The 144,179-nt window shown below is 38.1% G+C and overlaps 6 protein-coding genes across 12 annotated transcripts in view; 3 read left to right on the forward strand and 3 right to left on the reverse strand.

Annotated features, from left to right (window-relative positions):
* Positions 1 to 60,391: 60,391 nt before the first annotated feature.
* LOC111886439 (uncharacterized) lies at positions 60,392 to 70,944 on the reverse strand. 6 transcript variants are annotated; one of them, XM_052767299.1, is made up of 5 exons: positions 70,765 to 70,944; positions 70,016 to 70,702; positions 69,859 to 69,935; positions 61,755 to 69,025; positions 60,392 to 60,564 (listed from the first exon to the last, which is right to left on the reverse strand). In XM_052767299.1, exon 4 carries the CDS (start codon positions 66,146 to 66,148, stop codon positions 64,208 to 64,210), a length of 1,941 nt encoding a protein of 646 aa, XP_052623259.1. In that variant the 5' UTR covers positions 66,149 to 69,025; positions 69,859 to 69,935; positions 70,016 to 70,702; positions 70,765 to 70,944; the 3' UTR covers positions 60,392 to 60,564; positions 61,755 to 64,207. The 6 variants fall into 6 exon arrangements, 4 of the variants coding, with proteins under 4 accessions (XP_052623259.1, XP_052623262.1, XP_052623260.1 ...); XM_052767302.1 differs by having other exon boundaries at positions 61,755 to 67,328; positions 70,257 to 70,944; XM_052767300.1 differs by having other exon boundaries at positions 61,755 to 67,328; positions 70,016 to 70,944.
* A 5,126-nt stretch (positions 70,945 to 76,070) lies between these two features.
* LOC111886362 (LEC14B protein) lies at positions 76,071 to 80,118 on the forward strand. 2 transcript variants are annotated; one of them, XM_023882591.3, is made up of 10 exons: positions 76,071 to 76,226; positions 76,914 to 77,440; positions 77,635 to 77,754; positions 77,878 to 77,955; positions 78,524 to 78,700; positions 78,931 to 79,008; positions 79,118 to 79,293; positions 79,384 to 79,542; positions 79,633 to 79,693; positions 79,762 to 80,118. In XM_023882591.3, the coding sequence occupies exons 2-10, from the start codon at positions 77,012 to 77,014 to the stop codon at positions 79,957 to 79,959; spliced, it is 1,476 nt and encodes a 491-aa protein (XP_023738359.1). In that variant the 5' UTR covers positions 76,071 to 76,226; positions 76,914 to 77,011; the 3' UTR covers positions 79,960 to 80,118. The 2 variants fall into 2 exon arrangements, with proteins under 2 accessions (XP_023738359.1, XP_023738361.1); XM_023882593.3 differs by having other exon boundaries at positions 76,082 to 76,226; positions 77,023 to 77,440.
* Positions 80,119 to 96,790: 16,672 nt separating this feature from the next.
* Positions 96,791 to 99,067, reverse strand: LOC111886455 (receptor-like protein 35). Its single transcript, XM_023882702.3, has one exon. It carries the CDS (start codon positions 98,614 to 98,616, stop codon positions 97,420 to 97,422), a length of 1,197 nt encoding a protein of 398 aa, XP_023738470.1. The 5' UTR covers positions 98,617 to 99,067; the 3' UTR covers positions 96,791 to 97,419.
* A 10,508-nt stretch (positions 99,068 to 109,575) lies between these two features.
* LOC111886430 (autophagy-related protein 18g) lies at positions 109,576 to 116,562 on the reverse strand. The gene is made up of 8 exons (XM_023882677.3): positions 116,132 to 116,562; positions 114,201 to 115,109; positions 113,872 to 114,114; positions 112,371 to 113,150; positions 111,024 to 111,181; positions 110,795 to 110,919; positions 110,402 to 110,698; positions 109,576 to 109,927 (listed from the first exon to the last, which is right to left on the reverse strand). The coding sequence occupies exons 1-8, from the start codon at positions 116,294 to 116,296 to the stop codon at positions 109,923 to 109,925; spliced, it is 2,682 nt and encodes an 893-aa protein (XP_023738445.1). The 5' UTR covers positions 116,297 to 116,562; the 3' UTR covers positions 109,576 to 109,922.
* A 16,551-nt stretch (positions 116,563 to 133,113) lies between these two features.
* LOC111886397 (probable LRR receptor-like serine/threonine-protein kinase RKF3) lies at positions 133,114 to 138,193 on the forward strand. Its single transcript, XM_023882632.2, has 3 exons — positions 133,114 to 133,512; positions 135,796 to 135,902; positions 136,041 to 138,193. Exon 3 carries the CDS (start codon positions 136,056 to 136,058, stop codon positions 137,997 to 137,999), a length of 1,944 nt encoding a protein of 647 aa, XP_023738400.1. The 5' UTR covers positions 133,114 to 133,512; positions 135,796 to 135,902; positions 136,041 to 136,055; the 3' UTR covers positions 138,000 to 138,193.
* Positions 138,194 to 140,454: 2,261 nt separating this feature from the next.
* Positions 140,455 to 144,179, forward strand: part of LOC111886408 (sugar transporter ERD6-like 7) — a 3,836-nt gene continuing 111 nt past the window's right edge. The window contains exons 1-16 of the mRNA XM_023882650.3: positions 140,455 to 140,625; positions 140,713 to 140,775; positions 140,914 to 141,003; positions 141,094 to 141,153; positions 141,245 to 141,376; positions 141,470 to 141,545; positions 141,833 to 141,897; positions 142,051 to 142,143; positions 142,251 to 142,331; positions 142,597 to 142,681; positions 142,774 to 142,880; positions 143,148 to 143,207; positions 143,331 to 143,384; positions 143,482 to 143,541; positions 143,617 to 143,731; positions 143,849 to 144,179. The exon at positions 143,849 to 144,179 is cut by the window's right edge and continues 111 nt beyond it. Of these exons, the coding sequence (XP_023738418.1) occupies positions 140,479 to 140,625; positions 140,713 to 140,775; positions 140,914 to 141,003; positions 141,094 to 141,153; positions 141,245 to 141,376; positions 141,470 to 141,545; positions 141,833 to 141,897; positions 142,051 to 142,143; positions 142,251 to 142,331; positions 142,597 to 142,681; positions 142,774 to 142,880; positions 143,148 to 143,207; positions 143,331 to 143,384; positions 143,482 to 143,541; positions 143,617 to 143,731; positions 143,849 to 143,964 (1,404 nt within the window). The 5' untranslated portion in view covers positions 140,455 to 140,478 and the 3' untranslated portion in view covers positions 143,965 to 144,179. The remainder of the gene's footprint in view (positions 140,626 to 140,712; positions 140,776 to 140,913; positions 141,004 to 141,093; positions 141,154 to 141,244; positions 141,377 to 141,469; positions 141,546 to 141,832; positions 141,898 to 142,050; positions 142,144 to 142,250; positions 142,332 to 142,596; positions 142,682 to 142,773; positions 142,881 to 143,147; positions 143,208 to 143,330; positions 143,385 to 143,481; positions 143,542 to 143,616; positions 143,732 to 143,848) is intronic.

Below are 144,179 nucleotides of genomic sequence, written 5' to 3' on the forward strand. Positions count from 1 at the left end.
AATCGGGCAGTCGTGTCGTATTTTTGTCTGACACGACACAACTGTTGGATTAGTGTCTAAGTCCATAACTATTTTGGTATGTACTTGACCCGATGGTGCATGGTCCTTTTGGGTTGCCTTCACCAAAGCAACTTGATTGGAGAAATAAATAGAAAGAGAGGATAATATGATTTATTAATATGTTATAAGGATAATATATTGAAGGAGAAATCATATTTGTTTAATTAATATTGGTCAATAATTAATTGGGAATTAATTTTGTGATCAAGTGTAATTAATTAAACTAGAGGGGCTGATTTGTAACTATGTGATAGTTACAAAATAAGGTAAGAATTATCTTATAAGTATGGTGAACGAATTTAAGGTTGGAAAGCCTTAGAATTCGAGTATGATAAGGATTCAAGGATTATCTTATTGGTTGCTTAATGGATAATCAACTAGATAAGGATAATGACTGAAACCCTATCTCTACACCTATATAAACACCCCTAGGGTTATGAATTCGTGTATCCCTTCCCAAGAAGTCCTAAATACGAATTCTAACCTCCCTCCTCTCTCCTTATACCTTCTCCACTTGCTTATGGTGTTTGTAAGCCATTAGAGGAGTGACACTTGTGACTCTTTGCTTTCCAAGGTCAATTCAAGGAGGAATTGGATTGTTATTGCTATATAACAATCAAGGTATGTTCTTAAACCTATTTTCATGTGAATTCTGATTTCCATATGCTAGTATTAGGGTTCAAAGTCTTGGATTCAAAGTATGTACAATAGAGAAACCTAGATCCGAGCTTTAGGGTTTGTATGAGCACATAGGATGTCTTATGACCAAAACCCATCAGTGGTATCAGAGCCATGATTGGTTTCTATTGTATTGATGCTTGATGTAACTGAAAATCGTGTTTTGGCCTCACTGTTCGACCTGACTCGGCGAGTCACTCTTGGACTCGGCGAGTCAGCCCTACTCGGCGAGTTCCAGAGGGTGACTCGGCGAGTCGGTGCGTCAGACAGTGCTTATCTCGGGATTTCTTGCTGTTTTTGCATTGGGATAATTACCTTATCATGTTAGATTAATATTAATCCGATTATATGATATATTTGACTATTATTTTAATCTAATTGAAGATATTTATCAATTAATAGGATAATTGTTTCTTTATAAGATAATTGATTAATTATTTTAAGTAAATTGATAAATTATTTTGCAAGAAATCATCAAATATGGATAATTATGTGATTAAATGTTAATTTGAATTATTTGTTATTTGATCCTTGTTGTTGTAAAAAGTTTCATATTTGGCCCTTTAAGTTTTATAGTTTAAATTTGAACCCCAAAAGTTTTGTTGTTTTGAAATTTAAATAGTTGAAACCCTAATGTTTTGAAAAAAGGTTTCAAAACTTGCCCTCAAGTTTTGGAATTTAAATTTTGATTAAATAGTTTAATTTTGATGCATATTTAAATTCTAAACCCTAATGTGTTCAAATGTTTCAAAACTTGCCTTCAAGTTTTGGAATTTAAAAGTTGATTAAAAGTTTAATTAGGAATGTTAAATTCTAAAACCCTAGCATAGTTTTGAAAAAGTTCGAATCACACCCTTATGGTTTTATTAATTAATTAAGGTGTATAATTAAAAGAAGTTTAATAAATCCATAAAAGTTTAGGTTTACAATTTAAGTGAATTAAAGGTATAATTGTTAAATTGAACCACCTAATATTTTAAAAGTGTAAAATACACCCTATACTATATATAACATTAAAAGTCTAACATTATATATATGTATAACTAAAAGTCAGTCTTACCATTAGTAGGCCTCATTCACGAAGCTGGTCTATAAGGGGTGTTTAAGGAAATTGCCTATAAAATGGCGATTGAATAGGTATCCACTCTTACCCACCGCACTCTTGACTAGTGGAGGGTCGTTAGCCGAACGGGTAGGATAGGACGAAACCTTCCATTATAAGTATAATGAATTATAAAAGTAACTAAATGTTTTTCAAAAATTCCCAATCTTAGTTACTTAGGCAAAAGTGAATTGATGCAATTCCATGAAATTACACTTTGTGCCCTTGCAAAGACGTTAGTGGAGCGTGTGTGGTTAACCGGCACACTAAATGGGTCTAAGCAAAGGTAGCAAAGGGTGACTCAATGTTTGTCATAGTTCGGTGGAGCGTGTGTGGTTTACCGGCACATCGAATAGGTGATTGTAACATGTGAGGGCACCATGTAGTTTGCATGGTTATTCACACCCGCTTTGTGATCCTCGGCATCCCAGTCACAAACAAGAGGGGCATATCGAGATTTAAACATGCCATTGAAAGTTCAATGTATCTCAAAGGATCTAGGAGTTTTCATAGATTTAAAACTTAAATTTCTTTTTCGTTTTTCGTGGTGGAAATTAGTGAATCGTCATTCACTTACCTTCAAATATTCTGCAATTAGGGTTACGGCATCCCTCTCCCGAGTTGTAGAATATTGTGTTGGGTCCTAGCCTTAGTATCTCATTTGGGTGATTTACTAAGGACTCTATCTATCAACTAACTTGAATTCGTTTTTCTCCCGTTTTGTAGATGTCAAAGTTCGACAACTATGGTCTTCCCAAATCCCGTGGAACAAGCATTCCACATGAAGATGATATTCCACGATTCGATCGAGGAACAAGAAATCATGTTTCACTTCCTCTACCTCCTCCAATTATTCTCCATAACCCACAAGATTGTAAAATTGAAAGGTTCAATATCACTCAAGCCCTTTTGGCAAGTAAACATAAAGAAGGTAAGTCGGTGTGTGCACACATCCTAGGGATGAAGTCGCGCATTGATAGACATGGGATCCGTTGTTAGTGAAGAGATGGCTGTTGATTGGGTTCTTCAGTCACTTCCAAACTCATATAGTGAGTTCGTAAGAGAGTACTATATAACGAACCACAACGTGACCCTTATAGATCTCACCTACATGCTTGTTGCTGCTGAATCAGTAATGGTTTGGCACAATAGAACAGCAAAGTTGATTGGTGAATCTGCCTTCAAGAACTCTATGGATATAGACAATGGCAATGAAAGACATGCAATGATCGAAAAGTTTGATCATAAGAGAAAGGCGATGTCAGAAGTAGTTCCATGTGTTATTCCAAAAGAGTCAATTTGCTTTTATTGTCAAGAGAAGGGGCATTGGAGACGAAGTTGCCCTAATTACCTAAGAGATCTAAGAGATGGGAGAGTCAAAGGTATGACTGCGCTTTAGGTAAAAATCCACTATCTAACTCCATTAAGTTCCTATTCATTGATTCTTAATACATGATGTAATAAGATTACATTTGAGTGTTTTGTAGGGTCGGTGAAAAGAAAGGAAGCTTGATAAGAGAGCAAGATGAATCTAATCACAAGAGATGGATTTCGATCGCATGGACTTGAAGATTAAATTTTGAGCTTAAACAGTTATGATAGAGTTGTTAGAAATTTTCTTTTGTACATAGTTTTCAATGGATTTTGCATTGTAAGGACAAATTTTTTCCGCTACTTTTATAAGTAAAATAAATTTTGTTTGACTTATTTATTTATTTGTTTATTTCCTTACAATGAAATCGTTATGAAAATTGATGTTCGAATATTTCTACAACGAATGGATATGATTCTTAGTTATGTTATTTATGGAAATGTCAAGAATTTACCAAATAGGGAGAGTTTCTCATCGCCCAAAGTTTCAATTGGATAGAAATTTGGAATCAGACAACTTGGTTGCATGATGAGTGAGAAATTCATATTTGGAAATTAGACCAATTCGTTGACAAAGTGTCAAGTGAAGGACTAGGAGATCGAGTACACAAAGTTGTGTGTTGATCAAGTCCACCATAAGAGTAACAATGATATTCGTCATGATTTACTAAAGGTTTAGTAAATATGATTATACTTACAAGATTAAGTGTAATTCTGAATTGATTAAAGGGTTTAGATCAATAGCAGAATGAATAAGAAGAATCAAGTAGGCAGAAAGATAAAAGTTTCTCCATTCTAAGAAGATGGGAGAGTACCTTTTATGCTTTATGATAGGTCTTAATGATTAAGAACCATATCTCAATTGATCCTCTAAGTGAGTCTTAGTACAATTGAATGTCTAAGAAGAGGAATCAAGAATTGAAGAAATGGTTAAATCAATAAGTCAATCATACTTCGTTCCAATAACAAGTCTTAAAGTCAAGATTATGACATTGAGTGAAAAGTATTAAAAAGGTTTGTAACATTCATCAAATGTGGAAAGTTGTGATGTCTTGGATAAGACAAAGACAAACTAAGACCAATTTATGAAGTGTTTTGATAAAAGCTACACTAACTCTTGAATATTTGTTTGTCAAGAAATGGTTATTGACAAAAGAATCGTATATGTCAAGGAGTCAGTGGGAGTCTTAATGGTCTTGAATAGTTTCAAGAACAAATCAAATAAACCTTACCAATCATCACTAGCACACGAGTTGAGGTTGACAACCTATCGTATTGACATTATTTTGATTATGTGCTGTTCCAATCGAGTTAATTATGCATGTGAGTTCTATGAGTACTCATTTTGAACGCATAAAAGGCAAAGCACCTTAATCAATGAAAGGTACATTGATTTGAAAGGGTGAGATGCTTAACTACTTGGAAGACGTGGTGGGCAGCTCTGCTACCATGAGGCAAGAAATCAAGATTAAGAAAGTTCGATCCATATGAGTTTGAATTTGTCGTAAACGTTGGTTTTGACAAATTCACATGGATAGGAACATTTACACCGTTTAAAATCTAAGTGTCATAAGATTTCCTCCTTCATGAAAATGATTGTGAGGAAATGCTTTCACTAAGAAAGATTTTAAGAAGATAGTGATTGTAAAATTGCATTCTCGAATTCAATTATGGTTACGGCATCCCTTTCCATAATTTGAATTGTGAGGTTTGGCAATTAGTCTTAATTGTTTAGACACACATATGAACTATCGAAGGCAAATGTGTATAATATCAAGAAATGTTGATAAAAGATTATCAAAGCACTAAGTATTAGAAACATGAAGTTAAGAAATTCAATATGCATTGTTTTTCTGAAAGTTAAGATGTTTATGAATACATGTCGAAGCTAGTGGGAACATAAGTGTTATGTTTTATAATAATCATCAAGATAGTGGGAGCATAAAAGTTATGATTGTATGATTATTAAGGAAAGTATTGCAAGATTAGCAATATTAATTATAGAAAACAAGAGTCATACTTTGCAAAGTCGCAATAGTTGAAGAGTTGTTTTGCTATAATTAAGGGAGAGAATATTATGCTTCATTTCAAATCTAAAGGTTTAGGTTGAGAAATGTTAATAAATTTAGTCAAAGGTACAAAGTGTGTTCTTAAAATTTCGATTATAATTACGGCATCCCTCTTCACAATTCGAATTTTGAGAACATAGCAAATAAAACATTATGCGTCGTGTCCCATACGCTTCGGGTATAGGATCGATTGCAAATGCTTAATGTTTGACCATTCTAAAATTTTCCAAATGACGAGCGCATTTAGAGGGAAAAGGGACTAGAATTGGTTTTGACTAAAATAATTAAACAACTATCAAAGGACAATCCAAGTTCGACGAAGATTGGTCGCTTGTGAATAGTTGGAAGTATAGTATTGAAAAATATGGAAATGTTTCCATATTGGATGGACCGTATCGACATTATTACGAATAGATAAGATTCTATTAAGAATGAGTTGTCATATGGAACATATGGAAGTGTGTCCATATTGGGAATTGAATATTGAGAAATCTATGACTAGATTAGAAACTTCTATGCAAAAGGGTGTTCAAAGAAAATACCTTGAGTGAGAGACATCACATCTATGGAATTGTCTTGTAACAATCTCCGATAGAAGACTTTGTAATATCATTGGCAATAGTCTTTGTGACTTTGCTGTAGTGACATTACGAAAGGATAGTTGCATAGAATGTTAGAATCTAGCATATTCTATAAGTAACAAGAATTTGATATTCTTTAACTTATGAAAAACGGATTTGGAGTTGTGAAATGAGAAGGATTGGAAATGTGTTCAATATGATCTATTTCACAAAGTAAGAACCATAGGTAAACATTGTGTGCATGCTAGGAGCATGGGACAAGTGTTGTAATTCAAGTAAGAAGTTGATTACCCGAAACGACAAATAATGAGTAATCGATATGGTGATAAATAAAAGGAGTTTTATTTATACTCAAAGGTTTGAGGCCATATGGGATTAGTATTATTCTTGTGTTTCACATTTGCATGTTTTGACTTCCAGAATAATTGAGTTTATTAAGAATAATCGAATTATTCAAACGGGCCACAGTCGTTCATATGTTGGAAGTAGATATGAATGAAGACTGTCGTGAATTGGTGTGTGGATTGTCTAAAAGAGTATTAGACATAAGCAAATGTTTGCTGCAACGTTCATGAGTGCTTATGAATGTGATTTGAGCATTGGATTAGACCCACGCTCACTTGGATCACTCCATGAATTGTATCACGAGTGATTGGTGAGACGATAACATCTTATATTCTTGAAACCGAGATGTGTGAGTTGTATCTTGCGAATCGGTTGCACATTGATAATATGTAAACGCACCAGTAACTTGGTGTTATAAAACATATTATTGTGTGTGATTCGGTGCGTGAGTACAAGCAAGCATTGTATCAAAGTTTATCCGTTCCTTTTTTCCAAAGTAGGATAAAAGCGATATCTTTGGGCCCCTCGATGGTTTAGTGACGACAAACGTAAATGCTCGGCCGGGCTAGGGCTAATTTGATTTGTTCAATTAGTCAGTCGTCATAAATCAGAAATCGAGAAGTAGTACAAAGAGAATGATTAGAAATCATATCTCATATGATATCTAGAATGGAGGAATATATGATCCCTTATCTAAGGACACGCGTATTTGATGTGATCAGAGTTGACAGCGGCTTTGGAAAGCTATGATTGCAGATCGGGATCCGAAGTCATACGCAGAATAGTTATTAGACTTATCCAAGTGGGAGACTGTTGGATTAGTGTCTAAGTCCATAACTATTTTGGTATGTACTTGACCCGATGGTGCATGGTCCTTTTGGGTTGCCTTCACCAAAGCAACTTGATTGGAGAAATAAATAGAAAGAGAGGATAATATGATTTATTAATATGTTATAAGGATAATATATTGAAGGAGAAATCATATTTGTTTAATTAATATTGGTCAATAATTAATTGGGAATTAATTTTGTGATCAAGTGTAATTAATTAAACTAGAGGGGCTGATTTGTAATTATGTGATAGTTACAAAATAAGGTAAGAATTATCTTATAAGTATGGTGAACGAATTTAAGGTTGGAAAGCCTTAGAATTCGAGTATGATAAGGATTCAAGGATTATCTTATTGGTTGCTTAATGGATAATCAACTAGATAAGGATAATGACTGAAACCCTATCTCTACACCTATATAAACACCCCTAGGGTTATGAATTCGTGTATCCCTTCCCAAGAAGTCCTAAATACGAATTCTAACCTCCCTCCTCTCTCCTTATACCTTCTCCACTTGCTTATGGTGTTTGTAAGCCATTAGAGGAGTGACACTTGTGACTCTTTGCTTTCCAAGGTCAATTCAAGGAGGAATTGGATTGTTATTGCTATATAACAATCAAGGTATGTTCTTAAACCTATTTTCATGTGAATTCTGATTTCCATATGCTAGTATTAGGGTTCAAAGTCTTGGATTCAAAGTATGTACAATAGAGAAACCTAGATCCGAGCTTTAGGGTTTGTATGAGCACATAGGATGTCGTATGACCAAAACCCATCAACAACACCACAAGGTTTTGGATGACAAGAACACGACACGACACGATTTCGTGTTTTTTTCATTAACATGAAAACAAACCAATTAAAACACGACAACACGACACGACACAACAAAGATAATATTACATAACTATTAGTGTATTTCATTCATACTTAAAGATATATAACACGACAAAAGTGACAAACACGAAAAACACGACAACCATATGCTTAATCGTGTCAACTTCGTGTCGATTTATGAACACAAACACGAACACGACACGACATCGTGTTTTTTAATCTTGACACGAACACGAATTCGAATTTTGATTTCGTCCCGATTTCGTTTCATTTCATGTATTTTTGTCGTGTCGTGTCATAAATTGACACCCCTAGTGTGTGTGTGTTATGTAGTATGATAAATACTTATGTGATATATGATATGCTAGTTGTTTATGTATGTTATTGCATGGAAGACCCCGGGGGGAGCCCCTGACAGTTGGATATAAGACCATGTGGGGGAGTCCATGGCATTCCTAGGTAAAGACCATGTGGGGGAGCTCATGAAATAAAGGTATAAGACCTTGGGGTGATCCCATGACATCCTTGTATGTTAGTATGTATGGATTATGTGGTATATATAGCTTTTATAGCTAATATGATATGTGTTATGTGGATTGTGTGTGTGGGGTATGCTCTGGGGGGACTCACTAAGCATTAGCTTACATGTTTTGGAATTGTTTTAGGTATATCTGTGCCCAATGGCAAGGGCAAGGCTTGATGGCGCGACATGCACTCTCTCAAGCGTTTTATGGGACACTCTGATGTTTTGAAATAAAAGTTGTAATTGATACGAGTTTTGAAAACAATTATATTTGGATTCCGTGAATTATGGAGATGTTTTTGGTTAATCAAAAATGAAAATTTCTTTTGAAAAATTGGGTCATTACACTATTGACTCATGCACATAGCAGTAAAGTCTCAACCCTCCATAATTTGTCGATATATAACAGATAACATACATATTCAATAAACGGATAATCATGCAAACAGAAATCACAGGTAGTCCTACAGATCTACCGATCTACGCATATCAACAACTATCATATAATCATATAGATCTACCCTATACTCATCATATCATCAATCAAGGTATAACAGGATAACAATCCAATTAGGTCGGCTTTGGTGCCTTCGACCCACAAGTACAGTGAGGAAAACTCACCTCACAGTCTGACGAAAAGTTGAACGATAAACTGCTCCAAATATCGACTCTACAGGTCACTTATTCAACAGATAGAAACCAATGCTCAACTATAGCTCAAAATACCCAAAATACCCTTAAGTCAAACTTGGTCAACCTTGGTCAAAGTCAAAGTCAACAGGTCAAGAAGTCAACTCAGACCGAGTACGCCCAGCATACTCAGCACGTATGCCTCACATATTCGTGATCCATATCCGAGCTCCTTCTGGTGTACATCCAACATACAACCAGGTACGCCCAGCGTACGCGACATCTCACCAACCTCAGTTTTAAGGACTGAATCCCTTAAGCCACTTCGCCCAATTCTCAGTTCTAATCCCAAATGACACCCTAAAGCTTAAAGTTTTAAATTTTAAGGTTCTCCATGTCTAAATCAAGCCCAACGACAAAACCCTAACTTTTCTTAACCACTAAATCTCTTAATAACTTGCATGGGGGAAACTAAGGGGCTAATATCATATTTTTATGACTCTAGACATGGAAAAACATCCAAAAGGACAGTCCATACGTTCTATAGCATGTTGTGCACAAGGAAGTCATAGCTTGGGGACAAAAGTTCATAAAATCATCATATAACAAAGATCTAACAAGTTAATCATCAAGGTATGAACTTTATACCTTCTGGAGATGGAGAATAATGCAAGACTTCATGACCCAAGCTTGCATCTAGCTTCCAAGTTTTACCACCACCTTCTTCTTCCTTAGGAGCACACAAAACACACACTCAAGCTTCAAAATGCAACAATGGGGCTAGGTTTTGCAAGATAAGACGTTTCTAATGACGCGGGCTGGAAATAGGGTGGGGAAATGGGACTTGGATAGGGTCCAAACCCTCAAGATTAGGGTTTTCGACCAAATGGAGTATGCCCAACGTACGCGTGTTCCATCCAAATTTACAACAATGCTACTATGGGACAATCTGCACTCTTTCTTATACTTAAGGACCAAAATGCAATATTTAATCATACAAAGGGTTACAATTGAAAGTACATCAACATCGAGATGTTATGTTTATACGATTTATTAGCAGACATTAGAGAATAAACATTGATTTTGAAGACTATTTAAAAGCATAAGTTATTTGTTAAATTACTTTGGATTGACTTTTTCGAGAATTTACTATTGACTTATTATGCCAGACATTGGTTTTCTCATTGTTAACATGCATGCTATAATTGTTCATTATATAAGTAACAAGGTTTGACGGAGTGCTTCCGCTAAGGCTTGGTCTGCAAGAGGTCCTAAATAATGTCGCTATTGTAATTGCCCATATTCAAGATTGTCATTATGTGAATGGTTATTTATAAGGAGCATATATAATATTTACTATTTTTCCATTATCGCATAACTACATATCACAACGTATGTCTACATTTTACTAAATGCACCATACAATAATTGTAATATTCAAAGAGTTATGTATCTGATAATTAATAAAAATAAATTTATACGTTAGTAATATTATTTACTTTAATTTGATTACTAATATATTCTAAAAATAATAATAATAACAATAAAAATAAATTAATGATAATAACCATAAAAATATTAACTTTTTAAAAATAATCTCCATATCCTAATAAAAGAATAGGTTTAATCTCATATTGACAAGTGTCATGCAATGAGAAACCCTCATTAATGTTATATATCATTTATCATGTCACTTGTCAACCTATTAATTATTCATTTTAAATTTTAAATTTTAAATTTCTCACTTTAATTTTATTAAATTAATAATTCATTTTTAATTTAAATTTCAAATTTTAAAATTTATTCCTTTAGTTATATTAAATTAATAACATTAGATTAAAAAATAAAATAAAATTAATATAAATTATAAAATGATATAACTCCACGCATTTATTTAAATCAACGATTATAATTTTATATAACTAAAAAATAATCTCTTAAGTAATAATTTATTTAAAATAATTGATTAATAATTTGGATTTTTTAATAGAAAAGTTTAATTAATTTTATAACCGTGATAATCACGGGTTATAAACTAGTTATAATAATAAAAAAACAAAAAAAACAAAAAAACATTAAACATCAAATGGATGCATATGAATTCAAACTTTTAATTAAAGTATCAAATAAATAAATAGTATTTATATTTAACGACCTTATTTAATGTACAAGGTTTTAACTTTTAAGGTATTTATTTACGGTTATTTAGATTATTTTATAAAACGTATATCTATATTTTTTTTTGTTCTAAAAATGCATCACATATTATGTTAATAGTAATAGGATTTTACTAAAGATGAAGTTAAAAATGCTTATTATAGTTATATATAACATATTAACTAAATTAATTAACAAACGTTTTATAAATTTATAATATAAAAATATTATTTAAATAAAAGGATAAAAAAATAATACTAACATAAGTATGCCATTTATAATAAAAACTATCCACTTTAATCATGTTGAATGATTAAAAATAATAACAAATTAGCTGGTAGAAAAAACCGAAGTCGATGAAACTATGAAGGTAACCAACTGATGTTCATAAACCCATTCTCTTTTAATTATATATATAATTATAAATAACCTTTTATTGCAAATATTGTTATATGATTTTTTTTCCTTCAATAATTATATATTTTTTGGCTTTAGGTGGCTGAATAAAATATTAAATAAAAACTTGATTCTTTTATTATTTACATATTATTTTTTTTAATTAAAAAGCAATAAAATTTAGGAAAAGCAAAGGTAAATAATAATAGATGTGGTTTTGGAACGTAGTGGGTTGTTTTGGCATGTTGTGGCGATTAGGTCACTTTCCACCCAGTCCTAATAAAGTTTCCACACCCACCCAACCTTTTATCGGGTGCCACAAGCAACTATTTTGACCATATGTTAAAATTACTTGCTATCCTTTAGACGTGCTTAGTTTAATAAACAAATCATTTATGTTTTCTAATCTTGTAAAACTCGATAGGTGGTATTAAGTTGTTCGATTAGTGTCTAAAGCAGGGCCGGCCTGCAGAATGTGAAGTATATGTGCAATTTAACAAAAAAAAAAAAAAAGGTCCTAAAGCTTTAAAATTCTAAAAATTTGAGCAAAAAAAATTAATTTTTTAATCATAAAATACATAAATTAAAATATCATTTGAAATAATACAAAAAAGTTGTTTTAATTAAAAACAATTATCCTTATAATATTCGTTAAAGTCAACTTTTCTATAACGTCTTCATAAGTAATTTTATCGAAAATGTTTATCAAAACCAATACATTAAGTCGTTCTTGTCTTCTTGGTTATTGATTCTAAAACTCAAATAACAAAGTATAAGAAAAATGTAAAAGAAAAACATAAATGAAATCAACAAATCACATTACATCGACAAAAATTCAAATAAAAAGCAAACCAGAAAGAACTAGATTCAACTTGGACCTTCTAAAATCTAATTTTTAAGTAGCTTATCAAAATTACATATAAAAAAAATATCATAAATACAAATCATAACAAACAAGAAAGATTAAAACATAATTTGATTTACATGTACCTTCAAAAACTTGAAATCAATTTCCTTGTAACTTTGGTCTTTCTGATTTTCAAACTGATTTGTATGTTCCTTCAAAAATCAAAAAATAAAAAATTTAAAACAAAAAACATAACAGAAAAAATAAAAAGACATAGAATCTTTGTACCTTCTGATTTCAAAACCTCGAACCAAATTAAACTTTGAGCTTCTATGATCAAAATTTTGAGAAACTTATAAGATATAGAAATAATAAACTAATCAGAAATACAAATCATAAACAAAAAAAAAAATCCGATTTGCTTTTACCTTGAAAAATCTAATTTTGATTTCCTTGTAATTATGTTCCTACTGATTTTTTTATTTGATTTATGTGTCATTTCAAACAAATCAATTAATTAGAATCCGAAAACAAAAAAATAGCTGAAAAAAAAAATCAGAGAATCCCTTATCCTTGTAACTTATGACTTCGAAATTTGCAATTATGAAATCTGATTTTTTTTTCGAAAAGGTTATAAGATTGTTGATTTTGATTTTTGAGAAGGAAGAAGAAAGAAATCGAAACCTGTTGCTTATGTTCTAATTTTCGAGAAGGAAGAAAAAAAATTGCAGCCTCTATAATCCACTGACTTTATATAAACATTGAGACATTTGATGTCAAGGATATGAGACGATTTAGTAGCCATTATTAGAATCAACGCGTTTTTTTCTATTCCCCAAAATCCAGTCGATTTTCCTGCTATGTGATCTGATGTCTGATGCGTGCCGCGCTTCGATGACCTGAAGAGTGAAAAAAAATATTAACCAAACTGACTTGGGCCTAAACTCAACCAAAGCTAATATATATGCTAAAGAAATTTTAGGCCCTATGATTTAGTAGACATTGTTCGTGAGCACACTTTGAACTCTCTTTGGGCCGACCCTGGTCTAAAGATTAAGTGGTCTAATCATAAATTAGTCGGATGTCTTAAATTGTAAACAAGCTAAACTCTAAATAAACAAATATGACTAATATCATAATAAAGTATGTATATGAGACCAATATCATAACAAAATATCGTGTACTGCCTAGGGATTAATCAGACTTTAAGCAGGGACTAGTCGAGACTTTTACAATAGTATTATTTTCATATTATTTCATTGGTGGTAACCTTGTTGTGACGTGTTTATACCACCTAAAATGCTTTTTCACTTAGTTTTTCGGTGGTTCGTGGTACTCTTAATTTCACTGGAAAACTAAGGGAATGAAATTTGAGGTAGTATGAACATGGCAGAAATAGGCTACCATCAACAATAGTAAGAATTGTAGTCAATGATGATTATCATTAAAAGGAAGAGACGACCACTTAAAAGGAAGTGGGCGGCTAGTGAGAGGCTTGACATGGAAGAACTTACTCTTTCCGAAGACATGACCTTATACAAGATAAGACAAACATGATCGTTAATGGGTACCCTTTCCCTTTGTATGTTTTTATTTTCCGTTCTTTATTGTTGATTCTTGATTCTTGCTCATATGCTTGTGTTTTGATTATTCATATATTGTTTTGATACCCTAATTGACTTACACTCTCTCGTTTACCCTAAGTTATCAAATCCATATGCTTATTTATAATGAATTCATGTAGATGTTTTTTTTGTTGTCTTTAACTTACTTTCCCCATGCGTGTCTTATATTTAAGTTATCATCTTACACACGTAGGAGGTTATCTATATGGCACAATGACTCTTTTATCCTTATACAATTAGGATTATCAATTCCTACCTTCCTTTCACCCCATTCGAATGAAATTTCCTAGCTTTGTTGTTGTTATCGTGTTGTTGTGACAACTGAGAGGTTTCCATCACTGATCACCATTAGGAAAGAGTAGGAAAATAGATGTAATAGCTTAGTATTGTAATATTTGATTTTGAGATATAAAAATCAAACGTGCCATTACATTTAATTGTTAAAACGTCCATTAGGCTAAAAAATTAGCGTCCAAAAGCTTGTACCATTCCCTAAGCTGGTTAACATACTTGGAAAGTACTCGTTAACATGATCTCAAGGATATAAGATTCGTAAAAATCCGACTCCAAAGGAAAGAGTTATGGATTTTATTAAAATATATATCAAATGCGTAATAAAAATTAATTACGTCAAAATGGTAGTTAGAGATTGATTGAGTTTTGACTAAAAGTGTAAAAATGAGTTTACTAGTACTCCTTAAGATATAAACCTTAGGACACAATTTTCTGAAAAAGGGATCCATATGAGAGATATATGATTTTTGGAAAATTATTTACTTTTACCTCCGTTAGGCATGAAAGTGAAAGTCAAAACCAGCTACAACAACATAAAGGAGAGTTGTAGTACCCATTGAGATCATCACATAGATATAGAGAGGGCTTAGATCAGAGCTCATACGAAGAAGTTATGGATTTTACAAAAAAAATTCGTGCGAGTGAGATGCGCGTCTCTGCACGTCGCGCACCTGACACCAGATTCGTGTAGATTACGAGTGACGTGACCAATTTGGGAAGTGACACATGACATTCTCTGGATGTAGCCATGATGATCATGTGCGACGCGCACAAATAACTGCACCGCACACACCTCAAATCCATGACTATAAATAGAATGCTCCACATAACATTTTTGCACACCTTCATCACTCACTCTCTATACAGTCTCGAAGTTGTTGCCCTTAGGAGCGGCCCACGGAGTCTCGGGCCCGATTCAACCCTACATCAAAGGTCTCACGTGACTAGGGTGAATTCATGGATCCTCTTTTACTATTTTAAATGTTTTAGGTGGGGGATACATGCTTATCAAATGGTTTTATCAAAATATTAATATCTATAAATACCAATCGTTGTATAAAGCTTGAAGCCTTAGGATAAGCTATGATATTATGCCTAAGAGTTATGATGTCCGATAGTCTAGGAAGAGACAATACCAAGATCTTATAATGGCAAAATCCCTAGGATAATGTAGTGCCTAGACGTTATGCTAGTCAAATATAGATATATACACTGTACCTAATTGTTACTTTGTCCAAATATCTTGTTTTCAAATAACCATAATTAAGGTATATACGTAAGATAAATATTTATATGCAAAATAATTACGAGATCAAAAGATTATAATTATCAAATATCAGGTAAAATATTTATACTATGATAGTTATAGGAAAGATAAAAGATAAAAGATTGTTAGACTTGTCAAAACCAATAAATAATAGGGGTACAAGGGACTCCAAATACACTGCTATAATGCACTAAAAAGTAGTACAATGTAAGCAGGGTCGAACCACAAAGACACGAGATAAAAGTTATACCTCTTTGCGTAAGGTACTTTGGTCAAAAAGTTGGTTTTGTATGAAAATGTTCAATAATGAAAATAACAATCCACTTTAAGAACAAACAGAAAATGAGTTAAACTTGTAAACAATTTGTTGGAATGGTTCTAGTTCTAGTTTACAATGTTGTTGTTCAACTTGATTATGACTTGATGTAATTCATTTTTGCTATTCTAAATTGGTACTGAAAGATATTAACACTCTCTAATAGATCTCACTTGCCAAATTATCTACCCAAAACATGCTCTTTGACTAGACCTAACTTTACTAATTCAATCTAAACACACTCTTAGATTTTATTGAAAAAGACATTAAGTTTTGTACAAGCTTCCCAACAATGTTCATTTCTTATCATATGCTCGGAAGTATGAAAACATGTGATATATGTTTTACAATAAGAAAACTTATTGTTTGTACCAATTTTTAACTTAAGAACGATTAGGTGCCCTAAAAGTTAATTAACTACACAAAAATTCAATTCATGAAAGTGGCTAATAAAACACTAATCAAATTCAAGGGTTCTAGTTTAAACAAAAACATAATCACTAGAACAGAATCACAAATCAAACATCAAATCATATGCTTCAAGTCAAGTAATCAACTTGTTTTGAAAAATAACTAGAAATTAGGGTTTCTTAGCCACACATGGCAAAGAAGAAATCAAAAAAGAATAAAGATGAAATTGAAATGTTTAATGATTACAAAAGGAAAGCAAAAGTGTTTGCAATTATTAGTAGCCTTCAAGAATTTCCAAAAATCTCCCAAAATCACGAGAAGTTCCTCCTAAAATCGTCTGATTGAAAAATGACAACTTCCCCCTTTTTTTAATAACTACTCACGTGCCCAACTCAAATCCATGTGTTTTTAGCATGCCATGCCTTTTTCCCATGTGTTTTTAGCATGGCCATGTGTCCTGACCATGTGTTTTTAGCATGGCTGGGGCTTTTTGCTAAAAGTTCAATAAGTCTTCATAATTGGCTCCTTCTTCAGTCTGGCTTCACCCCAAGTCATGTTTCTCAAATATAAGATGAAAAAGGACATACACGACCCGTGTCGGTGTGACACAAACTGTGTTTCAAACGTAGTCCTTTGTTATGATGATATGCAACAATTCGGGTTATGTCTTCATGCTTTCTTCCATGGCATGACCGGTCCATCTTCTATTCATGCTCAATGCTCTAATATCCAAGCTCTAAGCTCCATGCTCCATAATGCCTACAAAATAAAGAAAAAAATAGTGAAGTACCAGGCATTCTCATTAAAATATGCAGTTGCCCAAATAATTAACTAAATACAAGAATTATGAAGTAGAATGCTATAAAAGTATGGGAATAAACATGCAAAATACGTACATAAAATGCACCTATCAAACCTCCCCAAGCTTAGACCTTTCTTGTCCTCAAGAAAGAACAAAATGAAGAATCACCCAAGAGAAGACGGTAGTTGACTAAAAAGAAACTAAGATGATACGAACGGAAGGAATCAAAATAACCTAAAGGGGATTACGAGTGAATGTATGCAATAAAAGAAAAAAATAATGAAAATAACGTATGTACAAAAAGATCAACAAAGCTTAAATTTTTTTTGTAACACCCTGTTTTGAATTGTTTCCTAATTTGGGTTCGTGACTGGAAGATTGGTTATCATAAGGCTTAAGGCCTTTGGGAAAGAGAGAATTAGACCTCTTTGGGTGAGGAAAATGTAGATTGGGTGACCCAGGAGTTCGATTTGTGTTTTGGAGCCTAAGGGTATATCGGTAAAGTGATAGTTTATGTCACACCCCAAAACCAAGAACGGCGGAAACATTCTGGGGCGGAGGACGTCATGTACACTATCACAACAATGTAAAGTAGTAAACAAGCAAAAACATCATCCATTGCATTAATAATATAATTATTATACAAGTGTGTTCTGTCAAATTTTGATAAACACTAAAGCATAAATCAAAATGAGATATGAGTCTTGAACAAGCTCCATCTTCTCTAAACCTTGCATCAGTACCTGTCTATAGATGACCTGAGGATACAAGTAATTTTGAAAGCGAGTATCAGCTTTGAAGCTGGTGAGATCATAAGTATTTTAGTGACTTAATTTGTATGTAAGAAATTGTTTGTAAATGAACTGTAAGTATGGAAAAATGTAGATGAACTGTAAGTATAAAAATGTTTGTAAAACAACTGTAAACGTTTGAAAAACCCTAGAAATCCCTATGATTCCTACTTTTATATAAAGGTGTCTTCTACCAAGACTTAACTGTTCCCAATTTAGTCTTCTACCAAGACTTAACTGTTCTAAATGTTCGTTTCTTGTAAAAGTGTGTAATTTTCCCAAGTGTAACTATCATTATCAAAATATAGTTTTTACATTAAATGTTTAAGTGAAATGATCACTAAATATATGAAAAGGGGAAATTAATGTAGTACTGTAGTGTTGTATTATAGGAACTACTGCTGTACTAACTACCTTAAACCGGATTTACATTAAGGTATCATGTGATTAATTGCACCATACTATTGACTGGTAACAACGACATACGAATGGTCGTAAAACGGAATGACGTTTGGCACCCGCAGACCTGCAGGTCCGGCTGTAGCTAGCAGCAAGGTGTAGGATAGTCAATCCAGTATAGATCTATACGCAAACTCATGCTCTCCCTCCAAGAGAATTCTGGCTACAACTCGGGCCATGACATTTAAGGCATGCTCTAATACAGTGGATCACAATTTTGTTAACGTATTCATGTATATGTACTTATGTAAGCGTAATCATGTAAAAGTATATGAACGTGTGCCTTTGCTACCCAAAGGTACTGAACTGACTAAAAGGAACTATTATGTCCATATATGTACACATGATATATAACTAATGTTTAAACGACCTTCGGATGGGTACCCGATATCCCACCATACCACATCTCAAGCGCGAAAAGGAAATAGGGTGGATAGCCTTCCTAAGTCCTTTAAACATTGTTTATATAATTATACATATATAGGCATGCTTCTAACAGGATCTCTATGTAAACGTATCAATGTAAATGTAAAGTAATGTACTGTAATGTTCTGCGTGTGCTAGCTGTAATGTGTGTTCTTTCTCTATCTAGCAAGTATTGACTCATGAATGAACTGACTCATTGTATGATATCGCGTTCTAGTAATGGTTCTAGTATCTTCCTAAACTACCCATATGGTAGTTTACTAGTAATCCAACTGGTACGTATGAACATGGATGTATACCCTTGCTACCCAAGGGCATTGGATGGACTGGAAAGACTTTTTATGACTATATATGTACACATGATATACAACTAATATTTAAACGACCTTCGGACGAGTACCCGATATCCCACCAGACCACATCTCAAGCGCGAAAAGGAAATAGGGTGGATATCCTTCCTAAGTCTTTTAAACATTTCTTATATAACTATACATATAGAGGCATGCAATTTATAATATAAAAGCATAAAATAAGATTTGTAAAACCTTTGAACATAAATATTTTCTAAGAAAAGATCGACTTGATGCCGATCTATAAAATGGTTTTGAAGGCATGGGTTTGATAAAACAGTTTAGTATAAAGAACATCGGTTTGAAACACAATTGAAAATAAGTTCGAAATGAAATATACAAAGTAAAATGTACAGTGTAATAAGGAGTTTTTAAACACATAAAGTGTTTATGAAAAACATTTGAAGGAAACTGTTTGGTAAAACGGCTAATGAGTAGCCAATCATTTGAATGCTGCTTATTAATCACATGTGATTGATATAATATTTAGCATAATTCTACTTGTATCCCCCCCCCATAAAACATTTAAAAATGGTTTAAAACATTAATTAAGGGGTATGAACTCACCTGTAGTAAGTGATTGGAATTGAACAGACTGTTATCGTAAGGAAGGATCGGACAAGTGCTTGGTGTCAAGTGAAGACTTTAGACACACACAATGATCCTAATTACATATGAAGACATATGTATATAAATAATTAGTGATTAAAACACTAATTATACAAGTATAAGCATTTTAAAGCGAGGAAAACACTTTTGGTCAAGTGCTAGGTTGCAACAAAGGAGTGCAAAGCCTCTAATGGGAGTTTATGGTCAAATGACCATATGCTTTGGAGTTTACGGCCCAGGGGAGTAAAATCCTGGCCGTAAACTCTCAAAAAGGTCTCTAAATGAAGCCTATCATTTATATAACTAGTTTGGTGAATTGTTTCAAGGCTTAATCCAGTGTTTGGGTGACATTTGCCCCCTTTATAGGGGTTTACGGCCCTGGGACCATATCCCATGGAGATTACGGCCGTAATCTCCTTTGGGGGAAGGTTTATGGTGCTTTCAAGCCTGTAATTTAACAAGGAATAAATCAAGGCAAATGTCCAAGGCTTTAGGAGGATTTATGGCACCATTTAATGGAGTTCACGGCCCTGGAACATCTTGGGCCGTGAACACCTTTTTCTTGGTGTTCTAAGTGTGTTAGCTACTCCTAAACTCATTTAGGTACATGCCCAAATTAGTATCTTGGCTTAAGGAGGATTTTTAAGGCATTTTGGCACTTAAACATGGAGTTCACGGCCCAAGAACCTCCTTGGCCGTGAACTCTCTTTCACCCTTGAATCTTAATTGTTTTGGTGTCCTAAACATGCAATGGTGGGTTCTAGTTCGAGTTCCATGGCTTTGAGGGACTTTGGGACAACTTTAGCCCTTAAAATGGAGTTTACTCCCCAAGTGTTCTTAGGCGGTAAACTCCCGAATCTTGGGGTTTTGGCATGATTTTGATGTTATAAACTACAATTTAAGCTATATTATATAACTATATCGAAGTACTCACAATTTGGGATAAAAACCCAAAGATCCGTGAGAGAGAATTCGGCTTTTCTCTAATTGGAATTGTAACTAATGAACTATTTGGTTCAAAGTTCTATATATAGTCCTGAGATTTTTGGCAGAAAATATTTTTATTCCCGGAATGAACTCTACTATCCTAGAGTATTGGAATAACAGTGTTGCACAAAACCCTAGTGCATCCACTCTCCTGATATCTCCTTAAGTGTAAACCTTGAAAAACTGCCAAACTTATCCCGAAGTGTGGAATTTCACTGAAACTATTCTAATTTCTATTGGCTTCAAATGGTTTGTACAGAATGGAAATTTCGCGTTGTCACATCATCCCCCTGTTAAAGGGAATTTCGTCCCGAAATTAGAATTTAGGCAAGGAAGTAGGTACGAATGATCGAGTCGTGAGGAGGAAACTTCCTAATCGATTGGTGCTAGCGCACCTAAGTGAAATCGGGTTCTCGGTTGGTATCCTAACGAACCTTCACTAATAGGCGACGGCGTTGCTTCGTCCGCTTGACCTCTCGGTCGAGGGTCACTACGGTTCTAATACGAAGGCGAGGATCTCGACGAGTGGACTTACAAGAGTCCTAACGGAAAGGTATGGTTTCACGATCGAGACGCGAAGAGTAGAATGTACGTTACTGAGTTCGCGAAGTAGGTCTAGTGTGTGCGAGGTACAAGACCGATTCTGGTAAGAATCTCAGAGGTCCTAACTATATTGGATTTAGCTTTCCACGCGATACGAAGCGTATTAAGCCATTCCCAGAGTGAGTTCTCCTAAAGAACTTGGTCACTCACTTGGAATTCCAAATGTTCCTTTTCTTGTTTAACTTCCCGGTCAAGGGCCACTCCTTGACGGGTCAAGGTCGTAAAGGTTTCTGTAATTTGTGAGGGGTTCTGAACGAACTAAGACAGTAGGTCTGTAAGACCTAGAATTTGGCGAATGTCTGTCGGCATCTCTGGTGTCGACAAATTCTCAACAGTTTTGACAAATTGTAAAAGTACTCAAAATTTCCCACATCACTAACAGTGTGTCATAGGAATTTAACTCTTCAATTTCAAAACTCGTGCCTAGAGAACTTCGCGAGAAGTTCCTCTGAAGGAAATGTTTCCATGGGTTTCTTCTTACTTCGAGGGTAGATAAGTAAGTCATTACATGGAGAAATGACGAACTGATCCAAGTAAGAAAGACGTACCCTACTCATTTAGTTCATGAAAACTATGAGCGTATTGGTCCTATCCGAAGGGTATCACTACGGACTCGAAGTGTCCGTATCGAGTTCGGAAGATAGTCTTCCGGAAATCCATCCCTAACACTCGAACTGGTGATATTCGGATCTCAGATCCATTTTTGAAAGTAATTCTTTCTTGCGTTTGCTCAACTATTTCATCTATGCGAGGCAAAGATAACGATTTCTAATGAAAAATCTTGACGGAGTACTCGATAGCCGAGGTACATACGATGCGATCTGTCGATCTCTGGAAGAATATGACCGGGGTTCTCTAGGGTGAGAAGCCTAGTCTTCTAATTCTATTTCTATGTGGTTCGCTAAGTTGTTTGTACTGTTCTTGTATCTCCGGAGTGTTTAGACTGTAGGGCGATTCGTTTACGGGAGTCATATTGGGTTCTAAGTTGGTTCACATGACGATGCGATTACTTGTAGGCTTGGGCAGTCTCCGTCCTGAAGTTCATATTAGAACTCATACATGGTTTCACAATCACAATCTCGTGTATACGAGTTGTATATAATTAAGATTGAAAAGGTAGTCGAATAATTGATTCTTCTTTAAGCTCACATCCCATCGAGGGAAAAGAAGTTAAAGTGGAATCATCAATTCTAAACCTGTAGAACCTTGATTATATATCACTCTTATGTATACATTCCTCAGTGATAGATCAACCGCATGAATCCTTGGATTAAACTTGACGTACTGCACGAGTGGTACTTTGGGGGTTTCTTCGGAAAAGAAAAGAACTATGAGGTACTCCATGCATGAGTACTTCGGTGTTCTGATATAACGGCTTCGCTGGAAAAACGATCTAGAAGAAAGATATGTACGTATGAAGTTGATTGTTTCTTGATGACGACATGATTCTGTTAGCACGAATGATAAGGATTTTGTGAGCGATTCTGGTTGACCCTAGATGTACTTCGATTGCTCAAGAAAAGAGTAAGAGTATGTTCTCGAAAGGTTGACCTACATCCCTATGATGCAGTCTTAGTACGGATTGGAGGTATGATCGCGAAGGTTTGACCTACATCCCTATGATGCAGTCCTAGTAATGGGTAGAAGTAAGTTCGTAGAATGGTCTCAAGACGTTTGTCGTTCAATCCGAGGTATTGTTGGTTGGTGAATAACAAGATCCAACCACTGAAAGAGACTTGGAAATGTCTCTGGAGCTAAATTACTATAGTCCAATGACTTGACTAAAGCATGATTCAGATAGACTCCAATGAAAGTATGATAAAAGTACTTGAATGAAGAATGACACAGAAGTTAGCCGACTGTCAAAATCTTTGATATTCATGATGTAAAGTTCGGGAAAATGACCTTGCAAAAGGTCTTACATCATATCTAGAGAAAATAGTCCTTGACAGCATAAAGACCTAACCAAAAGTACTTACAGTACAAGCTAATTTCATAGAAAATGCCACATCGGGCAAAGACAGAAAAACAATTCCTTCTAACAAGGACAATAAAGTAAAACATCTACTACTGGCGACGGTCATCCTTTTGGTGAACTCTCAATTCAGCCAGTTGACGTTCCACGTCAAGTAGGTGTCATTCGTACACCCTCTGGCGTACTCGGAGCTCTATGACATCGGCTCGTGATTCAGCTAGTGCTTGCAGCAGGGTTTCATGGTTGCTCTCTGATCTCTCGCGAGTATCTTCTAGACGAATGGTGCGGAGGGTATGCATTCTCGCATCAGCGACAACTTCGGAAATCTGATGTAGGGCTGTCCTGCCTTGAATTTCATTTCGGGCCACTCTGCGGACCAAGATTGGCAAGGTTCTGTCTGATGAGCCCCCATTGCTTAGGTTATAAAAGCTTCGGTCGCCATCAAATGGCATGGGCTGATCTTGTCCTTGGCTCCATGTTTCCAAGCATTCCACTCACTCAGGGGTCGGGCCATGAAAAGCCAGACGAGGGTTAGGAATTGGAACGGGAGCTGCCTGGGGTAGCTTCTCAACCTCTGGTTCGGAATTAGCACCGTCGGAAGGGTTTTCATCATGGTGATCATTCAAAGGGATCGGATGATCATTCTCTGGTTCTTCTCCAAACCAACCAGCTATGACTTCGTTCGGAAGATATTGGTTGTCGTGTGGATGGAGTCCAGCCATGTTATCTAAGCGAGAATTGGTGTAAGAAAATAATTATTAGACGAACTATCTAGATAATTAGTTAGAAAATCTTCATCAGTTACATCGCTATTTGTGAAGTGCATACCAGTTATATGTAATCGAAACAGGATAGGCCTTCGAATATGTGACCTTAACTCCATATTCACACAGAATCGAGGTGAAGTAAAATTTCACAGATTCTAAGTCTATAACATCCTAATTACATATATCCTTAGTGTATCCACTTAGCAACTATCAACTTAGTAATGAAGATCCCGTTTTAGTTCTCAAGTATAACGTACTTATAGTAACACCAAATACTCCTATAGTATTTTAAGTTTAATGTTATGTTCTATTGTTCTCATTGTGGTAGGGTTGGTAAGATTTTAGCATTGTTGCAACCACACAATTAAACTTAGGCACATGCTAGTCAACCCTCAGATAATATAGGTGATCAGGCTATATCTTCCCAGTTTTGACCATATGTCTCTAAGCCCACTTGTGTTGCCCAACAATCGTAATTCTTTTGTACTATCCTAGTGAAACTGATTTTAGTATGAATGCAGGCATGTATACTTACTTAAATATTTTATTATTTAAAGTATAAACTCTTGGTCAGAGTATTTTTAATCCCTTATGGGTTTATAGTTAGTATATCTTTTATGGGTTGATATACTTAATTCACTATAAACAATGCTCTGATACCAATCTGTCACACCCCAAAACCAAGAACGGAGGAAACGTTCTGGGGCGGAGGATGTCATTTACAGTATCACAACAATGTAAAGTAGTAAACAAGCAACAACATCATCCATTGCATTAATAATATAATTATTATACAAGTGTGTTCTGTCAAATTTTGATAAACACTAAAGCATAAATCAAAATGAGATATGAGTCTTGAACGAGCTCCATCTTCTCTAAACCTTGCATCAGTACCTGTCTATAGATGACCTGAGGATACAAGTAATTTTGAAAGCGAGTATCAGCTTTGAAGATGGTGAGATCATAAGTATTTTAGTGTCTTAATTTGTATGTAAGAAATTGTTTGTAAATGAACTGTAAGTATGGAAAAATGTAGATGAACTGTAAGTATAAAAATGTTTGTAAAACAACTGTAAACGTTTGAAAAGCCCTAGAAATCCCTATGATTCCTACTTTTATATAAAGGTGTCTTCTACCAAGACTTAACTGTTCCCAATTTAGTCTTCTACCAAGACTTAACTGTTCTAAATGTTCGTTTCTTGTAAAAGTGTGTAATTTTCCCAAGTGTAACTATCATTATCAAAATATAGTTTTTACATTAAATGTTTAAGTGAAATGATCACTAAATATATGAAAAGGGGAAATTAATGTAGTACTGTAGTGTTGTATTATAGGAACTACTGCTGTACTAACTACCTTAAACCGGATTTACATTAAGGTATCATGTGATTAATTGCACCATATTATTGACTGGTAACAACGACATATGAATGGTCGTAAAATGGAATGACGTTTGGCACCCGCAGACCTGCAGGTCCGGCTGTAGCTAGCAGCAAGGTGTAGGATAGTCAATCCAGTATAGATCTATACGCAAACTCACGCTCTCCCTCCAAGAGAATTCTGGCTACAACTCGGGCCATGACATTTAAGGCATGCTCTAATACAGTGGATCACAATTTTGTTAACGTATTCATGTATATGTACTTATGTAAGCGTAATCATGTAAAAGTATATGAACGTGTGCCTTTGCTACCCAAAGGTACTGAACTGACTAAAAGGAACTATTATGTCCATATATGTACACATGATATATAACTAATGTTTAAACGACCTTCGGATGGGTACCCGATATCCCACCATACCACATCTCAAGCGCGAAAAGGAAATAGGGTGGATAGCCTTCCTAAGTCCTTTAAACATTGTTTATATAATTATACATATATAGGCATGCTTCTAACAGGATCTCTATGTAAACGTATCAATGTAAATGTAAAGTAATGTACTGTAATGTTCTGCGTGTGCTAGCTGTAATGTGTGTTCTTTCTCTATCTAGCAAGTATTGACTCATGAATGAACTGACTCATTGTATGATATCGCGTTCTAGTAATGGTTCTAGTATCTTCCTAAACTACCCATATGGTAGTTTACTAGTAATCCAACTGGTACGTATGAACATGGATGTATACCCTTGCTACCCAAGGGCATTGGATGGACTGGAAAGACTTTTTATGACTATATATGTACACATGATATACAACTAATATTTAAACGACCTTCGGACGAGTACCCGATATCCCACCAGACCACATCTCAAGCGCGAAAAGGAAATAGGGTGGATATCCTTCCTAAGTCTTTTAAACATTTCTTATATAACTATACATATAGAGGCATGCAATTTATAATATAAAAGCATAAAATAAGATTTGTAAAACCTTTGAACATAAATATTTTCTAAGAAAAGATCGACTTGATGCCGATCTATAAAATGGTTTTGAAGGCATGGGTTTGATAAAACGGTTTAGTATAAAGAACATCGGTTTGAAACACAATTGAAAATAAGTTCGAAATGAAATATACAAAGTAAAATGTACAGTGTAATAAGGAGTTTTTAAACACATAAAGTGTTTATGAAAAACATTTGAAGGAAACTGTTTGGTAAAACGGCTAATGAGTAGCCAATCATTTGAATGCTGCTTATTAATCACATGAGATTGATATAACATTTAGCATAATTCTACTTGTATCCCCCCCCATAAAACATTTAAAAATGGTTTAAAACATTAATTAAGGGGTATGAACTCACCTGTAGTAAGTGATTGGAATTGAACAGACTATTATCGTAAGGAAGGATCGGACAAGTGCTTGGTGTCAAGTGAAGACTTTAGACACACACAATGATCCTAATTACATATGAAGACATATATATATATATATATATATATATATATATATATATATATATAATTAGTGATTAAAACACTAATTATACAAGTATAAGCATTTTAATGCGAGGAAAACACTTTTGGTCAAGTGCTAGGTTGCAACAAAGGAGTGCAAAGCCTCTAATGGGAGTTTATGGTCAAATGACCATATGCTTTGGAGTTTACGGCCCAGGGGAGTAAACTCCTGGCCGTAAACTCTCAAAAAGGTCTCTAAATGAAGCCTATCATTTATACAACTAGTTTGGTGAATTGTTTCAAGGCTTAATCCAGTGTTTGGGTGACATTTGCCCCCTTTATAGGGGTTTACGGCCCTGGGACCATATCCCATGGAGATTACGTGAAACAACCCAAAAATACGACCCAAAAATTTCAATTTTTTTATCATAACAAAAACATGAAACCAAGTATCACATAACAACATCATACGTCGCGTGTTTCAAAAACCATGATAAAGTACTGAGAGAATGAAAATTGTATCACAACTGTATCCAAACATATCAACTAACGGAATCAACTCCCAGGACAAAAACTGAAGTTGTGGTGTGTGCGATGCCATCATCCCGAGCTCTTCCCCTTGCTTGCGGAAGTACCTGAAACCAAAACTGAAACTGTAAGCATGAAGCTTAGTGAGCTCCCCCAAACTACCACATACCATACAATACATAATAAGCACATACTGGGCCTTGCCCACTGCATCAGACCGAAGTCTGGAACTAGCTGCATCGGACCGAAGTCCGGAACCGACTGGGACCTTGTCCCTTGCATCGGACCGGAGTCCGGAACTAACTGCATCGGACCGAAGTCCGGAACTGACTGCATCGGACCGAAGTCCGGAACTAGCTGCATCAGACCGAAGTCCAGAACTGACTGGGACCTTGTCCCCTGCATCGGACCGAAGTCCGGAACTGGATGATCATGGCATAGCATAACACATATCAACTAATATGAACACATATACTGCATACTGCATCGAAACAGAGTCCGGAACACATAACACAAACATGCTTGAATCACAAAGACATCAAGCACTCTAACTACTGCATCGGACTAAAGTCCGGGACTACTTCTAACTAAACGGGACGGCATTGTGGCCGTAGACCCGTCCCTACTGAAAGGAAACTCACCTCGTGAACTGGCTGCTGAGTGAATGGCTCTGGAAGCTAACTGCTGTTGCTCCGGTATCTCCCCGGCTACAAGTCCATAAACACACTCAATCAAATGCTAAACACTACACTGGGGTAAAATGACTCTTTTACCCTTGGTCAAAGTCAACTCCCTCGGTCAAAGTCAACCCACATTTGACCTGACTCGCCGAGTTGGGCCGCCAACTCGCCGATTCTCTAGTCTCACTTCTCAGCCCTACTCGTACCTACTCGTCGAGTATGGCATCGACTCGACGAGTACCCTCACGATCCAAGAACTCAGACAATCTTCATCCGACTTGCCGAGTCATATGAACAACTCGACGAGTTTTTCTTGAGCTAAAACATGGAGTTCACGGCCCAAGAACCTCCTTGGCCGTGAACTCTCTTTCACCCTTGAATCTTAATTGTTTTGGTGTCCTAAACATGCAATGGTGGGTTCTAGTTCGAGTTCCATGGCTTTGAGGGACTTTGGGACACCTTTAGCCCTTAAAATGGAGTTTACTCCCCAAGTTTTCTTGGGCGGTAAACTCCCGAATCTTGGGGTTTTGGAATGATTTTGATGTTATAAACTACAATCTAAGCTATATTATATAACTAGATCTAAGTACTCACAATTTGGGATAAAAACCCGAAGATCCGTGAGAGAGAATTCGGCTTTTCTCTAATTGGAATTGTAACTAATGAACTATTTGGTTCAGATTTCTATATATAGTCTTGAGATTTTTGGCAGAAAATATTTGTATTCCCGGAATGAACTCTACTATCATAGAGTATTGGAATAACAGTGTTGCACAAAACCCTAGTGCATCCACTCTCCTGATATCTCCTTAAGTGTAAACCTTGAAAAACTGCCAAAGTTATACCCGAAGTCTGGAATTTCACTAAAACTGTTCTAACTTCTATTGGCTTCAAATGGTTTGTACATAATGGAAATTTCGGGTTGTCACATTTTAGGCCTTTTATGAGTTATGGGTTTAAGTTCGAAATGTTTTAAGGCAAGAGAGAGTTGATAAAAGTGTAAAGCTTCTAGTTGCATTTCCGTGGATATAAGGATCGTCAGAATTAAACTTAGAACGAAGAATTTATGGCTTTCGGAAGTTTGGTGGCTTTAAGGCTAAGCCTAGTACGTTCGTCATACATAGGAGTATGCTGGTCGTACTAGGCAGGTTGATTGTGGGTGCCTATTGGAGTAAGTTGGGTGTACCAGGAGTACGTTGGGCGTACTCCAGCAAGATGCAAACCCTAATTTAGGGTATTGGACCCTATTGAATGACCTTAACTCAACCCCAAACCCTTTTATCTTCAGCCTCCATCCCATTCAACCCTGGATTCAAAACCGTAACCTTCATTTGAACATTCTTGAGGCTTTTGGTGTGCCTTGGAGAAGAAGGTGATCTTGTTAGAAACATTTCTTGGCTTGGAGCTTATGGATCCAAGCTCTAATCATCTTCATCAACTTCCACGAGGTATAAAGTTTCTAACTTGATGACTCTATGTTTTAGATCTAGTCTAGGGTATCTTTTGGGTTTATTTTGGTAATTAGAGTCATCCTTGTGAGTATGAGCTACTCCAAGAGCTTAGAATGTTGGACCTTAGCACTTTTGAGGTTGTGGGTGCATAAAAATGTTGTCTTGATGGGTTTGGTTGAGTCATGATTAAGTTGGTGTTCATATTATGGGTTTAGAATGATAAAAATGGGTTTTGGTTCCCATTAAGGCATGAAAAGGAGTAAAGTCGGCAACTTTATGGTTTAAGACCTTATCGAGAGGTTAGATTTGAGTTTGGACGTTGGTATTAAGCATTAAGTGCTTAATGAGAAGTATTTGGCCCTCCGACGAGTACGTTGGGCGTACATAGGAGTACGCTTAGCGTAATACATGGATCAGGCTTCACGACTTGTACATTGCACATTGGATATAAATATTCGGGGTGTACGAGTTCAGTACACGAGGCGTACTCCCATGATGCATATTTTGGGCCTTTTGTTCCTTGATCCTTTTTAGGGATCAGACTATGAGATGTTGGACTAGTTATGGGAAGGGTAAAATGATCTTTTACCCTTTAGGAAGATAGATTATTGTTTGGGCCTTGGATTTTGGGAATTTATCTTAATTATTGATTAGGGATCATTTGGTTATGTTTAGTGTAAGGATTCCGATAACATCAGCTCGTGTGTTCAATTCTCTTGGATTGAGTTGAGTATCCTCATTGTACCCGCAGGTTGAAGGCACCAATGTCAGCCCATTATGATATGTTATGCTAGTTGTCTTTGTGACTGTTACATTGTAGGACCAAGCCCATTTGTATACTGGACTAGGCCCATTGTATGTCAGGCTAGGCCCATTTTTATGTTGAGCTAGGCCCATGGATCAGGAAGGGCTAGTCCCATTGTATGTTACGTAGGGTGCTATCTGTCTCTGTAACTCTTGCATTAGTATGCTGGGCTAGGCCTATTGGTTTGGTAGGGCTAGGCCCAATGGTATATATGGTATATGGTATTTTGGAGAACTCACTAATCTTTGTGCTTACGCTTTTTATGGTTTTGATTTCAGGTACTTCTGGTTTGAAAGGGAAGGGCCCGACTTGATCGAAACACATCCACTCATGTTTCTGCAATATGATGATTTTGGGATTTTACTATGATGACTGTGTTATTATGATATACTTTTTAATGTTTGAATAAAAGATAATTGGTGTTTGTTTGAATTAAAAACGAATTTTTTACCTTATAATTTTTGGGACGTTACATTTTTTTCAAACATCAATGCAATAAACAAAACAAAACAAACGAGATTCAATACAATTAACCTCATTGTGTCATACAATCGAAGGTGTACCTATCGTGCCTTGATACAAATTGGAATTAACCCCACAAAGATATATTGTAACACCCAAAGTTTTGAAGGCCAAGAAAGGAAAGAAAACCTTAATGTTAAGGGGCGACTCGGCGAGTCCAAGGAGGAACTCGGCGAGTCCGAGCGGGATCCGGGTCGAGGAGTAAGTGACCGACTCGGCGAGTCGGCCAAGGTGACTCGGCGAGTCTGGTCTGTGCGTGGAAAACCCTAAATTCGGGACTTGGAGCCTATATAAATGTCTTAATCTTCTTCCTAGGGTTCCTCACTGCCTCTTAAGCCCTGGATATCAAACCCTAGCCGCCATATCCTCTATTTGAGCCATTGATTGCCTTTAAGAGTGCATTAAGCTTGGAGAAAGAAGAAGAATCTTGAGAGTGCAAGAAGGGGGCTGTAGATCCGGGATTGGGAAGACATTTCTGAGCTTTTGGAGGTATAAACTAGTTCCTGGACCCTTTTTGCATCTAGATTTATGAGTGGTTGTTGGGGCTCTTTAGCCATAATAATATTAATTTGAGTTAGGAGTCGGATCTGGAGTTGCTACTTCAGATCCAAGTGTGTTATGGACTGGAGAAGCATAAAGTATCAGCCCTTGAGTCGATTTTGAAGCCCCTTGGCCTTAAACCCTAGTTTATGGTGCTTTTTGCCTAGATCTCCCTCTCTACACGTAAAGTTTGCAAGTTTACGTGGGGGATAGGCTTGGGAAGGGTAGATCTACAGTTTGGAGTCCATGCATGACTCGAAAGTCCTCTGCATGTATGTAGATCTGAATGGACTCGGCGAGTCCTTCGAGTGGACTCAGCAAGTAGCTTGAAGATGAGGAGGAACTCGACGAGTGGGATGAACAGCTCGTCGAGTCGGATGAAGATGGGCATGAACTCGACGAGTTGGATGAACAACTCGGCGAGTTGGATGAAGATTACCTTGTGCTCGGCGAGTCTGTTCTTAGACTCGGCGAGTCAGGTCGCGTAGTCCCAAACCCTTCGAGTTAAGACTCGAGTCAGCGAGTCGAGCAAGGACTCAGTGAGTTGGACAGGGCAGGATTCGGGAATCAGTAGACTCGGCGAGTCAGGGGCTGACTCGGCGAGTCAAGTCGCGATTGGAAGGACTTTGAGCATTAGAACTCGGCGAGTCAGTATGTGGACTCGGCGAGTAGGGTTGACCTGGAAGGTTGACTTTGACCAGGACTTTGACTTTGACAAGAGTTGACTTAGTTGACCTTTGAAGGTCAGTTAGACTAAGTGTTATGTTGATATTGGTAGCTTGGGGAGCTAGTGGAGCTAGTGGAGCAGCAGTTCGGAGTCAGTGGTCAGGTAGCGATCAAAGGAATTAGCAGCAGCAGTTCAGCAGTATCAGGTGAGTTTCCCTTTGTATGAATGGGTCTACGGCCACAATGTCGGCCCATGTAGTTATGAGTAGAAGACCCGGGGGGTTAGCCCTATGCACAATATGCTAGTATGATATTCGGGACGAGGTCCAATGATAGAGGGCGGGTGCCCAAGGAATGGTTTATGTGATAGTTTATACTTGTTGTCTGTGTGATACTTGTATGTGCCTGGTAGGGAGGTGAGTGTGGGTGAGGTCCCGTATCTCACCAATAGCAGAGTGTGGATGGTGTTCCACATCTTAGTAGCAGCAGAGCAGGGGCGAGGCCCAAGTCAGGAAAGGAGTGAGTGTGGGTTGGGCTTGTATCTCACTACCAATAGGAGCATGGACGGGAGTCCGTGACTCATCAATAGCAGGTCAGGGTCGGGGCCCAGAGATAGGCGAGGCCTTAGGACAAGATCCGTTAGTATGTGTTTAGCTTATGTGAGATGTTTATGTGCTATTATATGTTAGTGGGCGGGGCCCTGTGACAGGTAAGGCCTAAGCGAAACAGATCTGCATCCGAGCGGGGCTCGAAGCCAGGCGGGGCCTGGAACGGCGGGGCCGTTGTAGCGGGCGAGGCCCGAGGTAGGGGGCGAGGCCCAGGATAGCGGGTGCGGCCCAATATGTGCAGTATGTGGTTGCTTGGTATGTGGTAGGGTGGGGAACTCACTAAGCTTCGTGCTTACGGTTTTCAGTTTTGGTTTCAGGTACTTCCGGTAGCGGATGATGGAGCTCGGGATGATCGCATGGCACACACCATAACTTAGACAGCCTAGGGATGTTTACTCTGATAATGAATATGTATTTTGGAAACTAATACTTTGTTTATGTTTGAAAACGATGAATTTGCTTAACGTAATGTTTTATTAAAAAGAAATTTTTAGTCTTGAATTTTGGGATGTTACATACATAACATTAGAAAGAAGACTTTTAGCCACTCCATAACACAACTCAACAAAATCAAAAGTTACAACACTTGTTCACTTTTACCGGTAGTGGGTTAGCACATGGAACAAATTATGGTCTTACTCTCGTAAAAACATATGTGATGAAAAATATGCTCAATCATCTTTATTTTACAAAACACGACAATGACTGGCTCCAACTATTTGTTGACTAACAACAATCTTTTTCTAAAAGAAATTTTCTAAAAATTCCTTAATATTTAACCAGATTGGTTACATGTTTCAAACCTTACACTAGTTAAAGTAGTTAACAATCAGTCCCGATGTCATAAGTTCAATTTCAAGTACAAGGGGATCTTTTGGCATCCAAGTTTTCTTAATTGTGTTCATTTATGCAACTCAAGTTGTTGTGGAATTGTCCACTTATTGAATCTTGACTCATACACCTTTGACCTGCCCTCACTCTCTCAAGAGAGGCTAGACATTCCTCGCGCTGAGCCGCTGCACACTGCACTTACCCATGAAACTTACACGAACCCTGCTGCCACTCATGTATCCTAATCATACATAACATTGGATCCTATAGACAGTCGAATATCTTATCCTACCCTAAGCCCTTCATCAAACAAGAATGGGAAATAAGGTCAAACCAAACATTCTCATGCTATAGAATCTTAGTTATGTATAAAAATGATGCATACACTAAGCAACTACAGTAATGATGTCAATTTCATATAAGGAAGAACCTTAAGCTACCAGGCATCATAGAATTAGGCAATTCTATCATGCAATTCCTAAAGATCCCTAGCCTATCACTAGCATGTTTTTCTAACATATCACAATATCAAATAACAGCGTGGTAATATGGGGTCTACTTACTGGCTCCGACTGATCGTACACATCGCATCCTCCTTTTTTCTTTTGAAAACCATTTGAAATCATTTTAAAAATCATTTTTCCTTAGTTTGAGACTAGATTCACATGAATGATCCTCCAATTCACTCAAACCAAGACTCTGATACTAACTTGTAACATCCCAAAAATTTTCAACAAATTTAAACCTCTAAAAAACGACCCATTTATTAATAAAAGTGTTTACAAAACATTATTTCCAAAACGTTAATTAAAATCAGAGACTTCCGGGATCCAGTCAGTTGTAAACCAAGGATGTGTACGGTCATGCCTTCACCTTGCCACGGTCCACTGAAGTACCTGAAACCATAAACCAAAACTGTAAGCATAAAGATTAGTGAGTTCTCCCAGAATACCAACACACGAAGAAATAACATATTGAAAATAACAGCATGTATTGGGTCTACAACTAAAATACTGTAACAACCCCTGAGCATACAGTATGAGTCTGGCTTGCCTATCGGGCCCACAACTCATATATGGCTTGCTCCTAAGCCCACAACATAAGTCTGGCTTGCCCTTAGGCCACACCATATATTTGGCTTGCTCCCTAGTCCAATCAGTCATCAGATTATAATACAAATGTTAAACCCTCAGTACGAGTCTGGCATACCACCCGATCATCAACTCATATCTGGAATGCATATGAGCCCTCAATATGAGTCTGGCATGCCCCACCCATCCCTCGAGTCATATTTGGAATGCTCCAATACCCTTAAGCCCTCAATACGAGTCTTGCATAACAACCGGTCTTCAGCTCGTATCTGGAATGCATCTGAGCCCTCAGTATGAGTCTGGCATGCCTCACCCAACCCTCATCTCATATTTGGAATGCTCCATGGTTTGTTGGCTACAACACGAAGCAGTACAACCTTTACCCAATACAATATGTCTATAAATAACAACATATACAGATAATCATGCCGACAGAATCATAGGTGGTCCTACCGATCTACTAGACTAGGATATCAATATCTAGCATAATCATGCATATCTATTCCATACTCAACATATCAACAAATATCAGGTTATCAAACCAATGGGCTGGCCTTGGTTCCTTCGACCCGTAAGTATAATGAGGAAAACTCACCTCGCACTATCGAAACTCACAGAAAGAATCATTGGCTGCTGGCTCGCAAGAATCCTCGCGTTATCAATCACAAGATAAACATCCATCAATAATCGGATCCGACCCACACTAAGTGTCCAAACTAGGGTAAAATACCTTTTTACCCTCTTCATAACTTGGCCCCAAATCCAAGTCCCAAATCAACAACCCAAAAGGCCCAAACATGGCCCAAAACACCCCAAGGTCAACCCTAATAAAACTTATGGTCAAAGTCAAAGTCAACAACCCATGTTGACCAAACACGTTGTGTTGCCCCTTAGACACGTTGTGTTCTTCAATCATCCAGATAATTGGGAAAACTCCAATCAACACGTCGTTTTGGCTTGCCAACACGCTGTGTTTGCCCGAGATTCAACAACTTAATACAATCAGTTGTTTTCTCCGGTACAAAGAGCTCTAAAGCTAAGATCTAGCCTCTCATGTGTTTCAAAAGGATAAAGTTTCCAAATTTATCCATTGGTACTACCCAAAAAGGTTCAAGACTCAATCCATAATCTTAATAGTGTAAGGGCTTGACCAATAAGCACTTCATCCATAAAGACATAACCCCAAAACATAGATTTGACTTCATTGAGCTTGAAAAGTGTAACATACACCTTAAGTTATTGTGTTATGTATTTTTTAAAAGTGAATAATATTATTAAATATTATATGAAATTTAAGTATTGAGTTCTAACACATGGTTTTTACTAAAAATGAAGTAAAACTTTGTTTAGAATCAATCGGAAAATATTGGAAGTCTTATGAGATTCCAATCTCATGTCAAATATCGAAATTTAACAAAAATAAAAAATTTGAAATAAGTAAAATTTTATTATTAAAAGTTGTAAAGAATCTCGTTAGAAACATTTAGGCGAAAACCTCATCGAAATCCGAGTTATAACGAAGAAGTCATGACTATTTGAAATTTCGCGACAGAACCGACACGACACCGTATGACGTAAAAAGTGAGTTTTCGATAAACTACTTTTTATCCTATATGATATAAATGAAATTTAAAGCACGTCAAAATCTGACTGCGTATGAGGAAGTTATGATTTTTCTAAGTCTTAGCTTAGCAGTAGACAGCTAAAAACTCGAATTTTAGATCGAGTGGTTTTTAGCCAACACAACGTAAACGAGAATTCAAGGTCTCGTCATTAGTAGTACAACGGTAAAAAGTCTGACTAAAACGGTCGTCGAATGAAGAAGTTACGAATTTTTAGTAGATTTTCCTGTCCAGGTCTGTTAAAAATAATAATATTAAAAATAAAATCAAAATTAGCCGACGAGGTTTAAACGAAAGTTGTAGATTATTTTTCCGCCTACGCGTGCATATAAAGAACGTCAAAAATGGAGCTCGTATGCGAACGTTATGATTTTCGGAAGTTTTTGGCACAAAATCCGAGATTTTGTGGATAATACCGGACATTTTCGCAGATCCGACGCGTGGCATCCGTGTTCTCCTCTGATTGGTCCGAAGTGAGGTCCACTGCGCATGTGACGTGCCTAGCGTCCTAGGCGACGTCTAAGACGGCTCGTAAGACGCCTGCATCCGACGCGTGTCCCTCCTCCCTCGCTGCCACGTCGCTGCCGACTCCTCCCTTCTGATCGGCCGACCTTCGCACCCTCGCCCTATAAATACAAGGTTTGCGAGCCTTGCCGGGTAAAATTGGATTTTCGCCATTTTCACCCTTAAATCCATATTTTTACTATTTTGCCATCCCCCGAAGCCCCGATATTATTTTTAAAGCCTGAAATACGTTCCGAAGTGCCCGGAGAGCCCGAGAAATTTATCTTTTTGGTTTGAAGCTCTACCCTTGCAAGGCCTATTTTTCAATATATCTCCTGGTTTTCAACGATGAAAACTATATATAGAGCCGAAGTGCTGCACAAATTACTATTTTAACCCCCGGTTACTTTAAGGTGAGTTCAATATATAGGAACAATTGTATGTTATGTGTTATATGTGCTATGTGCTTTTCAATGTTATATTCCGGACTATTTTCTCGTGTTATTTTTATTCGCTATTTTTAATAGCAAAGAAATACCTTTGACCATGTGATCAGTGAAAGGACTTAGATTCACATTGGTACTGGTATGAAGCCTCTGACCATGTAGAACATGTCTCCGTAAGAGAATGATTTCTATTCTATAGTATTGGCAGAATGTTAGACATGGCCGAAAGCCTGAAATCTACCAAAATGTTTAATCAGAAAGTGTATGTCTTCTGTGCCATTTGGGCCGAAGCTTTATTGATGTATATTAACAATGGAAATCGTTATGTCTTATTGATTGTATATCTTTGAATCAAATCCTTGATTGATATGAAAAGTTTGTCACATGATTCACATATGCCCTTGTTGTTCCTTGTTTCTCTTTGCTTCTGCCATATTGAAGTATATATATATATATGGCATAACGTTATATTGTATCTATTATTGAACTCACTAAGCGTCACCGCTTACCCTCTCAATGTTTAAAAAATTTGTAGGAGATAAATAACCAGTATAGTTATATACTGTCGGAAGGTTTAGCATAATTGTAATATTACTTTTGTATTCAGGGATCATGTATGTATAAATGTATAGTATCCTGGGTAGTTGTGTAATATATAATAACACTTTGTAATAGTCGGTTTGTATCCAGTCATTTGTAATCTCTTTATCAATGTAAAATATTATTTTTATGAATATGCAAGTAGCATGTTTTGAAGTAATTATATTTTCAAGTATGAAAGTTTGGGTCTTTCAGAAAAAACGAAAGTGAGGGTCTTTCAAAAACCATATAAAGTTGCCAACTTTACGTTCATGCATGTCAAAATGAAGCTCTTAAGCTTAAAAGGACTTAATAATTGACTTAATGCATGCATAACACCAAAATTCTCATAAAGCTTGCACCTTTATGCTCAAGGATACCAAAACAAACTCAGATCTGAAAGAACAAGCCCTTAAACGACCTAACTCATCCATTAACCCAAAAAGGGACCAAAAGCACAACAAACTAACTATGAAGAGATCTAAACACATACAAGACAAGATGCAAACTTGATACCTCATAAAGCTTCCCCACATGATGATGATTCTGGATCGAAAGCCTTTTCCCCCCAAGAAAAGCAACTTCAAGATCTCCTCTTCATTCACAAAGACCAAAAATGAGAACCAAGAACTTCTTACTAGCTCAAGAACACCACCAAAAGACTTAATCGATTTTAGGGTTTTAGTGACAATGGAGGTTGGTAAAGAGGCCATCCTTAAGTACTTAATCCCTATATATAGGGTACAACACCCTAAAATTAGGATTTCCTCCACAAGCCGCAAACACGCTATGTTGCTCCATAAACATGTTGTGTTGACCTTAAAGAAATTTCTTAAATCTAGACATGTAGTGTTGGTTCCTCCAACACGTCGTGTCTAACCCTAGAAAGGGAATTTATTTCCACAATTATTCTTCAAGATTCCGGGTGTTACAACAACCACCTCAACCATTTGAGGGTGGGGTACTAACTGACCCATTCCAAAGTCAGGTTGGTACTTATTTGGACACTCTCCGAGGGGGTGTTAATTATCACAATCAAGCCATTGATGTTTTATTTACACACCTTAATGTTAAGCGACCGCCGACCATGCCGCCTCATTACCCGTATATCCCGACATGAGAGGAGCTATGGACGAGGCAAGGAGATGGAGTCGGGACGAGTGGAGCACGATAGGACGACGATGATTATTGATTCTATCCTTTTATTAGTTTTTGTTTTCTTAGTTTACTTTAGTGTGTTTTAATCATTTTATTATTTTTTATTTTCTTAGTTTATTTTGGTATGTTTAACAACTTGTAACCAAATTATTTGATTGTTGTTTTTCTTCTTGCCGCAAATTGTTTGTTTTATTGCAGATTTAGTAGAATATCATGAGAGAAAAATGAGAGAATAGAGATAAGAGCGTACGAAGAAATCCGTGTGATTTAGAGTTACGAGTCGAAGCCCATAATTTTTAATAAATGTAGGGTCAAAATCGTGCGAGAAAAGAGATCAAAAGAAGAGAGAGTCTATAAATATTCAGTTTTGAGAAGAATTTTAATCCATTAAGAAAGTCAAATTAATATCACTTGCATGGAGACGTCTTACAAAAACAGTTTTCTAGAATTCCCAGTTTTCACGATGTGACCTTTCTTTCCACGTCGTGACTTTGACACTATCACGATTCAGAATTTGTTTTACATCGACACCATGACGTGAATTACAATTACATCACCCCGTCGTGAGCAGTAAAAATGACATTTATTTTAGTCTTCCAACCTTACAATGTGGCATATACTTTCCCACATTAAGATGCTATGCTTTGAAGATATTATGCACTACTTTTTGAAGATGCAAGCTTCTGATTCACATTTTGTCGGCGCATTCACATGTCTCAGAAGATCCAAGTTCCAGTCACATACTCAAGGTGTTCAAGTTTCCAGACGCGGTCAGAATTCGATCTCACCGCTACTACCCCAGGGGAGTCTGTTTTTTTTCTCCCTTTTGTTGCTTTTAAATTATTTTATGCATAAAATGAGGGCATTGTATATAATAAGTGTGGGGCAGAGAGTTGAAAAAGTAAATTGCTAGAGATTTCAAAAATTAAAAAAATAAAAATAAAAGTGGATTTGAAATAATAATCTAAAAATTGAATCTAGTGAAAAAAAAAAAAAAAAACTTAAGTTGCTAGTGTTATGTGGGATGATCTAATGCGAGCTCAAATGTTTAATTGAGCCAAAATATGCTATAGTATATTTGTGGCTTCCATTTCCTAATGTAAAGACATGAGATATGAAAGGTAATCTAGTAGTTTATATGGCATAATAAGTTTTGCAACCTGTACTTGAAATCTATCCATGAGAGCTTATGTAGTCATTGCACATAGACTAATACCTCTAACCAATAAAGGTTGAAGTGAAACTCTCTTTCTTAAGTATGTATGATTTGAGTGAAAAAAGTGAGATAATAAGAGAGAGAGAGAGAGAGAGAGAGATTACCAAAAAGTTGTAAGAATTTTGGAGTTGTCAAAGTATGAAGATCAAAATATCAAAATTCTGTAGAATCAAAAAAGTTGAAGATACCAAAAATCAAAAAATAAAGGCGGTGAATTCAAAGAAAGTAAAGAGTAAATATCAAAGAAGTGAAGAATTCCAAGAGCTCCATTGTGGTATCAAAGTTGTAATTTTTATAGATTATGTATGCTTGGGTAGCTTAACCAAAAATACATTGAGGTCAAGAAAGATTTTTTATGGTGAATTCGGAGGGTTGCATAAACGAGTGTCGTACAAGCTAAGGGGTGAAGGTTCATAAGGATTGTGAGTATTTAGGATTGGGGAAGTTATTAGGAACCTTAGACACAAATATGCACATTGAGATCTTGGTATAATGACCGAGTTTAAAATGGATTGTCTTATGTGATATTGGTGATGAAAGTTTGACTTAAAATAAATTAGATTTGCTCGAGGGCAGGCAAATGATAAGTGTGGGGTATTTTGATATTGTCATATTTATACACAATTTTAGGAAATATCTTAATATATTTTAATTAATATTTTGGTTATTTGCAAAGATATTTGGTACTTATTGAATTAAGTTGTATTTTGCAATCAAAATGAACACTCTTGAAGAATAGGGACCATAATTGACAAGAATTAGAACTTTGGAGGATGGAAGCTTAAAAGAAGAAAATTCCAGCGAGAAACCCAAGTCACGACGTGGCCATCAACATCAGGTCGTGGAGTGTGTATTCTAGAAGATAAGTACGTGGGAAGTCAGAATCCTTGCCCAAAAAAGGATTTGTACCCAAGTCACAACGTGAAACCCTTTTTCACGTCGTGAATCATGCATTTTCAAAACTATAAATTTGTTGGATAAGGTGTCTAAGTCCATAACTTATTTAGTACATACTTGACCCGGCCCGGCATGGTCCATTTGGGTTGCACTTCACCCGAACTATTTATGGATAATTTTATGAGAGTTATACACATATGTTTATTAATATATTATAAGTTATAATATATTAATATGAAGTTATGTTATTTAATTAGTCTTAGTCTTAAATTAATTATGAATTAATTTAGAGATTAAAAGGAAGACTAATTAGATTATGGGCTATTGGTTTTATATGGTGTGGGCTAACACTCATTTGTTAATGGGCTAGGCTTGGATGGAAGTCCATGGATGATCCATGGAGCTTTTAACCCATGGATCCTTGGAAAAGGAAAGGTCATGGGTTATTAGGGTTTCACCCTAACCATGTACACTATATAAGCATGCTTATGTTGCATGAAATAGCCACTAGTGTGTATGCTTGTGTGTGGCCGAAAATTACAAGTGTGTGTACACTCTCTAAAGGTTTCCAAGTGTTTGTGGTGATTTGTGATTTCCATTTGAGGCATTCACACTATTGGTGCTTGGCTCTCAAACTCCAAGGAATCAATCTCATCAAAAGGTATGTAATCTCATCTAACTCTTTTATGTTTAAAAGTTCCCCATGCCATGTTAGATAAGTTATGAACCTTGGAAAATTATTATTTTGCATGTATTAGATAAACATAGATCCAAGGTTTATTAGGGTTGCATGCACACTTAGGAAGTGTTAGATTGCTCAAAACCCAACAGTGGTATCAGAGCCTAGGCTTGCTTGTTTGATACTTGATGCAAAATAGTAAAAAAAAAAAAAAAAAAAAAAAAAAAAAAAAAAAAAAAGGTAGAATGATCGGAATGCAGAATTTCGACTTTTGCTGCTGGAAATGGACTAGAAACATTACCCTAAACTGTTTTGGTGTTTTAAAACTTGTTTTAGTTGGTGTAATGGTTGTTCTAATCCATTTACAATAGCATATATCAAAATTCCATGATTTTTATGTGTTCATATAATTCTTGAAATTTTGATGATCATGTTCATGTTCTTATGAATTTAGAAGATGATAGGAATTATTTGCTGAATTGTTTGGAATTAATTCTTGATCATTTATGTGTTTTAATGGAGTCCATAATTTGTCCTCAAGTTATGGATATCCAAAGGTCACTTTTCTTTAACACACATTTAAACACATAAGTTACATGAAAATGAAGAGTCTTCATTTTTATGAACCTTTAATTCATAAGTTATGAAATGAAAAGTTTTTGGATAGTTACAAAACTTGTCCTCAAGTTTTGGAATTTGTAAAGTTTCACACACTTTAATAAACTTTAATTCTAACCCTTAGAGTTTTAATAGTTAAAATTCAACCCTTATACTATTTATAAAATTAATGGTTAATTATTATATATATGTATAAGAATAAGTCGTTCTACCGTTAGTAGGCCTCATTCACGAAGCCGGTCTATAAGGTGGGTATAAGGTTGTTGACTATAAAATGACAACTTAATGGGTGTCCACTCTCACCCACCGCTTGCTTGACTGGTGGAGGGTCGTTAGCCGAACGGGTAGGACAATGACTTTAAATTCTCATTAAAGGTATAATGATTATTATAAAGTAACTAAATATTTTTATTTAATTCCCAATCTTAGTTACTTTAGGAAAAATGTGAATTTGGTGCTAGCCCATGGAATTCACACTTTGTACCTTACCAAGTCGTTGGTGGAGCGTGTGTGGTTAACTGGCACACTAACTTGGACTAGTAAGGATCACGAAGGGTGACTTAATGTTTGTCATAGATCAATGGAGCGTGTGTGGTTAACCGGCACATTGATTGGGTGATAATATTAATGGTACCAAGTGAATTGGTATGGTTATTCACACCTTGTTTTGTGATCCTCGGCATCCCAATCACAAAATTTGAGAGGGCACACTCGAGATTGAAACATGCCATCGAAAAGTTCAATGAATCTCAAAAGATCTAGGAATTTCAAATCCGATTAAAAACCTAATAAATTATTTCGTTTTTCATGGTGGAAATTGGTGAATTGTCATTTGCCTACCTTCAAATATTTTATAGCTTGGATTACAGCATCCCTCTTCCAAATTATAAAATATTGTGTTGGGTCCTAGCCTTAATATTTCATATTGGGTGTTATATTAAGGACTTTGAATCAACTAACTTGATTTTCTCCCATTATAGATGTCTGGTTCATACAACTATGATCTTCCCAAATCTCTTGAAGATGGTGTCCCTCAACATCATGCTTCACTTCCTCCACCTCCTCCAATTATTCTCCCTCACCCACAAGTTCTTGAAAAGTTTAAAGTCACTCAATCCCTATTGGCAAGCATAGTCTATGTGTGCACACATCTTGGAGATAAAGTCACATATTGACAAGCCGGGAGAGTTGGGTGTCAAAGTCCCATGAAAGTTGGATGTTCAATCACTTTCTTAGTAACATAATGAGTCTCTTTGGGACTACTATGAGACGGACTATGACATGACCCTTAATGATGTTATCTATTTGCTTGGTGTTGTGGAATCAGCAATGATTTGGAACACCAGTAAAGCAAATTTGATTAAAAGAACAACTTCCCAAGTCTTAAATGGACATTGACAATGGTAGCATTGGATATCTAGAAAAAGATTTCTCTTCCCAATGGAAAGGGATCGGCTATAGTCGACTCGGTTGACCAAATAGTAAAGAGAAAGGCAAATTCTGAGATAGTCTCATGTGCCATTACCAAAGGGTCCATGTGTTTTGTTGCCATAGGAAAGGGCATTGGTTGCGAAGCTGCCCTATTCACCTGAAAGGTCATAAGGTTGATCAAGTCAAGAGGTTTGACTCTACTTCGGGTAAAGTCCACTGTCTAACTCTATTAAGTTCCTATTTGGAGATTCTTATTACATAATGTGAATGGGTCACATGCTGATGTTTTTAAGAATCAAAGAAAAGATAGGAAGCTTAAAGTAAGTATATGTTGATTCTGATTGCAAAAGTGGGTTTCGATCGCATGGTTCGGCAATCAGAATTTTGAGCTGTTGCTTAAGAGTTATAATATATTGCTTATGAATAGATAACAACAAGGTTTTCATGTGGATTGTAAGGATAAGTTTTTCCGCAAAGTTTTAAAATAAAAGAAAAAAAGGGTTTTAAGTTTATTTATTTTAAAAATATCCTTACAATGGCATCTGTGGAAAATTGTTGCTTATATGTTTCCAGTAATAGCAATATTGGAAAGTGGATTTGATTCTTTCATTTGTGGTAGTGTCTGAATTTACCAAATGAAGAAAGTTTTTCATCACCCAAGTTTCAATTGGACAGAAACTTGGAATCATACAAGTTGTATTGTATGATGAATGAGAATTTTCATCTTTGAAAATTAAGACTAATTCTTTGATCACATGTATATGTGAGTCAATTGAAGGACCAAGGAATTAGGTACACTGGGTGTGCGCTGGTCAAGGTCCACCACAAAGATTGATTTGTCATGATTTACTAAAGATTAGTAAATATGATTATACTTATAAGGTTAAGTATAATTCTGTAACATTGGAAAGGTTACAATGTATGACAAAACAAATGAGAAGAATCAAATTAGGCAGAAAGATAAAAGTTTCTCAAATCTGAAAGGATGGGAGAGTACTTTAGTATCGTATTTCATGATCATCTTAATGATTATGAAACCATATCACAAATTCATACTCTAAGGACGTCTTAGTGCATTGTTATGGCTAAGAAGAGAGGTCATGAATTGTTGGATTGGTTAAAATCAAGATGAGTCATATTTCGTTCCAAAACAATTCTTAGAGTCATACTCCAAGATTGTAACCTGGAGTGACATAAAGGAATATTTATTAACACTAGTCAAATGTAAGAGTAAAATGTATTCTACTCTTGTACATTTGAGATTGGTAAGTTGTGATGTCTTGGATGAGACAAAGACCAACTAAGACCAATTGTGTGAAGTGTTAGTCTTGATAAGAATCCGCACTATCCCTTAAATATTTGTTTTGTCAAGGAATGGTTCTTGACTGGGGAAACTTATATATAAAGGGGACAGTGGGAGCCTTAAAGATCCAGAAAAAGTTTCAAGATTTAATCAAGAGTAAAACCTGTAATTTATCACTAGCACACGACTTAAGGTTTGCAACCTATCGTGTTGATATAATTCTTATTTCTGTGCCTACTTCAAATAAGTTGAATTTGCATGTGAGTTATCAGAGTTCAACTTGGAAGCATTGGTGGGCCTTGTGCTACCAAGGTGACAAGAAACTAAAATTGAACAAGTTTAATCCATGTAAGGCTGAATTTGTCACTAACCTTATTTTGTGATTATGGTTTTGACAAATTCACATGGATAGGAACTCATACACTATAAAATCTAAGTGTCATAAGGTTTCTCTCCGATTCATGAAAATGATGGTGAGGAAACGCTTTCACTAAGTAGATTTTACGTAGATATCAATTGTGTTATTTGCATTTTCAAAAGTCATTAGTGGAGCGTGTGTGGTTAACCGGCACACTAACATGGACTTGTGAGAAATGGCAAAGGTCTAAGAAATTGAGACTATGATTACGGCATCCCTTTTCATAGTTCTTGAAATTGCTTAGACACACATGTGAGCTATCTAAGAAAGGGTGTATGAATCTAAATTTCAGAAGTCCAGCAGATTTCTGGAAATATGTCAGAGCTAGTGGGAGCACAAGTGTTTTGCTAATATTCATCATGTTAGTGGGAGCATGATTATTACGTTTAGTGTTGCAAGTTAGCAATGTTAATTATAGAAAACAAAGTTTCAATTCGTGAAGTTGTAGGGGTTGAAAAGTTGTTTTGCTATAATTAAGGGAGAGGAAATTATACTTCGTTTCAATTCTAAAGCTTAGATTGAGATTTTAATCATCTTTAGTCAAGAATATATATGTATGAATTTTAAGTTGGAATGGTTCAGCTTGAAGAAATTCTATATATATTGCGTTTTCAAAATTCGATTATGATTACGGCATCCCTCTTCATAGTTAAATTTTGAAATCATGGCAAATAAAAAATATTGTAGCAAAAGACTGGTCAAGTATCATGTCTTTATGTCAAACATCATGAATCGTGTCCCATATGCTTCGGATATAGGATCGATTGCATGTGCTATAATATTCATCTTTTCTAAATTTTCCAAATGCTTAAGGCATTGAGAAGGGAAAAGTCTAGAACTGGATATGACTAAAGTGATTAAGCAATTGTCGAGGACAAATCTGAGGTTCGCCAAAGATTGGTTGCTCAGGGAAAGTTGGAAGTATGATGTAAGTTGTCGGAAAGGACCATATTGACATATTCTGAAAAGAAGTAACTCTTGTTCGGAAGTGATAGTCAAAATGGGACTATGGAAATGTCTCCATAGGTGGAAGTTATTCAATCTATGTAAGATTAGAAAACCTTAATGCAAGAAGGATGTTCAAAGCAATGTACTTTGAATATGAGACTTCCGTTCCATAAAAGTTGACCTTCTTTGGAATACTCTGTAATGACTAGTGACAAGGTTTTGGTGACCTTGTGAATAATCATTACAAGAGGAACATTGTATAAAAGTTTAAAATCTAACAGATTTTTTTGGTAAATGATAGGAATCGGGGATTCTCACATTTACAATAAGGATTTGGGATTGTGAAATGAGTATCAATGGAATCATGTTCAATTGATCTACATCACAATGTAAGGATCATAGACAAACATAGTGTGCATACTTGGAATATGGCATAACTATTGTTTAGAAAAACAAAGTGTACATGCTAGGAGCATGGGATGACTGTGGTTTTTTATTCAAGTCTTAAGTTGATTGTTTGAAACATTATACAATGAATAATGTGTATTCAATATGGTGATAAATAAAAGGTGGTTCTATTTATATTCAAAAGGGTTCTGAGACCATATTGGATTCGATTATTATTGTGTTTCACTTTGCATGTTTTGACTTCCAAAATAGCTAGGTTATTCTTTCCGAATGACTAAGTTATTTAAACACTCCACAGTCGTTCATATGTTGGAAGTAGGTATGAATCAAGACTGTCATGAATCGAGTTTGTAGATGGATAAATGGGTTTAGTCATAGCAATGGTTGCTACAACATTCATGAGTGCTCATAAGTTATGAGTATTGGAATAAACCCACGCTCACTTGTATCACTTCATGGAATTTATCTCGAGTGATCGTGAGACGGTAATATCATATAAATCTTCAAACCTAGAGATATGAGTTGTTACCTATGAGTTGGTTGTGCATTGATTGCACGTAAACGCATCAGTAACTTGATGTTATAAAACGTGCCTTTGTGTACAATTCAACAAGTAGTAGAACAAGCATATGAGTCGAAGTTTATCTGTTCCTTCTAGAAATAGAAGCGATGTCTGGGCCCCTCGATGATTTTGTTGTGACCTATGTACCGGCCGGTCAGAACTAAATTGATGAGTTCGATTAAGTTCTTTGTCAAACAAATCGAAAATCGGGAAACAAACTGCTGGACAATAAGTACGACGTTGTTCCATGTATTTGTCCGGCTGATATCATGAGAACAGAGGATTATATGATCACTTATCTAAAATGGCGCTTCATAGTTCAACAGAGTTTTCGAGAGCTACGATTGCTGGTTGGTTCCTGAAGTAACATACGCAAATATAGTTATTAGACTTATCCAAGTGGGAGTCTGTTGGATAAGGTGCCTAAGTCCATAACTTATTTGGTACATACTTGACCCGGCCCGGCATGGTCCATTTGGGTTGCACTTCACCCGAACTATTTATGGATAATTTTATGAGAGTTATACACATATGTTTATTAATATATTATAAGTTATAATATATTAATATGAAGTTATGTTATTTAATTAGTCTTAGTCTTAAATTAATTATGAATTAATTTAGAGATTAAAAGGAAGACTAATTAGATTATGGGCTATTGGTTTTATATGGTGTGGGCTAACACTCATTTGTTAATGGGCTAGGCTTGGATGGAAGTCCATGGATGATCCATGGAGCTTTTAACCCATGGATCCTTGGAAAAGGAAAGGTCATGGGTTATTAGGGTTTCACCCTAACCATGTACACTATATAAGCATGCTTATGTTGCATGAAATAGCCACTAGTGTGTGTGCTTGTGTGTGGCCGAAAATTACAAGTGTGTGTACACTCTCTAAAGGTTTCCAAGTGTTTGTGGTGATTTGTGATTTCCATTTGAGGCATTCACACTATTGGTGATTTGTGGTTTCCAAGTGTTTGTGGTGTTTGTGGGTTTTCTAGCTTCTTTTATGGCTTGATTTGTGGAGTATAGTGTCCCATTGAGTGTGAAGCCATAGATCTGGACCCAAAGAGGTCCAGAGAGTCCCTTCCATCCTGCTTTATGCGTTCTATTTGGAGTTTTGAGCTAGGGTTGTTATGTAATGGAGGGTTTCACCCAAATGAGCTTGTAGAACCTTGCATGAGTGCCCAAGGTTCGACCTTTTCGTGGTTATTGGCTTTGAGGGAGTTAGATCTATGGTTTGGTGAAGCAGATATGACCTCAGAAGGTCAGATGAGGGTTGTCATGGGAGCAACTCGCCGAGTCCATAGGCAAACTCGACGAGTCGAGTCGGGGTTGCCCCGCGTTTCGTTGCCGAGTAACTCGACGAGTGGAGAGGGAACTCGTCGTGTCTAAGAGGTTTAAAAGGATTTAGAGAACCCACATGGACTCGCCGAGTCACTCTTGTGTACTCGCCGAGTCTGGTCAGTGTTGACCGTTGACTTGAGTTGTCTTATGTTGACTTTGGGAGTTTTGGTCAACAGAGGTAATAGAGGTCAGGGAGGGGTAAAATGGTATTTTACCCATTACCTGACTAGAGAGGGAAAGAGTATTTTCCGGTTAATTAGAGTTGGGACTTCGAGTACTAATTAGAGATATTTGCCTTATGTGTTAGGCGGTGGCAAGTCCGAGGTTCGCATGTGCAGATAATTGCTTTCTGATTTCCAAGTGAGTCTTCTCACTATACCTTACCTTGAGTAGGTAACCAGAGTTATGTGACAGAGTATTTGTATGCTGTGTATGTTACGTGTTGTACTGCATTATTTCTATGTGATTTATGATGTGCATGTTTACAGAGTTAGAACCGGAAGGTTCCCAGAGTTAGAACCGGAAGGTTCACAGAGTAGGGTCCATGGACCCACAGAGTTATAGCCTCGAGTGGCTAATATGTGTTATGTGTGGTATTTTGGGGAACTCACTAAGCTTCGTGCTTACAGTGTTTTGTGTTATGTGTTTCAGGTTTCTCTCAGGATCACGGGACGGCACCGGATCGATTGTACACACCAGAGAAAGAGTCATGTTTTGAGGATCCTGGTTTATTATGCAAGTGAAAATGGAATTATGTTTTGTAATTCGATTATGAATGAGATTTTAAGCAAAGTGTTTTTAAGAATTAAACGATTATTTTTAAATGAAAAATTGTTTTGAAATTTTCGGTGTTACAAGTTGGTATCAGAGCCTTGGTTTGAGGGATTCGGATGCGCCTTCGGGTAAATCTGGACTCAAACTGAGGAAGTAAGAAAAGTTTTCAAAGAAATAATTTTCTAAAGCGAATAAGAGTTCAAAGAGAAAGCGAGAAAGAGCAGTGTGTACAATCAGCCAGAGCCCGAACGGTGATTTCCCAAAGTACCCTTACTTTTGTGTTATGAGATATTTATGATGCACTTTATGAGATATTATTGCATGCTAGAGACAGGCTAGGTATTCCATATCTTAGGACTAGAGTGGTCTGATTTGTGATGCCTTAGCCTAGGAATTGTTGTTATATGCGATGTGCTTTTGAGTATGTGATGAGTGAGAATATTTAGTTGGAATCCTTTAGGGGATTTGAGTAGAGGAGTAGTCTAGGGGAGATACCTAGATAAGTACCGTGGTACTTAGAGAAAGAATAGTTAGAACCCGCGAGGGGAAGAGTTGCAGAGTTTGGTGGTACTTTCGAGGATGAGCAGAGCAAGCGGAGTTATCACCCAGAGTGAGTCATATATATTCTTCGATGCTCGAATGCTGCTTGCTTCGTGCTTTGTGGAACTCTCGATGATGGGAGTCATCTACCAAGTGAATATGACGATATTCAGGAGGTAGATGGTTGGCATCATTAGGAGCTCTTCAGCAGCTGATGGCAGAGAAGTGTGGGAATCTAGGAAGAGCCTAGGGAGTGACCTTAGCCAGATGAGTGCGCTGGCAGAGTAGAGAACTTCGTTGGGGAGCGAGCGCGCGATGGAATTGGTGAATGAGAAGGTCGAGCAGCTACTTAGGAGCTCCGGGATAGTCCGTGTGGAAAGTATGGGTAGATGTGGCAGGTAGTATGGCCCCGTACTACTGAAAGCAGAGGACCCATACTTGATACAGGGAGTATTCTGAAGGTTCTAGTGAGCGGATGGAGGAGTGGTGTTTGGGTTCGAGTACCATACATCGAAGCGTAATGAGGAGTGATGTTATGGTTCGAGTACCATACATCGAAGCGTATTGAGGAGTGATGTTATGGTTCGAGTACCATACATCGGAGAAGATTGAGGAGTGATGTTATGGTTCGAGTACCATACATCGAAGTGTATTGAGGAGTGATGTTATGGTTCGAGTACCATACATCGGAGCAGATTGAGGAGTGATGTTATGGTTCGAGTACCATACATCGGAGCGGATTGAGGCGTGATGTTATGGTTCGAGTACCATACATCGAAGCGGATTGAGGAGTGATGTTATGGTTCGAGTACCATACATCGGAGCAGATTGAGAAGCGATGTTATGGTTCGAGTACCATACATCGGAGTGGATCGAGGAGTGAAGTTATGGTTCGAGTACCATAAATCGGAGCGGATGAAGGAATGATGTTATGGTTCGAGTACCATACATCGAAGCAGATGGAGGAGTGATGCTATGGTCCGGGTACCATACATCGAAGCATATTGAGAAGAGATGTCATGGGATGAGTACCATGGTTCGTAGTGAATGATGTTTGTGGTTCTCCAGTTATCCGGTCACGATTGATGAGGTAGAGATTGGACGCTATGGGTTTTAGGCCTGTGGGCCATGATTGAGTTCGAAGAGGCGACCCTTGAGAGGGAGGTTGAGAGCCTTTCAGAGTATTTTGGTAAGGAGTCAGAGGGAGGGGAGAACTTCGGTCTGAGTTCAGCAATTAGTCGATAGAGGAGATGTCACCTTCTATGACCTGGGTGGTGCTATTTATGTTCGTGTGCGGAACATGAGAGGCATGATGTTTAAGTTTTGGGTTTGGGGGTAAACCCTGCAGGTTGTCATTGATGATGATTTTCCATCAGAGTATCAGGTAGCATGTGTGCCGCGGGGCAGTGATTTACCATGAGCAGATAGTTAGTTGGGACTGAGATAGTCGAGGACCATGTTACACCTATTTGAGTATAGTAGGGCGTATTGTAGAGGTATCAGTGGGGAGTCCAGTCGAGTTAATCAGTGCAGTAGTTTTTCTATCTATGTTGGGTATTGAATATGGGAGTGGGTCCCTGTTCTTGGGATGATCCATGTGTTGGAACGTCGGTTGATGAGTCGAGGTGGGGGAGTATGACGATTACGTGGTCCAGTCTATGATTCAGTGATGTTATTGGACAGTTGAGTTGTTTGGTATTGGATTGGTACGAGACTTGGAACGACTAGAGGCAGTCGTGACGAGAAGTTCTTGAGGATTTCATCTGAGGTTCAGAGTTATGAGATCGATTGATTTCCTTAAAGGGGATTATCGGGCGTTGCGTAGCACTTTCCAGGGGCAGGTGCGTTATTGCTGGTGAAAATAGTTCGTGAGGTTGTTGATGTGTCAGATAGTGATGGTTCGAACCCTAAGTGAGGGAGAACCGGGTGGTTTATTTAGAGAACCAGAGATTTGTGCAAGAGCGGTTAGGGGTTGGATACAGAAACCTGCGGCTTGAATTCATGAGATCAGGGTCATTGGTGATCAAGGAAAGGTGCAGGGAGAGATAATGCATATGGTATATGTCTGAGAGAAGGATGGGTGCCCCCACGGCGGGTGGTCAATGGTCAGGAATCTGGTGGTGGTCAGAGTCGTTTCAAGTGGAAGACTCGTAATGATGGTATGGGTAGTTGAGAACTTCTGGGTTGAAATATGGGTAGAAGATTGTCGAGTAGCCAACTCCTAGGCTGGGATGTGTATTCTTGCTTGGATTTTGAGCAGTAGTGGAAAGGGTTTTGGAGGATCATCAGTGTGTTCTGAAGGGTTAGCGCCTTCCTTGTATTCCAATTGAGTCTTTGGATGCACTGAAGTTGCGCATTGAGTGAAATAGGAAATTATTATGGGATTCAGAGGAAATGTATTGTTATATGTGTATGGTGCTGGGAGTAAGGGAATCAGTGGTAGAGGCAGGACATTGTGATGCTCTGTTAGGGTGTTCCGTGGTTTCCGCGTATAGCGTCCCGATTTCAGAGTTATTTAGAGTCTTGGGTTTAAGATGACTAGTGATGTATCATGTATCCACGGTTCCAGTGGGAGCCCTTCGTGTATTGTCATCAAGAGGTATTATTTAAGGAAGTGGATCTCCGCAAAGGTAGGTTCTGTGTTATGGCGGTTGCCGCCAGAGTCTGTAATGCATATCGGGGCAAGTGTGTGTGTAACTATCTATGATAGTCTTTGGTGCATGAGTTAGTGAACATAATGTGGCGTTGTAATGAGAATGAGAGTATAGGGTGAAGCTACGGGGAGCCGTAGTATTCACCAGTCAGAGGGTGTTGTGATGCTACGGGGAGCTGTAGTATTCGCCAGTCAGAGGGTGTTGTAATGCTACGGGGAGCCGTAGTACTCACAAGTCAGAGAGAGAGAGAGAGTCGTGATGCTACGGGGAGCCGTAGTATTTGCCAGTCAGAGGGTGCTGTGATGATACGGGGAGCCATAGTACTCACAAGTCAGAGGGAGGGAGTCGTGGTACTACGGGGAGCCTTAGTACTCACTAGTTAGTTAGCGTCGTGATACTACGGGGAGCCGTAGTACTCACTAGTCAGAGGCTGTTGTAATGTTGTGGGAAGCCATAGTACCCACTAGACGGCAAGAGAGTGTGATGTTGGAGTGTTCTCCGATAAGTGCATGATGCAGAAGAGTTTTAGGCTTTAGTAGCCCTAGTGTTGAGTTTTTGGAGCCTAGTGGTTAAACCAAGGCGAGACTGGGGTCTCTGTCTCTGTCGGGAGGGTCAGCGAGGCGCGCGGGAGAATATGCGCAGCAGACGCCAGAGGTTAGAGCTGAGTCGATCTTCGATTGGATTGTATTTTTGTTATGAGGAAAAAGGGAATTTTGTGACTTGCGTGTCACTGGGCCGTGATAGTGGTCACGGGGAGGAAGTTAGTGAGATGTTTTAGATCATGTTATGTGTGACCTTTGGGGGTTCAGCTGTGGGGCCAAAAGCTGACCTGGTGCTCGGTATCGAAGATGAATATGAGAAATGAGCTAGAGTTTACCATGGTGATGTCTGCGGACACTTCAGAGCGAGCGAACGATTCAGATGCTCGAGGATATGTTTCGGGCATGTGTATATGATTTCGGGGGGAATTGTGGCCCGTATTTGCCCTTGGCAGAGTTTTCCTACAACAACAGCCATCATTAGTGCATCAGTATGCCACCCTTTGAGCTGTTGTAGGGAAGGGAGTATCGGACCCCATTTGCGGGGGAGAGGTAGAGCAACGTGTGATGGGAAGTACAAAGATCGTGCTTCAGACGTCAGAGCAGATACAGCAGGTCAGGCAGAGGTTGTTGACCGCTCAGAGTCGCCAAAAGAGTTATGCGGACAGGCGCCGGTCCGAGCTCGAATTTTTGGTCGGTGACTTTGTACTCCTGAAGGTCTCTCCTTGGAAAGGAGTGATCCGATTCAGGAAAAGGGGCAAGCTGGGGCCCCGATATATCGGTCCTTTTCGGGTGATCGCAATGGTAGGCAGGGTAGCCTACCGGTGGGAGCTACCTGTAGAGCTAGGTCAGATCCATGACACTTTCCATGTGTCGCAGCTGCGAAAGTGTATAGCCGAGGAGTCGGCAGTAGTGCCATTAGAGGATATTCAGGTGGATGTAGGCCTGAACTACGTTGAGAGACCGGTGGCTATTCGGGATCGAAAGATCAAGGTTCTAAGGAACAAAGAGGTGCCTCTGGTGCAGGTCCAGTGGCAACACCGGAAGGGGTCAGAGCTTACTTGGGAGTCGGAGTGCGAGATGCGTGAGCAGCATCCGGAGTTGTTTCCAGAGTGAGACTTCGAGGGCGAAGTCTGATTCTAGTGGGGGATAATTGTAACATCTGAATATCCAGATATGGGAATTTGAGTATTTTATATTGAGGAATGAGGAGACTCGGCGAGTTGACACCTCAACTCGTCGAGTAGGATCGCGTTTTGGGGACTAGTTTAATGAAGGGACTCGACGAGTCGGGTATTTGGACTCGCCGAGTCGGCGCTGTCAAGGAAAACCCTAATTGTCCGGGTTTGGGACCTATTTAAAGGCCTTTATGGCCTTCAGTGGCGGCCACCTACACCTTTGAGAGACTCTTATCGAACCAGAGAGTTGAGAGAGTGAAGAAGAGCCATTTTGGAGCATTCTTGAGGTGGTTGTGCAATGGAGTAGTCATTTCCAGCAAAGGGAGGTCAAGGGGGGTGTCGATTCAGAGCTTTTGAGCTTGCATCTTCACCATTGAGGTATCAAATCGTTCTCCATTTTCTGTTTTGGGTTAGATTGGTGATTTTAGGGTTTTCTAGCTTCTTTTATGGCTTGATTTGTGGAGTATAGTGCCCCATTGAGTGTGAAGCCATAGATCTGGACCCAAAGAGGTCCAGAGAGTCCCTTCCATCCTGCTTTATGCGTTCTATTTGGAGTTTTGAGCTAGGGTTGTTATGTAATGGAGGGTTTCACCCAAATGAGCTTGTAGAACCTTGCATGAGTGCCCAAGGTTCGACCTTTTCGTGGTTATTGGCTTTGAGGGAGTTAGATCTATGGTTTGGTGAAGCAGATCTGACCTCAGAAGGTCAGATGAGGGTTGTCATGGGAGCAACTCGCCGAGTCCATAGGCAAACTCGACGAGTCGAGTCGGGGTTGCCCCGCGTTTCGTTGCCGAGTAACTCGACGAGTGGAGAGGGAACTCGTCGTGTCTAAGAGGTTTAAAAAGGATTTAGAGAACCCACATGGACTCGCCGAGTCACTCTTGTGTACTCGCCGAGTCTGGTCAGTGTTGACCGTTGACTTGAGTTGTCTTATGTTGACTTTGGGAGTTTTGGTCAACAGAGGTAATAGAGGTCAGGGAGGGGTAAAATGGTCTTTTACCCATTACCTGACTAGAGAGGGAAAGAGTATTTGCCGGTTAATTAGAGTTGGGACTTCGAGTACTAACTAGAGATATTTGCCTTATGTGTTAGGCGGTGGCAAGTCCGAGGTTCGCATGTGCAGATAATTGCTTTCTGATTTCCAAGTGAGTCTTCTCACTATACCTTACCTTGAGTAGGTAACCAGAGTTATGTGACAGAGTATTTGTATGCTGTGTATGTTACGTGTTGTACTGCATTATTTCTATGTGATTTATGATGTGCATGTTTACAGAGTTAGAACCGGAAGGTTCCCAGAGTTAGAACCGGAAGGTTCACAGAGTAGGGTCCATGGACCCACAGAGTTATAGCCTCGAGTGGCTAATATGTGTTATGTGTGGTATTTTGGGGAACTCACTAAGCTTCGTGCTTACAGTGTTTTGTGTTATGTGTTTCAGGTTTCTCTCAGGATCACGGGACGGCACCGCCTCGATTGTACACACCAGAGAAAGAGTCATGTTTTGAGGATCCTGGTTTATTATGCAAGTGAAAATGGAATTATGTTTTGTAATTCGATTATGAATGAGATTTTAAGCAAAGTGTTTTTAAGAATTAAACGATTATTTTTAAATGAAAAATTGTTTTGAAATTTTCGGTGTTACAGTTTAGCTAGATGATAATTTAATTCTATGGTTTAGTTATCTAATTTATGGATTTTAATAGTTGGTTTTATGCTTGTGTTTGATTATCATCACCTAGCATGCTAATATTTGCGACTTTGATTGCTTGAGTTCAGGTACCGTGTAGCTTAATGACCATTAAATTACATGAATTTGTTTCCTAGTAGTTTAGTGACTATTAAATTGATAGAGCTATGATCGACTAAATCTTAGATAAGTAATAAAAGTACCAAATTTAGTTGTGCTAGAGATAATAAATTATGACCATAATTGTGTTTGCTTAGATAAATCTTACATAACTCAACTATAATTAATATCTAATTATGTGTTTTGCTAATGTATGACCATACAAGGTAGTTCACGAATTGGTGAAAATACTAGTAAATTTGGACTTGAGTTGCTAATTACATAATAATTTGTGACCAACTTTAATAATCCATAATTAGTAGCTAACCATAGAGGAGAAGTGGATTCAAACTAAACGGATGTGTTTTTAGAATAATGATTAAAACTATTAGTTAATTGTTTAAGTTTGTCTAAACTTGTAAAATCAGATAGAAAACCATTTTAACTTTTTCTAGTTTTAGGTTGATTTTTAGTAATTATCTTAGTTAATTCAATTTGTTTCCTGTGTTCGACCTCAACTTATTTTACTGCCTATAGGCGCAATAGTTGATAAGTAGTTAGATATAAATTTAAAACTAGATAGGTGTAGTCTGCACCACATCATTTTACAAAAGGAAGACGATCATCATTTACCTATTTTTTTTCAAATTCTTTATAGAATCAAGACGGTCATCAACAAAACCAGAAGAACGAGCACAAAAAATAAATTGGTCACCATTACTGTAAACACAGTAGTATCAATGAAAAAGTACACAGCCGGTTCTATGCTGACAACAAAGCATAATAACTCAAACAAGTGAGTTTTCAAATTGTAGTGGGCTTTAATTATGTGATGTGAGTGGAATAATAATGTATTAGAAAGGTGTGGGGGGATACAAAGGTCGACCTCAAATAATTATGCATATACTCCAAATTTTTCTAGGGTAAGACGAACCAATATCAACCATCGGGCCATGGAGTTGAATACCATCTCCGGGAATAAGATGATATATCTCCATAATATCGTTAAATTCATCGTTCGGGAAAAGTGCATAACTCATACCTAAGCCGTAGATTGTGAGCGAGTGTCAAAGAATAGAGGAAACAAAAAAAAGAGCGAAGAAAGGGTTTTCAGAAAGAAAGCAAAAGGGGTCAAAGTAAAGGAAAAAAGGAAGAAATAAAGAATTATAAGTAAAAGGACTCATAACCTAGGTAAACGTACCATAATTATAAGTTTCAACAATATGTGGCGAAAAAAGAATGATGACAAATATCCAATCGAGATAACAAGCGTGTGTATCGTACCAAAGCACAAGCCTAAATAACAATAACAACCTACATTATGGACTTATTACTATCTGGACTAAGGGTTCTAATGGGGATCCCACCTAAGAAGTCTGGATAAATTATATCAAGAAGATAGAACACGACATGTTAGTAAAAACCGAGTATCGAGCATTAACAAGCAACACAAAAGCAGATAAGGACAACAAGCTTACATAGGGAAAACCTAAATGGAAAAAAAATATCAGCAAGGGAAAATCAAATCCGGTTCAAAATGAAGGACTAAAAACAACATTATTTAATGGAAACCCTACAATTGTTAGGATATATATATATATATATATATATATATATATATATATATATATATATATATATATATATATATATATATATATATATATAGAAGTAGGTTCAAATAAAAACAATTCTCAGCCAATAGTTTTATTGATCTATATATTAGAATAAAATTATGAATATATACAATCAAGGGCATATTCGGTAATTGACTTAATAATTAATATCAAAATCTATTAATATCCCAACAATTTAGGGAGATAAATTTATATCTATCTTTTATAACGTCATCGCGAACTTAATTCCCTCTTATCTTTGTTTTTTACCTCAAAACTCTTGCCACCAAGTTAAAATACACGAACAAAGGATGGATTGTGCTCCAAATCACTAAACGAACTTTATATTTTCGTGAAATCAATTCAGCGTCCGCCGACCTCTGATCTCCCAATCGTTGAGTCTCGAATCACCGATCCATCGTCAATCCATGGTGACTCCGTTAGTCTCGCAGCCGACATACGAGCCATCGCCAACCATATCGCTGATAACCACCACTATTATCCCGATTGTCGTCCTCTAATTGTCTTCGTCTTCTTCTGTTACGTTTATTACACATCAACTTATATAAGGTAAGTTACTTTGATGGTTTGATTTTCTTTTATGAATTTGGTTCTCATTCTCGATTACTTCTTCAAACGTGGACCAAATTTTTTCTTAAACCATGATTAACTCCCCCAGCCACTTTCATCGACAAGGTAAGATACCTTGATGATTTGATTTTATTTTATGAATTTTTTTCTCGATCCTTGTCTTAATTGAATTTTGATTATGATTTGCTTACTGGTTATGGTTGGAGCATTTTATTGAAAGTATAAACTAACAGAAGCTCAACAACAATTAATTTAGATGGTTAACACGACACTTTAAGTTCCACCCTATACATTCTATACGATTTTAAATGGTTTCAGGAATTCTCCTAAGTTCCACACTTAGTATTTTTGTTGTTATTCCGTTATGAATTTTTGCATACAACTTATTGTTTTATTGTTTTTTGTATTTACAGGTTAAAAGAACTTAAAGAAAGAAAATAGTCAAGGCGAAAAAAATAGTCAAGACCAAAAACATAAGAATATTGGTAGAATACATAGAACTTATATCATTATTTTCGCCTTGAATTTGAATGTTTATATTATTTTTTGTATAAGTTTATTTTTGTATGTATGTTAATATTTTTTACGACTTTTGTATATACAAATTTTGATTTATATCATTATTCAATAAAGAATTAGTTATGTTATTAATTAGTATGAATTTATGTATGTATTCTATTGTGAATATTCATTGTTAATTGGTATTAATCAATCAAATAATATATCCCATGAAGAATATTAACTAGAAATTTAGTTATAACTCGAAATTTAAAAGTATAGTATTCTAAAAAATATTTAAAATTAATAATCTGAAATTTAAAATTTCGAAAATTTAGAAATCCCACAAATTTCTATTATTTCCATAATTATCTCAAAATACAATGACCATTTTATCCCTACATATTATTAATCCAATTATTAGTTATAGTTTTTTATTAATTACCAAAAATAACTTAATTAGAGAAAATGATTAGTTGAGAATCGTTTTCACGTTCTCATTTTATTTAGTGTTTTTATTTGAACCATCATATATATATATATATATATATATATATATATATATATATATATATATATATATATATATATATATATATATATACTAGTCGTCACCCGCACAAAGCGGCGGACGGCAATTAGTTTCATTCAACAATTAGTTCAATTTGTGATGTTTTAATCATCATATCATAATAACTTAACATAGACAAACTCAAAAAAAGCTACATATAATTATTTATTGGTTGGCTATACAATATTAATTACACAACACTTCATTTTATACCATATTTGAAATATACACATCATCATCGTTGAAGTTTTGGTAAGACATTTTTGATTGCCTACAATATCAAAATATCATTTACTATATAACGCACACTGTATTTAGGTGAAATTTATTTTTTAAGTTTTGTCGATTGTTGTAAATTTGAGATGATAGTTTGAGAATAAGTTAACATAGAAGTTTCTTAAACAAATTAGTTTTTAAGAAAATAGTTGTAAATTTTAAGGGAATTTTTAATATATTTTTAGACAATCGTTTTAGTCAATTTTATCATGTTTTTATTACCATTTCATTAACAAAGTATCAAATTTTCAAAATATTATTAACGTTAAAAAAAAAAAAGCAATCGTGATATCAAATAAACACAATACCTTTACGGGTGTTTTCATTTTTAAGGTTAAAACTAATTACATTTCAGCCTTTTGGCTTTTACACCATTTCAAAAGCCAACTATATCGAATGGTCAGTTAAATCATATAAACTGCTATGTACATTTTGGTCAGCATTTTTTTCATTTTGATTAAAATGTGTCTTCTAAACACCACCATGATCATAACACGTTTTCCGCTAGACATAGACTTGTTAATAAGACTATTTTCTCAACCACAAAAGAGAAGAACTGAAACAACGTAATTTTCAAAACAAAATTTTCATTTTTCATCAACCAAGGTCATATAAAAATATTCTCAATATTTCCAACAGTAGTTTTTGAAACATAACATATCCCAAGATCATAAATCAAACTCTCTCTCTCTCTCTAGTGTATACGAGTCACGCCGGCGTCTTTCCACGGTCCTCGGTAGTACCTGAAACACATAACACAGCAACTGTAAACATAAATGCTTAGTGGGTTCCCCAAAATACCGCATACAACATATACGCCACTCAAGGCTAAAATACGACCCTCCGGTCGATGTGACTCAGCGGGACCCTCCAGTCCCGTAGCTCGTTGGACCCTCTGGTCCGGTCATAGCTCGTTGGGCCCTCCAGCCCGGTCTGTATCGTTGGACCCTTCGGTCCGGTCTTTAACATCATACAACATACATATAACACATAGCACATAATACCACACAAGACCCTCTAGTCAACATATAATACCACTTTAGGTACGTATAGTGAGAAGACTCACCTAGGTGTCTCGGTAAGTCTCTGACTCGGTAGAAATATGATCTAGCCTCCGCCTAATCCCATAAAGTAAATACTCTCATAAATATAATTATACTCAAACCTTTCTTAACACCCTCAGAAGGGTAAAAGACCATTTTACCCCTCTCTTGGCTAAAAGACCTCATTGTTGACCAAACCCTAAAAGTCAACAAAAGTCAACGGTCAAACTTTGACCCGGCTCGTCGAGTGCACTTGGGCGACTCGGCGAGTCTACACGTGTGCGCTAATTCTTTAGTCCTGCTTGGCACGTCGAGTTCCTCCCCTTGCTCGACGAGTCACCCCTGGCATGAATCGCGGGGCCACCCCGACTCACCTCGCCGAGTCTTAAGAACAACTCGGCAAGTTCCGCCTTGAACTCCAGCCCTCTAATCCCCCTCTGAATCACTGAGTTATTTCCCCAACTCGGCAAGTCTACCCACTGAGTGGTTTGCGGGAAACCCTAACCCTACTCGCCGAGTCTAATCTTTGGACTCGGCGAGTTCATGTCATGCACAAACTCCATAGACCTCCTGAGGTCAAATCTGTTCCATTAATCCATAGATCTGACCTTCCCAAGCATGATAATCACGTAAAGTTCAGACCTTGACACTCAAATAGCATCTAGATGGTCTTACTTGGTGATTTAGTCCCAAAATAGCATCCTAAGTTCATGACTCCCAAAATAACTCCAAAAAGCCCCAAGGGTTAAGGTCTCTGGACCTCTTTGAGTCCAGATCCAAAGCATGAACTCGAGAAGGGACCAATTGCTCCACAAATCCATCCTCTAAAGGGGTTAGAAAACCCTAACTCTAGGAATCAACACCAAATCTGAAGAAGGTCCGAAAAGTACCTCAAGATGGAGTCTATGAGCTCTGAAATCACCAGAATCACACCTCCTTCAGCCTCCTCTTGCCTTGGTTTCCTCCTTCTTGCAATTACACCAACAAAATGATCACAAATAGCCTCTCCTTCCTCACAAACGCTCTAGATCTCTTAGGGTTTCTCTCTGGGGTTTGGTAGCCGCAAATGACGGCCCTAAGGGCCTTTAAATAGGTCCCAAACCCAGGAAATTAGGGTTTCATTAAACAGCGTAGACTCGCCGAGTCCACTCATGAACTCGCCGAGTCCAACTATGAACTCGGATAAGAATTTGCGACCATACTCGGCGAGTTTAAACACCAACTCGCCGAGTCCTTTCTCAACATCCAAAAATAATAATGGAATAAAATATTATACCTGGGAATCCGAATGTTACAATTCTCCCCCGCTAGAATTAGACTTCGCCCTCGAAGTCCTACTCTGCAAACAACTCTGGATGCTGCTCCCGAATCTCACGCTCCGGCTCCCAAGTCAACTCTGACCCTTTCCGATGCTGCCACTGGACCTGCACCAGAGGCACCTCGTTGTTCCTCAAAACCTTGATCTTCTGATCCCTAATTGCCACTAGTCTCTCAACATAATTCAGGCTTGCATCCATCTGAATATCTTCTAATGGCACCACCGCCGACTCGTCGGCTTTACACTTTCACAGCTGCATCACGTGGAAAGTGTCATGAATCTAACCCAACTCTGCAGGTAACTCCGAACGGTAGGCTACCCAGCCTACCCTCGCGATCACCCTGAAAGGACCAATATATCAGGGCCCCAACTTGCCCCTCTTCCTGAATCGAATCACTCATTTCCAAAGAGAGACCTTTAGGAGTACGAAGTCGCCGACCTGAAACTCGAGCTCGGACCGGCGTCTGTCCACATAACTCTTCTGACGACTCTGAGCGGTCAACAACCTCTGCCTGACCTGCTGAATCTGCTCTGTCGTCTGAAGCACGATCTTGGTACTACCCATCACATGCTGCCCCACTTCTCCCCCGCAAATGGGGTCCGACACCTCCTCACATACAACAGCTCAAAGGGTGGCATACCAATGATCGAATGATGGTTGTTGTTGTAGGAAAACTCTTCCAAGGGCAAGTACGTGTCCCAACTCCCGCCGAAATCCAACACACATGCTCGGAGCATGTCCTCAAGCGTCTGAATCGTCCGCTCACTCTGCCCGTCAGTCTGTGGGTGGTATGCGGTACTAAAATGCAGTCTCGTACCCAATTCCTCATGAAACTTCTTCCATAATCTGGAAGTGAAACGTACATCTCGATCTGAGACAATCGACATCGGCACTCCATGCCGCGATACCACCTCTCTCACATACATCTCTGCCAACCTCTCCGCGGAAGAACTCTCAGTGATAGCAAGGAAATGAGCGCTCTTTGTCAACTTGTCCACAATCAACCAAATTGCATCGACACCTTTCGCAGTCCTTGGCAATTTGGTGATGAAATCCATGATAATCTGTTCTCATTTCCACTCGGGAATCTCTAACGGCTGCAGCTTACCATGTGGACGCTGATGCTCGGCCTCAACCCTGAGACAAGTCAAGCATCTCTCTACAAACCATGCGACATCCCTCTTCATACAGGGCCACCAATACTCCCTTTTCAGGTCCAAATACATCTTAGTGGCCCCGGGATGGATCGAGAACTTCGATCGATGAGCCTCTTCCATCAAAATGGTACGCGTCCCGCCCACAGACGGTACCCAAATCCGACCCTGAAATGTCATGAGCCCCCGGCTATCGGTAACGAATTCCGATACCAGCCCGACAACTCGCTCTCTCTTTTGGCTTTTTGGCCTCACGACCTCAGCCTGGGCCCCACGAATAGCGTCCAACATCGGGGTCATCACTGTCAATCTCAAGCAAATACCTCGCATCGGGACGCCCTCCGCCCTACGGATCAGCGCATCGGCTACAACATTAGCCTTGTCCGGGTGGTACAGGATCTCACAATCATAATCCTTGACCACATCCAACCACCTCCTCTGGCACATATTTAGGTTGGGCTGGTCCATCAAATACTTCAAGCTCTTGTGGTCCGTGTATATCGTACACCAAACCCCATACAGATAGTGTCGCCAGATCTTGAGGGCGAACACTACCGCTCCCAATTCCAGATCATGAGTGGGATACCACGACTCATAAGGCTTAAGTTGCCTCGATGCATATGTTATCACATGCCCCCTCTGCATAAGCACCGCTCCCAATCCGGATATCGATGCATCACCCTTCCGGGTCAACTTGGTGAGTGGCACGACGATCTAGGAGAAATCCTTAATAAATCTCCGATAATAGTCGGTGAAACCCAGAAAGCTCCTGGTCTCGGTGGGTGATCTCGGCACCTCCCACCTCATGACCGCCTCAATCTTGGCCGGATCGACCAATATCCCATTGTGGTTGACGAGATGCCCCAAAAACTAAACATCGCGTAACCAGAACTCACATTTGGAGAACTTGGCATAAAGCCTCTCCGATCTCAGAATTCCAAAGATCTCCCTTAAATGCTCCTCGTGCTGTTCTCTAGACCTCGAATACACCAAGATATCATCAATGAATACGATCACCGACCGATCCAGCATCGGCCTGCACACCCTGTTCATGAGATCCATAAACGCAGCGGGCGCATTGGTGAGCCCAAAAGGCATCACCACGAACTCATAATGCCCATATCGAGTTCTGAACGCTGTCTTCTGGATATCTTCATCCTGAACCCCCATCTGATGATAACCCGACCTCAAGTCTATCTTGGAGAACCAAGACGCTTCCTGCAACTGATTGAACAAATCATCGATCCTTGGCAACGGATAACGGTTCTTGACCGTTAGCTTGTTCAACTCCCGATAGTCAATGCACATCCGATGTGAACCATCATTCTTCTTGACAAAAAGGATCGGCACTCCCCAAGGTGAGCTACTCGGTCGAATAAACCCCTTTCCTAATAGCTCCTGAAGCTGCGAGGATAACTCCTGCATCTCTGGCGGCGCAAGGCGATAAGGCGCTTTGGCGATAGGAGCTGCTCCCGGAATCAAATCGATACGGAACTCCACTTGCCTCTCGGGAGGCACACCCGGTAGTTCCTCGGGAAAAACATCCGGAAACTCGCACACTATCGGAACCTCATCAATCGAACTTGGCCTCCCAACGGCCACTCGTGTGTCTGACACATAGGCTACGAATCCACTGCAGCCTTGTTGTAAACTCTGTCTCGCCCTGGCGGCCGAACAAAACGCTGATCCACATCGGGTTCCCTCACCGAACACTGTAAGTACTCCCCCACTAGGATCTCGTATCGTCACCAACTGCCGCTCGCAGTCTATCACAGCTCCATATCGGCTCAACCAATCCATACCCACTATAACACACACATCCCTCATCGCAATCGGAACCAGATCTATCGGAAACTCCACACCGAAGATCTCAATGACACATCCTCGAATCACATCTGCAGCATACACTGCTCGCTCATCAACTATGGAAACTCGCAGAGGTCGATCCAACGCCTCTCGACGGATACTAATATGTTGACTAAATGCTATGGAAACAAACGACCGACTCGCACCCGAGTCAAATAATACCAAAGCAGGCACATAACTCACAAGAAAAGTATCATCCACAGCATCGGGCGCCGCGCGGACCTCCTCCGCAGTCAACCGGAAAGCTCTCCTACGAGCCTTTGGAGCCTCGGCCTTCACTGGACGACCCTCGGTAACCCTAGCAGCAGGCGCAGACCCCTGCGCTGATCCCTGAAATAGCTGAGGGCACTCGGCCTTCTGATGGCCGGTCTGGTTGCAATGAAAGAAAACCGAAAATCCCTTGGGGCAATCCCTCGCGATATGCCCCTCATTCCCGCACTTGTAGCATACTCCAGCCCTGCACGACCCCTCGTGACTCTTGCCGCACTTCCCACAAGTGCAGCTCTTCGCGCCCCCAGATCTCGAATCAGCGGGTCTAGCCCGCTTGGCTTCCGGCTGAGACTGAGTCGGTCGCCGATCCACCCTCTGTGACTTGGCCTCCTCCTTGGCCTGAATCTCCAACTCAATCTCCCTCTTCCGGGCATTTGCCTGGAGCTCAGCAAATGTCCGATAAGTCGAGTTCGCCACGAACTCCTGAAAATCCCTCCTCAGAACACTCAGATAACGGCTCATACGAGCCTGCTCAGAAGACACCTGCTCAGGGCAAAAAATCGCCCTCTCATGAAACTTCCTGGTGATCACTGCAACAGAATCAGTACCCTGCTTGAGGCTCAAGAACTCCTGAATCAATAGTTCCCTCTCCACCGGGGGAACATACTCGTCTCTGAACATAGCGGTGAACCTCTCCCAGATCACTTCAGAAATCTCTGCCAACGTGAAGTTCATCGTCACGAACTTCCACCAATCTTTCGCTCCCAAACGGAGCTGGTTTAGAGCGAACTATACCCTCAAGTGCTCTGGACAAAAAGAACATGTATAAAAACATCCCTCGATGTCAGAGATCCATCTCATTGCAGCAATCGGGTCCTGCGTCCCATCGAACTCTGGTGGCTTCGTGTTGCTGAACTCCCGAAACAACAACGAGTCACCTCCCTGAGGTCTGGCAGCAGCCACAGCAGCCTTAGCTGCAGCTGCCGCAGCCTCAGTCAGTGTTGCATATCGCTCATCAAAGGTCTCAATCAGTGTGGTCTTGATGTCCCCAAACATCTCTGGAATCTCAGCCCGGATGGCAGCAGCCACCTCCTCATGAATCAATCGACGGATCTCCTCGTCGCTGACACCACTGCTCCCAGGTGTGACCATGATGCCTCTGAAATACAACAATAAATATTAGAGACTCAATCGAGCATACTCATACTCGATGACGCAACCCTACTCGTCCTCCATTGTCTAAAGGATTCTTACATGGAATGCCCACTGATCTGGTGTCTTCAGTAGTACGGGCCCTATACTACTGACCACACCACATCAGCATTCGCCCCAAGTCCTCCTCCTTGGATCCTGGATCACAAGTACTCTACTCTCATGAGCTCCTAACTGCTATCTACTCGCTCTCAAAGCAACACAGCAGCAGAAATCTCCTAGGCTAAGGCATCACAAATTAGGCCACTCTAGTCCTAATATGAACACCTAGCCTACTCTAGCATGCATAATATAACATAGCATATCTCATAACACATAATGTAAGGGTACTTTTGGGGATTCACCGTTCGGGCGCTGGCTGATCGTACACACGGCTCTACTCTGTTTGTCTCAAAACTCTTTTTACTCTTTTCAAAAATTTTACTTCATTGTCAAAAATTTTCCTCAAATCCTCAGTTTGTGTTCAGATACGCCCGAAGATGAATCTGAATCCCTTAAACCAAGGCTCTGATACCAACTTGAAACAACGTATTTTTCAAAACAAAATTTTCATTTTTCATCAACCAAGTTCATATTAAAATATTCTCAATATTTCCAATAGTAGTTTTTGAAACATAACATATCCCAATATCATAAATCAAACTCTCTCTCTCTCTAGTGTGTACGAGTCACGTCGGCACCTTTCCACGGTCCTCGCTAGTACCTGAAACACATAACACAGCAACTGTAAGCATAAATGCTTAGTGGGTTCCCCAAAATACCGCATACAACATATACGCCACTCAAGGCTAAAATACGACCCTCCGATCGATGTGACCCAGCGGGACCCTCCAGTCCCGTAGCTCGTTGGACCCTCTGGTCCGGTCATAGCTCGTTGGGCCCTCCAGCCCGGTCTGTATCGTTGGACCCTTCGGTCCGGTCTTTAACATCATACAACATACATATAACACATAGCACATAATACCACACAAGACCCTCTGGTCAACATATAATACCACTATAGGTACGTATAGTGAGAAGACTCACATAGGTGTCTCGGTAAGTCTCTGACTCGGTAGAAATATGATCTAGCCTCCGCCTAATCCCATAAAGTAAATACTCTCATAAATATAACTATACTCAAACCTTTCTTAACACCCTCAGAAGGGTAAAAGACCATTTTACCCCTCTCTTGGCTAAAAGGCTTCATTGTTGACCAAACCCTAAAAGTCAACAAAAGTCAACGGTCAAACTTTGACCCGGCTCGTCGAGTGCACTTGGGCGACTCGGCGAGTCTACACGTGTGCGCTAATTCTTTAGTCCTGCTTGGCACGTCGAGTTCCTCCCCTTGCTCGACGAGTCACCCCTGGCATGAATCGCGGGGCCACCCCGACTCACCTCGCCGAGTCTCAAGAACAACTCGGCAAGTTCCGCCTTGAACTCCAGCCCTCTAATCCCCCTCTGAATCACTGAGTTATTTCCCCAACTCGGCAAGTCTACCCACTGAGTGGTTTACGGGAAACCCTAACCCTACTCGCCGAGTCTAATCTTTGGACTCGGCGAGTTCATGTCATGCACAAACTCCATAGACCTCCTGAGGTCAGATCTGTTCCATTAATCCATAGATCTGACCTTCCCAAGCATGATAATCACGTAAAGTTCAGACCTTGACACTCAAATAGCATCTAGATGGTCTTACTTGGTGATTTAGTCCCAAAATAGCATCCTAAGTTCATGACTCCCAAAATAACTCCAAAAAGCCCCAAGGGTTAAGGTCTCTGGACCTCTTTGAGTCCAGATCCAAAGCATGAACTCGAGAAGAGACCAATTGCTCCACAAATCCATCCTCTAAAGGGGTTAGAAAACCCTAACTCTAGGAATCAACACCAAATCTGAAGAAGGTCCGAAAAATACCTCAAGATGGAGTCTATGAGCTCTGAAATCACCAGAATCACACCTCCTTCAGCCTCCTCTTGCCTTGGTTTCCTCCTTCTTGCAATTACACCAACAAAATGATCACAAATGGCCTCTCCTTCCTCACAAACGCTCTAGATCTCTTAGGGTTTCTCTCTGGGGTTTGGTAGCCGCAAATGACGGCCCTAAGGGCCTTTAAATAGGTCCCAAACCCAGGAAATTAGGGTTTCATTAAACAGCGTAGACTCGCCGAGTCCACTCATGAACTCGCCGAGTCCAACTATGAACTCGGATAAGAATTTGCGACCATACTCGGCGAGTTTAAACACCAACTCGCCGAGTCCTTTCTCAACATCCAAAAATAATAAAGGAATAAAATATTATACCTGGGAATCCGAATGTTACAAGAACTTAGTTGTCTAATGCGTGAATGAAGAAAAATGAAAAGTAATAATCTATACATACCAGATAAGGACAATCCTAATTAAAAATCATAGTCACTTTGACCTGAAACAATTAAATGCAATTAATGATAAATAAAAATATCTAAAATCCAAAGTAATTATCTAGACAAATAAATAGAGAAGATGAGAGGCTCATGGAACATTAAGCATCTTCCATGTTTCTATCAATTCTAGTTACTTTCATTTGACCAAAGGGCTTGAAATGTATAAACTCACCTCTAAAAGGCAAATATTTGAAATCATTATGCTATAAACAAAGATATGATGGTAATATGTTGTGACCAAATACAAACCTTATATGGACAATTTTCATATTACTTTGAGAAACAAAACAATAAAAAACTCCAAATATTTTAAATAATTCCTTAAATTCTAGCAAACTTTCTGAGATAATGGTGTATGTTGAATAGAGAGAAACCGAGCTTTCATGGCATTCATAAAAGACAATTGTACCCTAAGTAGCATTGCAACATGAGGAACATAGAAACAATCGGTGAGCCTCATACCACCTGTACATATTTGTTGGATGTTATAAGAAAGAAAAAACATGAAAGTTGAATGTTGGATTTCCTAAATCCTAATTAAGAACGTACCCAATAACTGTTTGTCAGAAAGTTAAACCAAGTTGTTGTTGGAGAACCCATAAAAGCTCACCAACCATATCACATTTTCATACCTTAAAAATCAACCAGTAAAATTATGGCCAATTATTTGAACTAATAAGTTTATATATAAATACTCAAACAATAATATTATAAAAACCAATCTAGTTAACCAATCCTAATTCTTAATTTGAACAAAAGCGATTAAACCCCAATTATCAAAATCAAGATTTTTAAGAGAGAAAGAGCAGATAAGAAAAATAAATACTCTCACCTCTCATCTTTACTTCTTTAGAGGAGCATCTATGTTACTTCTTTTGAGAAGCATCTGTATATCCATGATGTAGCATCCTATTGCATTATCAAATCATTTTAGCAGCAAAATGACAAGAGAATTGGTCATTACAGTCAATAAAATGTAATCTACCAACCTAACGAACTGGAATAATCAAACCATCACCACTTGATAGCAGCGCTTCCACCGGAAAACTCTTATTTTTTATTTTTTTAATTCTCTTTCAGGCATTTATTCAAATGGTTTCTACGCATCTATAAACTGGACAGTAAGTATAAGTACAGGTTCTACAATAAAGATCATATGTAAAATACAAAACTAACTTGTAAAACATCAAGAATAATGAAGAAAACAAAAGATCAGAATGAAAAACTAACCTCCAGCCACCGGATTTTCATCCGGGTTCGTCTTTTTCTTTCCTCTCATTAATAGAGCTAGGGTTTTTCTTATGAATATAGAGAAGGAGTGTCCAATATAGAGAAGGAGAGGACACTGGTCATGGCGCGATGGTTAGTAAATCGAGAGATCAAAGAGATATATGATTTGTTATTTATCCTTGTTAACAAAAACATTCGCATAGATTTTTATTCGGTAAGAAAGAAAAAAAAAAAAAAATCTTAGATTTGTCACTTGCCTTCTTTAATGAAGGGACACGACAGCTTGGAATTGATTTCAGAAATGAATGGATGTGAAGGATCTAAGTCGATATAGTTGCTATTAAAAGGATTCGTTGGAATTGAAGAGGCGGAAACGGTGAGAAGGAATATAGGGTTCAACATATCCTCGACGGTGCTTCTAGTTCTTGAAATATTTTAGTGTATACCTTCAAAAGATCATTCAAATCAGAAAAACTTCACAAGATCATTAAAATCAGAAAAACTTCACCTATAATTGAAACTTGAAATTTAGGTGAAACGTTGTGTGTAAGATTTGTATCACATACATTGTCCCAAACTCAAATCGAGCAAAAGAAACTCTAGCATAAAAAAAAATCGTTGCTTACATTCGCCCTGATTTTTTAGAGAGAACACGAACAAGGGGAAAGAGAAAGAAAAGGAGGCTAGTAAATTTGAAATGGGTGTTATTAGTTTTTTTAAATAGATTGCTAGAGGCCAGTAAATATTGATCAGACAAAACTTCAAAAATGGTTACTGTGATTTTTGAAAATATCAAGTTTAATCTTTAAGTTCAAAAAACTTCACAGATGGTCCCCGTGATTTCAAAACTTTTAACATTTCGTCCTTCCGGCTCACTCCGTTACCATTTAGCCGTTAAGTAAGGGGTATTTTTGTCATTTCACTACCCAGGACCATTTATGAGGTTTTGTATTACTTTTTTAAAAATAAATAAATAAATAAAATTTAATATGCGAGGCTCTCTCTCTCTCTCTCTCTCTCTCTCTCTCTCTCTCTCTCTCTCTCTCTCTCTCCCCGATATGTAGAATCCATTTAGCGAATTGATTCAATATTTTCCATCGTTTGAGCTTTCTTCTTTCATGAACTGATTTTCTGTGAGAATCGACTGATTCCTAAAAATCGATGGTTGCTATGTAGAAAAGAAAACCATGTGAGAAGCAAACAAAAACATACATATACACACTAAATCATCTTCGTCCTCAGGGACACTTACCGGTAAACCCATAAGGAAATATTGCTTCAAGTCGAAGATGTACTTCGCTGATGGGTTTCCCTTTATCTTCTCTTTTTCCTGAATCCACAGAATCGAGCAGCTCTAACATACCTGCAATTGAGAAAATAAGATCAAAATTGAATAGATAAAATGAAAAACCCTCAGCCCCACTCTCTTCCATTCATAGAAACGATATCAGGTCAAGCAGTAGAAGTTGATATGGGAGAAGAACGTGGGGGAAGTTAAAATATAGCCCTTAACTCTCTTTTGCTATGATGGATGCACTGCCACCATCGACAGTTGCTCCTCCTCTAGTATCGATGGTGGTACTGCAATAGCAAAACCATCACCACCAATTAACAGCTCAGGAATTGGCGGATGACCGTCGGTTCACATAGGAAACAATGGAACTCAGTATTGCTATTGTTGTTCTTCTGTGGAAGAAGTTCATGAAAGCTAGTAGTCATGGTGCAGTGTTTTGGTGTTGGATTCGGCTAGGTTTTTGCGGCCGGATCAGTAAATCTGTGACCGGATCTACTGTGAATGCAGAAGTATGAGATAGATAGAGAGAAAGGGGGGGTGGGTGGAATGAGGGACGATGGTGAGGAGCTAATGGGTAACGGGTGATCTGCGTTTGGATTTTTGAAGAAGATGATGACGGTGTAAATGGTAACGGAGAGAGGTGGGTAATATGCCCAAGAAAGGTGGGACCATTGCATATTAAATTTTATTTATTTATTTATTTATTTTAAAAAAAAAAATAATACAAAACCTCATAAATGGTCCCTGGGTAGTGAAATGACAAAAATACCCCTTACTTAACGGCTAAATGGTAACGGAGTGAGCCGGAAGGACCAAATGTTAAAAGTTTTGAAACCACAGGGACCATCTGTAAGGTTTTTTGAATTAGAGATTAAACTTGATATTTTCAAAAACCACAGGGACCATTTTTGAAGTTTTGTCTATTGATTAACATTGACCGTTTAAGCAAACATTTAGGTAATTCAAATTTGACTTAGTTTTTCAGCTTAAATCTTACCGTATTTGAATTATGATTGTTATTATAACAATAGTTTCTTGTACTTTAAGCTTACAAGCTTAAATATTTGGACGTGTTAAATGTATTTTTACAAATATTAAGGTTTCTATTATATATATATATATATATATATATATATATATATATATATATATATATATATATATATATATATATATACTAGACAAAATTACAAAAATGGTCCCTATGGTTTACCAAAAGTCACAAAGTTAGTCCATGTTATTTTTTTTATGCAAATGGTCCTTATGGTTTTAAATATTTGGATATTTTTGAAATTTGTTTGAAAAAATAATTATATGGCTGAAGGATGGGGGAGGGATCAAACCTGAGACGTCCACCTATTAAATGCCCAGAGTCTTAACCAGTTAGGCTGCATGTATATTTAGTTTATATTTTCCAAATACTAATTTATATAATAAGTAGAACGTTAAAGCATAAACAATAAATAAATTACAAAACACATTTTTTACGTATTTTTTTAATAAAACAAAATGTATTTTTGTATTATAAAAAAAACTACAAACAATTTGTATGCATTTTTATGTATTTATTTTACATAAAAATGTATTTTTTGTCTTTCGTAATTTTTTTGTAATATATATATATATATATATATATATATATATATATATATATATATATATATATATATATATATATATATATTATATGTTTAAAAAACACGTTTTCATAAATGTATATTTTTTATGTCTCTAAAAAATACGTTTTCGTATATAAAAACGTATTTCGTAAAATATATATTTTTATATCTTTGAAAAATACGTTTTTGTATAACAAATACGTTTTCGTAAAATATATTTTTTATGTCTTTGAAATAATAATAATTAACACTACTCATGACATAAAAAAATGTATAAATTCTTTTGGATTGCTAGTTCTAAAACCGGTGTTAATTATTATTATTATTATTTTTCGATATATATATATATATATATATATATATATATATATATATATATATATATATTATGAAATACATTTTTTTTATCCTTCGTAAAATATATATATATATATATATATATATATATATATATATATATATATATATATATATATATATATTTTTTTTATATCTTTCAAAAATACGTTTTCGTATAACAAATACGTTTTCGTGAAATATATTTTGTTATGTCTTTGAAATAATAATAATTAACATTACTCATGACATAAAAAAATGTATAAATTCTTTTGGATCGATAGCTCTAAAACCGGTGTTAATTATTATTATTATTTCAAACACATTAAAAAAATATATTTTACAAAAATGTGTTTGTTATACAAAGACGTATTTTTTAAAGACAAAAAAATACGTTTTTATGTAAAATAAATACATAAAAATGCATACAAATTGTTTGTAATTTTTTTATAATACGAAAATACATTTTGTTTTATTAAAAAAATATGTAAAAAAATATGTGTTGTAATTTATTTATTGCTTATGTTTTAACGTTCTACTTATTATATAAATTAGTATTTGGAAAATATAAACCAAATATACATGCAGCCCAACTGGTTAAGGCTTTGGTCATTTAATAGGTGGAGGACTCAGTTTCGATCCCTCCCCCATCCTTCAACCACATAATTATACTTTGTGACTTTTGGTAAACCACAGGGACAACACACTTTACTGTACATAAGGTTGAAAGGCTATAAAAGGAGGAGAAAACACCAACTAAAGAAAGACAAGAAAATCACTCTTATTACCTTCATATTGTAATACCACTATCCGATTGTTCTAACATAGGCATCCGAGAGTATTGTTAGGAACTTTCTTGATAATGCTCCTAACATATCTTGTCTTATCATCTTTTTCGAAAAGCTATTATCCTCGATGATTTAGGTTCTAAGTTCACAATGTTAGTGTCCAAGCCTATCTAGAGCAAACTGTGTAGCATAAGTTTTAGAAAATTACGTGTTTTTGTTAAATTTTAGTAACATTGTTGATTAAGAAACCAATGAAAAAATCAAAAAAGAAAAAAAAAATGATAAACACAAACCGAAAAAAAACTATCATTTTGGCATATTAAAATTGAAAAAAGCGAAATTTTCAGTTCGATTTTGGTTTTTGTAAAAAACCGAACCATTCTCACCCATACGAGTTAGCAAATTCTATTCTATGATTAAAAATTAAGTATAGTCTTAAACAATATTTTTTATAATTATTATACATATTAAAACCAAATGACCTTACCATAGTATTGTTTTAAGGTTTAAAACTTTGGCCACAACATTTTTAGTTTTTGGTTTTAATATTTTGACCATAAGACTTTTGTATGTTAGTAGGCTTGTTCCCTTTACATAGTGGTAATTTATTTGGATTTGAGAATTTTGGCCATAATAATTTTGTATTATGGCGGGTTTGATTCCTTTGCATAATGACATTTTTCATAAATAGGACTATGAATTGGTATGTGCTGTCACTTTTTATTGACATTTTGGAGGCCAAATGTGATTTACCTGTTGTGTAAAAACTAGCACAACATCGAATTAGACATTCACAAAAATAGGATAATATCACTCTAGTTTTATTTAAATAAATATAGATGTTTTGTGAAAGTTTCTAAGGGATATATAGACTAAAGTCTTAATATTTTTAACGATTTGACAAGAAAGTTTTAAATTTTTTTATATAGTAAAATCTTAATTCCCGGCAGTTTTTGACACGCATATCCTTTTTTGTCGGTTAACCGGTAATTAGGACTTTATTAGCAAAATAATAAAGTTTAAGACTTTTTGTCAAATCGTGAATTAAGACTTTACTGTCAAAAAAATAAAGTTTATGAGTTTATTGTCAAATCGTTGAAAATATTAGGACTTTAATGTATAGTAGTGGTTTCCTTATAAACAAAAAAATTTATCAGCCTCACGAGACCCAATTCATAGCCCGAGAACTTTTAATTGTGATTTTCGTTGCAACACCACTGTTTTTCTTACCAACATCATCATTACCTTGCTACAATCATGATTAGGGGAAATAGATGCAAAAGAGAGGTCAATAGAGGGTAAGAAGAGTTGTATAACTTTCTTCTTGGTTTGCCGTCAAATCTTGAACCGAAAAGAGGGGACAAATTGTACAAACACAAAAAACACACGTCTAGTCAAAAGGGTTTGAATGTGAAGAAGGGGTAAGAAGGACAGTTTCGTCTTTTGCTTAAAGACTATCAATAGAATATGGCTGATCAGAGCAAGTTTTAATAACTCTTATGTTCAAAGACTATCATACCATTAAATTTCTAACCAAAAACAAAAAGGAATATATACACTAAAGTCTCAATATTTTCAATGATTTGACAAGAAAGTTCTAAACTATATTTTTTTACGGTAAAGTCTTAATTCATGATTTGACAAGAAAGTCCTAAACTTTATATTTTTTACAGTAAAATCCTACTTACCGGCTAATCGACAAAAAATGATAAACTTGTCAAAAACTATCGGTAGTTAGAATTTTATTGTCGAGTTTGTCAAATTGTTAGAAACAGACCACTTTCAGAAAAGAAAGAAAAAAAAAAAAAAAAAAAAGTTGAAAATGTACTAAAAATCTCTACATAAATAAGTATTCATTAACCAAGAAGATAAATCCTTTGAAATTGAAGGTAGGTGATGGAGTTCAGATAACCAAGAAGACGTTTTGTCTCCTGTAAGTTACAGACAATTCAATAGCTATATTCTCGTTGTTTAATCGCACAAGTGATGCTTCAAGGCTGTTTAATTAGAGATTGATTCTTCTTGATGCTTATGTAATTTGTTGTGGTATTTATCCCGTAATTCACTAATTTGGGGGCTCCGATTGCTAAATCGGTGTTTTCCTTTTAGTTTTTATAGATTGTTATCATTGAATATATTTAGCGATTAAAGGTGTGCTGTTTTGTATTCGAGAATTTGTTGATTTGACAGTTGCTAGACTGCTTTTAGTTCTGATAAACAAGTCAACAGCCACAAAATGGTAGTCCGTTATGATTTTGTTTAAGATTCTATAATATAGAATGATTCATCGCCGGAAATCAACTTGTTTATCGAGTGGATAACCGAAAATTTACTTCGAAAGTGTGCCGATTCATATATTACAGTTGTATTTCGTAGTGACGCATGTGTTCATCAGAGTCCCTGGAACCACAACGAGTTTGACTTTTGATTTTAAAGACTAAAAGATGAACTATGCTACGTGTTGTTGAAATTTCTAGAAAATTGAAATCTAGATCAAATTTTACAACCAGTAATAAAAGTATAAAGGTGTTTGCTCCCAATTTCTAACAAATCCATATCAAATTTAATTCTGGAATGACTATCCTGGAATTAGGGTATGATATGGTATACTTGTTTGCAGGAGATGCAAGCTGAAAATTGGGGATGATATGAAGGAGCATAGTGTAATGCTTTATGCTATTCCAAGACTCCAATCATTTATAAAGTGTTTGTGTTAAAATGTACTTTAGGGCTTGGAATACTGCTATAGGTGACATGGGATATGCTCTGAGTAGATTGGAGATTGACCCTGACTTTTCAGACAGCGAGTCATCTCCTGTTGGAGATGATAATGACACTCCTCGACCTTCATCAGAGAATGATTTGGAGCATGAAGTTGCTCAGCTTACAAAGCTGAGATCAGCACCCCATAAAAGGTTGAAACAAGTTCATCCACGGAGGCCAGAGTTTCCAGTTTCTCCAGTGAAGATGTTAGCTGGTAGGGAAGGGAATTATTCTGGTAGAGGGAGGTTCACTGCAGCCGATCGCTGTCATCTTCTAAATAAATACTTGCCTGTTAAAGGTCCTTCTATAGTTGACCAGTTGACCACTCGGGCTTATGTCTCACAGTTTTCAGATGATGGTTCCCTTTTTGTTGCTGCATTTCAGGTATTCTTGTTTGTTGTCCTATCATTCAAGTTATGACAAATCAAAATATGAATTTTCTTGCCTCACTAAAGTTTTTAAGGTCTTTCATCCTTTGCTGGAATATGATACTCATGTTCCAAGTATTTGGATTTCAAGGGTAAACATTTGTCCTCAAGTTTTTACTCTAAATAGGTAAAACTTATGCTCTGTAACAGGGAAGCCACATTAAAATATATAATGCTGAAAAGGGGTGGAAACTTCAGAAGAATGTTCATGCCAAAAGCTTGCGGTGGACGATTACTGATACATCTCTTTCACCAGACAAGCGTTTCCTGGTGAGTTACTTAAGTGATTCGCCTAAAATGATTAACATTTGACAGGTCCAGAAAATCCATCTGTTCTTATTTATTAGTTTGTATTAGTTATTAAGATATACGTGCTGTTATTGCTGCTTGCAGGTTTATGCCACTATGTCTCCTATTGTCAACATAGTTAATATTGGATCTGCTGCAACAGAGTCTCATGCGAACATCACGGTATAAACTACATCTATCTTGTGACTAGCACTATGTGTGTTTTGCAGGCATGATCATAATAGTAAATGCAGTTCATGCTTTTTATTTAATCAAGACTTTCCTTCAAGTCTTCTTATGGTTGTGATCAAGGCCGTATCAAGAAAAAAAAAAACTTACTTGTCCCACATAGCTATCAAAATGTTATATAAACTTGAGTAAAGTTCAAAGAAGAGTATTGAAAGGAGGGCTTGGATAGTTAATTACACATTTTAATTAAAATTGTGATAAACTACAATTTATATTGTAATATAACGACTATTTTCTGTACTTATAAACAGGTATTTTCTTTATCATTTACACATTTATTCTTCTCTTCAATATATTACTAAACAAAGAGGAATACTGCCCTTTTGTACGATTAGTTTTCTAATGTCTTGTAGATGCTATCAAGTATCAAATAGTTTGGTTTCAGTATGCTGTATATACCACCACCTGATTCATTTAGCTTTCCAGTGCAAAAACATTGGAATTTAATCTAGTTATTACTACTAGTAAAGGGGTGTTATGATGGTTAATTAGAAATTTGCAGGAGATCCATGAAGCGCTAGAATTTTCTGGTGATGATGAAGGGGGATATTCGTTTGGAATTTTTTCAGTGAAGTTTTCTAATGATGGAAGAGAACTTGTAGCTGGAAGCAGTGATGATTCAATCTATGTTTATGATGTTGAAGCAAACAGACTTTCCCTTCGAATTCAAGCACATACGGTAATAGTAATACCCTTTTTTAGCAAAAATTTGATTCTACAAATCAGGTTGTTGTTTCAGAGTGCTTATGTTTTTTTGACTCAAGTGAATGTGCCTATTCCTTTTAAACATCGTTGACCCATTTTTCTTTTGTAATCTCTGTTTTATTAAAACCTAAATACCTGCACATTCACATGGTATTAGTTGTATGGATTATTATTAGAGTAACATATGTTGTTACATGATTCCAGTCGGATGTAAACAGCGTGTGCTTTGCTGATGAAGCCAGCCATCTAATATATTCTGGGAGTGACGATAATCTGTGTAAGGTAATAAGAAACAGTTGTTTGTAGTTAGAAATCCTTTTTTTTTTTTTTTTTTTTTCTTTTAATAAATGGATGGGGAAATAGTGATATTAGAAGGATTATTTATCTACAGGTTTGGGACAGAAGATGCTTCAGATCAAAAGGAAAACCTGCTGGAATCCTGATGGGGCATCTAGAAGGAATTACATTTCTTGACAGTCGTGGAGATGGTCGTTATTTCATTTCAAATGGAAAGGATCAGACTATCAAGCTTTGGGATATCAGAAAAATGTCTTCTAATGCCACACGGTATGCTAAATTAAAATGTCCTTCCTTCCTTCCTTTATTTATTTATAAATTATATACTATATAATAAAAGTATTTAAATTTTGATTTCAGGAGTCCAGGGTTCAGGAACTATGAATGGGATTACAGATGGATGGACTACCCACTTCGGGCACGAGATGTGAAGCATCCATCTGATCAGTCTGTTTCCACATATAAAGGTCATTCCGTGCTGCGTACACTAATACGCTGCTATTTTTCACCAGAATATAGGTAACAACTACAGTTGCTTTATCTTTCCTGTAAAGATCAAATGTTTTTTATTAACTACTTTTCATTCATTGTTTTATATAAAATTTGCAGCACTGGCCAGAAGTATATATATACCGGATCACATGACTCCTGTGTTTATGTATATGATTTGGTAAGTTTTTTTTTTTTTTTTTTTTACAAAAATATAAGTTAACAAGATGAATAAATATAAACCAACAGGTGAGTGGAGCTCAAGTTGCGAGACTTGTACACCATAAGTCAACGGTGCGAGACTGCAGCTGGCATCCTCATTACCCAATGCTTGTTAGTTCTTCATTTGATGGAGATATTGCAAAGTGGGACTTCCCTGCTCCTGGTAATGGAGACAACCCGCTTCCTGTTAACAATAGGCGACCCCGAAGACGACATTTTGATTGAAAATAAAATATACGGATGTCATGGAAATCATTTGTTGTCATGTTTTTACTTTTTACACAAAAGGATTGTATATAAGATAATAAATTCTTTTTTACATAGGTATAGTTGAATATTTGTATATGTAATATATTTTTATTCCAAATGTTGCTACTTTGCATATGGCTCACTCTTTTGACTGTGGTGTGTTCTCCTACTTTGCACATATTTTCACACCTTAGACTCGATTATGGAACATACTTGAAGGCCCGTTGATTGTAAATGAATTGTGTTCTTGGGCAAAAGCGAAATGTAGGAGGATGCTCCTGTTTGAGGCAGATTTTAATAAAGCATTTGATTCAGTTAATTGGGCCTATTTAGGCTCAATTAGGTATCGTTTGGTATATAGGACAGTACAGAACAAAACTCTTTCGGATAGTGTTTGGCATGGATAAGATAAGAATCAAAACAATTGTTGATTAAGTCAAATGGGACTATTCAAAACAGTTGTTGATTAAGTCAAATGAGACTATTTCTTAGGTTTTAGTCCTACTCAATAACATGAAACACAGTGGCACAAAAACATATTTGACAAAAGTTCCCTGTCTTTTTTTTTTCATCTCTACCCCCTTTCATTAAACAATCGTTCTTTTGTCGTTGTTTTTTTTGCAAACAAAAAATTTATCACGTATTCCACAAACACTTTTCTTCATATCACCTCCTGCAAGTCTTTTGTTTTTTTTCCTTTCTATAAATTAGATTGCTCACTGTTTCTATGGTGGCAGTGTTACACATATTTATCTTCCACATCGCGAGGTTCACAAATTTTTTTGAGTTCCTTATCCTAAGATCCCATCCTTTTTTCCCATCACACACCAACACCGCAATTAAATTTCCGCAACTCCAGGATACCATGAATTACCCATTTACTTTTTCTTAAATTTTATAATTATGAATAATATCAAACATAGAATATATAACACATGCACTTACACAATTATTCAACAACTTTATATATATATATATATATATATATATATATATATATATATATATATATATATATATATATATATATATATATATATATATATATATATATATATATATATATATATAAAAGGGACAATTTGGTCATTTTAATGTCATGTTTTGTTCCGTCATAGTGCTGCCAAACGCTTCATAGATAATCTGAAATGTATTGTCCCGTATAGTCCTGTTTTGTTCAGCCAAATACTGTTCCATCTAGTCCTATAACCAAACGCTGCCTTATGGAACAGATGAAATTTGGAACTAAATGGAGACTTTGGATTAGAGGATGTTTGGAATCAGGGAAAGCTTCTATAATAATCAATGGAAGCCCAACAATTGAATTCGCTATGACGAAAGGGGTTCGACAAGGCGACCCACTCTCTCCCTTCCTCTTTATTATTGCGATGGAAAGGCTAAACATGGCAATGAAGACGGCGGTTGAAAAAGGGTTTTTGAAGGGATAAAATTCGCTAATTCTAACATTTGTTTATCTCATCTATTTTATGCAGATGATGCACTTTTCATTGGTGAATGGTCGAGGCGTAACATCACTAATTTGGCTAGAATACTGAGGTGCTTCCATATCGTTTCCAGACTAAAGGTGAACTTTAATAAATCCAAGGTATTTGGGGTCGGTGCTCCGTCTCTTGAAATTTTGAATTGGTCAACCCCTCTTGGATGTGAACTATCCTCTGTCCCGTTCACCTATCTTGGTATCCTAGTGGGGGACAATATAAATTTGAAAAAAGCATGGAGACCGATAATTGAAAAGTTCCACTCCAAGCTTTCTTATTAGAAAGCGAAATCGCTTAGTTTTGGTGGGAGAGTAACCCTTGCAAAGGCGGTCCTGGGTCATTTGCCAATTTTTTTATGTCTATATTTAGGGTCCCAAAGGGTGACACTGATACTCTCGAAAAAATAAGAAGAAATTTTATCTGGAGTAAGGAATACAACAAAAAAGCATTTGTTGGGTTGGTTGGGACAAGGTTATTGCACCAAAAAAAGTGGGTGGTATTGGGTTATGGTCGATACAATCCCCGTACATCTCTTTATTAGCAAAATGGTTGTGGCGACTGAAATCGGATAGTAGCTCATTGTAGGCTAAAGTTATTAGGGGTATCCATAATTTAGATGGAAGACATTGGTCTTGCTTCACTAGTAGTACCAGTAAGGGAGTATGGAAGAATATAACAAAAATCAGGTCTCTGATGATGAAAGTTGAAAGTCAACACTAATGCTAAGGAGATTGTATCTTGGAACTCGGATAGGAAATGTTGGGTATTGGAATTTGTGATTGATAATAGATTCTCTGTGAGTCTGATAGGAGATCGCTTTGAACTTTTGGGCCATATTGTGTGTGATGGACCTTTTGACTGGAACAAAATGATCCCATTCAAAATTCTCTGTTTCATGTGGAGAGCGAAGCAGGACAGAATTCCTTCTGCAATTGTGTAACACCGTAAATTTCAAACAAAATTTTCATTTCAACATATTGTATTTTCATTCAAAACAAGGCATAACATTTCAAGTGTCATGTCAAAATACAAATCATCTAAATCCCAAGATCACAAAACATCCTTCAGTGTGTACAGATCACGCCGGCGCCTTCCCACGGTCCTCGCTAGTACCTGAAAAACATACATAACAACTGTAAGCATAAATGCTTAGTGAGTTCCCCAATATACAACTTACGCACATACGCCTTTCCAGGCCCTGACCTTTCGGTCCATGTGTCTCAGGGGACTTCCGTCCCTGCTGGGTAAACCTTCCAGTCCACAACACAACGCCTTCCGGCCCATAACATAATCGCCTTCCGGCCCACATAACATACATAGCACGTATAACAATTAACTTATCACATATAGCACATATATCTCATATCATATACGACCTTCCGGTCATACAGTCAAACCCTTCCGGGTACAGTATAGTGAGAAGACTCACCTCATGAATATCGAAAGCTAGCAAATCCCGAAATCACTCGTGCTCGATCCGCCGAGCTACAATCTCCCTACAACATCATATATCTCTTATTAACACTTTTACCTTCTAAGTTTGACTATCCCTAAGAAGTCAGACATAGGTCAACTCTGGTCAACGGTCAACGGTCAACGGTCAACTTGACCGGACTCGGCGAGTGCTAGGGCGACTCGGCGAGTCTAGACGTCCTCACCAATTCTCTAAGATTCCCTTTCTACTCGTCGAGTATCCTCCTTGACTCGACGAGTTCCTCCTGGAAGAATCGCGAGGCCACCCCGACTCAACTCGCCGAGTCTGAAGAACAACTCGACGAGTCCCAGTTAATCTTCAAGCTACTCGCCGAGTCTGTTCATCGGACTCGGCGAGTCCATGCCATGCAACCGCTCAAACTGCTTTCTAAGGTCAGAAATGCTCCGACCATTCATAGGTCTGGCCTTCCTAGACTGATCCGTCACGTAAGGTCCTCATTTCGGTGCTCATAATACACCCCATGACTCATAATTTATATTTTGACCTAAGGCATAAGGATTCCAATCCAAAACCTCCATTGATTCCTGAAATGCTCAGGCATGGGACATTCGGGACTTCCAAAGATCCCGATATAGGGTTCCAATCGTTTGGGGGACTAAGGTAACATTCAATCTAGCCACAAAAGGGTTCAATAAACCCTAAATCCATATACACATCAACATAAGAGAATGCACTCGAAATATTACCTGAATAACGTGCTCTCTGTGTCCCCAATCCTCAGAACGTGGCTTCTCTTGTTGTTCCCTTAACCAAGCCTCCTCTTCCTTGCAAAACAATACTTCCAAAATCAACAATGGTCTTCTACCTTGCTCCAAATGCTCACAATCGAATTAGGGTTTCTCTCAGAAGGCTAGGGTGAACAATGACGGCCATAAGGTCCCTCATATACGTCCCAAACCTGAACGGTTAGGGTTTTCGCTAAACAGCGCAGACTCGCCGAGTCCATATCCGGACTCGTCGAGTCCAGTCGCGAACCCGCGACCAGATCCGCGATCCTACTCGGCGAGTCTAGGCTCCAACTCGCCGAGTCCCCTCTTAAAACACCCAAAATCATAAATATAACCATACCTGGAATTCCGGGCTGTTACAACTCTCCCCCACTAGGACTAGACTTCGCCCTCGAAGTCTCACTCTGAAAATAGCTCCGGATGCTGCTCCCGCATCTCACGCTCCGGCTCCCAAGTCATTTCTGATCCCTTCCGGTGTTGCCACTGAACCAACACCAGAGGTACCTCCTTGTTCCTCAGAACCTTGATCTTCCGATCCCTGATGGCCACTGGTCTCTCGGCATAATTCAGGCTCGCATCTACCTGAATATCCTCTAATGGAACCACTGCCGACTCATCGGCTATACACTTCCTCAATTGCGACACATGAAAAGTGTCGTGGATCTGCCCCAACTCTGCTGGCAACTCCAAACGATAGGCTACCCGGCCTATCCTTGCAATCACACGAAATGGCCCAATATACCGGGGTCCCAACTTGCCCCTCTTCCTGAATCGAATCACTCCTTTCCAAGGAGAGACCTTCAGGAGAACGAAGTCGCCGACTTGAAACTCAAGCTCGGATCGGCGTCTGTCTGCATAACTCTTCTGTCGGCTCTGGGCGGTCAATAACCTCTGTCTAACCTGCTGAATATGCTCTGTCGTCTGAAGCACGATCTCTGTACTGCCCATCAGTCTCTGTCCCACCTCTCCCCAGCAAATGGGGGTTCGACACCTCCTACCATACAACAGCTCAAAGGGTGGCATACCAATGCTCGAATGATGGCTGTTGTTGTAGGAAAACTCTGCCAAGGGTAAATACGCATCCCAGCTACCCCCGAAATCTAACACACACGCTCGAAGCATGTCCTCCAGCGTCTGAATCGTTCGCTCGCTCTGGCCGTCTGTCTGGGGATGGTATGCGGTACTAAAATGCAATTTAGTACCCAGCTCCTCATGGAATTTCTTCCAGAATCTGGAAGTGAAGCGCACATCACGGTCTGAAACAATCGAGATCGGCACCCCATGCCGAGATACCACTTCTCTCACATATATCTCCGCCAACTTCTCCGCTGAAGAACTCTCACTGATGGCATGGAAGTGTGCACTCTTCGTCAACCTATCCACAATCACCCAAATGGCATCGACTCCTCTGACAGTCCTCGGCAATTTGGTGATGAAATCCATAGTGATATGTTCCCACTTCCACTCGGGAACCTCCAATGGCTGCAACTTGCCATGCGGTCTCTGGTGCTCGGCCTTAACCCTGAAACATCATAAGCCCTCGTCCATCCGTAACGAACTCTGAAACCCAACCAACGACCCGCTCTCTCTTCTGCATCTCTGGTTGCACAGCCTCGGCCTGTGCCCCACGAATAGCATCCAATACTGGAGCTATCACAGTCAATCTCAAACATACATCTCGCAGTGGAGTGCTCTCCGCCCTGCGGCTCAATGCATCGGCTACCACATTAGCCTTGCCTGGGTGGTACAGGATCTCACAATCATAATCCTTGACCACATCCAACCACCTCCTCTGACGCATATTTAGGTTGGGCTGATCCATCAAATACTTCAAGCTCTTATGGTCCGTGTATATCATACATCGAACCCCATACAAGTAGTGACGCCAAATCTTGAGAGCGAACACTACTGCCCCCAACTCTAAATCATGCGTGGGATATCTCGTCTCGTGAGGCTTCAGCTGCCTCGATGCATATGCTATTACATGCCCTCTTTGCATCAGAACTGCACCCAACCCCGAAATAGATGCATCACAATAAACTACAAAATCCTCCATCCCCTCCGGGAGAGCTAACACCGGGGCTTCGCACAACCTTTGGCGAAGTGTCTCAAAGGAGGTCTGCTACTCGGGACCCCATGAGAATGCAACACCCTTCCGGGTCAATCTGGTGAGCGGCACTGCGATCTTGGAGAAATCCTTAATAAATCTCCGATAATACCCTGTCAACCCAAGGAAACTCCTGATCTCCGATGGTGACTTCGGCACCTCCCAGCTCATCACTGCCTCGACTTTGGCTGGATCGACCAGAATCCCTTCCTGGTTAACGAGATGCCCCAGGAACTGGACCTCCCGCAACCAGAAATCACATTTGGAGAACTTTGCATAAAGCTTCTCCGATCTCAGTACCTCAAGGACCTCTCTCAAATGCTCCTCATGCTGTTCTCTAGATCTCGAATACACTAGAATATCGTCGATAAATACAATCACTGACCGATCCAACATCGGCCTGTATACCCTGCTCATGAGATCCATGAACACAGCCGGGGCATTGGTGAGCCCGAAAGGCATCACCACAAACTCATAATGCCCATATCGCGTCCTAAACGCTGTCTTCTGGACGTCCTCATCCCGCACTCTCACCTGATGGTATCCTGACCTCAGATCGATCTTGGAAAACCAAGATGCTCCCTACAACTGATCGAATAAATCATCGATCCTCGGTAACGGGTAACGGTTCTTGACCGTCAACTTGTTCAACTCCCGGTAATCAATGCACATCCGGTGTGAACCATCCTTCTTCTTGACGAACAGAATAGGCGCTCCCCACGGCGAGCAGCTCGGCCGAATGAATCCCTTCCCCAGCAACTCCTGAAGCTGCGAGGACAACTCTTGCATCTCGGGAGGTGCAAGACGATAAGGCACCTTAGCAATAGGCGCGGCCCCCGGAACCAGATCGATACCAAACTCTACTTGCCTCACAGGAGGTACTCCCGGTAGCTCCTCGGGGAAAACATCTGGAAACTCACGCACCACTGGGACCTCCTCAACTGATCTCGGTCTCTCGGAAACCTCCCGCGTATCCATCACATACGCCACAAAACCCTTACAGCCCTGCTGTAGACACTGCCTCGCCCTAGCGGGCGAACAAAAAGCTGATCCTGAACGGGTACCCTCGCCGTACACCGAAAGAACTCCCCCACTAGGGTCTCGTATAGTCACCAGCTGACCCTCACAGTCGATGACAGCGCCGAATCAGCTCAACCAGTCCATGCCCACAATGACACAGACATCACCCATCGCAATAGGAATCAGGTCAATCGGAAACTCAACCCTGAAAATCTCTAGCACGCATCCCCGGAGAACCTCCGTGGCACAAATCACTCTCTCGTCAGCTATAGAAACTCTCAGAGGCCGACTCAACGACTCACGACTAACGCTGATATGCTGACTAAAAGCCAAAGATACAAAGGACCTACTCGCACCCGAGTCAAATAACACTAAAGCAGGCACATAGTTCACAAGGAAAGTACCTACGCATATCATAACATAAGCATAACATCTCGACATCAAAATAAATACATGAAATACAGCATACCTGCCACAACATCGGGCGCAGCGCGGACCTCCTCCGCAGTCAGCTGAAAGGCTCTCCCACGAGCCCTCGGGGCCTCGACCTTCATCGGTCGAGTCGCAGTAGCTCTGGCAGTAGGTGCAGATCCCTGAAGAAGCTGAGGGCACTCGGCCTTCCGATGGCCTGTCTGGTTGCAATGAAAGCAAACCGTAAACCCCTTGGGGCAATCCCTAGCAATGTGCCCCTCCTTGCCACATGTAGCAAGCACCAGATCGACATGCCCCATCATGATTCTTGCCGCACTTTCCGCAAGTGCGGCCTTTCGAACCTCCCGTCCTCGAATCGGCGGACTTAGTCCGCTTGGCTGCCGGCTGAGACTGAGCCGGCCGCCGGTCCACCCGCTGAGACTCGGCCTCCTCCCTGGCCTGGGTCTCCAACTCAATCTCGCGCTTCCTGGCATTCGCCTGAAGCTCAGCAAAGGAATGATAGGTGGAGTTTGACACAAACTCCCGGATATCCCTCCTCAAAACACCCAAGTACCGGCTCATCCGAGCCTGCTCTGTGGACACCAGCTCGGGGCAGAACATCGCCCTCTCATGAAACTTCCACGTGATCACCGCAACCGAATCAATACCCTGCTTGAGGGTCAAGAACTCCTGAACCAATCGTTCCCTCTCCACCGGGGGAACGTACTCGTCTCTGAACATAGAGGTAAACCCCTCCCATGTCACTGCTGAAATCTCTGCCAAAGTGAAGTTCACCGTCACGAACTTCCACCAATCCTTCGCTCCCAGACGGAGCTGGTTCAAAGCGAACCGTACCCTCAGATGCTCCGGACATGAACAAGTGTAGAAGCACCCCTCAATATCAGCGATCCACCTCATCGCAGCAATCAGATCCTGCGTCCCATCAAACTCAGGTGGCTTCGTGTTGTTGAACTCCCGGAACAGCAACGAGTCACCCCCCTGTGGCCTGGCAGCGGCCACAACTGCGGTAGCTGCAGCGGCTGCAGCCTCAGTCAATGCGGCGTACCGCTCCTCAAAAGTCTCCATCAAGGTGGTCTTAATAGACCCAAACATCTCCGGAATCTCAGCCCGGATCGCTGCAGCCACCTCCTCATGAATCATCTAACGAATCTCCTCGTCACTCACACCGCTCGTACTCGCTCTGTGGCGTGGTCTAACCATGATGTCTCTGAAATACAACATAAAACTATCAGAGACTCCATCGAGTATAATTGCACTCGATAACGCAACCCTACTCAGTCTCCGATATCCATGGATTCTTACTTGGGTCTCCCACTGACCCGGTGTCTTCGGTAGTACGGGCCCAATACTACCGACCACACCGCATCAACATTCATCCCAAATCTTCCTCCCCAAACCCCGGATAGTGAGTACCCTACTTCTGATATGCACTATCTATCTGCACGCTATCAAAGCATCTCATATCGGCAAACCTCCCTAGACTAAGGCATCACAAATCAGGCCACTCTAGTCCTATCATGAATACCTAGTCTTCTAGCATGCATAACAATTCATATCATAACTTATCTCATAACATAACATTGTAAGGTATTTTGGGGATCTTTACCGTTCGGGCGCTGACTGATCGTACACACTATTTCTTTCTTGTTTACCGCAAAATCATTTACAAAAGTTTATGCCTTTATTTTAAAAAGTTTTCCTCAAATCCTCGGTTTGAGTTCAGTTACGCCCGAAGGTGCACCCGAATCCCTCAAACCAAGGCTCTGATACCAATTTGTAACACCGTAAATTTCAAACAAATTTTTCATTTCAAAATATTGTATTTTCATTCAAAACAAGGCATAACATTTCAAGTATCATGTCAAAATACAAATCATCTAAATCCCAAGATCACAAAACATCCTTCAGTGTGTACAGATCACGCCGGCGCCTTCCCACGGTCCTCGCTAGTACCTGAAACACATACATAACAACTGTAAGCATAAATGCTTAGTGAGTTCCCCAATATACAACTTACGCACATACGCCTTTCCAGGCCCTGACCTTCCGGTCCATGTGTCTCAGGGGACTTCCGTCCCTGCTGGGTAAACCTTCCGGTCCTACCCACGCCGACCTTCCGGTCCACAACACAACGCCTTCCGGCCCATAACATAATCGCCTTCCGGCCCATAACATAATGCCTTCCGGCCCACATAACATACATAGCACGTATAACAATTAACTTATCACATATAGCACATATATCTCATATCATATACGACCTTCCGGTCATACAGTCAAACCCTTCCGGGTACAGTATAGTGAGAAGACTCACCTCATGAATATCGAAAGCTAGCAAATCCCGAAATCACTCGTGCTCGATCCGCCGAGCTACAATCTCCCTACAACATCATATATCTCTTATTAACACGTTTACCTTCTAAGTTTGACTATCCCTAAGAAGTCAGACATAGGTCAACTCTGGTCAACGGTCAACGGTCAACTTGACCGGACTCGGCGAGTGCTAGGGCGACTCGGCGAGTCTAGACTTCCTCACCAATTCTCTACGATTCCCTTTCTACTCATCGAGTATCCTCCTTGACTCGACGAGTTCCTCCTGGAAGAATTGCGGGGCCACCCCGACTCAACTCGCCGAGTCTGAAGAACAACTCGACGAGTCCCAGTTAATCTTCAAGCTACTCGTCGAGTCTGTTCATCGGACTCGGCGAGTCCATGCCATGCAACCGCTCAAACTGCTTTCTAAGGTCAGAAATGCTCCGACCATTCATAGGTCTGGCATTCCTAGACTGATCCGTCACGTAAGGTCCTCATTTCGGTGCTCATAATACACCCCATGACTCATAATTTACATTTTGACCTAAGGCATAAGGATTCCAATCCAAAACCTCCATTGATTCCTGAAATGCTCAGGCATGGGACATTCGGGACTTCCAAAGATCCCGATATAGGGTTCCAATCGTTTGGGGGACTAAGGTAACATTCAATCTAGCCACAAAAGGGTTCAATAAACCCTAAATCCATATACACATCAACATAAGAGAATGCACTCGAAATATTACCTGAATAACGTGCTCTCTGTGTCCCCAATCCTCAGAACGTGGCTTCTCTTGTTGTTCCCTTAACCAAGCCTCCTCTTCCTTGCAAAACAATACTTCCAAAATCAACAATGGTCTTCTACCTTGCTCCAAATGCTCACAATCGAATTAGGGTTTCTCTCAGAAGGCTAGGGTGAACAATGACGGCCATAAGGTCCCTCATATACGTCCCAAACCTGAACGGTTAGGGTTTTCGCTAAACAGCGCAGACTCGCCGAGTCCATATCCGGACTCGTCGAGTCCAGTCGCGAACCCGCGACCAGATCCGCGATCCTACTCGGCGAGTCTAGGCTCCAACTCGCCGAGTCCCCTCTTAAAACACCCAAAATCATAAATATAACCATACCTGGAATTCCGGGTTGTTACAAATTGAACTTCAATCCAGGGGGATTACTATCCCCTCTATTGTGTGTATTTCATGTAAGCAAGAGGAGGAGACTAGTGATCATATGTTGATCACTTGCCAGTCGGCAAAGACTGTAATGAATGAAATCTTTAATTGGTGTGAAATCAGGTGCGATAACTTTAACTCAGTAAGAGACATGTTAATATTTCTATCGAAATGGAGCAAATGCAAAAAAAAGGAGAAACATGTTGAACATAATTCTTTGTGGAACTTTGTGATGCATATGGATCAATAGAAACAATTGGGTCTTCAATAATATTCTTGTTATTCCCGCAAACACAGTGGAAATGGTGAAACCGTTATCTTTCATTTGGTGCAAACATAGGGGGTCATATACAAACATTGATTGGAGAATTTGGAACTTATGTCCGTTTCTATGTTTGTAATCCTTATTTTTCCTTTTTTTATTTTTGTTGTAATTTAAAGTTTAAAAAATAACTTATTATTAGTATTATTTTATACTTATCTGACCATTTTCAACCTCAATAAATTTACAAATGCACGCCATGAATTATAGAACATTTAACATTTTCAACCTCAATAAATTTACAAATGCACGCCATGAATTATAGAACCTTTAACATGCACGCGTTAAATAAATGATATACTAACGTGACAACACAAATGTAACATTTTTAATTCCAAGTAATGATAATTTGTACAATAAGTTTATATACCCCTTCGAATCTTTTTGAGCAAATGGTGTTTTTTACCTAAGATACAACCGTTTGAGGCCTCCAACATTTTTAAACATTTATTCATGTTCTCAGGAGATATAAGTCGTACATTAAGCGCAGTTAACATCTTCACATCCACTAAAACAAGTACACTTTGATTTTGGCACTCAACAGTCGACACATTTTACACACTTTAGTTACAGATTTGGTCTCTATCACACACATTTTACACATTGGATCATAATATATCAGATATCATTCTTGCTCCTCTTAGGTGGGCTAGAGTTTGATCAGTTAATTAATAAATTAGTACCGGGCCTCTCATTCAGCTAAATTTTGTTAAAATTTTCAAGGATAAAATCTTTCAACAGAGTTTTATAAAAACTATTGATTATGAATATTTTAAAAGCAAAAGTTATTCTATGTATATAATTGTAGTATAAGAGGCCCACTATAGCATATACACATTGTCAGAATGACATTGGTGCAAACTGCAAAATCGTAGTGAGCCCCACCACATGCTTGGCTTCCATTGCAGGTTTAAAGCTGAAAAGGAAATTAAGGGGTGTCGTGTCTTCGAAACCGTACTTCCTCTCTCGCCACATAAGCGTCATGTCATTTTTTACCATACAAGTGTGGTTTTTTGCCACACCAAGGGGGTGGTGCCACACTTTTATTATTATTTTTTTGTTTTTTTTAACTATTTTAATTTGATAAAAACTTATTTTTTTTTTAATAAAAAAACCATAATTTTAAAAACATAATATTTCATTAATTAAAAATACAAATACCATACATTACTTAACTTAAAAAAAACCTAAAAATTTAGAAAAACAAATTAGAAACATAACACCTACAATTTAAAAAAAAAAACACACACACACACACACGCCAAAACCACTTCAAGCTCGGCCCCGGTCATATTCGACGTGTCCGTCGTTAGTATTCGCATGTCGCTCTCCCTTCGTTTCTGAAGCTCTCTTTCAGAAGCAATTTGCAAAATCTTGTCCATTCTGTTTTTTATATCCTTTATGTCGTCTCCCATTTCTTTCAAATCATCTGAATCCGACGCTTTGTCTTTGCCTTTGCTTTTTGCTTTGTCTCTTCCCATTGGTCGGGAAGGTGGTGAAACTGGAACAGGTTCATCTTCGTTTAGATCAAATTGAACACGAGCATCTGATGTAGTGTGGTCTGACTCAGATGTTCTGTTGCGTTTTGAACCACTGTCGATATGCTCGTCTGATGTTTTGCTACTTAGCCATTTCCTGTTATCTTTCAAAAAATTCCAAACTTCAAGAAACTTGAAAGCCTTCAGATTTTCTTTTTGATACACTTTAACGCTTTCTTCAAAATCACTTCATCGTTTTCTCCACTTTTCCATTGACGTTTCATGTTGTTCCACAAGTCAACAACATGACTTCCTTGTTCATCTTCCCCCATTTGGAGTACACTTGATGTTTAGAACGGTATTCTCCATGGTTCATTCCCTTATGGAACCTGTGTAAAACGCGAATCCAAAAGCGGTCATGTTTTTGGTCTTTTCCAACCGTCGCATCTTCTAAAATATCGATCCAAGATTGTGCCAACACTAACGCTTCCAAAGGTTCCCAACATCTAGCCTCCTCCTTCTCTTTTCTTTTAGTTGCTGCTCGAGTGGGCTAAGTTTCTGTAACAAATTCTGGTTCAGAATCAGAAACGACCGTTTCTGGTTGTGTTTGTGTTTGTTGAACAAACTCGGGTTGAGACAAAAAATCAAATGGATTAAAATCTGGGTCGGGTTGTGGTAGTGGTGGTGTTTGTGGTAATGGTTGCGCTGGTCGTTGTGGAAAATACAGAAGCATACCGTCGTAGTGGTAAACGGAGGTGAGAAAATCGGTTGATCAAATGAAGGTATTAGGGTGTTGGTGTTTCTGGCTGGTGTTTTTTCTTTGCTAGGTCTTTTGGAAGAAGACATTTTTTCAAAAAAAATTTGATGAAAAGATTGTGTAAATATTTGTTTAAAGGTGGAGTGAAGATGGTGTGAATGGTTAAAATGGTAATATATATATATATATATATATATATATATATATATATATATATATATATATATATATATATATATATATATATAAATGGAGTAAAGGTTAAAAAAAATTACACAAATCTTCAATCGGTCAAACATAGGGAATGGAACAACCAATTAGGGAATGCGGTCTTCAATGGCCGCACTGCGATCTTGGCCGCATGAAACTGTGCCCTGGGGGCGGTGTTGACGGTCCACGTGTCCAGCATCGCGGTTTAGAACCGCACCCACACCGTTAAGCCTAAGGCTGATGTAACGAGAAAAATTATTAGCCTTAAAATTCTGTACATGATACGTGTCTATTCTTCTAGTTCTATGTGCCCTTTGCTCTGAGTTCTTTTTGCTCTAAGTTCTTTTTCTATTGAGAAATTAAATATTCTTATATTTTTCTTCTTAATTATCTTTCCTACCTATTCTACCTATTTGAATTGACGACAAATATCGAAAAATATAATTTCTCTTTTTTATTTTATGGCTTTTAGTTGTTTATTAATCCTGATGCACAAAAAATACCAATAAATGTACTTTCAATTATTTATGGGTATTTGGGGAAAGAACTCAACATCTAAAATCTAAATGAAGAAATAAAACTTACCACATAGTATATTAATTTTTTTATGAAAAATTAAATATCCTCCTACATTTTATTCTTATTTATCTTCCTACTCCTGTAAATTAATGATACGTGTAATTCATTAATTCTCTTTTAATCTTCTTTTTTTATTTTGACACTTGTTTTAATCTAATAAATAGAAAAATTAGTAGGAAAAAAATATAAAAAAATATTTTATTTTTCTTTTTTTATAGACCAATTTTGTAGTACAGTCGTACACACATGACTCAAACTTACCAAAATGGATGTGGCTACTCACACAAATGACAAAACATTACAAATGAATAAAAAATTGATTGATTTGTTAGAGTTTTATTAAATGTCAAAGGACATTATAAAATTACAAAAAGAATTATGATGTGTTTTGAGTTTTACACAAGTAGTAATAGTAAATTAAATAAATAAAAACTAAGCAATTAATTATACCATGACCAGTATTGAAATATCGGTGTAAAAACTAAAATGTAAGAATAGGATCGTACAAACAAGAAAAAGCCAACGAAACAAATACCATGCCGATTGCCAACTGCTCCCAATAAACCCGCATACAATCCAAAAGCCGTAGATTCGATTTTATTACCTAATAATATTGACTTTTTTTTTTATGGATCAAAAGATTTATTATAAGAAAGATTTTTGCGACATTTAATGCACAATTTAATTGGACAAATAAAAAAATGGATTGAATGAAACAAATAACAATTTTTTTTTGTTGATTTGTTTGGTTTGTAAATCTTACTTTTATTTGTTTTTATTATAAGAAAGATTTTTGCGACATTTAATGCGCAATTTAACTGGACAAATAAAAAAATGGATTAAATGAAATAAATAGCAATTTATTTTTGTTGATTTGTTTGTTTTGTAAATCTTACTTTTATTTGTTTTTATTAGAATATTGCTTTTCAAAAGAACTATTTATGTAATCTAAATACAAAATAATTTGTATTGCTATGATTAGTAAACATTTTCAAAATACAGTGTTCTAAAAATAAAAATATTATATTATAAATGCTTTAATACAAAAAAGTTTAAGTCTATACACACATAAATGCACCATTAGTAACTTTTACATTGAGGACGTGTTTGGCACGGAACTTTTGGAAGCGTTTGGGAGCTTCTAGTTTTTAGCTTTTGACAAAACGCTATAGTTTAAACAAAAAACTTCGTTTGACAGTACAGACGTTTAGCTTTTAGTTTTAACAAAACGCTCCGATTCTAAAAGCTACTTCATGTAGCTTTTAACAAAATGCTCCGGAGCTTTTCAAATCATTTTCCATAATTACCCTTAAAAATATATTTATATATTTTTTTATTTTTAGTTAATTGTCCTTTTATGTAATTTTATATATTTTAAAAACTTCCAGCTACTTTTACCAAACATTCATATAACAAATAAAAGCTACAGCTTCCCGCTACCAGCTACCAGCTAACCGCTACCCGCTTCCAGCTAACAGCTATTTTTGCCAAACACACCCTTAGTTTGAAAAAATAATTAAAAAATTTCCTTTGTTTATTAATATATATTTTTTAATTAATTAGATATCTTTATAATTAATTAGATAATCTTAAGAATGATGTGTTTTTTAAAAATGTTTATTTTCCGAATATTTGAGTATTTATATGTGCCATTTAAGAATGGTATTTGAAGATTTGAACACGAGTTTTGAGTTATTATTTTAAAGTAACTATAATAGGATAGCTTTTTATTGAGTTTTTTCATTAAAAAGATTTAAATGGAAAAGCTTTAAAAACTTAATATGAGAGCTTTTTCAAACTGATTTTTATGAATTGTTTAAATAAATTGTAAATGTTTAATTGTTTGAAAACACATAAGACCCAAACAATTATTGAAAAAGTTCATGTTTAAAGTTTGTAAATTTTTTATATTTCAAGCTCTTGAAAAAATGCTTTTATTTTGTAGCTATAAGACCGTCTCAAATAAGAGGTTTTTAGAAAAATGACAAATCTTAATAATCAATTCAATCATTATATTCTATTAAATGTTTTTTTTGTTGTTGTTAATAATATTGAGTTTTTTCATTAAAAAGATTTAAATGAAAAAAAAAAAAAAAAAAAAACCTTTACAGGAGAGCTTTTTCAAATTAATTTTTATGAATTGTTTAAATAAATTGTAAATGTTTAATTGTTCGAAAACAAATAAGACCCAAACAATTATTGAAAAAGTTTACATATTTCAAGCTCTTGAAAAAATGCTTTTATTATGCAACCATAAGACCGTCTCAAATTTTAGAAAAATGATAAATATTAATAATCAATTCAATCATTATATTTTATTATATATATATTTTTTTTGCTGTTAATAATATCAATCATTATATTCTATTAAATGTTTTTAAAATGTTTCATTTTCATTGAACATCAACCACTATAGTTGCATTTTTGTTAGTACTCAAATCAAAATGAACATTAACCACTATAGTATAAAATATTGATACAACTAAGTTTTTTTTCATGTTAACTATGTACCTAATCACATACCACAATCAATCAGCGGTGAAAACATACACATAACCAAGAACGTTGAGAAAGTAACATAAACATTAGGCCCGAAACCATCAACAATCACTATAAAAAAAACTTGTATGTATTCATTTAAATAATATTTTTAAAATGTTTCATTTTCATTGAACATCAACCACTATAGTTGCATTTTTGTTAGTACTCAAATCAAAATGAACATTAACCACTATAGTATAAAATATTGATACAACTAAGTTTTTTTTCGTGGTTAACTATGTACCTAATCACATACCACAATCAATCAGCGGTGAAAACATACACATTAACCATCAACAATCACTATAAAAAAAACTTGTATGTATTCATTTAAATAATATTTTTACACATCTATTTAACCAGTCTCGTATCCAAAATATGTATGCTCAAAACATCATTTTGCTATATAAGTTTAATACAATCATGTATATGTTCGCAAGAAGATATAAATTGTAAATAAGTTATAAACGGAATCCATATTTCAAAAACCGACGTATATTTATATCTGGAATTTTTCGAAATATGGATTTTATTTGCAACTTATTTAAAATTTATATTTCACGGCAAAAACGATACATTATTATATTGCAAAACGATGAAATAACTTGAAAAATATATATAATTTTGACTTGACATAAATGATAAACCTTTATAATTCCCGTTTAAAAAAAATCAATTAAATTGGATGTAAAAACAAATGAATAAAAAAATACTTTTAGTTTAATAATAGTTTATTTTATACGAGATTGATTAGAAGTAGAGTATAGGATCAATTTCCAGTTTTACCCTTTCCATTCCATGCATTGTGATGTGGGTCGGGTCTTCTGGGTACCGGCTTCGATCGGGCACGGCGTCTGAACCGGCGGCACCATGCAGTTGTACTGTAAACAAACTGAACTGCTCAGTGGAATCGCCGCCATCGGATTGATCGGCACCCCCGTCAAAAAGTTGTGCTGCAGGTACAACAACTGTACGTTTCCAGCCATTAACCGGTCCATCAAAGTCGTCGGAACAGATCCAGTGAACCGGTTGTTGTTGAGGTAAAGATTCTGAACTGTTGAGAACAGTGGAGACACTTGTCCGTACAACATGTTGTGGCTAAGATCAACGGTTGGGATTGCAACCTCATTGAATGGCTGGACCGGACCGGAAAAAAGGTTTCTCTCGAGTTGGAGGTTGGTTATCGGGAAACTGAAAACACAACTGGGGATTTGACCGGTGAACCGGTTGAGGCTTAAATCTAGGAAGTTCAACCGGTTTAGTTGGGGTAATAAAAGGTCAACCGGACCGGAGAAACTGTTCCAGGAGAGAGAAAGGTATTCTAACGACGAAGGGAGTGAACCGGGAGGTATCGAACCGGAGAGGTTGTTGTGTTTAAGGTCTAACCGGGTTAGAGTCTGAGAAACAAACGAAGGTATTGAACCGGACAGATGGTTGTGACAGAGAACGACGTTAGCTAATGTTGGTAAACTTCCGATGGCCCAAGGAACACTTCCGGTGAGCTGATTGTAACTGAGATCAAGTGTTCGTAGCCCTTGAAGTTCACCCAAAGTCGCCGGTATTTCACCGGAGATAAAGTTCCGACTAATGCCTAAAAACCGGAGCTTCTTCAACTCTGACAATGTTGCCGGCAGTTTACCCATGACACGACCAGGAACAACGGTAAACTCAGCGAGATTCGTCAACTTCCCGATAGCCGGATCAAGACGGCCGGAGAGACCAGGAGCACCGGCGCGTGGATCTCCGAGGTTTAAAGCAACAACTCTGTCACCGTCGCAGAAAACGCCGGCAAAGTTGCAGGGATCGGAGGTGAAATCCCATGAAGAAAAGAAATTAGAACCAGGCATGTCTTCAAGTGATTTTCTAATCGATTGTAAGGCTAAAAAATCAACAGGTTCCAAAATTGCAAAAGAAAATCGAATTTCATGAACAATAATCAACAAGTTAATCATAACCAACACCAACATTGTGTTCTTCATGATAAAAAATAAATGAATGCAAAAAATTCACCTAGAAATAGACTATAATCAACAGACAACAGCACAGGCCCAGATAAAAACAACAAAGACTGAAATCAAGAACACAAACTCAAACTCAGAAAGGAAAAGAAAAATAACACACACCGAAAACAAACACAGAAGAAAACAACAAAGTTCTAAATTAAGAACACAAACCCAAAAATAGAACGGATTAGGAACACAATATTCAGAATCACAAAACTGGGTATAAGAAAGAATATACAACCGATTAGATCAAACCAGCAAAATTAAAAGAGGAAGAGGGAAGATGATACTCGAAGTGTACTTGTTTGAGAATATGGAAGAGAGCTTAATGGCGATTTCTATAGAGTGAGTAAGATGATGGTAGTGAAAGAAGTGATGATACCTGAAAAGCTGGTTTATTTGTGTATGTGTGTCTGCTCTACGGTAGAAATCATTAATTAATTTATTAATTAAAAGTATTTTTTTTTTGTTTATATTTGGGTAGGCTTGGGAAACTACCAACGGTTGTCCGAGCCTACGTGGGAGGTTCGGCTGTCAGGTCAGATGCCGTTTGTGTGTTTTTTTTTTTTTTTTTTGCCTCGTCAGCTGTCACACACGTTGTAATCATCCATATTCCATTGTATTTTCCCACTTGTTTTAGATTTTACTTTTTACTTATTATTTGATCAAACATATACTTGCACGTTAATCGTATATAGACAATTTTTTCATAAATAGATTCAGCAGATAAAATCTTATCCACCAAGAAAATATTACATTTTTTTTAAAAGTTCTAATCCTACTTCAGTTGTATACTTGTATCTCTTTGGTAATAATTATTTAATATCAAAACCTTTAGTACATATCTACCTGTTTATTAATTTTAATTATTAAGAGAATAATAAGTCAAACACTTTTATTATCCATCTACTATAATAAATGTCAGTAACTTTTTATAATAGAATATTTAAAATACTTAACAGAATACGAAACATGTCGCATATTTAATCAATATTAAGACAAATAACAATTTGACAAGTTATACACATATGTATATACAAGTTAGTAGCATTGTTAGTTATTGCATTTAGTTTTAGTCTTAAACATTTATAATTGTACATTATGGTTTTAGTTTTTTCATACAAACAATAAAGTTAAGAGAAAACAACAAATTTGGTCAAGGTATTTGCTGATTTTTTGGTTCCAATCCACATGGTTTTAAAATTACAAATTTCATCATTTTCAATAGGTTTAGTTGTTGATTTAGTCTCTCTACATTAAACATGTTTTCTCCGCCGCATTATTGTTCGTGCTATGGAACACACTCGGTGAATGCAAATACACCATTCAAGACGACGATGTTCACAATCATTGGGTTAGTTGTGTTCGTTTTAGCAATAACACTTTGTAGACGAGAGTTGACTCAACCACTTAGGACAAAATTTTGAAGATATGGAATTTTACTAACTCCAAGCTCAAATCAACTTTAGTCGGACACAAAGGCTATGTAACGCTGTCACAATGACGGTTGATGGTTATGTATATGCTAGTAGAAGAAAAGATGGGATGATTTTGCTTTGAGATTTGAATGATGGGAATAGACTTTACTCTCTAGATGCCATTATGATCATTCATGCTCTTTGCTTCAGCTCTAGTTGGTACCGATTGTTTTCTGCTATAGAGTCAAACATTAAGATTTGGGATCTTGAGAGCAAGACCAGTGTTGTTGATCTTAAGGTGATCAAGATTTATCGGAGATGTGGGTTGCAGATTGAATTCATTGGAGATGTTTGTTGTAGTTTTTAATTTAGATGTTCCTTTAAAAATTATTGGTGTACATGGAGATATGGGTTTCACACAAAGCTTTACTGAGGAATGGATGGGCTCAGGATGGTCACGACAGAGGAGGGGTAGTGGCGTTGGTGATGTTCACGACAATAGTGGTATCTATCGTAACAAAAAAGCATGGGTGGAAGAAGGTTTGATGATGGTGGGCCACTTACAACAAACATATTATAATAGTAAATAGACAATGTTATATTAAGGGCAAAATGATCATACAATAGAGATTTAATGGACACAAATTGATGGTGTTAAATGGAGGGACCAAATCCACAGCCAAATTTGGACAAAATTTATAATTTTAAAACCACACGGACTGGACCTATAGAAATCGACAAACTATATGGACTAAATTTGTAGTATCTTGATTTTTTTGGATACCGTCCAATGACTTTCATAATTATGGATATGGTCATGTTGGCTTAGTTTTAATGCAGGTTTGGTCCCTAGACTTAACAATCGTGCAAGTTGGTATGTTAAATCATTGTTAATTTACTATTTTACCCTTACTTTTAGAGTTTCTAAAAATATTATTTATTTATTAATTATGATCAAAGTCAATGCTTAGTGAGTTCCACCAAAGTATCACCACATAAACATAAGTACAATAACAAACAACATGCATACAGAGCCTTCAGCCTGTCTGGAACACCGTACTGGCCTACAGACTATCTGGAACACTCATAGAACCTTCAACATGACTGGAACGCCTCATCGGGCCTTCAGCCTATCTGGACTGTTCTGTGGGCCTTCGACCTGACTGGTACGCCTCTCAGGCCTACAGTCTATCTGGGACGCCCTGGGTCTCTTGGCCTTCAGTCTACACTGGTCCACCTCAACCCAACCACACACAACATGTCGACATATACATAACAGATAAACATTCACATAACCAGTCAACAGACAATCAGACATATCTTACAAATCACTAAGCATAGCATCATCCTATATACCAGGATACCGATCTAACGGATCACTACAACACGATATCATACTAACACATAGCAGGATATCTAATCCAATGGGCCGACCTTGGTGCCTTTGACCCGCAAGTACAGGGAGGAAAACTCACCTCAGAAACTAAACACTGGCTGATGAGGTCCTGACTCCGAATCTCAGCTCAAACTGACACCTAATCATCAGAATGACCCAAATCTCAAACATAATATGAATTAGCCAAAATATCCTTAAGTCAAACTTGGTCAAAGTCAACTCACCTCACATCATGGCCAAGCACTAGTCACGTCGTGACAGCGAACCCGGTCCGATTCCCACTCGGCTCGACCCAAACTAGTCAACTCAGTCAAAGAATCCACCTGAAACAGGCATCACGAAGTGAGCACCCATTCTCACGTCTTGAGCTCCAAGGGTTCTAACAGAAGACGGGGATGCTCCGAATCTCACATCGTGAGATCTTACATCTCACGTCATGAGCGTTGTCTGTGGCTAAGGGTCACCATTTTAAGTCCTTATTCCATTAAGTCTTCGATTCCACTTCATCCAGAAGCTAAAAGGGACCCCTAAGGTCCATGAAAATGTTTCCTTTATAGCCATGCATGCACCAAACATGATCATCCATTTCTAGGTCAAAAAGGGAAGAAATGAGCTTCAATCTTTCATGCATGCCTCAAATCCATACCAACTTCTAGATCTGAACAATATAATGCTCTAAGGACTCTTAGAATTCATAAAGTTGCGAATTTTATGGATTTACTCCACTCAAGCATGCAATAACATCAATGAGATGGAAAAACTCAAGATCTATCCATGATAAGCAATAAAGTTGGAACCTTTGATACTTACAAAGGTCCAAAAGCAGGAAAATATGGTGACGATGATGATTCTTTGCCCACACCACCACTAGAGAATTTCCTTCTTCTTTTTTCTTCTTCTTCAAGCTAGAAGTGAACTCAAATGACAAAGGATCTTAGGGAGGAGTAAGATTAGGGTTTCTGGAGGATTAGAGAGTGTATGAGGCTGAGGATGAGAAACCCTAGCACTCTCATTCCATTAAATACCGAAAACTTAGAGTTTTTGGTCATCAACAGCCCTCGCGTTGTGAGCACTAGACTGCTCACGTCGTGAACCTTAAAATGATGCACGGGTCCGAATCGCTCCTCACGACGTGAGAAGGCATTCCTCACGTGAGAAGGGAAAATATTGAAACTTTTAACTTCACAATATTTAAAGATAATGTGCACCTGATCCGGGTTTTACACACACCATACTCACTGAGCATTGTCGCTAGATATCTTCTACTTGACGTGCCTAAACGTCATTATATTACTACTACTAAAAGTATCACTAGAATTATATATATTCACAAATATAAATTCCTCATGAATACATCAATATATTCTCAAGCGTAGATGATTTATAAAACTTGTATTATGTCTCGTCTCACCAAGTCTGCTTATTCAACTACACCATAACACTTGTTGGGTATTACCACCAAAGTATCCCATACTCTATAATTAACATACTCGACTATCACCAGGCACTCGACTTACCAATTACCCATATGCCACGATTAAATAGTATAATGCCAACATCAATGCCAATTGGATACCTGTAACCACCGCATTGTACATTGCCATTGTTAAATCACCATATAGATAAATGTTTTCACCTGCATTGGACATCGCATTGACATATCACCAAATGGATATATGCTGCCACCTACATTGGATATCACACTAACAAATCATCTAATAGATTATCCGTTGCCACCTATATTGGATATTACACCAACAAATCACCTCATAAATATCCTGTTGACACCTGGATTAGATATCGCACCGACTAATCACCAAATAAATATTCGTTGCCACGTGCAATGGATATTACACCGTTAATCACCTACACATCTCTCATTTTACCGCCTCAATACTAAATATTAATATCCAATCTATCAGTCATCATAAAATTCCAATATTTCAATCCGATAAATACAATTATTCATCGTATTGCTCGCAGTTAGATTCTACGGTCTATTAAGCCTTAGTCTATCGAACACGACCGTTTAATTATCTAGTATCAATTAGATGCAACTATCTATTACACCAAGTTATTAAATAACTTCACTAACTATTAATCAACAATCCAATATTAATATTAATTAACACTGATGACATTAATACATCGAATTGGATATTCAACAATCCAGTATTAATATTAATTAACATTGATGACATTAATACATCGAATTGGATATTGCCTTAAGACAATTGTTATAAGGCTCACTAATATACCAAAATTAGTCACAATATAACATTTACGTTACATCGAACTCTCACGAGTTAATATCATAAAATGGATAGGGGTGTTCACGGGGCGGTTCAGTTCGGATAGTAATAAAATTGTGAATTGTGACCACGGGGTGGGTACCTCATGCGCACTAACCGAAACCGAACCGTATTGACAAAAAACCTAACCGAACCGAACCGTATGAAATCGGGTAACCACGGTTCAGTTCACGGGTACCCGTTAAAATATAAAAAATTAATTTCAATTGAAACTACAAACTCCATTTTAGTTATCTCTTTCTTAAAATCAGTAAGTCAAAGAGTTTAAAAAAAACATAATGAAGTTCAAATATCATATATGTAGTATTATGATTTGTATAATAAATACAATAATAAAAATAACAAGAAAATCAAATGAATTTAGAATTACAAAATTGAAGTTGTCGATATGGATTTTTGTTTAGGTTATTGGACTCGTAAATCAATCAAAACAATAGTAATAAAATAATAATTTTTTTAATATATATATATATATATATATATATATATATATATATATATATATATATATATATATATATATATATATAATCGAACGGTTCGGTTCGGGTATCCGCGGATACCTAAATATCAAAACCAAAAACCGACCCGTTGATATCCGGTTTTTTCGGTTATGGTTTTTTTTCGGTTATGGTTTTTTCGGTTTCAGATTGGTCGGTTCGGCTCGGTTTTTCGGTTTTGCGGTTTTTTTGCACACCCCTAAAAATGGATATTATGTATTACACCATAGAACATATTATACATAAGAGATATTTAATTTTTTTTGCATCTTATACATAGATAATACCATAAGCACCCTATGGTATATTACACCTCTTTGGATATACACCCTTCAACGTTAATATATATATATATATATATATATATATATATATATATATATATATATATTCACCATAAAGTTTTACATACAAACTACAATATTGCACTAGCACCAAAAATGTTAACACGATAATCACCACATAACTAGATATCAAACAATCTAGAATATGAGTATGGTTACTCACTTGTTTATGATTCATGTATAAGGAATTCAAGCTTTTAGAAATCCCACAACTTCTCCCATTTCAGAAACTCCAATAGTTGTAACTTCCCGGTGTTCAGGTACTTCTAAATTCAACCTTATAATCTTATCATATCGCGTTTTGGTCCCTGAGTAGAAAGAAGTGTCCATTGGAAGCCCTAGTGGCAAAATTGTAATCTCGGAGTAATGGGAGTATGCCATGTGTGCGTGCATACGCTTAGCGTACTAGGGTGTGCCCTAATACGCTAGGCGTACATCAGCGTACGCGGGGCGTACTCACTAGTTTTGGAAACCCTAAATTTTAAGGTTGAGCTCCTATATAACCGTCCTCATAACCTCATTTCCCTCACTTATCTAGCCTCCATTCCCCTTGTAACGTTTTGCAAACCCTAATCTCTTGAGTGTGTGTTTTGATCTTAAGTGTATGTTCTTGGTGTGTTAAAGGAAGAAAGAAGATTTATTGAGGAGCCTTGTGTAGAAGCAAGCTTGTAGATCTGGGATTTTTGCCTCCTTGGGAGACTTCAGAAAGTATAAAGCTTTGATCTTGACTTGTATTTCCTTAAGATATTTCCATGTGAAGTTTTATGAGTTTTTAGTCCCTTTTCTTGGACTTAATGAGTATGAGCTACTCTAAGATCAAAGGAGTTGTCCTTTCAAAAGATTTGAGGTGCATTAAGTCGTAAAAATGTTATCTTGACTCATTTGGTGTTTGCATGCAAGTTATAGGAGTCTTAAGGGGTTAAGACAAACTAGGGTTTTGGTTTTTGGACTTATTAAGGCATGCATAATCATAAAGTTGGAAACTTTATGGTTTGGAACACCTTTTTAGGCTTGGATCTGGATTTTGGACGTTGAACTTGTTAAATTAAGCACTTAATGGATGTTTTTGCATGACCGCTGCGTACGTTGGGCGTACGTGGTCAACTGCTCGTTTTTAGTCAAGGGCTAAGTACGCAGGGCGTAGGAGCTGAGTACGCTAAGCGTACTCAGGTGGGTTGACTTTCCGTTGACTTTTGACCTAATTTGACCTTAAGGGCATTTTGGGTATTTTTTATGAAGCCTAAGGTTTAGGTATCTCCCTATGTATATGTGACATGTAGAGTGGAATCGCGGAGCGACATTCTTTTGTACTACCTTTACGGATTTGCGAGGTGAGTTTTCCTCGCTGTACTTTTGGGTCGAAGGCACCAAGGTCGGCCTATTTGGATTGTTATCATGGTTTATCACATGATTGTATGATGTAGTGATATATTAGATTTGTATCCTAGTATATAAGATGATGCTATGCTTAGTGATCTGTTAGATTTGTATGACTGTATGTATATGCTAGCTAGGGTTTGATATGGTATATGTTGATATGTGATGGTGTGTTGGGTTGAGGCGGTCCTGCTGTGTGCTGAAGGGCGAGAGACCCAAGGCGTCCTGTATAGACTGCAGGCTAGAGGGGCGTACCAGTCAGGCCGAAGGCCCGAAGGACGTTCCAGATAGGCGGAAGGTCCGGTGAAGCGTACCATTCATGCTGAAGGTCTTGTGAGCGTATCAGATGGGGCGTTGTAGTCACACTGAAGGCTCCATATGCATGCCGTTTGTTGGTGTTATTATGATTTTGTGTTGTGTTAGTACTTTGGGGGAAACTCACTAAGCTTTGGGCTTACAGTTTTTGGTTATGTTTCAGGTACTTCAGACGATCGCGGGAAGGCGAAGGTGTGACCGTACACATCCTCGTGTTTGGATTTATGATTTTAGGAAACTTTGATATGGAACATGTTTTGAAAACTATGTTGTAAACAATTTATTATTTTTGGGTTGTTTTTAAAAGTCTAAAATTTTCATGATTTTTATTGATGTTACAATAGTTGTCAAAGTAATACATAATTCTTGAATATTATAACTCAATGTATCACCCTATTATGTGTTTGACTCAACATTTCCATCTAATACATAATACTTAGTTATGTAGCTAAACTCATTAAGCTCCATGGATTACTTATCCTGGTGTCTTAATCCATTAAGACATAAGCTTAATCTCCTTTTAAGTCCTATTTCATTAATTGGAACTCATAATTCAATTTATAATTCATTCATTCATGACTTAATCACATAACCAACTTTTTATACCAAATATAATTATACTCCGCGTATAAATCATCTATACAACTTAATTGATCAAGACATAACTTCAGTTTCATTATATCACCACTTTCCAAAATTAGTGTTCATAACCTTTTTTTCTCGGTTTCAATCATCTAACCATGATTCTAACATACAACAGCTACCCAAAATTTTATTTTGCTCACTATATTACCAACATCAAGATTTCCGTAGTATATGAGCTAGATTTTCGTCATTCCTCACCCTCTCTAATTTCACCATAAATCCATTTAAACTTGCAAGAATAAGGAATTTACATCCAGTTCAAGATATAGATGCTTGATTCTTTATTTCCTTCGCATGTAGCTCCTCCTATTGCATCAAGCTCTTACAAATCACCATATGGAGCTTTGAAGGTCGAATATGTGGAAAAGAAATCACAACACCCAAATCTCCTATGTTTAAACATGTTTAATGTCGACGTTGACGCACCACATCCTCTTTTTAATGGTGTGGACTCTCGATCACTTACGTGTCGTGTCTAACATGTGTACGTGTCACGTGAAACATCACCACTTTAAATATAGCAACATATTGTCTCACGTGTCACTTATCCCTTTGCCTACGCGTCGTGTTCACAAAGTACATTACCATTTTCAATACTTAGAGTATTTTCAGCAATTCACCAACGTCGTTCTCGTTGGAAATACATTGCGTAGTATTTGATTTGTCTTATCAATAAATTATATTTCTCATAAATTACACGGATGGTCCTTATGGTTTGGGCAATCTGCATGTTTGGTCACTAACTTTTTTTTTCTCACTCATACGTTTTATTAAACTTTATTTTGTTGTGCATTTCGTCCCTACTGCTAGACGTGACATAAACATTTTACCCTTATATTTTTTTTATTTTTCTTAAATAGTTTTTTAATCATTATGTAAAGAGTTAATACTTATACTTCAGCAGTCTCATCCCCATCCATCCTACTCCCTACACCCGGTCACCTTACAGAAGATTAAAACCACATAGGATGTTTGATAGCACCACATTGAAGGCTTTGGACCTTACTTTCAATCACCATAATTCATGTGTGTTTACAGAAAAGTAAAACCATATCTGAGATAATTTCTAGAATGTATAACACAACATCTAGGATGTTTTAACAACACCATATCGGAGGCTATGAACCGAAAAAATGAAACAACATCTTGGATATTAACACAACATTGGAGGCTTCCATATCGAACACGAAATTATGCAAAAACTTACCAAAACCAATTTTGGATATCATAACATATAGGAATCAAACACATCTAAAAGATATGAGATTTCCAACATAGAATCTTGTAACTCCAAATCTGTCGTAGAACTTCGGTGTAGAACCTTGAATATCAAAATAGATAGAAAACTTGCAAATCGATATAGAACATTGGTATAGAACCCTATAACGACAACGGTCTCCAATGACAAAAGAGAGGAACTAGGAGGAGGTTATTGGATGTGAAAGAGTACGGTGAGATGATTGGTAAGGCCGGTGGTGGTTACGACAGGCCTCCAGAGATCGGGCGTGGTGTCATCGACGGTATGGCTTCTAGAAAAAAAAGAAGTTTGTTCTTGACTTCATTGAAAGCGATAATAATATTTAGAGGATAAGAGGCGTTGAGATGGTGGGTCATTTCACTCATTTGGCTATAATAAATAAATAAATAAATGGTATAAGCAACAAATCATCTAATTTACTCTAGATGATAATAGTATAACAAATTGTTAAAAATACATAATTAAAGGCCAAATAATAACTTTACACATGCAACGGAAAAAATTAATGGTGTTTGTGAAAGGGACTTGATTCAAAACAAACTAAAAGCACAAGAACGAGGCGGTAATTTTTTTTTCAGAGACTCAATCTGTAATTATCAAATTACAGACTGATAAATATAAATTAAGGGCAAAGTGAAAAAGATAAATCCAATATAACTAAGCCTAAACAAACCGAACCTGTAATATTATAAGTCAATGGACGGAACCCATAAAAACCAGCAAACCACACTAATTTTCTGATATAAAAATGATATACGCCAGTTTATAAACTCTTTAAAACTTTTGTTGTGAGCTCTTTAATGCATGCATTGATTGAAGAGAAGCCTGTCCATTTGAAAGTATTTAATGATACCTTTTGCACCCATTAAATATATTAAATGGCACATTTACCCTTTTTTGGACTGATTACCTTTTGACCTTTCCTTTTGAAGATTAGGTTAGTCAACCAACCCATGGGTCCTCACTCAGTCCTCACATCTCGTATTATCAAGTTTTTCTTTATTTTATGGACAAAATATTATTTTGTATCAAAATAACAGCAATAACCCATACACTCTTGAGAAGACAACAAACTAGTCGAGTCATACAAAATCATAATTATGTTCACATGACCAATATCTCAACGATTTTCCAGTGAAAAAAATATACCGATGAACACATGACTAACATGTGTAGCTATAGCCCATTTCAATAAATGAAACATGTAAAAACTTGAGTAACTAGAAAATATCTTTAGAAATTGTGTTCAATAAAACAAAATAACCCCAAATATAAACACAAACTTGATTAGTTACATATTTCGAGCCATACGAGATTTGAGCTCAAATAACTTGATCGCAGCGCTAAAAGACAAACATGTTGCAACTATGTAAGTAAAAAAAAATGGAATATTCTTAATTTGAATTTATTTTGTTTTTCTGTTTGAATAAAAAATATACAGATTTATTTTTATACATTTGTAGAGAACTTTCACATTGATCACGTCCAGCAAACAAACTAAGCAGAGAAAGTTGAGTTGATGGAGTGAAGGAAATCAAAGTCGTTCCCCTATGACCCAAATCCCAATACCAGACCCACAATTAAAAAAAAACATAAAATTTGTCATTTATTCACAAATATACATGAGAAGTTGAGAACTGAGAAAGATATAGAGCGAGAGATCACCCCACCCTAACCCTGCCATCAAAGAATTCGGATGCATCTTGCAACTAATGTATCAACCTGTTGTTCCATTTGACATAAAAAAAAAAGGTCAACTTATTTAGTCAAAAGTCAAACATACTAAACATTTCCGGTTTCAAAAATCAATAATAAAAAAGCGGCAAAATAGACAGAGCAGGTAACGAGTCGATACTTTTTTGTTCGTTTGTTTTGAATTTTATGAATAACTAATGTGATTACAAAAACTAAATGATGACAATAATAACTTGATTTTTTTATAAATAAAGTGATTAGAGAGGTAGCAACTATTTGAATACACGTCCATTTTTGGCAATTGGACGAAATTGCCACCTCTAATCGACTATAAGAAGAAATGATATGTGGCAAAATGGGTGGGCAGGTAAATTTTCACAATTTTTTGTTTTTATTTTTGAACTTTACCCATGGAGCATTCGAGTAAAATATAAAACCCCAATTGGCCCGGAAAGTAATAGATATGAATGGAAAAGTCAAAATGTGTAGTTAGTTAGTTACCTTCTTCAGAAAGGTCAAACATGCCACCAAGAAGTTCATCCTCCTCCCCTTCATTCTCTGAGGTGACCCTCCCGTCGCCATCAGTTTGACCATAACCGATTATGGGTGCGGTTAGCTTACTGCAACCACCCGGTTCAACCACCTTACAGTAACCCTCCTGAAAATCTACCGCTTCTTTCTGAACCGGAGACACACTAGCTACTTCCTTGATATCAAAATGGTTGGATGTTAAGAATGGTCGATTGCCATTGTTCACTGGATCAAGATCAAGCAAATTCTCAATCCTTCGGGATGATCCTGAAAAAAACAAAAATAAAAAGTTCCAAAATATTACATTAGATTGGTTGATTTAGATTATATTTTATGTTGATACAGGTACAAGTTCTTCTATACCTCCATCCGAGCTTTCAGTAGAGCTAACCGATGCTGGCTTTGAAAGACAGATGACAGATTCATCACTGGCCTTCTCTCTATCTTCACCAGATTCCAAAGACGGATTTTTTTGGGCAGAATAGACTCTGTGGAACAAATCAATACAGTTTTAAGAAATTTATTTGACTATTATTAATCCAATATCTAAAACCCTCGTGTGTCCAGCCAAATAAATAAAATCAATCATCACCTGTCATCCCAGCCTGCTTTGATGGTATTGAAATGCTCCAAAACTGGTAACAAATCCTTTCTTCTTATGTCAACTTCATAACACGGAATGTTCTCAATCTGAGCCTCTCCACCTCCAAATCCCTCCACATTCACACATCTCATCGCATAAAAATGCACCTGGACAAAAAACACAACAAATCAGTCGTAAATAGAGCAGCATCAAACTAAAAGTATGCTAAGATTAGATATTTAGATGTAGCAATTTCAACCCATGTATAGGTAAATGGGTCGACTTGGGTTATATTCTACCACTAATGGGTCACAATTAAAAAAAAAAAAAAAAAAGTCACTAGAAAGAAAAAGGGTCAAAATTTGCCACATGCATTTAAAAAAGGGAAATGTCACGAAATCCCTTATTCTTTGCTCCTTTTCCCGGAAAATCCATTATCGAAAATTAAATTCCATGAAAGCTATTCCAGATTTTATATAATGACTTTTCCGGAAGGTTAACAAATCTCAAATGAATTTCATGGATAACTTTATGGAAAATTAACAGGTCTTTGATGGGTTTTATAGAAAGTCACCCTTAGGTGGTTTTTATTGAAGATTTTATGGAAAGCCAACAAATCTAAGATGACTTTCATGGAACTTTTAGAGGGTAAGAGAATTCTAAGATGACTTTTATGAAAAGTTATGGAAATCTAAATTCTCAAATGGCTTTCAAGGAAAACGACTTTTCCAGAACGAGGAACAAAATATAGATTAATTACTTTTATAATAAATGTTATTTTTAAAAAACAAACAAACAAACTAACTAACTAACTAACATTTTGACCTGTTTTTCAGACAAGGCCTATTTTTTTTTATTTTTTATTTACAATTTAAACCAAAAGTTTACAGGTTTCCATCCGGTAAAAAAGGTCTTTTCCAAAAAAGTGATCAAATTGTTGTGTCGCTTATGCAAACAAGATTTTATGCTTATTTGCATAACAAACATAATATTTTGGCCACTTCTTCAGAAAGACCTAATTTTTTTTAACCAGTTAAAAAGTCAAAAAATAAAAGGTTAGGTCAGACTTTTGGTTTCAATTGTAAAAAAAAATAACTTTAGGTCTTATCTGGAAAAAGGGTCACCATGTCAGGTTTTCCTTAGAAATAAATAACCCTATGATAAAGATAGTTCTTGTAATAACATTTATCATTTCAATTATCTATAAAACTAAATACATGGACAAAAAGCATTTGCTGGCTGACCCAACCCGTTTTAGCTCAAACTAAAAGTTTACCCATTTTGGCTTGAACCTGCTTTCACATGTTACCCGACCCACCCATTTTTCCACATGTACTAAGAGTTTAAGATGTATACCTTGGTATTTTGCCATACTGGTAATCTCCCAGAGTTTATTTGGACCTCCGCATTTGACAGAAACCAATGTGCCCTATCATTTCGCTTCACTGCATCACTTTTGACCAGATTTTGACCACCCATGCTGACATTACCTCTGGAGTTGTAAAATGACGTCTTAGAGCCTTGGCCAGTAACCGAAATGCATTCCTCCCTTTCTGGAGAATCCAACCTCCTACAAACTTGCCACCATTGACGAGATTCAAATATCACTCCTGACTCCTCATCTTGGCCCAGTTGATACTGAGTTCTTGAACCAACATCAATCTGGGTCCCCATTGATGGCAGAAGTTCATATTGAATTGCATATCCAGATGGAGTATAAATCAACAGAGATTCCAAGGAATTACTGTTTTTTGAAACATCATGATTACGGTAAGCCATAGAATTGTGGAAAACAGAAGCAACAGCACCAGAGGGCATTTGCGTCTTTCCGACCACAGAAGAAGCAGCATTGGTGACGGAATTGAGAAATCCAGAACTATTACTCTTGATCCTACCAACTACGGAAAGGGTAAGAGGAGCTGGAGGTGGTAAAGGTTGCTCATCTATGACGACGAATGACGGGGTTGACCACCATGGAAGAGATCGAACGGGATTGACTGATCGACTCTGGAATCCATGATTCCGATAGCTAGTGTCACCACCAAAGGGTGATAGAGCAAAAACATGACATGTACCCTTGGATGAAACAATAGAAATCCACTGACAGTAGCGACTAAAGCTTATGTCTTGGATAACCTGTCAAACAAATAAAATGAAGCATCAAGTCAGCAAATGAGTGCCACCAAGGGCATGTCTTATACTAAAAAATTATAGAGGTGGCAAAACGGGTTTTCTTAAATTAATGTGAGGTTGGGTTGACCAGTAAATGTTTTTTGTCCAATTTTATAAATATTGTTAGACATGATTACAAAAGCTAAATTATTATAACAAAAACTTAAGGGGCATTTGGTTTGCAGAATGTTTTTGGATAGAATGAATTCTATCAAAGGAATTGAAATATGAAGGAATTGTAATCTGTTATGTATTTGGTTGGCGGGAAATGGAATGGAATTCAATAGCAAGAACTGAATAAATTTTAAATTCGCTAATAATTAATTTTTTACTTTTTTTTTATTTCAATACAAATAATGAGGGTATTTGGTCTATTAATAGAAAAGAGAGAATTGAATTGAATTCTGTCAAATGTGGAATTTGACAGAATTAAATTCCATCCAGTTGACAACCAAACACACCATAGAATGGAATCTCAAATTCCAATTCCATCAATTCCACCAGAACCCACAAACCAAATACGCCCCGAATTGAAAAAAGAGATTGATGAGGTTGTATGCTTGTGGTCGCACTTCGGGTCGCACTTCGGGTGACCCCATTCCCTTTTCATTTTACCCATTTATAGGTAAATGAGTCGAAATTGCCACCTCTACATAAAGAAATAGAAAAAGAATTGTGTACTAACAGCTGATGTTATGCCACGATGCAGTTTGTAAAGAAGCACATGAGAGGAACTCCAGTCATGGGTTTGATTGCTAGAACCACCTCGAGTACAAGGCATGATTCGGAAGATATTTACATTATTGCCATGTATTGAGGCTGTAACTAGAAGGGTTCCACTTGGATCAAAGCATAATGCAGACAGTGGACTGGAATGAGCTCTAAACTGTGATATAACAGCTTCTGAAATAACATCCTTCACGATGACCTGCAGAAAATATATAATTAGTGAATCTCTCATCCACAAGGGAAAGATCAATTAAATCCTTGCTAAAAAAAGCCAGTAGAACTGACCATTCCCGCATTATCTACTTCTGAAGAAGCATTCATGACTTTCCAGCCTGGATTTGATGTCATAGGAGAACCAGGACGATCTTGGAGCATCTCTGGATAGTATTTAGAGAAGGTTTTATAGCCTTTGTCACCGAGGGTGATAATTCCAGCAGCCAATTGTTTGCTTGATTCCATTGCATAACGAGCCACCAATGAACCATTGCTTGGTGAGGTGGATGGGCTAATACCAGGAGTAAGGTTCTTCGGGCTTAAGTGACCTGTGTTTGATACAAGCAGTTTGTTTGAAGCATAAGCTAACCACCGTGGACCCACAGCCAATGGACCATACCCAATGTTAACCCCAACTCCAACCATTCCTTGTCCTCCAAATTGAGGAACTGGATAGGTTGGAACAGTGAACTTATTCTCAAGTGTGACTGCATCTATACAGTGTATCTCTTTTTCAAGACCCACAGCTACTATCAGAGGACTACATCTGACCATAAAAACAGTTGACCTGAACCTGAGAACCTTCACGTAACAGTTGGACTGAAGGGAATAAAACCGCACTGCAGTAGAACCCACAGAGGTTCCTGACTGATGATGAGACACAACTGAACCATCCCTGCCAGGTGGACTCAAATAGCTTCGGTTTTGACCCATGGAGGGTGTGGGCCTGGTGGCTTCATCACCTGCAACCACTATTAGCAACGGATGTAATGGTAGGAACTTCTCATTGCCATCAGGGTTTGCAGGAATATGCAGCAACTGTAGGAAAGTGACAGGGCCATCACGCTTTGAAACAAGCTCAGTAAAATCAGATGCATCCTCCACATCAATCACTTGAAAACCAGTCTGATAACCAAGCAATAGAACATGTCTGAAGGAAGTGGAGCCAACTTCTAATCTGTCGAAGCCAGCCCATGTTACCTGGTTACCATCAAAAAAAATTTAAGATAGGGGTTCTTGAAGAATGTGGCAGTAGAAATATTTGAGAATAAAAAGGAGAACCAAAAATAATCAGCAGACAGGTAATTAACATATGATAATACCACCCATGATCAATAACTCCATTTATCTTTGTATCATGCATTTATGAATTCTTATACCTACAAACATATATTATCCAAATTCCAAGACATACTAGATCATTTATGGTGCCTTATTATGCACCAACACATGACATGAATTATAAGTTTTCATATCTGCTCATGACTGCAGAGAGTTGTAATTAACAAACATAATGATAATCATTTAATCTGATCCAGTATACTTACTTCAATAATACAAGTGTACAACCAAAAAGGAATCATATATCAACAATCACGATGTACAAGTCCATTTATCTTCGCATCATGCATTCATGGAATTATGTACTTATAAAAGTTGAAGACATAGTAGCACAATCCATTGTCCTATTAAGCACAAATAACGTCATATGAACTTTTTTAAGTTCTCAAATCAGCCGATGAATCATAATTACACAATATTGTAATAAACAAACATGACAATTGCTAAGAGCTATTTCGCTGGATCTTATCCAGCATACTTACTTTAGTCATACAACCAAAGATACTCAGCAGATACTTAGCGGACATAGAAGGAATCAAGGAATTTTTTCATATTGTCATACATCAGCTCCCATGGTGCATATTTCTATTTAGCTTTGCATCTTACATTCATGGATTAATATTACTTATAAACAAATATTGTCCAGACTCCAATAGCCTTCCACCCCTATTATGCTTGAACAACATCACATGGACTTGTAAATTAACAAATTAGCTCATGATTGCACAGATTTGTAATTAACAAACACGCCGATGCTAAGAGGTATTCCAGTTGATATCATCCAGCGTGATTATTCTAATCGTACAGCCAAAAATACTCAACAGACAATTAATTAACATATATAGTAAAAAGTATATAACGTCGATCAGAAAAACAAACACCTGATCTCTCTGATCGTCTCCGGAAGCTGCAATCGAAGCCGCGACGGAAGCACCGGCGGAACGAACGACGGTGCTAGCATTAGTAGACACAGTCTTAATACAAGAAGATATAATCTTCAAAGAATTAGGCAACAATCCGGTATTCTTTCCTTTGCCTTTCTTCATCCCTCACCTGAACCTCTCCCAACCACCACCGACTCAGCAGTGAAAAAAATTCCGTCACCGTCCTCCACCGCCACCACCGCCGTAGCTGACGCCTCTAGCCTATCAACTATGATCATCCGAGAGCGTAATCGAATTGATTTTTGTGTCGTGGAAGTAATCGCAAGTGTGTTCTTGGTTTAGGTTTGACTTGAAGATTTGATTGAAGATTTCCCAAAATTTTGTGTTCCTCAAAAGCCTCCTGTTGTTGAGTTGATTTCTCCCAAGGTCAGATTACTTCCATTTTAAATAGGTGAACGAGTGAATCTACCCACAAATATTATTTGCTCGTAAAAAAATACACAAAAGATTACGACATTTAAAATTCTCTAAAAAAAGCTATAAGTTTTAACATTTGGGGTGTTTGAAATTGTTTATTTATATTTTTTTCAATAAAAATATTTATTAGCTTGTTGGATGTTAAAATGGAGTTTTGAAAAGATATTTGGTTTAATTTGTTCGGTAGCAAAACGTTAAAAGTTGATATACTGGTATTTGACAAATGATGTTTATATGTGTAATTAGGAGATGATTTATCAAAAACTCTTTAAATAAATCAATAAGTAAAGAATCATGGGTGTTTGGTGAAAATATGAGTTTTGTAAATCATATCATTTTACATGAACCTTTTAAATTTCATCTAAATCCAAAACTAAAAATTATTGTGTGAAAATTTGTAATGATGTCATTAAGTTTTCATTCTTGCTAAACTAAATTGATCGTCATCATAACTTGTTAGTTTTATTAACACGTGACATATGAATATTAAATGATACATTTTAATTATATTGTATATTCATAAGTAAATATTACATGGTATATTTTGTTTATATTTTATACTCATATGTAAATATTATGTTTATATTGTATATTGTATATTATATATGATATATTTTACTTTATATAGTATATTAACTTGTAAATATATTCACATGTGATGATTACATTGTATATCCTCCTTATTTTGTACATTCACATATGAATATAGATTTTATATATTATATGGTATATTTATGTGTGAATAATGCATGGTACATTCATATGTAGGTGTAATTTTTATAAGTTTTTCACATGTAAATAACATATAACCAAACATCTTAGTTTTGTACCCTCGATAAACATATATTGAATCATGTGTAATGGTATATTCGCATGTGAATATCACATGATATATTCATATGCAGTAATTATATTGTATATTCACATATTAGTATTACTTGGTGTATTTATATGTGATAATTATATCTTATATTTATATGTGAATATTACATGATATATTCATATTTGCATGCTACATGATATAATCATATATGAATATTACATCATATGGTAAATTTACATGTGAATAATATATGACATATTTAGTTTATGCATTTCATCAAACAGTTGGAATGCACACAAGTTAACTTATATATTTATGATAAAAACATTCACAAATAGACTATTTAAACTCCACATATCAATAGATCAACATATAATTCCATGAAAAGCGTATCAATATAATTTTTAGACAAAACCTCATAAACGGTCCCACATGGTTTTTCGAATTCTGGGATATAGTCCCTAAGTTTAAAAAAACTCATAGATGGCTCTTGTGGTTTCAAAACTTTTAACAAGTAGTCTCTGTGGTTTCAAAACTTTTAACAAACAGTCTCTCACCCAAAAAGACTTATTTACCCTTTTTAATTTATTTTATGTTTTTTAATTAAAACCATTTAGAAAAGAAATAATTAACCTGGACCCACATCTATCTCTTTCACACACATACACTCTTTCTCTTTCTCTCTCTCTCTCTCTCTCCCTCAAAACATACTCTATAAAGACACATACTACCCACAAATGTTATCTTCTTTCCTCCACCACCTCTTCTAACCACTTGTCGTTTTCAACTCTTCTATTTGTGAACCATACAAGGAGTCCAAACGTCACCCAAACAATGAAGGAGGTTTGAAAAGATATAAACCTCTCCATCATCAACCACCTTGCCGATGACACCAAAGGTTACTGTCGCTACCACTGAGGTGTATGATGCGTGTAACACTTGAAATGGGTATGGTTCCTTTTAGCCCTTGTAATTAAGATTATTGCATTTCGGCCCAAGTGGTTAGTAAGTGGGGTGTACCATAGTGTACGCTTAGCGTACTAGCTAAGAAGCTAGTACGTGGGGCGTACCATAGGGTACGCTTAGCATACTATTTGAGAAGCTAGTACGTGGGGCGTACCATAGGGTACGCTTATCATACTATTTGAGAAGCTAGTACGTGGGGCGTACCATATGTGTACGCTTAGCGTACTAATGGGAAGGTTCATCACGGGTTCGAGCCCCGTACGTTAGGCGTACGAGGGTTACGATGGGCGTGCGAGAGGGTTAATGAAACCCTAATTTTGTGGTGTTGCACCCTAAATATTCACCTTAAGTCCCAAGAATCGGCCTCTTTATTAGCCTCCATTGTCCTAAAACCCTAATAGCATTTTTGAGTGTTCTTGACCTTTTGGGGTGTTTCCTTGGTTAAATGGTGCCTTTGGTAGAAGAAGGAGTTTGTGAAGAAGCTTTGTTGGAGCTTGAGCTTGTAGATCCAGAGATTAGGCACCTTTCTCAGTTGCAAGAAGGTGTAAAGTCTCAACCTTGATATTTATATGCTTAGATCTCTTCATGTTATGGTTATATGCTTCTTTGTCCCTTTTTGGTTGGTCTTGATGATTTAAGGCTGTTTTAGAAGCTAAATCTTGTAGATCTGGATGTTTGGAGAGTTCTTTAAGCTTAAAGGTACAAACTTTATGGTGTTTATGATCTCATGCATGTATTAAGTCATTTATTAAGCTCTTTTTAGCTATAAGAGCCTCATTAAGCCATGCATGCACGTAAAGTTTGGCATCCCTAATTTCACGGTCATTTTAAAAATTTTATTTATGCTTATTTAAAAATCAGAGTATCCATTTTAAAGAATAATATTACGGAATTTGTTCACATAAAAACATGATAAATATGTTATCAAAGCATTTCTGACGAAATGTATTTTAATTATATTAAAACGTTGGGATGTCATCGTCAATACAGAAACATAAGCATAAACAGATCTTACATTCATTTACATTAATGAATTAAATATCCTTTAATCTCTCAGTGTAATGTATCTTCGCATTGATACCTGTGATACAAATAGGCTGAGTGGGTCAGGTTAGGAAACTTGGTGAGTACATAAGTTTTCAACCCATAATAGGCTGCCTCATGTTTAGATTCGGCTGATCCATGAGGTACCTCAAACTCTTGTGGTCTGTGTAGATGGTACAACGGACCCCATAGAGGTAATGACGCCAAATCTTGAGGGCGAACACAACAACCCTCAGCTCCAAATCATGCGTCGGGTAGTTCGCCTCGTGAGGCTTCAGCTGCCTCGAAGCGTAGGCGATGACATGCCCTCTCTGCATCAGTACCGCGCCCAAACCTGAAATGGACGCGTCGCGGTACACAAAAAAATCCTCCATGCCCTCTGGCAGGGCTAAGATTGGCGCTTCGCACAATCTCTGTCTCAATGACTCGAGTGCAGCCTGCTGCTCAGGCCCCCAACAAAAAACCACGACTTTCCTCGTTAGCCTAGTTAGGGGTACGACTATTTTGGAGAAATCTTGGATGAATCTCCGATAGTAGCTGGCTAATCCTAGGAAACTACGAATCTCAGATGGAGACCTCGGAACCTCACATCTCATCACGACCTCTACTTTGGCCGGGTCCACCGATATCCCGTTCTGGTTGACAAGATGCCCTAGAAACTGCACCTCGCGCAACCAGAACTCACACTTGGAGAACTTAGCATACAAGTTCTCCCTTCTCAAAGTCTCCAGAACCTCTCGCAGATGCTCCTCGTGCTCCTCCTGCGTCTTGGAGTAAACCAAGATATCATCAATAAACACTATCACAGACCAGTCTAACATCAGTCTACACACGCGGTTCCTGAGGTCCATGAACGTGGCAGGAGCATTGGTGAGCCTGAAGGACATCACCATAAACTCGTAGTGGCCATAGTACGTCCCGAACGTAGTCTTCTACACATCCTCCTCTCTGACCCTCATCTGAAGATATCCTAAACGCAGATCAATCTTGGAGAACTAAGATGCTCCCTATATCTGGTCAAAGAGGTCATCAATCCTCAAGATTGGGTAACGGTTCTTCACCGTTACCTTGTTCAGCTCCCGATAATCTATACACATCCGATGCGACCCATCCTTTTTCTTCACAAACATAATTGGAGCTCCCCAGGGAGAACTACTCGGTCTAATGAATCCCTTATCTAACAGCTCCTGCAGGTGTGTAGACAACTTCTGCATCTCAGGAAGAGCCAACTGATACGGTCCCTTGGCTATCGGAGCTGCACCAGGGACTAGGTCGATCCTGAACTCCACTTGTTGCTTCGGAGGTATCCCAGGAAGCTCCTCTGGGAACACATCCGCGTAGTCTCGCACCACCGGAACGTCGCTCACCGTCTCCTTACCCGCCTCCCGTGTATCCATGACATAAGCGACATATCTTGCGCAACCCTGCTGAAGGTAACGCCTCGCCCTTGCTGCCGAACATAAAGTTGGCCCTTGTTGTGGCCTTTCGCCCTAAATCACTAACTCTCCCCCTCCTGGGGTCCTGACTCGCACCAACTGGTGTGCGCAATCTATCACTGCCCCATTGGGGCTCAACCAATCCATGCCTATAATCACCGTGTTCCCTCTCAACGGAATAGGAACCAGGTCTACCAGGTAACACTCCTTGAATAATCTCAAAACACAATATCGGAAGACCTCGAATGCTCGCACTGGCCGGTCGTCCGCAATATCGACCTCTAGAGGGTAATCCAACATGCCCGAAGACTCAGGAAACTTCTTGCTAAGCTCAAGAGAGACAAATGATCGGTTAGCACCCAAATCAAACAATACCTGAACCGGGATACCGTTCACATGGAACGATCCTAAACAGAGCACATACATAACATATCAAGATCACAACATCATATCATAAAAGCATAAACAAGAAGTCATACCCGTCACTACATCGGGTGCAGCACGTGCCTCCTCGGTAGTCAACTGGAAAGCTCGACTCCTCACCACTGGAGCCTCAGCCTTGGTCTGTCGGCCATCAGTAATCTGCATGGTCGCTGGAGCTGACGCCTTCACTGGCGTTGCTGCTGTCAACTGGGGGCAGTTGGCCTTCTTGTGGCCCCTCTGGTTGCAGTGGAAACTCAGCAACTCAGACGTCTGAATAACCGGTGCAGGGGCAGTACAATCCCTGCTAAAGTGCCCCGTCTTGCCGCACTTGTAGCAATCCGACGATCCCAACCTACACGCCCTCTCATGTGGCCTGCCGCATTTCCTGCAGCGTCCTAGTACTGACTGGCCCTTCGGCCTACCATATGATCCTTTGGGCTTCTTCCCCGAAGCCCCAGTCGTCTGCCCCTCCTTTACCTTCCTCTTCCGGACATGCTCCAGATCGATCTCCCTCTCCCTTGCCCTGGCAATCATGGAATCCAGGGTAGAGCAAGCTGAGAAACTAACATGCTCCTGATTGTCAGCTCGCAGCATGTCATGGTAGCGGGTCCTCCTCGTATCCTCATCTCCCGCATACTAGGGCACCAGCAATGCCCTCTCCCAGAACTTGGCAATGATCTCCGCCACAGTCTCCGTAGTCTTTCTCATATCCAAAAACTCCCTGGCTAACTGTTGGAGCTCCACTGCAGGTGTGAACTCTGCTCTGAACCGGGTCACAAAGTCCGGCCAGGTCATAGCCTCAACAACCAAGGCTCCCAATGAGTCACCAACAGACTCCCACCAGTCGCTAGCTCTGTCTCTCAAACACCTTGCTGCATATCTCACCTTCGACCCCTCGGGGCAAAAGTTGGTCAATTGCGCTGACTCAATGTCCGCAATCCATCGTCTGGCAGCAATGGGGTCCTTTGCCCCATGGAAATCTGGCGCACCACTGCCCCTGAAGTCCTTAAAGGACAGTGTGCGCGATCCTGATTGGCTGGTCGCCATGTCACTCCTGAACGCCCTAAGGCGATCCTCCATCAGCTCAACAATCCCTTCCTTGATCAACCCAAAGATGATTGGGGTCGCATCAAGGATGCCTCTAGTGATCTCTGACGCGAGACGCGATGAACTCGCGTAGCCTCTCATCCACTTCGGAGCCTGAACCCGAACCCGATCCCTCTTCTAAGCTGCCCACTGTTGGGCTCGGACGTAGTACCACCATTCTGCAATACATCATGACAACCATCAGTGATACTGGTACATCTAGAGGGATCACACCCATCACAAGTTCCTTGGTCTTGCCTCAACCTTCCTTAATTCGAGTACGGATCCTCTGCTTTCAGTAGTACGGGTCATATTACCTTCCACATTTATCTGTACTTTCCTCAAGGACTGCCTTAACCCTACCAAGTCCCTTTACTGATCTCTGCTACTCTCATCCTAGGCTTACCCTAGGGAACCTATGACTCCACCCAAACCGGTCCTCAACTGCTAAAGGCTTCCTTGTGATGCAAATTATCCACCACCTGAATACCATCACATGTGACGGGGCTCAGATAATCCTTCAAGTAAAAGACTCATCCCTACAACAGTTAGACTCGAACAAGAGCTGCGCAATAGGGCCAAATTCAATACTCTGAGATTATTCAATCCTAATCACATATGACGCGACGTACTCACCTAATGCTTAACTCCCATCATTCAGAGCCCTACAATCACGAAGCAAGCAACATTCAGACACAGGAAACTACTCAAGCAACTTTATTCTCCTAACGACATACTGTACCAGCATATAATGCTGAGCTCATACTACCAGGCATAACCTAAACAGGCTATCCTATTATTGTCTACTCAATACTAGCATGCAATTCTCATAAGATGAAGCACATAAAGCAGGCACATAAGGAATCATTCCTAGATCCTTAGTCCTATTCTAGTATGTTGTTCTACCGAAACTGATAAACATAATATAAACTTGTATGGGTACTTTGGGGAATACTTACTTGAGCTCGGCTGGTCGCGCACATCACACACTTTGTTCTTTCCCAAAACTCTTTTATCTTAGCTTTTAGGAAACCATTTTTCTTGTAAAAAAATCTTTTAATCCCTCGATTTGAGTCCAGACACTCCCACGGGTGTGTCCGAATCCCTCAAACCAGGGCTCTGGTACCAACTTGTAACGACCTAATTTTCAAGTTCAAAATTTTCATTTTAATTAGCTGACTCATAAAAACATTCATAAGAAAATACTGTGAAATCACATCATCTCATAAAACAATGTATCATGCCTGAAAACCCAATTCATAAAATTAGGAATATGTCAGAGTATAATCCCAGAATATCCATAGTGCGGAAAACAAAGAGTGTGTGTATGATGTGCCGTTACCGCGCCAGCTCCTTCCCCTTCGCTGAAGAGGTACCTGAAACCAAAATTGTAAACTGTAAGCACGAAGCTTAGTGAGTTCCCCCATTGTACCACATACCATACAATCACATAGCATACATACTGCCAAGAAATTCTAGGATACCCGACCTACCCGGTACGACTATTCTGGGGTGCAGACCTACCCGTACGGCCATTCTGGGGTGTCGACCTACCTGTGTCAAGCCATTCTGGGGTGTTGACCTAGCCGTCAGTCCTAACAACCAACCCTCGGGGACTATTCCACCCTTACTACTACTATCACATATATCATAACATAAACATATTGTCAAACATATCTGGGGTGTCCGAACTACCCTTCGGTTCTAACAACCGAACTTGGGGACTATTCCCCTCCTACTACCACTATAACATATAACATATCATGCTAGCATATAAACATGTCATCACATACTGTTAGACATATCTGGGGTTTCTGACCTACCCTTCAGTTCTAACAACCGAACTCTACTACTATCACATATAACGTATCATGCCAGCATATAACATATCAGGTAGTAGTAAACCTAGATGATATCACAAATACAATCATCTAACATACAACTCCTACTGGTGGGCTGACATTGTGGCCGTAGACCCACCGCTACTGGAAGGTAACTCACCTCGAACGAGTAGCTGCTGATAATCTGTGCGGGAAACCTCTGTCTGCTGCTACTCCGGAAATCCTCCGGCTATAATCCCCACAAAAAACTCATTCAGAAATTGATATCTACTCTTGGGGTAAAATGACTACTTTACCCCCAATCAAGTCCAAGTCAAAGTCAACTGCCAGTTGACCCGACTCCCCGAGTTGGGTCGTCAACTCGTTGAGTCCCTAACCCTTTACCCGTCCTTATCCACAACTCGACTCGTCGAGTTTGGCAACGACTCGACGAGTTCCTCCTCTATATGAACATCGAATGAACCTTCATCCGACTCGCCGAGTTGTATGAGCAACTCGTCGAGTTCACCTTCATCTGATGAACAAGTTCTGACATTGACTCGCCGAGTTGTATGAACAACTCGTCGAGTTCATCTTCAACCATAAGGAGATTGCCTTGGACTCGCCAAGTCTGTTCTAGCACTCGTCGAGTCCCATGCACTCCAGGTCTAAGGCTAAATCCAATACATTGGGTCACTCCTTCGGACCTTCTACAACCCTTCTAACACCCAACTGTGTTCTTTTGACCCTCAACATATATGGGACTTTATGCCTTGGACTCGTCGAGTCCCAGGAGCGGACTCACCGAGTCGATAACGTCCACACCCTAAATCCTCGATTTTTGATGTACAACCTTTGACCAAAAGATAGATCCAAGCCCCTAAGCTCGATCTAGCACATAAAGTTTCGAAGTTTACGTGCATGCATGGGACTTTTGAGCCTAAAAGGCTCTAAAATGGATCTTATGTTGCATGGGACCTTCCTTGGGTGCAAAAGCAACCCAAATCTGCCGTGTGACTCCTCCCACGACTTAGATCCGAAGTCTTGACCCCCTACCATGTTTGCAATCATGGTTGGCTACTTAATATGGCTTAACAACCCTAAATTTTCCCCAAAAAGGGATCTAACAAACAAGCAAGCAATCAAGGTACATACTTTATACCTTTCAAAGACTGTAAATAATGACCCCAACTCGAATCCTTCAGTCTCCTCTTGATCCTTCTATGCTCTTCCTTCTTCCTTGAGGTCAAAACCCACAAAAATCACTCAAAAGCCTTAGATCTTGCAGCAAAACACTTAGGGTTTGCTATGGAGGGTTAATGGGAGCAATAGGGACAAGTGGTGGCTAAAAGAGATGATTAAATAGGGTGCAACCCTCAGATTAGGGTTTTTGTCCAGTCAGAGCCTACTCGTCGAGTCCGGGACCCGACTCGACGAGTCCATCACTTAAATCCCGCGTCCCATCCCGCTTCTACTCGGCAAGTTGGTCCTTCAACTCGCCGATTCCCAGGCCAAAAATGCAAAATACTTAAATAAAATACATACCAAGAACCAGGTGCTACAAAAAGGGTCCGCATTGGTGCCTTAGACCCCGTTGATATAGTGAGAAGAACTCACCTCACAAGTAGCTCGAAGTGATAAAGTTAAACTCCACCAAATGCAGGTCCAAGTCAAACACCTACATCCACCAATGATTCACTTCTATAAATTCCCAAATTACCAAAATACCCCCAGAAGTCAAACTGGTCAACCCTTGGTACAAGTCAAAGTCAACGGTCAAAGGCTACAGTCGGTGTTGACCCGACTCGTCGAGTGCACCGAGCAACTCGTTGAGTTCCTTAAGAACTCAGAAATAACCAAAACCCTGATTGACTCGCCGAGTTTCCAACCAACTCGTTGAGTCCTTGCGTGTCCAGATGTCATGGAAAACCCTAGCTGACTCGTCAAGTTCTCTTACTGACTCGTTGAGTCCATGCAGAATCAAATATGGGCAATCTTCATCCGACTCGCCGAGTCGACTATGCGACTCGTCGAGTTTATACAGTCCATTTCTTATCTAGATGTTTTTAAGCCGCCCCAAAGCTCCATGTTGTAGATCCATCTTCCTAAGGTACAAATTCCACGTAAAGTTGCAAACTTTACGTGCATGCAAGGTCTTAAAGGCTTAGAACACTAAAACCAAGTCTAGAATGAGGTTTAGGGCATGGTGAGGGGTTCATACGAGATAAAGTTGATAGCTTTATGAGTTTGAGACCTGGAGGAGTCCAGATCTGAAGTTGTAACTTCAGATCATGGCTAATACTCGAAATGACTCCCAAATATACTAAAGATGGCCCTAAACCTAAGCATGAAGAGATCTAGCTAAAGATAAGCCAAGGTAACGACTTGTTACATTCACAATGATGCCAAGATGAAGTAGAGTCAGATCCATAAGCTCCTCTTTGATCCAATCTCCTTATACTTCAAGCCTTATTCACTAAATGCACCACAATCACTCTTTAATCCTCACAAACACTTAAGAACAAGGTCTAAGTTGTTTAGGGTTTATATTGTCTGCCAATAGGTGGTAAGGGACTAGAGGAAAGGACTTAAGGTCCTGTAAATAGGGTGCAAACCCTAAAAATTAGGGTTTCATCTTCTAGTTCCTACTGGTCGAGTCCAGGTCCTCCGACTCGTCGAGTAGGTCCAATAATCCACGCGGGCTAACCCGCCTCTACATGACGAGTTGGGGCAGCCAACTCGTCGAGTAGGTCCATAAACATGTACATAATGCTTCAAAACTCATACCTAGGAGTCGGGATGTTACAAGGATGCTAGATGTCTCCGTGACTCTTGCATGTGTTATGTACTCGTATGCTTACCGAGCGGGGCCCGATACCATTTTGTATGTTATGTATCTTCATGATTATTGCATGTGTTATGTATTCAAATGTTTATATGTTTATATATATGTTGAGCAGGGCCTGATGACTGACAGACTTGTATACTGATGTAACACCCTTAAAAATACAACCCGAAAATTTCATTTTTAAGTTAATCAATCATAAAATAAACCACATTGTTTTTCCCAAAAGCACGTAAACATAAAATAGTTTAGTTGTGCAATCCAACAATACATAAAATAGTAGTTCATATTGTTTATGTCAATTGCATGCTAGTTATAAGCTTAATGCTTTGGAAATACTATTACATGTATAATTAGAGAAAACATAGATCCAAGGCATTTAGGGTTGTATGTGCACCATAGGATGTTGTAGTATACTAAAACCCAACAAGGATATCATCAATAAACACTATCATCGATTGGTCTAACATCGGCCTAAACACGCGGTTCATGAGGTCCATGAACGCGGCCGGGGCATTGGTGAGCCCAAAAGGCATCACCACAAACTCGTAGTGCCCATATCGAGTCCGGATGGTCGTCTTCTGCACATCCACCTCCCTGACCCTCATCTGGTGGTATCCTGAGCGCAGATCGATCTTGGAAAATCAAGACTACACTGAAGCTGGTCAAATAGATCATCGATCCTCATGAGTGGGTAAAGGTTCTTCACCATTAGCTTGTTTAATTCCCGATAGTCTACGCACATACGATGCAACCCATCCTTCTTTTTCATGAATACGATCGGTGCACCCGACGACGAGCTACTCGGTTGGATGGACCCCTTGTCTAACAGCTCCTACAACTGCATAGACAACTTCTGCATCTCTAGTGGGGCCAATCGATATGGTGCCTTGGCTATGGGAGCTGCACCGAGAACCAGATCAATCCGAAACTCCACGTGCCTCTCCGGAGGCACCCAGGTAGATCCTCCGGAAATACATCCGGGTACTCACTAATAACCAGTACCTCATCAATCGTCGCTCTAACCTGCTCCTGTGTATCCATGAAGTAAGCGAAAAACCCCGAGCAACCCTAATGGAGATAACGTTTGGCCCTGGCAGCCGAACATAAAACGGAGTTGCGCTGATCTCTCTCCCCCTGGAACACCAACTCTCCCCCACTTGGGGTCCGCACTTGTAGCTGCTGGTGCTCACAATCAATCACTGACCCATTGGGTCTCAACAAATCCATCCCTACTATCACTTTGTTCCCGTGCAGAGGGATGGGAACCAAGTCAATAACGTAGCACTCATCGTACATCCTCAAAACACAACCTCGATGAACCCTCGATCCCTGAATGAATCACTCATCTGCAATCTCCACCTCTAGTGGGTAGTCTAACATGCTCGAAGACTCAGGAAACTTCTTGCAGAGCGCAAGAGATACGGAAGATTGGGCGGTCCCCGAGCCAAATAACACCCAAACAGGAATATTGTTATCGAGGAACGATCCAAAAACAAGACATATAAAAATGTAAATATTGTCATAGTGTAAAATAAGAGTTAAGGGAAAGAAACATACCTGTCACCACATATGGTGTGGCCCGCGCCTCCTCGACGGTCAACTGAAAGGCTCGACTCCTCACCACTGGAGCATCCGTCTTGTGCTGCTGGCCGTCTGTGATCCGCAGGGTAGCTGGAGCCGGCACCATCACTGGCGCTCCTGATGATAAGCTCGAATAGTGAGCCTTCATGTGGCCCTTCTGATTGCAATGGAAGCAAATTAGATCGGATGTTGGAATGGTAGGAGTGGGAGCGGTACAATCCTTGCTAAAGTGCCCGGTCTTGCCGCACTTGTAGCTGCCTGAGCTCCCCAACCTACAAGCTCCTTCATGTGGCTTGCCGTATTTCCCACAGCGACCCCGGACCTAATGTCCCTTCTACCTCAAGTTAAATCCCTTGGGTTTCTTCGCATAAACCCCTCTTGTCTGCCCAGACTCCGCCTTCCTCTTTCCTATATGCTCCATATAAATCTCCCTCTCGTGTGCCTTAGATATCATGTCGTCTAGTGTCGGGCATGTTGAATAACTAACAAACTCCCTGATCTATGGTCTCAACATATCATGGTATTGAGTCTTCTTTATCTCCTCATCAGCTGCATATTATGGCACCAACAAAGCCATCTCCTTCAATTTGGCGGTGATCTCCGCCACAGTCTCAGTCGTCTGTCTCATGTCCAGGAACTCTCTGGCTAACTACTGAATCTCCACAGCAGGTGCAAACTCGGATTGGAATTGGGTCACGAAATCCAGCCAGGTCATGGTTGCAATGGGTGGGCCTCTCAATGCATAACCGACCTCCGCCCACCAGTCCCTAGCTCGATCCCTCAAAAGCCCCACGACAAACCTGACCTTCGACCCCTCAGGGTAGAAGCTGGTCATCTGAGCACACTCGATATCCACTATCCATCGTCTGGCTGCAATGGGGTCCTTCGCCCCGCAGAAGTCTGGTGCTCCGCATCCCTGAATCCTTAAAGGAGAGCATACGAGTCCTCGACTGGACAAGTACCATGTCACTCCTAAATACCCTAAGGTGATCCTCCATCGACTCAATGATACCCTCCTTGATCGACCCGAAGATCACCGAGGTTGACTCAATGACGCCTATCGTAATCTCGGATGCAATGAACTCACGCAATCCCTCATCAATCGGATCGGAACTCGTACCCGAACCGGACCCAGATCCTGAACCTCCTGCTCCATGACATGTCACCGCCATTCTGGAACAAACCATACAATTTTCAGGATTATACATAATCATCGAAGGATCTCACACTCTGCCACTCCTGGTTCCTCGCAACACTCCAAGAGTCGAGTACGAATCCTCTGCTTTTAGTAGTATGGGCCCATACTACCTTCCACATCTATCCATACTTTCCCCTTGGTTCGAATTGGGTCACCAAAGTCGCTCCCTATCCACACATACAACTTGCAATCAGATCACTCATGTTACTAATCTCATCCTAGGCTTACCCTAGGGTAATCTATGAACCACTCTTTACCATGAGCTGCATGAGATGCGCCTGCTACCTCTCCCTAACTAGCTCACAAACACCATTACATATTACTGGGACCAGATAATTCTTCGAATGAGAGGTCTCTCCCTACAACGGTTGGACTCAAACAAGAGCTGCACAATAGGGCTAAACCTAACCTTCTGAAATTATTTAGTCCTCGCAATATGTAACTTAACGTATTCGGTTACTAGTTAGTTAGAGATAACTAGAACTCTTAATAGCACAAAGCAAGCAACATTCGACCATTGAGTAACCAAAACCAAACATATCCTAATCAGGCTATCGTATCACTGACTAACCAGTGCTAGCATGCAGTTCAAGAGACACATATAACATGCATAGAAGGCATCCTTCCTAGATCCTTAGCCCTAATCTAGCATGCAATTCTCATACACATACTGTAGGCATAGAAGGCATCCTTCCCAGATCCTTAGACCTAATTTGGCATGCATTTCTCATAATCATAACATATATAATAACGAACATGCATGATATCTTGGGTAAAACTTACTTGAACTCGGTTGATTGCACGCATCACACTCCTTGTTCTTTATCTAAAATCCTTATTTTAAATTTTAGAAAAAATATTTTTCTTTTAAAAATCTCTTAAACCCTCGGTTTGAGTCCAGACACCCTCGAAGGTGTGTCCGAATCCCTCAAACCAAGGTTCTGACACCAAAATGTAACACCCTTAAAAATACAACCCAAAAATTTCATTTTTATGTTGATCGATTTCATAAAATAAACCACATTGTTTTTCCCAAAACCACGTAAATATAAAATAGTTTAGTTGTGCAATCCAACAATACATATAAAATCACCATCAGAGTCATAATCCCAAAATCACTAATGTGGAAAATCATGGTGTGATAAGATGCAATCAAGTCGGCCCTTTCCCCTTCGAGCTGGAAGTACTTGAAACCAAAATTGAAAATCGTAAGCATGAAGCTTAGTGAGTGTCCCCCACCATACCACATACAAATCACAAACATACTGTCAGGCATATTTGGGTGCCCGACCTACCTTGTTGAGCATACCTAGGTGCTCAATCTACCAATGCTAGACATACAGGGGTGTCCATCCTACCCATGTCAGGCATACCTGGGTGCCCGACCTACCCATCGGTTTTATTCCAACCGATTACGGGGTCTATTTCACCCCTACCCCTACCACATAAATCATGTATATCACACATAAGCATCAAACAATACATACCACCTTAATAATTATCACAAAGACAATTACTAAGTCATCTCAATACTAGTGGGATGGCATTGGTGCCTTTGACCCACAATTTCTACGAAGGGAGACTCACCTCACTGTGTATGCCGAAATCGTACTCCTCGGTTGGCTCGTAACTGCTCTCCCTAAAGCATAATAAATTTCATAGTCAGTCTTTGGGTCCAAATAGAACTCCCCTATGGCCTAAACTTCTAATTCATGTCCCGATGCAAGGTTTCCTAATCCTTGGCCTATTGGGCCTCTTTCTCCCAAGGCCCAACTCCTAATTAAATTAAAGCCTAAGTCCATCCATTTAAGTTTCAAGGCCCATTAAGGCCCAATACCATATATCCTAGGTCTAGGACCAGAAGCCTTACTCCACAGTGGGTCATGAGGCCCAACAAATCCAGGACCAATCACCCAAGGCCCAAAAATCACGTTAACCGCTTTGCATGCATCCCGACGTACGCTGGCCTTGACCAGAAGCGGGAAACTGACCCGGAACGCGCAACGTACTAGGGGGTACGCCCAACGTTCCTGCCAGTCACCCTAAAGTCCTTCTTTTGACTTAATCCATTAAGTCCCAACGTCCAAAACATAGATCCAGGTCCTTTAAGACGTCCTAGACCATAAAGTTACAAACTTTATATCTTTGCATGCATGGATGGGGGTTAAAACATGATTTAAGTTCTTAAACACACTTTGTGACCATCTAACACTTGCCTGGTTGTGGCTTAACCATCAAGGGTCGATTTTTATGACTATAAATGCTACCAAGAGCTCAAACGGACAAGTCTTGTGGGCTGGAACTACCAGAACACAAGAAATCTCAACTATGGAGTCAAAATGTCACATAAAACACCCTAAAACTACAACTAAGCATCCAATGGTCAAGTTTGAAGCTTGATACCTCAAATGAGTCAGAAAAGATGCTAAACTCATGGATCTACAAGCTCTTCCCACGTTCTTGCTCCTTCTTTTAACTTATTCTTCTTCAAAACCACCAAAAATCACCCAAAAGTGCACCAAATTAGCTCACAAAGCATGCAAGAGGTTTAGGGTTCGATTTATACTCTTTAGGGACAGTGGATGCTGAGGGAATAAGGTTTGGACGGAGTTAATGTCTTTATATGTGGTGCAAACCCTAAAATTTAGGGTTTGCAACTGGACAGGTTACACCCAACGTATGCGAGGCTCCCCCCCCCCCCCCCCCCCCCCCCCCCCCCCCGCGGTTTCGCGCCTCCATCATGTACTCCACGCGTACACTATGTACGCCCAACGTAATGCCTTTCACAAAGTTTCCATATTTAACACTTAATAAATCAAGGGAGATATCTGGTGACTCGGATGTTACAACCGAGTGGATCCCGATGAAGGACGAGGCCCATTATATGTTTATTTATGTATGTATGCTATGCGATATTTGGGGAATTTATTAAGCTTTGTACTTACGATTTTCAGTTTATATTTCAAGTATTTTTAGTTTCAAAAGGAAAAGCTCAAGGAAGAAAAAAGGTTAAAAATGGACTAGTGGGGCCATTTTATTTATTGGTAATCAAATATAAGCTATTGAGGTTATATTTTTGTAAGTACCACGTTTTTGTAAAAAACTCCATTAAATTCTTTTACCATCTTTTTGTAAATATTTTTAAAACTACCATCATTTGGTAAATTATTTTTATAAGTACCACGTTTTTGTAAAAAACTCATTATACATTGCAAAAGTATTGCACTTCTTGTTAGTACATTTGACCCAAAAGTTAAAATTGGATCTAATGTTCCCATTTTGCCCCTGTAGATCGCGTTCACTTTTCTGCTAATACGAACGACATCATCAACTACACGAAGTCATTGACTCCCCCTCCGCCTCCGGCCGAAGACGCCTCCGCCTCCGGTCTCCAATCGACAACGCCGACAAAGCCTTCTCCTCTGGCATCCAGTCGACGAAACTGACGAAGCCTCTTCCTCCGGCCTCCAGCCGCTTCCGCCTCCCCCTTCTCTCCTAATCTTCCTAAATTGGGGGGATTTGGAAGGAAGGAAATCGTCTCTTGATCTTTATATATTCAGATTACATAATTACCCCTAAAATAACTATATAACGAGATCAAATAACACAGCACGTATACAACCACAAGGAGCTTTTTGCGCAATCTTCCAAGCCGCTGGTTCGTCTCTGCAACAAGGTAACTTTTGTTTTCTTCTGTTTTTCTTCCTCAAGCTTCTATTCTTCGTTTATCATCTACTGTTGTAGGATCATATATCAATTGAATGTCATTATTAATGGTGGTTGTTAGTGGGTTTATTTTCAATTTGGCAACAGAAAAGGTAGTTTGCATTTGTCGACAACTTTTTTATCCGGTATATATAATATATTCCTATGAATTACTTTACAGAGCTAGGTATAAATATTTGTTTGATTACTGTTAGATTGACTTCAAATTGGTTTCAGTTTATCCAGTATATATAGTCTACTTCTATGAATTATTTCCAAGAGTAATCCAAATGAAGGTGCATTCTTTGAGTTGTTACTATGAATCAACTTGATATGGAAATCAAAATCTGAATGTTACTCATCTTTTTTTGGTAATCCCCAGTTGTTTTTTCACCAATTTGTAACCCAAGGGTTGACAATATTTTCTCATTCAAGTCCAGATACAAACAGTTTCAACTTTTGTTTTGGATTGGTTAAAAATCTGCCAATTTTTTGCTTATTTGGTCAAAATGGAGAGTTGACAATACTCTCTCATTCAAGTCCAGATACAAACAGTTTCAACTTTCTAGTAAATTCATGTTGTCGTCCATATAAATGCAATGAACCATTATGAGCCCTTATTGCTTTATAGGGCATCTAAGGGTAGAATGGTCCTTTTCCACTAAACTTTTAAATAGACCAGTAGCAACAAATACTCATTTTTGATTATTGGTAGTCATTTGTCCTAATCTACGTTTTCACCATGAAGCGTGGAAAATACTCATTTTTTGTTGGCATGAATAGCATCTGAACATGCACATTGTAGTTTACTAAATTATTTAGTAAAATGATTTTAGTTATCATTAACAATAATATATAAAACTTTTAGCCTCAAAAGATTAGTTAGTTTGGTGGGAAAAAAAAGGTAAGGGTAAAATCGTGAAGTTGTTTTCCTTTCTCGTCCGAAATTTTCAACTTGGGAACACCTTTTATTTTTTATTTTTTTTTAATCTTTCTTCCATTTCATTCGAACTCGGGAACAAGAAAGTAGTTATTCCTTTCCTTCCTCTCCCTTTCTTTTGTCTCCATATTTTCCTTCTCTTTCTTTTCTTTCCTTTAGTAAACTCGGGAACTAGGTGTCAATGAGTAGTTACTGAACAACTGATGATATTAGGTTTTTACTTCATTTCTTTTTTCCTTCCTTAATTTGAAAGTGTGGTTTTTTGGACTCGAAGGATTCATGAGGTGATCGATTTGTTAGGCGATGTTACTCGTTGATGAAAATTGTGGTTTTACTGAAATTGTAGCATATAGATGAAATGTTATTTGCTAACATCATTTTTGGTTTGTTATGGACTATATACAGTGCGAGTCCATCTAAAGTCACCTAGAATACATATCCTTGCGCTTTACAAGACAAAGATAGACTCTGCAATGTCAAATGACCTAACAAAACTCCGCATTTGCTTAGTTGTTTGTCAATCCTAGTACTTACTCAATGCAAAAACTCTACAGATTTTAGTATGAATGTACCACTACATGGGACTTGTTAAGAACTTTCAGTTGTCATATAACGTTCATAAATTCCTTTGATCATTTACCATTTTCATTAATGGAGAATGGTACGATGCTTAGTTGTTTGTCCAAGATAAATTTCTTACTTCCATTGTATTGTTCATCTCAAATTCAGTTGATCAAGTAACATTTTCATTAATGGAGAACGGTATTAACAAATGGGAAATTCTAGAAAACTTGTCAAATCAAATAGTTTGCTATTCAGATTGTATAGACTCTAAATGCGTACAGCTATCTTTGATCTTTTAATTCTTTTACACACAGGGTATCATTGAAAACTCAAGAACTCTATGCACTGGTCTTTGCTACTCGCTACTTGGATATATTTGTTTATTGACTTTATCTCAATACTGTGATGAAGTTAATCTTTGTTTTTACTTAAACTCTATTTTTCAAATATAAATTTATTTGAGTCATTTCAGAAAAAATAAAACAAAAGTTTTATCTATTAGCACTTTGCAGGATACACTCATTACTACTTTACTACTATTAATATGATATTTATCTTACAGTGAAAATACTCCTAAGATTTATATTCTGTAAACAAATATTATCTTCCACTAAATCTCTTATTATTTTAAAATAATTCAAATAGGAAACAAATCAACTAAATAATTGACTAAAACATAAAAAGTCAGCCAATAGGAGGCTGTGATCGGAAATACAGAGCGATAACATACTTTTTACTTTGGCTTTTCAGGATTTCCTGCGGATCTTGGAACAGTAATCTACGCATTGTTACAGATCGTTATTACCGCTCTAAATGCACTGTTTGTAGATACAGCCGGTAGAAAGCCACTTTTATTGGTAACCAAAACACATTTAGCTACAAATTTGGTCACACAAGCACTCCTTTTAATTTCATGTTGCAAACTATTATATTTTTCTTAATTTGAGGTTTCAGCAATGGGATGTCTATTAACTGCGCTTTTGTTCTACTTGAAGGTGACAGTTGAATCCATGGGTATCCACCACCAGCACCTACTTCTACCTTTTCTCTTTCTAGCCGTACTCCCACTCTCCACCAGCTACTACCAGCAGCAGCACCACCACCACCGGACTCTACTACAAAGCAGCAACGTTTCATGTCCTCTGAACTTTGACTTACTCCGTCGGCTCGCTGGCTCTCGTCGCCCTACTACAGCCGATCGTGCAACCGCCTGCCGCTACGCTCAGCAAGGTCTCCGGTTGGTCGAAGCTGATTACCTTCTCCGTACAAACTCTTTCGTGCCACCGTTGAACTCCGCGGAGTCATGTTGGGCGTCATACCAAATCCTGGCTAATGACTTTTTCCCCAATTTTGATCTCCGGCAAACATGCCGCTTCCAAACGAACTGGATTGCCGTCCCCGGTTGTATGAATATAAGTACCCGTCAAGAATTCGAAAGCCATGTTTCTAGATCATCACTGAACCCCGTCGTTTCAGCTTGTAACCAGTCGCTCTCTGGTTCCTCTTGTTCGGCGTGCACCGTCGCGCTTTCTACTCTCCAGGCATCATACCTTAACGGCGACTTCGTCGGAAACCTAACGGACTGCCGCGCTTATCCATTCATCTACGCTGCTGCCTTCGTTAATCCATTCGGCCCCACCGACAGAGGTACCGCAGCATGCTTATTCTCACTTGATATCGCTTTATCAAAATCCAAGAAGAAAAACAAAACACTTATAATTGTCATCGTGGTGGTTATCGTTTCAATCATTCTATTCGGAATTGCAATTGGATTTTTGTTCTATCGGAACAGAAAACTCAAAAGGAATCGAAGAACAAGAAACGAATCCAATACCGTCTCTGCTTTGGACTCCATTACCGGAAGCACAACGCTAACCAGATACACCATTGAAGATATCAAAGAAGCCACTAGAAACTTCTCGAGAGATAACATAATTGGAAGAGGAGGTTACGGAAACGTATACAAAGGCGTTTTACCTGATGAAACCGAAGTCGCGTTGAAACGATTCAAGAACTGTTCGGCTGCTGGCGATGCAAGTTTCACACACGAAGTGGAAGTAATCGCGAGCGTCCGCCATGTAAATCTGGTGGGTTTGAGAGGATACTGCACCGCCACCACTTCATTTGAAGGTCATCAACGGATCATCGTTTGTGATTTGGTTAAAAATGGCAGCCTCCATGATCATCTTTTTGGGGAGTATTCATCACGAGCCAACCTCAGTTGGCCGATCCGTAGAAAAATCGCTTTGGGTACAGCTCGTGGATTGGCCTATCTTCACTACGGAGCACAACCTGCAATCATTCACAGAGACATCAAAGCTAGTAACATACTCTTGGATGAAAATTTTGAGGCTAAAGTTGCTGATTTTGGGCTAGCTAAATTCGCACCCGAAGGAGCCACACATTTGAGCACCAGGGTGGCCGGAACAATGGGGTATGTTGCCCCGGAGTACGCGTTATACGGCCAACTGACCGAAAGAAGTGATGTTTATAGCTTTGGGGTGGTGCTTTTGGAGCTCTTAAGTGGTAAAAAGGCTCTTATTGGGGTTGGGGATGGTGATGGTCAACCGGTTCTTCTAGCTGATTGGGCTTGGTCAATGGTGAGAAAAGGTACACCTTTAGAGGTAATCGATGATAGTATGCCGGAATGTGGTTCACCTGAAATCATGGAGAAGTATGTGTTGGCGGCAGTTCTTGCGTCTCATCCTCAGTTATATGCTCGGCCTACAATGGATCAGGTGTTGAAGATGTTAGACACGGATTTACCAGTTCCTTCAATACCGGAAAGGCCAATTCCGCTTATAGCCGGAATCGAGGATATCGAGAAATCTGTTAGTAGTAGTGGATCGGGTCGTTTGTCTACTCCAAGAGGGTATCAGTCGTTTGAGATAGATGGACAATTTTCCACCAGGAGGGAGCAGCACGAAGGAGCCCGTCTTTCGGGTGGCAGATAGCACACCTCATACAGGTACTGTTACATGATTTTATTCTTATTTTTTCCCACTCGAAACCTTATGTGGTTAAGCTATGAGTTTGAATCATACACTTGTATATTATGTTGTAAAGTAGGATTTTGTAAACAGAGGAAACCCGATCTGATGTCATTTATTGTGCCTTTGAAGGAAATTTCCACTTCGATTCGTTACAATTTGTAAAAGTAAAAGAACAAACAAGTTTTTTTTTTTTTTTTTTTTTTTTTTTTTTTTTTTTAAATTTATCATACTTGGTTTCTTTGCAAAGGAGCACACTAAATACATGAACCATTACCTATGGGTGCAAACTAGAATATGGTGCTATTTTTAAGTAGGGGAATTTGTCCTAAATTGAAATATATTGAGTGCAAACTACAACAATTCTTGGGCATACTTTGTTGAATCTTATGGCATTTCAAAAAAATTGTTGAGCACATCAATGTATTTGATGCATAATCTTATTCCTATTTGATACATTGTACTTTTTTAACTTAATATATTAAGGCAATGTACTTTCCTGTTTTGTTCATTCGTTTGTTCTAACACTTGTTCAACAGTGACATGTCATTAGAGAAGTGTTCAACTACAAATATCTTATATCAACATCAACACTCATTAATAACAATAAATTATAAATTACATGTTAAAATAATGATCTATTATGAGACGAAGTAGCATTTGTTTGTCACATTATCTATAACCATACTAGCCTTTTAATATATATTTTTTGCAGGCCTGCAAAACTTGAGATCTAAAAAAGTATTAAACTAATGAAAATGACAAAAATCTATGCAAATTGTGTATAGATATTTCATATTTTAAAGGTAAAGGATCTTGTATTAGCCATGACGACAACATAACACAACTTGCAAATTACCAACTAATCCCTTTCGAGATCTTTGGAAACTTAATATTTTTATTCCAAAAACTTTAAATTAACTTAAAAAATCTTAATAATCAAAATAAATTCGTCTAAACAATAGATTAGTGGTTGATATGATGAAGAATGCGAAAAATGGAATATTTGTTGAAACAATTTAATTTTATGAGAAAACTATTTATTTTGCCTAATAGAAAGGAATAAATAATATTTCAAACAATTATAATACATGTTTAATTATTAAAAAAACGTGTTAGAAAATGTTTTTTAAGATATTTTTTTATTGGTTTGACATTAATAATGTTTTTTAGAGCAACATTTGACATAATAAATAAGCTTTATAACTGGCTTGACTTAAATACTTTTATTTGTATTTTGGGAAAAAAATATAGTTCTTATTATATATATTTATAAAAACTATAATGTAAAAGTAATAATCTATCTCTTCAAATGAATGAGTATTACTCGTATAAATATATGTATGTATAAGACCAAATTGTCAATGAAAAAACAACTCGCTTCACATATATGACCTTCGACACATAAAAACCCACCTATTAACAAACAACATCAAACACCAAATGCCAAAGAGTTGATGAGCAAATGCATCAAATAGAAAAAAAAAAACAAGAGAACAAAGTTTCAACATATATAACCGAAGAAAGTTAATACCGACAACAAGGCAATAAGCAAATACAAGAATACCGGTACAATACGATACATAAAACACAAACTAGAACAACATAAATAAAGGATCCCAGTCTACTCGGCTACCCTAGTACTAAGACTCCAAACATTCTAATCGGAGGTCATGTCTTCTGAAAGACCTAACTCTTTCATATCTAGCCTAACACTATCCTTCCACTTCCTTTGAGGTCGTCCTCTCCTCTTTGAACTCTCCACTGTCTCCACCCTCGTAATTGTTGCCATTGGAAGCCTCCTATGGATATGACGAAACCACCGGAGTCTACCTTCTCTTAATTTTCAGAGATTGGTGCAACTCCTAAAGAACTCCGAGTTTGGTATTCTGTCGAGCAAAGTTTTACCGACTGAGCACCTCAACATCCTCATTTCTGCGGTTGACATTTAATGTATGAAGCTGAATGACCATTGAAGAGTTTAATAGGTAAAATAAATGTTGTATATAATTGAGCTAATCTATTAAACTTTATGATGTACTAAAAACAAAATAAGTTTTGTGCAATGGAAATCCGTCTAAAAGGAAAAAGTCCTTGGTTGAAACTCGAAACTCCTAATCTGTCGGCGTCGCTATATAGTTTGAGATGGTGGCATGCAGTACTTCACAATAGGTCCAGATAACTGCCATTATATTGATGCACACAAGATACCAAGAAAGAACAACCCATGTGCAAATTTAAAAACATCCGTCGATCTAATCTTTAAACACTACAAACAAACTTGTTTTGTATCGAGCTGTCCATAATATTCCTCTCAAAAAAATAAAGAACAGTTTTTGTGTTGTTTTGCTTCATTTTCATATATAAATGCAACTAGTTCAATATATATCTAAGATAACTAAAGAGCTTTCATTTTAGATCCTAGTTTCTTCACAATTTTGATATGGCGAATACGAATCAAGATGAAATCCGAGCCCCACTCATCGCTCAAACTGTTGATGAAAAACATGAAAGCATCAAGCAGAGCAACTTCATGGTTTATCTCAGCACCTTCGTTGCTGTTTGTGGCTCTTTCGCCTTTGGATCATGCGTAAGTTTTAAATTTTGCACCCTAAAACCATAAATTAAACCTGCTTGTAATTATGTATACTCCTGTTTATGTTTGTTTATTTCTCAGGCGGGTTACTCGTCGCCTACTCAATCAGCCATCACAGAAGATCTAAATCTGTCCTTAGCTGAGGTTAGTACGTTCAGTTTCAGCACACGTGTTATAATCTCTAAATTTTAATTAATAGAGACCGATTGCGGCTGAAATCATATCTTTCTCTATATATGTTGAAGGACTCCACATATCTAATTACAATATGGCTTTTTGCAGTACTCATTGTTTGGATCAATCTTGACATTTGGTGCAATGATCGGGGCGATCACAAGTGGACCTATAGCGGATTTTGTTGGCCGAAAAGGGGTAAGTGCATGCTTAATTAATTTGGGGTTCGAATCTTGTATGTAATGCAAAAAATCATAACCGAGATCCATGCATACATACTGCATACAGGCATTGAGGGTATCGAGTGTTTTCTGTTCAGTGGGTTGGCTAGCGATTTACTTTGCTGAGGTACGTACAATCGTGCCCTTTTGAAATTGTAATTAATTATGCATGGCATGAAACTAATTATAAGAGGTTTGTTTTATTACGATATATATAGGGGCCCGTGGCTTTGGATATCGGAAGACTAGCAACAGGATATGGGATGGGAGTATTTTCGTATGTTGTACCCGTGTTTATAGCTGAAATCGCGCCAAAAGATCTACGAGGCTCGTTGACAGCAGCCAATCAGGTTGAGATCACTATTTGATATAACATATGAAATAAATTTATGTTGAATTTGCGATGTATTATAGTATATAATATATACCATGCATGTATCCAGCTTATGATCGTTGCAGCCGTGTCGCTTTCCTTTGTGATTGGAAACGTGACGCCATGGAGGATATTGGCCTTGACAGGTCAAAACACAAACTATTTATTATTAACTACTCACAATTTTGTATAAATTGTGTTGCATTTTGTGTTATTTAATTATATATTACTCTTTTAAAATTATAACATTAATTTGTAAGTGAGAAAATTAGTAAAATTTGGGTACCTGGCTCTTGAAGCCTAATTAACCGGATCCTATAATCCAGAACCAGTCGGGACCAATTCCTGGTATTTGGACCGAGTACCAGATGAGCCAAAGGTCACTAGTCATGATTTTGTTACTCCTTGAACTGAAATTATTGTATGATTGCAGGAGTTGTTCCATGCATTGTTTTGGTGACGGGATTGTTTTTCATACCCGAGTCTCCAAGATGGCTGGTAAGATCTTCCATATGCTTGTTTTTCATACCATGCATGCATATATCCTAATTCAAAAATTCGATCCGATATCAAAATGGAGTACTATCCGAAGTTGCCTTACTTGTAAAAAGGATCAACATGCAATTAAAACAATGTTTGACAAACGTGCAGGCTAAGACAGGGAACCATAAAGAATTTCAGGCTGCACTTAGGAAACTTAGGGGGAAAGATGCCGATATATCCGAAGAAGCCGCTGAAATCCAGGTTCGTGTTTCATAAATTTGTAACTTTCACCCACCGAGAATTAACTTTTGTTATAAGGCATGTACATAATAAAAGATTTGAACCCATTTAACGTAATTGTACTACAGGATTATATAGAAACACTTGAAAAGCTTCCGAAAGCCAAACTATTGGATCTATTTCAGAAAAGATACTTGCGATCTGTCATTGTAAGCTCATGCATCTTGTTGCCAAAACACACACACACACATATATATATATATATATATATATATATATATATATATATATATATATATATATATATATATATATATATAGTCCTGTCCTGGTCTCGAGTCCTAAAAGTAGAAAATTGCAACCGGCTCCAGCAAGATTGGTTCACAGCCGGTTCTTAGCGAGACCCAATGCTCAGCCTTGCATACAATTACTTAAGTTTACTGTTTTTAATTTGTCTTGTGATGTGAATTGAAGATAGGAGTCGGGCTAATGGTTTGCCAACAATTTGGGGGAATCAATGGTATTTGTTTCTACACGAGCAGCATTTTCGAGTCTGCAGGTATGTTATGTATATACATTGACGCGTTCAACCTTAATTTATCCTTCAATACAGAGGGATAGCTTACGTACTGTACTTTATTTGCTTTTTAGGATTTCCTGCGGATCTTGGTACAATAATCTATGCGTTGTTACAGATCGTTATTACTGCGCTAAATGCACTGTTTGTAGATAAAGCCGGTAGAAAGCCACTTTTATTGGTAACCAAAACACATTCGACATATTAACTACACATTAATTTGGTCACACAAGCACCATTATTGACCCTTTTAATTTCATGTGTTGCATACTCGTGACATTCTAGTTTTTGTAGTTAATTAAATAAAAAAGAAATGGAGTAGATATGACCCAACCAAACCGACCTTGACCAGGCTTTAACTGGACTGGTCCACTAAATAGGCCCAATGTGTCATGTTCGGTGTACCATAACCATGATCCGTTTTAAGGTAAAACTATATTTTTTTTAGGTTTCGGCAGTGGGATTGGTTATGGGATGTCTATTAACGGCGCTTTCTTTCTACTTGAAGGTAACATTTGACATTTTATTCATTTATAACATTTTTTTCGTTATTCATTTTGTAATGAACATTTTTCAGTCCTTAATTAATTATAATGTTCAATTGTATAACGTCTTCATCTTGTTCTACCAGACTTATGAAATTGGACTATCAGCAGTACCTGCACTTGCTGTTACCGGCATACTGGTAACTTTAAACTAAGGCTATATATTTGAAAAACCAAAACTAACTATTAATTTGATATACTAGCTCTAAAATAGTTTTCTTGAACACGTAAACACAGTTATATATTGGGTCATTTTCAGCTGGAATGGGAGCAATTCCATGGGTTATAATGTCGGAGGTACCATTAATTTTTCACATATCTAAATTAATTCCATGTCCATGGAAATAACAACTCTTGCTAATTTGTATCCAGATATTCCCGATCAATATAAAAGGAGCGGCTGGAAGCCTTGCGACTCTGGTAAACTGGTTTGGTGCGTGGGCAATCTCATTTACCTTCAACTTTCTCTTGAGCTGGAGTTCATACGGTAAGTTTACGCCACAATATACACGATACCAATTAAGCAGTTATATACATAGCACCACGTTTTCAGGTGTGATTGTGTGTGTGATTCATGTGTTTTCTTGTGTGATTGCTTTTATAGGGACATTCATCATTTACGCCGCGATAAATGCTTGTGCGATTGTGTTTGTGATAAAGATGGTTCCTGAAACAAAAGGAAGAACATTGGAGCAGATACAAGCTGCCATTAATGGCTAGAAGCGACATAAAATCGACCTCCTTCTGATTTGTTGTTTCACAGCGCTTTTATTTCTTTTTTTTTTTTTTTTTTGAATTTTTCTACCTTTAACGGGTAATTAAGTGAAGGAGATGTTGAGAAGAACCACCCAATCTGAATGCGACCATATATATTTAATTATCTAGGAATTAGGCGAAGGACGAGTCCACGAAATTTAGGAGTGTATTTTGAGACT

Source organism: Lactuca sativa, chromosome 9, assembly GCF_002870075.4.
Source record: "Lactuca sativa cultivar Salinas chromosome 9, Lsat_Salinas_v11, whole genome shotgun sequence".
Taxonomy (NCBI): Eukaryota; Viridiplantae; Streptophyta; class Magnoliopsida; order Asterales; family Asteraceae; genus Lactuca; species Lactuca sativa.

Excerpts from the sequence above, each read along its gene's own strand:
- LOC111886439 (XM_052767299.1), bottom strand. The coding sequence starts at position 66,148 with ATGAACTTCACGTTGGCAGAGATTTCTGAAGTGATCTGGGAGAGGTTC.
- LOC111886362 (XM_023882591.3), top strand. The coding sequence starts at position 77,012 with ATGTACTTTAGGGCTTGGAATACTGCTATAGGTGACATGGGATATGCT. Across the intron at positions 77,956-78,523 it reads AGTCTCATGCGAACATCACG|GAGATCCATGAAGCGCTAGA; the intron begins GTATAAACTACA and ends AGAAATTTGCAG. Across the intron at positions 79,694-79,761 it reads GTGTTTATGTATATGATTTG|GTGAGTGGAGCTCAAGTTGC; the intron begins GTAAGTTTTTTT and ends ATAAACCAACAG.
- LOC111886455 (XM_023882702.3), bottom strand. The coding sequence starts at position 98,616 with ATGAAGAACACAATGTTGGTGTTGGTTATGATTAACTTGTTGATTATT.
- LOC111886430 (XM_023882677.3), bottom strand. The coding sequence starts at position 116,296 with ATGAAGAAAGGCAAAGGAAAGAATACCGGATTGTTGCCTAATTCTTTG. Across the intron at positions 115,110-116,131 it reads GAGACGATCAGAGAGATCAG|GTAACATGGGCTGGCTTCGA; the intron begins GTGTTTGTTTTT and ends GATGGTAACCAG. Across the intron at positions 110,699-110,794 it reads TACTGAAAGCTCGGATGGAG|GATCATCCCGAAGGATTGAG; the intron begins GTATAGAAGAAC and ends TGTTTTTTTCAG.
- LOC111886397 (XM_023882632.2), top strand. The coding sequence starts at position 136,056 with ATGGGTATCCACCACCAGCACCTACTTCTACCTTTTCTCTTTCTAGCC.